This window comes from Puma concolor, chromosome E1, assembly GCF_028749965.1.
Source record: "Puma concolor isolate L17-30 chromosome E1, mPumCon1.1.hap2, whole genome shotgun sequence".
Taxonomy (NCBI): domain Eukaryota; kingdom Metazoa; phylum Chordata; class Mammalia; order Carnivora; family Felidae; genus Puma; species Puma concolor.
Window position 1 is genome coordinate 10,917,635 of NC_141680.1, and position 123,259 is coordinate 11,040,893.

Below are 123,259 nucleotides of genomic sequence, written 5' to 3' on the forward strand. Positions count from 1 at the left end.
ATTAAAAAATTTTTTTTAAATAAATAAGACACAGGGTCAGTGAGAGCCAAGCTTTATTGCTTCATGAGATTCTTGCTGGGCTGGGCTGGGCTGGCACCAGCCATTCTTCGTGTAGAAGCAACAGGCTAGAGCAACGGAACCTTGAACAAGGCAGAAGGGCCCGTAGGGACCCCCCGAGCTGAACGCAAACAGGCTCATTAAGTGACCCACTTCGAAATAGCCACAGGCCCTCACTGACCAATCACAACCGGGCAGTGGGTAAGATTAACCGGAAAGGGAAAACTCCATGTTTCCATGCTCCCTCACCCCACCCTGTAACTATAGCCCCTCACTACCGCGTCGTGGCAGGTGGTCTCTCCTTTGCTGTCCTGCCGCTGCTCTCTTGCAGTGTATTCAGTAAACTCCCATCTCTCTTGTTCGGCCTTGGGTGAATTCTTCCACTGCGGGCACCACAGGCCCCCACCCAATCGGGACGCCCCACGCTCCAAAGGGCAGTTTTCTTGGGTCTGGTGGTAAGCACTCCCAGGGTTTCAGTGGTGACCAGAAGACCCAGAAACACACGCATTTTCAAGTTTATCTATTTATTTACCGAGAGAGAAAAAAACACAAGTGGGGGAGGGGCAGAGAGAGAGAGAGAATCCCAAGCCCGACGCGGAGCTCAAACTCACAAACTGCGATACCGTGTCCCAAGGCAAGAGTCTGACGCTTAACCGGCCGAGCCACCCAGGTGGCCCGGAAACCGATGCATTTCAGACAAGAGAAGGAGGTTAAACTGCAGAACTGTTCCCACGTCAGACTTCAGAGATGGATTGTCAAATAAGGAAACACTACAGGTATTTAAAGAGGAAACAAATAAAGTCAAGATCTCCAAGGTTACCAAGTCTGTCCGTGACGCTAAGTCAATGAATAAATAAATTTCACATGAAAATCATATCCATAAAGTTGGTGACACGTCTTCAGACGTCGGCATTACAAAAGTCGAGGGGCAGGATTTTAGGTCAGGAAGTATACAACTTAGAGGACTCAGGTCTCCCTGATCTGGGGAATCCAAGTGTTTGGTTTCTGATTTGCTCCTGCCTACAAGATGTCCCGGATGCACTTGCCATGTTAGCAAAGTACCAGCCTTGCTTCCCTCAGGAACGTGAATCTGGGAGCCCTGATGGATATGCCTGAGCCCCCCCTCCCTCGGGCTCCTCCCTAGCCATCCCTGGTCCAGTTTGGATGACCCTGTCACACTGAGGAAAACAGTCTAACAGATCTGATACAGACAGCTTTCTTCTTCTTCTTCTTGCTTATATGGCTGATCTTGCCTTCGTCCTTGGAAGTCAGATGTTTCAGGAGAATCTGAGAGCAGATCTTCCTTCAAGTTCTCCTGACCCTGCTGGGCCCTTTATTCACATGCGTCCTCAGCTCAGCAAAACTGGCTTCACTTGATGAGGAAACCACCACCCACAGAGTCACTGGCCCCCAGTTCTCACAAACTCTGATGCCCCTGACTCCAAGGTTCCTTGTGTTTTTCACCATATCCCCTTAATGTCTTCTTGTGGGGTTTGTGAAGGTGAACAGGCTCTTTAGCTAACTGGGGTGCTGTTTTTGGAACGTAGGTAAACTGTGTTTTAAGCATCTATGATGCTTCGAGAGGCTTTGAATGTATTTTACGCCATGGTGGTGGTCCTGTGTCTCAGCACTTACAGAAGAAGGGAAAGTGGATTTTGATCTTAAATCAAGAGTCAGACTCTCGACCAGCTGAGCCATCCAGGCGCCCCCACCCTATCATCTTAAAAGTAAAATTTAAATGGTAGAACCTCATCTCACCTACAGTGGGAAAGCCAGCATCCTTCCCAATACTATCTTCAAAAAGGCCTTCACGGTAGGTTGGAGAACCAGGGTTGGTGATTGATTCAGGCTAACCGGGGGCCACCCCTTGAAACAGGATGGAGTACAGGCTGTGGCGGAGAAAGAGGTGTGGGCAACGATCCATTAAAAAGCACTGTGGTTGAGCCAGCTCTCCGAGGGCCACCAGCACCAAGATCTCCCCCGTGACGATGTCTTCCATTAAGATTAAGTGCGTTTTGGGGGCACCTGGGTGGCTCGGTCGATGGAGCCTGATCGATGGATCAGGTCACGATCTCACAGTTCGTGGGTTCGAGCCCCGCCTCAGGCTCTGTGCTGACCGCTTGCTGGGAGCCTGGAACCTGCTTCAGATTCTGTGTCTCCTTCTCTCTCTGCCCCTCCCCCTGCTCACGCTTCGTCTCACTCTGTTTCTCAAAAATAAATAAATGTAAAAAAAAATTAAAAAAAAAAAAAAGATTAAGTGTGTTTTGCCCATGTACGGCCGGTACGACCAATCTCCAGGGTGGGAGGAGGCGTCCAACGCTCTGGTCTTTGTAGAGATTTCTGCAAAAGAGTTTTGCTGGTGGGACTCGCTCAGCAAGCAAGCACAGCAAGTGATCGTGGATGCCCTGTCAGCTCTGTGGCCCTTCGCCAGTCGGGGGGCTATATGGCCACAGTCGGAACAAAGTTCTGTGCTTTGAACTGGGAAGATCAGTCAGCAGTTGTCCTGACCACAGTAAAGACAAGAAGAGCAAGGTGGATCCTGATGGGAGAGATTTAGCTGGCACCGTGGCTGAGGAAACAGCCCCAGAAGTTCTGGATGGCACCAGGGGCCCCTGTAGCTCCTCCTTCCTGACCGTGGGAAAGCCCTTGGGCCACGTGGACATCTCCAACGGATCGGGTGGATCCCTGGACCATAAAATCTTCTATCACATTGGCAGCCTGTCCTCCGTGGATGCCTTTGACTGTGACCTGCAGACAGGAAAGATCTCCAACCGCAGAAGCGTTTACAAGCTGGAAGAAGAAGAGCAAATTCCAGATGGGATGTGTATGGATGCTGAGAGGGAGCTCTGGGTGGCCTGTTAACATTGGAGGAAGAGTGATTCGCATAGATCCTGAGACAGGGGAAAGACTCCAAATCCTGAAGTTGGCCTGTTGATAAAACAACTTGCGGGGCGCCTGGGTGGCGCAGTCGGTTGGGCGTCCGACTTCAGCCAGGTCACGATCTCGCGGTCCGGGAGTTCGAGCCCCGCGTCGGGCTCTGGGCTGATGGCTCAGAGCCTGGAGCCTGTTTCCAATTCTGTGTCTCCCTCTCTCTCTGCCCCTCCCCCGTTCATGCTCTGTCTCTCTCTGTCCCAAAAATAAATAAAACGTTGAAAAAAAAAAATTAAAAAAAAAAACAAAAAAACAAAAAAAAAACAACTTGCTGCTCCGGAAGGAGGGACTAGTCTGAAATGTAGGCGACCTGTGCCGGGATGGAATGGACCCCAAGGGTCTATTGCAGCAGCCGGAAGCTGGTGGGATTTTCAAGATAACTGGCCTGGGGGGGTCAGAGGAACTCCTCCCTATCCCTAGGCAGGCTTTCTTTCTTACTGGAGGAAATTTTTCTCTCTCTTTTTTTTTAATGTTTCTTTTTGAGAGAGCAGGGGAGGGGCAGAGAGAAAAGGGGGACAGAAGATCTGAAGCAGGCTCTGTGCTAACAGCAGCGAGCTGGGTACGGGGCTCGAACCCACAAACCATGAGATCGTGACCTGAAACAAAGGCGGAGGCTTAACCAACTGAGCCACACAGGCACCCTGAACTAGAGGAACTTTTGAAGATATGTAGAAAAGTCTACAGCCGAGGGCGCCTGGGTGGCTCAGTCCGTTGAGGGTCTGACTTCGGCTCGGGTCTGACCTCACCATTTGTGAGTTCGCGCAACAAACCTTTGACACATGTGCTCAGCGGAAGCCCGTGTTCCTGTCCAAGAGAGCAGGGGACTACTTGTTGCCACCTTGGGCTGGGAGCACTGCCCCCTCAGGTGCAGCCACACATACCTCGACGGGTAATTCCTCCCTGCCCCGCTCACCGTGGCCTGACGCAGCACCCTGAGATTTTAGGCCCAGTTGGCCATCGCACAAACGTGTGGCCACAATCCCTTATGACCACGACCAGCAAACTCCAGGCAAGGCCAGAGGCTGACACCTGGGCTGGCTGCTGCCACGACATGAGCTCAGGGCGTTGGTCACTCATAGAGCCGCGCCTTGCTCAGCCACAAAGGAGCTCAAGCCCCCCAACCTGGCCAGGAGCTCCGACTCAGGGCTCCCCGGGGGTGCAGGGCACAGCTGGTCTGGGGCTGGATTTGGAGGCTAAAAGGAGACACCCTAGGTTCTGGTTTGAGACAGCCTAAGCCAAGCTAACTCAGTTCCCCGCGAAAGGAGACCTTTGGACTCTGAAAGAGGCAACATCGCCGAGGGGAAGGGGCCCCCAGTCTGTAAATCAGAAGACCTGGGTTCTAGCCTTGCCATTGCCATTTCCTGGCTGCGTGACCACAGACCAGCCACCTCACCTTGAATTTTAATGTCCTTGCACTAAACGATGAGAATTAATTCTGAGCGGGTCTATTTCCATAAACTTATTGAGAGGGTCAAAGGGAAAAATGTGTGTAAAAGCACGGCGTGAACTCTACTGAAGGAGGCCACTGTGAGCCATTCTCCTCCTTAGAGATTATCTAGAATGCTCTGCGCACCCTTTATGACTATCAAGGTAAACGGTCCTCTCTTTTCTTTCTTGAACATCTTCAGTGATGGGGACCTCATGATTTGTATCGGTTTCCCGGGCTGCTGTAACCAGTTGCCAAATCTTAGTGGTTTAAACAACACAAGTGTTCAGGTGCCTGGGTGGCTCAGTCGGTTAAGCATCAGACTTTGGCTCAGGTTATGATCTCCCAGTCCATGGGTTTGAGCCCTGCATCTGGCTCTTTTGCTGATAGCCCAGAGCCTGAGTCTGCTTTGGATTCTGTGTCTCCCTCTGTCTGATCCTCTTCTGCTCATGCTCACTCGCGCTCTCTCTCTCTCTCAAAAATAAATAAATGTTAAAAAATTATAAACAACACAAATGTACTGGGGCGCCTGGGTGGCTCAGTCAGTTGAGCATCTGGGCTCAGGTCATGATCTCGTGGTTCGTGGGTTCGAGCCCCACAGTTGGGCTCTGTGCTGACAGCTCAGAGCCTGCAGCCTGCTTCGGATTCTGTATCTCCCTCTCTCTCTGCCCCTGCACTGCTCACACACTGATTTTCTCTCTCTCAAAAATAAAAGTAGACATTAAAAAAAGAAGAAGAAGAAGAAGAGGGAGGTTCTTCACTATACTGAGACATGATATAAAATCACACACCACAGTCCTAATTCTGCTGACTTCTCTGTTTGCCACGTGATAGCTCTGGAATAATCTGAGGTAAGCATATCTTTTCTGTCCCCACCAAAATTCACAGGTTGAAGCTCTAGTGACTGTATTTGAAGGTACGGCCCTTAGGAAGTCGTTAAAGTGGGGTGCCCCAGTGGCTCAGTCGTTCAAGCGTCCAAGTCTGGATTTCGGCTCAAGTCAGGTTCGTGAGATCTAGCCCTGTGTTGGGTTCTGTGCTGACAGCATGGAGCCTGCTTGAGATTCTCTCTCTTCCTCTCTCTCTTCCCCTCCCCCACTCTCTCTCTCTCTCGCTCTCAAAATAAATAAATATTTTTTTCTTTAAAGAAAAGGAAGTAATTAAAGTTAAATGAGTTCATAAAGGTAGGGTCCTTTTTTTATTTTATTTTATTTTTTTTAATGTTTTTATTTATTTTTGAGACAGAGAGAGACAGAGCATGAGCGGGGAAGGGGCAGAGAGAGAGGGAGGCACAGAACCGGAAGCAGGCTCCAGGCTGTGAGCCGTCAGCACAGAACCCGACGCGGGGCTCGAACTCACAGACTGTGAGGTCGTGACCTGAGCTGAAGTCGGACGCTTAACCAACTGAGCCACCCAGGCGCCCCTAAAGGTGGGGTCCTAATCTGACTGGGGCCCTTATAAGAAGGTCACATGCATCAGAGGAAAGGCCGTGTGAGGACACAGCAAGATGGCCACCATCTAAAAGCCACGAAGAGGGTCCTCACCAGGAGGTGAGTCAGCCGACACCAGATCTGGGGCTTCCAGCATCCAGAACTGAGAGAAAATAAATTTCTGGTTTTAAGACTCCCAGTCTATGGTATTTTGTTATGGTAGCCCGAGCTGACTAATACAACCACCGTAAAAATGGCACATCATTACCCATAAGTTGATAGGATGGCATTTTCTGTTTTGTAATAGCATTAGCCACTGCCGTATTCCGGAGCGCGGCTAAGTGCTTTCATCCATAGCCTCGTCATCCTCACAGCAATCCTAGAGGGGTTATGAGTTTCCTTAGACGGGGTAATCTAGGTTCGATGGCTAAGTAACTTGTCCAAGGGTAAGCGGCCACTAAGGGGGCAGAAAGGGGACTGCAAATGATTTCTGCCTGACTCCAGGGACAGCGGGGAAAATAAAAGGTCATAATTTAATACCAGATCATTAAGAGACAGGAGTACCCAGCAAACGCATTGTTTGACCCCAGGAACAAAACACGATAAACGCACAAGTTCCGTACCTTTCAGATGTGGGGGCTCAGAAAGGGCGGCTATCATCTCTAAATTGTCAGGAGCAGCCTCGATCCAAGAGTTTGTGAAATTTCTACATTTATAGTGATTCCGGTACTTTTGTTTTCTAAGATGCCTCAAATCTATTTAATCTAGGATGCTAGGGCCGACGGGCCTGCCAGTCACCTGGAGATCTTCCCGAAATGCAGACCGGGGCCGGTCTGAGGCCGCATTTGGACTTGTCGAAAAGACTGGGCGGCAGAGGACCACGAGGGGGTAACAAGGTCGGAGAGACCTAAGTGCCGAGAGTGCTAATGCCGGGTGGGTTGTGATGAGTAGCCACTGAAATCCTTGCGTTCAACACCCCGGATAACTAGGTCTCAGAGGGTGACGAACTAGCCCAAGATCCTAGGGAATTTAGAGCGAGAGCTGGAAAGTCAGGATCCTTAGACTAATCAGAATATAAAAAGAGCATTGTCCAATATCACCCAAACCGGACCAAACCAAAAAAACAAAAACAAAACAACAAAAAAACACAAACAGAAACAAAAAAACCCACAAAGAACCCCCACCAAAAAACCCAACCACACAAAAACGCAATATAGACCTTATTATTCCTTATTATCATTCACAGGTAAGAAAACTGAGGCCAATGTAAAAGCAATTGGTCAAACTAGGATTTGAGTATAATACGTCTAACTTCAAAGCTTATTCTTTCCACCAAGACACACACATTTTGTCTATTTCAAAGCATCTGAGACCAGACATCATGCATGATCTTCCAAACGCAAAGGACTCAAGCCTCAATCAACCAAAAACTATCCCTGTTTTTCAAAATTAAAAAAACAATTAGGTCTGTTTCAAATATTTTCATTTTTCTCACCTTCAAATTCTATTTATAGGACTTGCTAAACATGGAATTTGAAGAGTTACAAAGTATCTCAGTGAGAAAAGTGAGACAATTAAATAGAATATGGAGGCATGTGATGCTTATAATATATAATATAAACAACTAAAAATAATACAAAGCATATAAAACAAAAATACTACCTGCTCTCTGTGCTGCTATCCTAGCTGTGTAGTAATGAAGTCATTTGGGAAAATTTCTTTTCATCCCTTTGCATAGATGCCATCTGTGAGTTGGTCTGGAGGCTTCCGTTGGGTTGGCTTGGATCAGTGATTTCTGGCCCAGCTCTCCCAGGGAGGGGAGAGAGAGAGAGGGAGACACAGAACCTGAAGCAGGCTCCAGGCTCTGAGCCATCAGCACAGAGCCCGATGTGGGACTTGAACCCACAAACCGTGAGATCATGACCTGAGCTGAAGTCAGCAGCTTAACCGACTGAGCCAACCAGTTGGGTGTAACAGCTTCTGAAGTGCCGAATAAACAAGCAATCTGACCATTGCAAGCTCTGTTAACAGAACTTGTAATGCAGGGGTGCCTGTGGACTCCTGATTTCAGCTCACAGTTTGTGGGATGGAGCCCCACATCTGGCTCTGTGCCGACAGTGTGGAACCTGCTTGGGATCCTCTCTCCCTCTCTCTTTCTTTAAAAAAAAAAAAAAAAAAAAAAAATTTTTAACATTTGTTTACTTCTTTGAGAGAGGTGAGACAGAGTGCAAGCGGAGGAGGGGCAGAGAGAGAGGGAAACACAGAATCCAAATCTGAAGCAGGCTCCAGGCTCTGAGCTGTCAGCACAGAGCCCGATGTGGGGCTCGAACTTGTGAACTGTGAGATCATGACCTGAGCCCAAGTACGCTGCTTAACGCACGGAGCCACGCGGGCGCCCTCTCCCACGCGGGCGCCCTCTCCTCTCCCCCCCACCCCCCCCCCCCCCACCTCGCATGTGCACAAGCACGCCTGGGTGTCCTCTATCTCAAAATAAACAAACATTAAAACACACACACAACTTGTAATACATCTGTGTTGTTTGCATCAGCGCTGAGCATTAATATGAATCATAGTGATAAATTAATCCCCAAGAAAAATTAACCAGACCCCTAAGGTCTCAGGAATTAAGCCGTTTTCATTTTCAACGTACATTTGCGTTTTCGTGGAGAGAAGTATGACAGGGTCGTAAATAAAAGCCTTTCAGCACGAGAGTATATCACATTATCCTACATCTGCAGGGAGAAGAATGGAAATGCAAAGAGAAAAGGGGAAACGTGCAAAATTTCTAACTGGTGAGCAAGAATCTGTTCTCGCATTTTTAAAATGCACCATAGTACCGAATCATGGCGGTGTTTACACTTCACGGGCTATATTTAAAAATGATGTACCTGCTTAATTTAACACGGCACTATTTATAACATGCCCGCTCTTGCAACGACTTTACATGATAATAAAAGCGTTAGATGCCCAGCTGAAAATGTGCAAGGGGTACCTCGCTTTCCAGAAAAAAAATGTAACGGTGCTCAAACAAAAAAAGCTTAGTACTCCCCACGTTAGAGGGAAAAAAGAAGTTCCAAGTTCACCGCCCAGTTTTTCCTTGGGCTTGCCACTTGCGCCCTCTGCTGGTGAGCTATGTCCTAAGAAGGCGGCCGGTCTCTGTGGTCTCTGCGTTCCCAACGATGGTGAAAATCTCCCGCCCTGGGGGCCCTGACAAGAGCCAGGCTGCCTGCGGTTGCCACCGCGGCCCAAGGGGTGAGGATTTGCACGATCTGGTCACAGCATACAGAACACGAAATCACAGGGTCCGATAGGCAGCAGAACGCTCTCGCGTCCAAGTGCTGAACTTATGGGACCTTTCCTTTTACTAATCGATCTAATGAGGAATTTCTGGCCTTGGGTATAGTAATAACGTTGTAATAATAATATTCATATAAATAAATACCCAACACCACTGTCTATAGTGTTTACTATGTGCCAGTCGCCGTTTGAAGCACTCTCCATAAATTCACTCACTGAACCTTCTCATTTCCCCTACGAGGTAGGAACCGTTATGGGTCCCATTTTCCAGATGAGGGTGTTGGGCAGTGAGCGGGGAAATAGACTGTTCAAGTCATACAACTGATCAGAGACCGAGCCAGGATTTAGACCCAAGCTTCCCCCCCCCCCCCCCCCGCCCCCCAGCCCCATTTGGTACACTTGCCACGGTGCATTGTGGGAAAATGAGAAACACAGGCACAAAGACAAAACAGAAACCTGTCATCTTGCCGCCCAGAGACGATCACTGCGAATGTTTCAGCGCGTTCCTTTCCAGTCCTGTGCGTGAGTGTGTGTGGGTCTGCCACTCTGTTTGGTACAGGTGAGACCTTCTAGTTCTGTGATGTGCTTAGGACACTCAAAAATATATCCGGGTTTGTCGCTGTCACTTTTGTCCCTATTCTTCGCCACTGTCAGTTCTGTGTATCCCCGTGGAGATGAAGTAAGCACACGTCGCTCTGTTGCTTTCCGACATTCAGCTTCTAGAGTTCTCCCCACTAAGGGCAGCTCAGGGGAATGAGGGTGTAGGGACCTCTTCACACCTTGCAGCGTGTCCCTGGGCTGAGGTCACCTCTTGAGGAAGCATCAAGTTCAGATGCTTGGGGAGGAAACAGAATGCAGGCTCCCTGCTGAATTCTCAAAGCTTTGGCCACTCGTGTTGTGTCTCCCGAAGGAGCAGACTCTGTTGCCCCAGGAATATTCCATCTCTCTGGAGCCAAGGACGATGGGATGCAGTCGTGAGTCCTCTGGAGAGTCCTGCCAGGGTGTCTGAGCCTGGGGCCTGCAGACCTGGGGGGGGGGGGGGCACAATGCTTACCAGCATTTGGGACAGAGAGGGTCACCTGGTGGGGGCTGTGAACTTCCACTGAGGCCACAGGTGGGAATGGCCCTGCAGGGAGGCAGCTGGGGGATAAACGGCCTTTGAGAGACTGAATATACAAATGGACCAAGGCCAGGCCATATATAAAAGTAGAACTCTAGGGGCACCTGGCTGGCTCAGTTGGTACAGCATGCAACTCTTGACCTCCTGAGTTCGAGCCCCATGTCGGGCACAGGGATTACTTAAGAAAGCGAAAACAAAAAACCCCAGTAGAACTGTAACTCCCAATCTGCAGCAGCCCGCCCAGGAAACCAACCCCTTGTGACGGTAACCAGCCCGGGAAGACAGCCTGCTGTAAGTGGGACTTGTAGAAAGTCAGGCTGCTATCTCCGGTAACGATCCAGTAAGTCAAACAATAACCTCTATGGCAAATAGCCCCAAATGCCCAGGACTTGATTAACAACAGACAGCCTCCCTGATTTGTGTCCCTGCCTCCAACTTAGGACCAGCCAGGGAAAAGCAAATGTTCACCCCTGACCAATCACACGGGATGCCCCAGTTCTAGGTAGCTTCCCCAGCCAAAGCTCTCCCGGCCACCACCCGCCCGCCTCTGGGTCTCTGCCAACGCACGGTGCTGGTGGCTGACTCCCTTCTATGGCAAGTTCAGAATAAATGGCCTTGGCTTTTCTCGTTTGGCTGGTCTTTGCTTATGTCCATTCTGCTTCCTGTCTTCCTCCAGTCGGTCCTCCACATCGGCCAAACTCAGCTGGAAGCCAGAGGGCGAGGGTCACATTGATGGGGTCCACAGAGGAGTCACCTGGAGGGTCCTATGCCGGGTCAGACTCACAGGTGGGCTATAAATGGGCACATAGTAAATGGGACACCCACGGGAGAAGTCATGTTAGGACAAGGTCTGGGACAGTGGGTCATACACACGACATACAGAAGTCACGCGTGGAATCACATGGGGGGCCTCCAGGGGACCCCTGTGTGCTCCAACCATCCCCATACAAGCCACCGCCAGGGGCATCCCATCCCAGAGCTCTTGCATATTGATGTCAGAGATTTTGTTCTAGAAACCTGCTCTTTGCTTGGCCCGGGTCCTTCAGTCTGTGAGGCTATTTATTGAGTCCTGCCTGCCCAACACCAGGCCCTTATCAACTTTCTGTCCACACGCTTTCTGTATCCTCAAGGAGTACACCATTCATCGATACTAAGAACTTTTTTTTGACTAGATAATATACTCATATTGTGGCAAAAAAAATCTAAACAACATAAAAGTGAATGTGAAATGTTTTGGTTCCTATGTCTACCCTTTCCACCTTATTCCTTCTAACTGGTCTTTGGTTGATTTTGTTGGTTTCCGTACATTAATTTTGCACCTCACTATCTTACTGACTTCTCTTTTTGTCTTTCATAATTTCCCAGCTGAGGCCTTTAGGTTTTCTGTCATGCAATCATATCATCTGCAAACAGTGGTCATTTTATCTCCTTCTTTGCAGTGTCCATAACTCCAATTTTTTTCCGATTGCCTAAGTGTCTGGTTTTTGTCTTTGCTCTATGACATAATTTACAAGTGGTTTTCTTTTAAGTTTATTTATGTTGAGAGAGAGACAGAGCTCAAGCAGGGAAGGGGAAGAGAGAGAGGGAGACACAGAATCCGAAGCAGGCTCCAGGCTCCAAGCTGTCAGCACAGAGCCCGCTGCGGGGCTCGAACTCACGGACCGCGAGATCGTGACCTGAGCCAAAATCAAGAGTCAGGTGTTAACTGACTGATCCACCCAGACACCCCACAAGTGTTTTTAAATATCCTCATTTTAGTGTGCTTTTCCTTGTTGATTTCTAAATTCATTGTAATTCGGTCAGAGAAAGTGACTTGAATGATACCTATGCTTTGGAGTTTGTTGAGATTGACTTCATGGTCGAGAAAGCGATCACGTTTATATGAAATGTTTCATGTGAACTCAAGAACATTGTTCTCCATTTGTTGTATGCAGAGTTCTCTCTCTATCCCTTTGACCAAACTTGCTTATTATTCAGATCTCGATATCTTTAGCTGATTTTTTTGGACTGCATAATCAATTACCTCTACTCTCTTAGTGATTACCCTACACTTTTTTTTTTTCAACGTTTATTTACTTTTGGGACAGAGAGAGACAGAGCATGAACGGGGGAGGGGCAGAGAGAGAGGGAGACACAGACTCGGAAGCAGGCTCCAGGCTCTGAGCCATCAGCCCAGCGCCCGACGCGGGGCTCGAACTCCCGGATCGCGAGATCGTGACCTGGCTGAAGTCGGACGCTTAACCGACTGCGCCACCCAGGCGCCCCGTACCCTACACTTTAATATAACGTGGTTTCCGGTTAATAAGTATCCTTCCTTTCAAAAAATAGAAACTTTAACGGCTTTACTCCCAGACTAAATTTACTCTGGCTTGCATGTTATTCTTGCCCAGTATCGTACTTCTATTTTGCAAGTCCACACATTTTTGATTTTTAAAAAAATATTTATTTTTAGGAGAGTGCAAGCAAAGGAGGGGCAGAGAGAGGGACAGAGGATCTGAAGCAGGCTGTGCACTGATAGGCTGACAGCAGTGAGCCCGAGGTGGGGCACGAACTCACAACCAGCGAGATCATGACCTGAACTGAAACCAGCTGCTTGACCAACTGAGCCACCCAGGCACTCTATTCCTTGTGCTATTTTTATTGTTTCCACACGGTCAAGGTTTGCTGGCTATACCCACGTGTTTACCATTTCCTTTGCTCACTGGGTCCTTGTTGCATCTCAGACCTTGTGTCTGGGATTGCTTTCCTTCTCCCTGAAGTACCCCCTTCAGAGAGTCCTTTGGGGAGGGATGCTGGTGCTTTCATTTGCTTGAAAATGTCTCTATATTCTTTTTTTTTTTTGTAAGATTTTATTTTTAATTTTTTTAAACGTTTATTTATTTTTGAGACAGAGAGAGACAGAGCATGAATGGGGGAGGGTCAGAGAGAGGGAGACACAGAATCTGAAACAGGCCAGGCTCTGAGCTGTCAGCGCAGAGCCCGATGCGGGGCTCGAACTCACGGACTGCGAGATCATGACCTGAGCTGATGATGCTTAACCGACTGAGCCACCCAGGCGCCCCTAAGTAATCTCTCTACCCCACGTGGGGCTTGAGGTTACAACCCCAAGATGAAGAGTTGGCTTCACCAACAGAGCCAGCCAGGTGCCCGAAAATGTCTCTATTCTTGAAAGATAACTTCCCAATCGTATAATTCTAGGCTGGCAATTGTTTTTATTTTAGTGCTTTGGAATTAATAGTGCACTTCTGCTTTCATGGTCACTGCTAAGAATTCAGCTTCAGTCCAGCTCTTACTTTTTTCTTGTAGGTAATTGGTTTTTAAAAAAAAAAAAATTTTTTTTTAACGTTTATTTATTTTTGAGACAGAGAGAGACAGAGCATGAATGGGGGAGGGTCAGAGAGAGAGAGGGAGACACAGAATCTGAAACAGGCTCCAGGCTCCGAGCTGTCAGCACAGAGCCCGACGCGGGGCTCGAACTCACGGACCGCGAGATCATGACCTGAGCCGAAGTCGGCCACTTAACCGACTGGGCCACCCAGGCGCCCCGGTAATTGTTTTTTTTTAATCCCCTGGTTGTTTTTAAAAAAATCTTTCCTCTCGATATTGGGCAGTTTCCTTATTTTGTATGCAGGCATGGATTTTTTTTCCTTATCATGCTTAGGAGGCATAGTGCTTCTTGAGAGTGAGGACTCATGTCTCGTATCAATTCTGAAAAGTTAGTAGCTACCATTCCTCCAAATACTACCGCTCCCCTACCGTCTCTTTATGTCCCTCAGGGAACTCCATTTAGGCTGAGATTAGACATTTTCATTCTATCCTCAATATCGCTTTATTCCCCCCCCCCCCCCATCTTTTGTATCTTTTTCTGTTTGCCTTCGGTGTAATTTCTTTAATTCTGCCTTTGTAGTCGTTATCCATTGCTATACGGGAAATTAACCCCAAGACTTGGCATCTTAACATTTATTATCTCACATAGTTTTTTTTTTTTAATTTTTTTAAATGTTTTAATTTATTTCTGAGACAGAGAGAGACAGAGCATGAGCAGGGGAGGGGCAGAGAGAGAGGGAGACACAGAATCCAAAGCAGGCTCCAGGCTCTGAGCCATCAGCACAGAGCCTGACGCGGGGCCCGAACCCATAAGCTGTGAGATCATGACCTGAGCTGAAGTCGGGCCCTCAATCGACTGAGCCACCCAGGCGCCCCTATCTCACATAGTTTCTGAGGGTCAGAAATTCGAGTGTGGCTTAGCTGCTTGGTTCTGATTCAGGGTCTCGCGTAAAAGTAGACCTGAAATGCTGGCTGGGGCGCACTCATCGAGAACTTGACTGGGGATTACTCATGAGGCTATTGGCTGGAGACTTCAACTCTTCATCAAGTGAACCTCTCTGTAGCACATCATGAGGGTTCTTGCAACCTGGCAACTGGCCAACTGGCTTTCCCAGAGCAAGGGATCCAGAGAGAGGCAAGAAACCACAGTTCTTTTATGACCAAGTGCCCAAACTCACACACCGTAACGTCTACTTTTTTCCTACTTGTTAGATGAAGGGCATTAAGTTCAGCCCATACTCAAGGAGAAGAGAATTAGGCATCACCTTTTGAAGGGAATGTCAAGATTTACAAACGTATTTTGAACCGCCAAAATATTTTATTTCATTCTTATTTTTTAGCTCTGTCTAATCTGCTAGATAACACACCCATGTATTTCTAAAATCGAATATTCACTCTTTCATTTCTGGAATTTTCTTTTTTGGTATTTGAAACATACCAAATCGTTTTTATTGTCTCTTGTTAATTTCTTAGGCCACTCTTTTGCTTTACTTATTTGTTTGTTTGTTTATATGTTAGAGAGAGAGCATGTTAGTGCAGGAGAGGGGCAGAGCGAGAGAGACTGAACCTCAAGCATGCTCCACACTCAACACGGGTCTCGATCCCTCAATCCTGGGATCATAACCTGAACTGAAATCAAGAGTTGGACACTCAACCAACCGAGCCACCCAGGCGCCCTAGTCCTTTCGTTTTCAAAAGATTAAACCCACCCATCGTGCATTCTGTATCTGAGAATCCCCATATCCGAAGTCTGTGGATCTGATTTTGCTGGTTCTTACGCAGAAGGACTTCTCTTTTGATTTATTTAAAATAAAATGCGAGTGTATTTGGACTGGCACTTTACGTGTGCGAAAAGTAGAAGGCCTGGTTTGAGAATGTATTTCTTTCAGAGAGAATATACCCCTGCCAGCTTGCTGTGGGTCCTAGTAACCCAGGAAATTATAAACTAATGTTTTGACTTGCACGTTTGGGTCTCTGCAGGCAGAGTGAATTCCGACCGAAACCCAGGTTTGCTATTAGACTCCATGTACTCTCCAACCAGATTTAATTAATGTTAACGTTTGGGTATGCTTGTTAAAAAAGAAAAAAGAAGAAAGAAAAGTAAGACTGTCCTCCATCCCTCCTACCTCCTCATTCCCCAGAAGTAACCACTCTCCTCCAGTCGGTGTGAATAATTCCCATCCACATTTTAACAAGGATACATAGCATCATTAACATATACAGTATGTGTTGAAATATTTAGGCAACTGCTTTTTTTTTTCCCTCTATGCATCCCTTTACTGGTGGACAGGTAACACTCTTTTGTTTTTGTTTTGTTTGTAACTATTAACAAACCGTATCGAGGTGAATACCCAGGCCTTACGGCTATAGCCAGATCCACCGAGCTTCTGAGCGTGGGGAACATTTGCGGCGGAAAGAGCCGGTCAGGACACGCAAGGAGACACCTGCAGAAGGCACCAGACCTTGGGACAAGGGCCCCCTTTCTGGACGAGAGGCCCCTGCAGGTGTGAATTCAATCTTCCGGCAGGTGGCGTTCCCAGGGGGCCCAAGCGCGTTGGGGAGGGGGAGGGGGAGGGGGAGGAGACGCGGCTTTGCAGAGGCGAGGGTGGGGTGGGTGGAGGATGGGGGTTGGTAACCCCGGGCGCCCGCGACCAACGGAGGCGGGGGTGGCAGGGCGGCCGCCAGGGCGCAGGGGAGGTCACTCGGAGCTTGTCGCCGCGCCTCCTGTCGGCCGCCGCAAGGAACCTCTGCCTCTCGCAGTCGCATTTATAAACCCCGTATTCGCGATGCGAGGAAAAAGAGCAGCGGGGTTTTCCGCCCGTTGGCAGTGTGACAGCGCTCGCCGGAGGCCGGATTTCTCCCTTCACGGCTTTTGCGGCGCTTCCTGCGGCCCTCCGTGGTTGGCGAGGGAAAAAAGGCGACCGTGACCCCGACGTGACTTGAACACGCAACCTTCTGATCTGGAGTCAGACGCGCTACCATTGCGCCACGAGGTCACAGCGAGCAGACGACTCTGCGTCGCTAAAGACCTCGCCGCGCCGGCACGGTCCCGCGGCTGGGAACACCTAGGCTCCGAGACGCGGTCCCCCCGGCGCGCGTCCGAGGGGAGGAGCTCGAGCGGCCCGCTCCTCGGCTTCCGGGAAGCCGGCGCTCGGCGGCTTCCGAGCCCGGGCCGGGCGCCGCGGCGGCGGGGACGCGGCCGTGGGGGCCGGGCGGGGGGCGGCGGGGCGGCGGGGGGTGTGGAGGGGGAGATCGGAGGCGGCCGGGGTGGGGGCGGGAGCGGCTCCCGAATTCCGCGGGGCGGACTCGCCAGGCCCTCCGGCCGCCGCGCGGAAAATGGCGGCGGCCGCCGCGGCGCGGGTTCGAGGACGCTGCTCCCGGTGGCCGCGACCCGGCGGGGCCGGGGCGGGGGAAGGAAGACGGGGCGCCCCCCCACCCCCAAGCCGGGACTGTCCTGTGAACTGTAAAAGGAAACATCTTCTTTGAGGAGGGTCAGCACAGTATCTGGAAGAGAGCATCAGAGCCGCTGAAAACGCCGCCATCCAGAGACCGCCACTGCTGACGCTCGTGTGCATTTCTTTTTGCAGAGTTTTACCGGCTGTGTGTGATCCCCAGTATGTTTTTGACCTTTGACTCGATGAATGGAACGCAGAGCGAAAAGTAGCCGCACGTTTGCACGCAGTGTAAATCCTTGCTTGTCTGGCGCCCGGATCGAGACAGGGAACATCAGCATCCCCCTTCCGGTCACTTCAGATTCATTTTTGAGATGGGATTTTATGGCACATAACAGTTTGTCAGTTTCCTCGCTTGTCGTCATCTTGTCCGCGTATTTTAGTTAATGTTTTCTCCTACCATGATTTTAAGGGGCTCATGGTCCACCTCTTGGGAGTCTTAAGTCCCTGCTTTTGGACAGTACTTTTTCCCCCCTTTATTAAGAAAAATAAGACTATTAAGTGAGTAAGCTCTTGAAATTAAAAAAAAAAAAAAGCCATTAGTAATATACACCACTATCCTTGTCTAGGAACATGAAACATCAATCAATTCTAAATATGACACCCACAGGGCCTGGTGTTTTTCAGAGAAGGAACGACCTGGAATGGGCCTCACTATAGGAGGGAAAGAGGAACGGTGTCTGGGGCTCTCAGTGAAGCCAGTGGGGGTGAAGGGCATCTCACCATCCTGGTTATTCAGCTAAGACCCCCCCCCCCCCCCCCAGAGGTTCTCCATGTCAAATGGGATAGGAGTCTTGGCATGTGCTTGTGGCCAGGTGTGAGCATAGTGGGCATTTTAACATTGAGTCCTGAGGCAGCCTGCCAAGGGTGTCAGAGAAGCAGAGACCAGAAGGTTCTATCGATGTCGCCAGGGCCAGGCACGAGTCAGCCCCAGGTTACTGATTACATCTACAGATATCCAGACGGGAGTCACTTCCTTATTGCTTTTGATGGCCCCGGGGTGAATTGTAACTGGGAAGGAATGTCAGCTAGGGAGTGGTGGAAACAGCTTGGCCTTGGCCACAAGGCAAAGTCACTGAGAGGAGAAGCCAGTGCCTTTTCCACCGAGGCCAAGAGTCCAGAATCTACTGGAAGAAATGCTTCACACCCAAGGCAAGACCAGAGACACTCTGGAATCACCCTGCTCAGATTTTTGGATACACCTGTCGTGTCCCCGCCCTCCTGGGGACCAGGATGTGGAACCAACGGCAAGTTTTTCTAAACTACAGTGTGGTAATGCAATCAGACGAAGGGACTAAAGAGATTTGGGCAGATATAATTAAAGGGTCCTTTTAAAAGTTAGACGCCTGCTTGCCAGGGCCAACTAAAGTGATGGGAGTGAGGCAGTTATGCTGATGTGCAGGGCTGAAGCCTCTTGTGTACAATTTTGATACTTTGTGTATCTTGCGTTTTTTGCATTAGATTTTATATATTGCATTATTCTTTTTTTTTTTATTTTTTTTTAACGTTTATTTATTTTTGGGACAGAGAGAGACAGAGCATGAACGGGGGAGGGTCAGAGAGAGGGAGACACAGAATCCGAAACAGGCTCCAGGCTCTGAGCTGTCAGCCCAGAGCCCGACGCAGGGCTCGAACTCACGGACCGCGAGATCGTGACCTGAGCCGAAGTCAGTCGCCCAACCGACTGAGCCACCCAGGCGCCCCTATATTGCATTATTCTTAAATTTATCTTGACTGCTGAGTTTTTTTGGAGCCACCCACACTTGTATTTTGCATGGGCGGGGGTGGGGGGGGTGGGGGATGCCTCACTTGCCTCACCATCATCCCAGCCTGCAGCTCACTGAAATTCTGTGACTGCCCAGAAATCACACAGAACTGTTTTTTCTTTTTTTACCTTAGAACCAAACCCTATTAAAACACACACACACACGCACACACACACACGCACACACACACACACAAAACTTCTGTTTAAAAATACAGAAAATTTCAAAATTACGCAACAGTCATTGTCCAGTTAAACACAAAAAGAAGGTAATCGCCAACATTAGCAAGATGTGGGGAAAACGGTGAATATTTAGAATTCACGAAATACTGGAACAGAATGTAAACTGATACTAGCTATTTGGGTTGTAATGTAGCAAATGCTTCTGTCCAGGCATTTCTTCTTCTAGAGAATATGCACTAAAAGAAACAGTAGTCAGTAAAGTGTCTGACTTTTGATTTTGGCTCAGGTCATGATCTCTTGGTTCCTGACATCGAGCCTCACATCCGGCTCTGTGCTGACAGTACAGAGCCTGCTTAGGATTCTCTGTCCCTCTCTCTCTGCCCCTCCCCTGCTCTCTCTCAAAAAATAAATGAACATTAAAAAAATAAAATGAAGTTAAGGGTGAATGCAATGATGGACCTTCAAGATTGTTCTCATCAGAACTGTGTTTGTAATAATGAAGCACCAGGAGCCATCTTGACTGCTCTCTTGTTCAAGTTCAGCCTGGATTTACAAAGGAGGCAGGGAAGCTGGCCCTGGAGTGAGTGAATACACAGGGACACTTGACTAAAAGGATGTGGCAGCGAGAACTCTAGAAATAACTGCTATGGAGAAGGAAGGCTGCAGAAATTATAGCAAGGGCTGCCTCACCCCTGAGAAAAACATGTTAACTTTGGCTTCTCCGTCTCTGCTTCATGTGGCATCATCTCAGACCCAGGCAATTGCTCTTAGAAAAACTTTTTACTTGGCTTCTATTTTCCAAAGGGCTGAAAACATTTCAACTCTCCAAAGCCCATCAAAGGCATCCTAGATCTTTCTGATCTACACATTCCTTTTCCAGCAAATGCCAACCGGGACCTGAACACTGAGAGAAGGGTAATACTCTGTGGAGTGGGTGTCCTCTCTGTAACGCAGCTCTGGGGAACAGCCTCATCGCAGGCTGGGTTCTTGGGGGTGACACCTGTGAAAGGAAACGGGAGGAAGCCGACCCGGAGGAGGGTGGGGGGAGCTGTCAGGTGGCGATATAGACCTGCCAACCTGTGGGGTGGCTCAGGACAAAAACTGCCTGGCGGAGGAACCCCGGGTCACGGGTCAGGGCCACTCCGGGAGGAGTGCAAACTGTAGCGGCCAAAAGCTAACAGCTGGAGGCTGTCTGCTTGCTTCTCCACTCTTCCGAAGGAAAAACACCCTGGAAACTGGTAGAACATTTAAATTTTCACTGGGAGCCAGGGTGGCGTAATCCAGGACCTTAGCCTCCTGATTAACTGACAGTAAGTAAAGGCCACTCCTAAATCAGTGATGGGAGATGGAACTTGAGTCCGGTGGCTGCTGAGAGGCAAAAACACTGCAGATTTGGGGCAGGGGGATGGAGGGGGGAACTTTAGGCTTTTTTTTTTTTTTTTTTTTTTTTTTTACTTTAGGCATTTTTTTAAGGCATTTCAATTTTCGTGGTAATTTTCTTTTATGCCAGATTTTCATTCTCTTTTTTTTTCTTTTATTTTGAGAGAGAGAAAACGAGCGGGGGAGGAGCAGAGAGGGAGACAGAATCCCAAGCAGGGTTCACAGTATGAGCCCAGAGCTGGACGCAGGGCTCAAACTCGTGAACCCGTGAGATCACGACCTGAGTCAAAATCGAGTCGGACGAGGAGGTGGTTCAGGTGACACCAGGGAAATTTGGCTCACTAGTCAGGTCTTGATTTTTTTTTTTTTTTTTAAGTAAGCTCTGTGCCCTTCATGGGACTTAAACTCACGACCCTGAGATCAAGCGTCGCATGCTGTACTGTCCGAGCCAGCCAGGCGCCCCTGGGCTTCAATATTTTTCAATGGTTTCATTAAAAGTTTGCCACATTTTTTCATGGCCAGAGGGGACTGGGGCAGCATGGATACCCTTTACATTGGAGAAATGGAATTCCGGAAGCTGGAAGGTTTATGTCTGTTGGCGTATCAGCTGTGGGTGCTGTCTAGCTAGTCCCTATGTGACAATAAACGTGACTTTCTCAGTTTGTCTTTGCCCCATGTGACCATGTGGGCTGCACTTGTCTCTGGAGATGTTTTCCAGCCTCATTTTACTAAACCCAAAGGCCCTGCTTACTGATGCTCACCAGGTGCACCTGAGTGGCTCAGTCGGTTGCGTGTCTGACTTTGGTTCAGGCCATGATCTCACAGTTTGTAAGTTCAAGCCCCACACCTGGCTTGCTATTGTCTATGCAGAGCCCACTCCAGATCCTCTGTCCCCCTCTCTCTGCCCCTCTCCCGCGTGTGCTCTCTCAAAAATAAGTAAAATGTTAAAAAAAAAAAAATGCTGACCAAATGCATCTGACGGAAACTGAGGCTTAGTGAGTAGGGGCTACGCGCAGAGATCGGCCTCACTGGCAGGCACGGCCCTGTCGTTCCGTCAACGGCAAGATGAAGACGCTGTCTTTTTCGGACTACAACAGAGCTCTTCTTTTTTTTTTTTTTTTTTTTTTTTTTTTTAATTTTTTTTTCAACGTTTATTTATTTTTGGGACAGAGAGAGACAGAGCATGAACGGGCGAGGGGCAGAGAGAGAGGGAGACACAGAATCGGAAACAGGCTCCAGGCTCTGAGCCATCAGCCCAGAGCCCGACGCGGGGCTCGAACTCACGGACCATGAGATCGCGACCTGGTTGAAGTCGGACGCTTAACCGACTGCGCCACCCAGGCGCCCCACAACAGAGCTCTTCTAATATGGGGTATAGTTTGTGACTGTAAAAAGGAGAGACTTGTTCCTATTATCAGAATTTAATGGTGGAGTTGAAATGTCTTCAGTGACACAGACAAAGACCAGGGTCACTGTGAGGAGATCCACTCGACCAAGGAGTGAGCAAGTATACGAAGGTGGCTGGGGGTCAGGACAGAGGTTCCAGTCCTGCTGTCCTTGCCACCTGCCAACTGTGTGACGTCGGACAGGTCACCCAACTTTGCTTTGCCATAGAGACCTCAGCTCTAAACTGGGAGCAGGAGAACTCATCTCAAAGGGGTTGTTGTTAAGGATTCAGCAAAGCAATGCTCTACCAAGAGATTCCAGACAGAAGTGTTTGGTTCCTAATATTAAGCGTGACTACTAGGCTTCCACAGACGTGTCAGAATGGAGAACTTGGGTGCGTACAGAGCTGACCAGCATGGAAGGAGATGTAATTTAACTTAGCTCTGGGTTCTCTGTAAGCATGAGCAGGAGCTGAGCTTGCTGTTAATACTTACTGTGGCATCATCTAAGCCAGAAGACAGCTATGGTCCTGGCCCCTTTTCCCACTTTACATTCTCAGATTGGTTTTCTCTAATACATATTGTTCTCGTTCTCTGAGTAGGCTCTAACGGACTCCGGTCAAGTCACTTCAGTTGCAGGCTCCGAATATCCACAGTGTAAACTTCCTGTGTTATTGGATGGATATGTCACCACATATTGGGGAATCGTCACCACAAAATGTTTCATAAACCTACTCTGAGTGGTCTGGAAACTCACCTCGTATGTTATCAGTTACTTTTCCTGAGGGCCTACTATGTCTCTGGTGCTATAGTAGCTATTTGATATTTTACTTGGCTTCACCTTTACAACGAATCTGCTCTTGAATTCTTCTGTTGTACAACTTTACCTTCTTTGGTGGTCTTTATCATTTTTTCTTGTTTTGTCGTATATGCGACAACTTCCTTTAAAGAGCCTTCTGCTGGTCCCCCTCTGTTCCCCCCTAAGAGGTTTTCTGCTTTGGGCTTCCATTCATATTTTGACAGTATTATAAAGCCTCTTGCGTTAAAAAATTTTTTTTAACGTTTATTTTTGAGACAGAGACAGAGCACGAACGGGGGAGGGTCAGAGAGAGGGAGACAGAATCTGAAACAGGCTCCAGGCTCTGCGCTGTCAGCACAGAGCCCGACGCAAGGCTCGGACACGCGGGGCTGGAACTCACTGACCGCGAGATCATGACCGGAGCCGAAATCGGCCGCTTAACCGACTGAGCCACCCAGGTGACCCAAGCCGCTTGCATTTTTATGGAGATGGTTTTGAACATTTAATCCGTTGTCCGGTCCATTGATATCTTCTCTTTCTGAAGGGACATTTTCCCGAGAATAATATAGTAATAGAGACTCCCAAAACATTTCAAGAAATTCTGGCCCAGGACTTAGGTTCCCCATCTCCCCCAGGATAACAATTAGCCAAGCAATCCACGGGTTCCTTAAGAGACGGACCTGTACTCTCCACACCTTTCTAAGCACTGCTTTGAGGTTCTGATGTTTCTTAGCCAGCACGGGCTCAAAAAGGCAACCTGTCTGCTCTATGAACACTTGTAGCCACTCTCAAGACCTAGTTCCTCGTTCCCTATTTTGATTTTCCTCTATAGGGCATGACCCTTATTTTCGTTCTTATACCCTCAACTCAGTTTCTTCGATAGATGTTTCCAAAGATTAAATGGGTTTCAGACCAAATTTGTTCTAGAGGCTCTAGAGTTGTCCAGCTGGCCAGTGGCCTGCACCGAGGACTTCTGTGCCTTCGCCCGAAGACATCGTGTGGCATGGGGGCACGGCCACGAGGGAGGGAAGCAACAGGTGCTGCACGAGCGAGGCTGGGGGCTTGGAGCGGAGGCAGTGGTGGGCCCGGGAGTCGAGTCCGGATGGGTGATGGCCGAGGATGGGGCAAGTAAATCCGAGGTCTGAGGTTGGGCCCGAGTCCCCGGAGGCGCGACAGACCAACGATGCCAGCTCAACAGAGCGGGTGCGGAGGGCCTAGAGAGCTGGGTCCTACCGTCGGGAGCCGAGACACCGACCGCCTCTCTGCCCGCCCCCTTAAGCCCAGGGTTGGACCTGCGCCTGGGCTTTTAGCCCCATCCCGCGCCCGCCGAGCCAATCGGCGGCTGAGGTTCCACGCGCGTCACAATGGGCGTCTGTGACGTCGAGGGGGGGGGGGGTCACCTCGCCACGTGACCCCACCCCCGGAAGTCCTTCACGAAATTCCTCCTCCTGAGTCCTGGTACTTTTCAGCGGCCTCCTTCCTCTCATCCCATCATCCCACACGTCCTCCATCCGTTCAGAATCCGATGTCGGTCCCCGGCCCGTCTTTACGCCACCGCGGGAAGAGGAAAACTCCTCGAACCCCCTGTACCAGCGCCAAGCTGCCTGTCCCGGGGCTGCTTCCCCGACGCCCAGGGCGCGGGTTGAGTCGGAACCCGGACGCCGGCTAGAATTCCCGAATCCGAGGGGACCTCCGCCTCTGCCTCGCTGGGCTCTGACCACGCCCCTTCCTAAGCCCCGCCCAGGGCTTGCGGGGAGGTTTCCGTGGCGACAGTAAACAACACTCAAGAGCTGCGGGAGCCACCGCAGCCCTGCTCCCCCAACCCACGCTCCTGCAAATAAGGTGATCGAGAATGATAGCGAAGTTGTTATGAACTGAAACCGGGACACATGGGGGCCCAGGTGGGGGCCAGGCCTGGGAGGGCCAGCCTGGGGGTCCAGGACACGTGGGCTGTGGTGCCAGGGTCTGCAACCCCCGGAAGAGGCAGCAGCAACTGGAGAACCAGGGATTGAGATCTAAGGGAGCAGACGTGCAGGTGGAGCCGGATGTTGCGTGGGCCCAGGCAGCAGAGGTGGGATAAGACACCGGGAGCAAGAGGGACTCGTTCAAGCAAGACCTTGTAGTGTTTTCCTAGGAAGGAGCAGGCAACCTGCCCGGGCGGGGGCTCTCCCAGGCTAGGAGTATGAGCGGCGGACAAGTAAGCATTGCGTGCTGGAGGGGGTAGGGGGTGGGGAAGGGGATAGATTTGTTTTTACATCCACAGAGTTTAAATTAAAGGCTAAATAGTTCTAGAATCCTGTATTAAAACAGCACCCCAGACCCCCCCAGTCCATTTCTTTCTCTCGCGGGAAGCCATTTTCAGAGTTTTGTGCTTCTTTCTTTGTTTCTGTGCACCCCATGTTTATTTCACCTTCTGTTGTCTTGCCTTCTGCCTGAGCTGTGGGATCTGTGCGTGTGCCTCCTATTTACAAAGGGGATGGCTCCGTTAAGTTAAATATTTTGATGACAAGTTTTGATCATAGTTTTCATTCCCTCTGACATCTTGTTTTCGTGAGCTAGACAAACTTTGTTTTTACTCATAGTTTCTTTGTGTAGATCTTGTGCTGGTTACTTTTTTTAACTTTTGTTTTTTTAAGTTTATTTTGAGAGAGAGAGTGTGTATGTGAGCGGGGGAGGGGCAGAGAGAGAGAGAGAGAGAGAGAGAGAGATAACCCCAGAAAGCAGTGCTGAGCTCCTTGGAAGCGAGGGGGCGGGGGTCGGTCCCATCAACCAGGAGATCATTACCTGAGCCGAAATTCAGAGTCCGTGGCTTGACCACTGAGTCACCAAGGCGCCCCTGGTTTCTTTTAAATATTTTTGTATTGGGTAAATTCTCCTGAAAGGGCTTCTTTGCCAGGGACTTTTTCCTTCTCATGAAAAAAAAAGAGACATGATATATTACAGCTATGTGTCTTATATGGTAGCCTCTGGCTACTATATTGTGGTATTTCAATATAAATGTATTCACACCTCGACGATATTGTTTTTCAATTCATGAACATGAGTTATCTTTCCATTCTTGTACGTCTGCTTTCATTTCTTTCAGCAATGTTCTGTAGTTTTCAGTGTACAAATCTTTTTGCCTTCTTGGTTAAGTTTATACCTAAATATTGTATTCTTTTTGATGCTGTTGTAAATGGAATTGTCTTCTTAATTTCCTTTTGGGATTGTGCATCGTTAGTATATAGAAATGCAATAGATTTTTGTGTGTTGATTTTGTATCTTATTACTTTGCTGAATTCATGTATTCTAAGTTTGTGTGTGTATTCTTAAGGATTTTCAACATATAAGATCATGTCATTTGTGGTTTTACTTCTTCCTTTCCCATTTGAATGCTCTTGTTTCTTTTTCGTGCCCAATTTCTCTGGCTAGTATTACATTGAATAGAAGTGGAGAGAGTGGGCATCCTTGCCTTGTTCCTGATGTTGGAGGAAAAGCTTTCAGTCTTTTGTCATTGAGCATGTTCACTGTGGGTTTTTATAATATATGACTCTTATTGTGTTGAAAGGGGATTGAATTGGTCAGATGTTTACTCTGTATCCATTGAGATGATCATGTGTTTTTAGTCCTTTATTCTGTTAATGTGCCATATTACACAGAGTGATTTTCGAATGTTGAACCATTCTTGCATTCCAGGAATAAACTCCATTTGGGCATTTTGTGTAATACTTTAAATATACTGCTGAATTCAGTTTGCTAGTATTTTGTTGAGGATTTTTACATCAATGTTTATTAGAGATATTTTGGTCTGTAGTTTGTTTGTTTTTTTTCTTACAGTATCTTTGTCTGGCTTTGGTATTAGGACAACGCTGGCCTCGTAGAATGAGTTAGGATGCGTTCCCTCCTCTTCAGCTCTTTAAGAGTTTGAGCAGGATGGTGCAAGTTTTTCTTTAAAGCTTTTTTAAAAAAATTATTATTTTCAGTAGGCTCCATGCCCAACAGGAGACTTGAACTCACAACCCTGAGATCAAGAGTTGCATGCTCTACAGACTGAGCCGGCCAGGTACCCCGGCATAAGTTGTCCTTTAAATGTTTGGTGGAATTCACCAGTGAGACCATCAGGTTCTTTGTTGGGAGGTTTTTTTGTTTTTTTGTTTTTTTGTTTTTTTTGATTGATTTAATCTCCTTACTAGTTATCATCTATGGATTTTCTAATTTTTTCTATTTTTAGTGTTATTAGCAATCGGTCCATCTCATCTAGCCTATCCAATTTGTGGGCATACAGATGTTCACAGTACTCTTATACGTTTTATTTCTGTAGAATTGGTAGTCACGTCCCCACTTTCATTCTGAATGTTATTTATTTTAAGTAATTCCAGCTAATGGTTTGTCAATTTTGTTGGTCTTTTCAAAGAACGGGCTTTTGATTTCATTGATTTCTCTATGGTCTATTCTGTCTGTTCAAATCTTCGCCATTTCCCTCCTGACCGGTTTATGTTTGCTTTACTCTTTTTCTGGTTTCTTAAGCTGTAAATTTAAGGTTGTCACTTCAAGATTTTTCTTTATTGAGGAAAAGACTTTTTTATTAAAAAAAAATTGTTAATGCTTGTTTTTGAGGGAGAGGCACAGCGTGAATGGGGGAGGGGCAGAGAGACCGGGAGTCGCAGAATCCGAAGCAGCTCCAGGCTCCCAGCTGTCAGCACAGGGCACGACGCGGGGCCCGAACTCACCAACTGCGAGATCATGACCTGAGCCGAAGCCGGACGCTTACCTGACTGAGCCACCCAGGTGCCCCTCTACACCACTCATCTTAAGACATGGAACAGAATCAGTATCTTTGATGCTTTCTATGTGCCCCCCTCATTGCATCTCCTTCCTTTACCTCCTCGCATAATCACTAACAGGCAATTGATAATTACAAAATTAAGGACACTCATCCTTCAGAGGTAGTGATTGAAGGAACTCCCCAAACTGCTGGGTCATAGGGCATGGCCACATACAGATACTAAGTCATGTCTAAATGCATTCCAACATGCAACAACACATGCCTTCACCTCTGTGTAAGAGAACCCCGCCTTAATTCCTTGCAGACTTCCTGTTTTAATGTTTCTTTTTAGGCTTTGCTTCTCACCCAGACAATAGTAAAGAACAATCACTCCTTTCTTCTGAATTATAGTTCCCTGCATATGTGTCTTCTATCTCCGGATTGACAGTGTGAGTCACATTTGTCCCTGCTTCCCTTTGTTCCCTGCTCAGGTGCAGAGTCCAGAGGGAGTCCTGCCGCAGCCTGTGCAACTTGTCGCCTTTCTTTTAAGGGAGGAGTTTGGGTCGTGCTTTCAGGATGCCACTCTCCTCTTGGAAATACGCACTCAGATGCTTCCCTTTGCATCTTCTCTCCCACTTTACCCACACGTATGTTCAGTCTTTAGTGTTCATTTTGTAGATCTGAATTTGTAGCTGTTTCCCCTGCATTTTTGGAGAAAAGAAGTGGAATAGGACCATCCTAAACCCAAAACACCCTGGGAAGCATTTAAAAGAAAAGAAAAAAAAAAAAAAAAGATAACTCAGTCCAATCCCAGGCCTAACAAGGCAGCATTTCCGAATGGAGCTCCCAAGCCTCTGTATATTTTTTTTAATGCTTATTTATTTTGAGAGAGAGAGTGCGTGTGTGTGAGCAGGGGAGGGGCAGAGAGAGGGGGAGAGAGAATCCCAAGCAGGCTCTGTGCTGCCAGCACCACGCCCGACTTGGGGCTCGAACTCACGAAACCACGAGATCACAACCTGAGCCTAAATCAATCGGATACGTAAGAAGCATCTGTATTTTTAAACAAGCATAAAGCCAAGTTTAACAACCACTCAACTAAAATGCCTGTGTTCGATTTGAGTCATTTTCTCTTTTATTCTTTCACGGGCAAACATTCCTTTCATCCTTCGAGAAAAGACTATTATTCCTAAATACTTCTGTGTACGTTAGTTTTCTTGTTGCTATTATCACATATTAACACAAATTTATCATCATCCTTCTCTGGAGGTCTGACGTCCAAAATCAAGGTGTTACCAGGGCTGCATTCCTCTTGGAGCTTCCAGGAGAGAATCGGTGTCCTTGTCTTTTCCAGATGCAAGAGGCCTCTGCATCGCATGGTTTGGGGCCCCTTCCTCACGTCACTCCATTCTCCTTGCTTGGGTGATGGTATCTCCTACCGGGATGTGTCTCCATCCAGATACTCCAGCATAATCTCCCCTTCTCAAGATTCTTAATCGTACCTACAAAGTCCCTTTTGCCATGTAGGGTGACGTATTCATGTGCTAATGTCCTGACGATTAGATGTGGATGTATTTGTGTTTTTTTTTTAATTTTAATAATATATTTTATTCAACCCAATATTCTAAAATACTACCATTTTGATATGTCATCAATAGAAAACATTATCAATGACATACTTTCTAGTATTTTTCCCCTACTAAGTCTTTGAAATATGATACATATTTTACACTTAGAGCACATCTCAATTTGGACTAGCCAAATTTCAAACTACATGTGGCTGGCGAATAGTATATTAGTGTGATTCAATACCATGCCAATCTTACTCAGTAACCAACACTTTGATCAAAGTAGATTCTTTTAAGTTTTTTTTGGTTTTCATTTTTGTTTTTTGTTTGTTTCTTTATTTATTTACATACAAGTTAGTTAGCAGATAGTGCAATAGTGATTTCAGGAGTAGATTCCTTAGTGCCCCTTATCCATTGAGCCCATCCCCCCTCCCACCACCGCTCCCCTAACCCTCAGTTTGTTCTCCATATTTATGAGTCTCTTCTGTTTTGTCCCCCTCCCTGTTTTTATATTATTTTTGTTTCCCTTCCCTTACGTTCATCTGTTGTCTCTTAAAGTCCTCATATGAGTGAAGTCATATGATTTTTGTCTTTTTCTAATTTCACTTAGCATAATACCCTCCAGTTCCACCCACGTCGTTGCAAATGGCAAGATTTCATTCTTTTTGATTGCCGAGTAATCCTCCATTGTATATATATATACACCACATCTTCTTTATCCATTCATCCGTCGATGGACATTTGGGCTCTTTCCATACTTTGGCTACTGTCAATAGTGCTGCTATAAGCTTTGGGGTGCATGTGCCCCTAAGAATCAGCACTCCTGTACCCTTTGGATAAACTCTTAGTAGTGCAATTGCTGGGTCATAAGGTAGTTCTATTTTTAATTTTTTGAGGAACCTCCATACTGTCTTCCAGAGTAGCTGCACCAGTTTGCATTCCCAAGATGTGGATATATTTGGATGGCCATTATTCACCTTACCACATGAGTTAGAAAATTTATTTATATTCTCAAGGTCTACTCCAAGCATTTTTTTTTTTTTTTTTTTTTTTGGTCTGTGAATCTTGCTACTCCTTTTTTCAGAGGTTGTATTTCTGTATTCAAACTCAGATAATTGTGCTCAGATTTTAAACTATCCTATTATAGACTCAGTATATTTTCTTGAGTAATATTACGATCAGTGATGATAGGAATTTGTCTCCACTTGTTTCTTTCTTCAGTGAGGGTAATGGGGAGTGGGGCGGGGTGGGGGGAGAAGCTAGGAAAACATTTCTCTTCCCTATTCTAGTGCATTTTTCACCATTTTTTAAAGATTTTTAAAAAATGTTCATTCATTTTTTTTTTTTTTCAACTTTTATTTATTTTTGGGACAGAGAGAGACAGAGCATGAACGGGGGAGGGGCAGAGAGAGAGGGAGACACAGAATCAGAAACAGGCTCCAGGCTCCGAGCCATCAGCCCAGAGCCTGACGCGGGGCTCAAACTCACGGACCGCAAGATCGTGACCTGGCTGAAGTCGGACGCTTAACCGACTGCGCCACCCAGGTGCCCCATGTTCATTCATTTTTGAGAGAGAGAGAGACAGAGCATGAGCAGGGCAGGGAGAGGCAGGGGGAGAGAGACAGAATCCCAAGCAGGCTCCAGGCTCTGAGCTGTCAGCACAGAGCCCGACGCGGGGCTCGAACCCACAAACCGTGCAATCATGACCTGAGCTGAAGTTGGAAGCTTAACAAACTGAGGCACCCAGGCACCCCCATTGGTCACCAATTTTGATACAATTCTGGTTTTCTAGCAATGAATTCTGTGGTAGAAGGATGCTGCTGACCTGGCGAAATGTGGGCATTTGCAAGTTGTGCATTTATATTTGTTGAGTGCTTACCACATGTTGGATACAGTGTTAGGTGCCTAACTGAAAGCATCTCATTTAATGTATTTAATTTATCCTTTACAAAAGCCCTATCAGATGATAGTTGAATATGTAGTGTATCAATTTTCTAGGGCTGCCATGACAAAGTGCCACAGACTAGGTGGCTTGAACAACAGAAATGCATTTCCTTGCCATTCCCGAAGGTAGAAGTCCAAGATCAAGGTGTCAGCATGGTTGGGCTCTTGTGGGGCCTCTCTCCTTGGCTTGTAGATGGCCACCTTCTCCTGTGTCTTTACATCCTCTGTATATGCTATTAAATATCCTCCTCTTATAAGAACACCAGTCATATCGGATTAGAACCCACCCATACGATTCATTTTAACTTAATTATTTCTTTAAAGGCCCCATCTCCAAATAGAGCTGGTTAGGACTCCAACATAGGAATTTTAAGAGGGTCACGATTCAGCCAATAACATAGAGTAAAATGTCTTTTAGCAACTGGATAGCAGGGGTGGGATTTAAACTCCAGTCCATCTGTCTGTAACTCAAGAGCTGTGCTTAAGTCTTTTACTTCATTCTGCTTTGGATTATTCATCCTTTTTCGTTAATTTCCTATTTCTTTTTTTTTTTTTTTTCAACGTTTATTTATTTTTGGGACAGAGAGAGACAGAGCATGAACGGGGGAGGGGCAGAGAGAGAGGGAGACACAGAATTGGAAACAGGCTCCAGGCTCCGAGCCATCAGCCCAGAGCCTGACGCGGGGCTCGAACTCACGGACCGCGAGATCGTGACCTGGCTGAAGTCGGACGCTTAACCGACTGCGCCACCCAGGCGCCCCAAAGTTCCTATTTCTTGTGCAAAGGGATCCCTATTATTTGGGCACTCTTCTGTAAGAGTTAAACAACGGGCACCATGCCTAAAATGGATTATTTCTTAAGTTTGATGCTAGTGTGTGCGTGTTGTTTTAATGTAAATTTTTTTTTAATTAAAAAAAAAGGAAGGAGTACCTGGGTGACTCAGCTGGTCAAGCGTCCGACTTCGGCTCGGGTCATGATCTCACGGTTCGTGGGTTCGAGCCTGGTGTCAGGCTCTGTGCTGACTGCTCGGAGCCTGGAACCTGCTTCGGATTCTGTGTCTCCCTCTCTCTCTGCTCCTCCCCCTGCCTCTGTCTCTCTCTGAAAAATAAACATTAAAAATGTTTGAATTAAAAATTGTTAATTTTAATGTCAATTTGAGATATTTTTAAAACTCTTTTTGGGGCGCCTGGGTGGCTCAGTCGGTTAAGCGTCCGACTTCAGCTCAGGTCACGATCTCGCGGTCTGTGAGTTCGAGCCCCGTGTCGGGCTCTGGGCTGACTGCTCAGAGCCTGGAGCCTGCTTCTGATTCTGTGTCTCCCTCTCTCTCTGTCCCTCCCCCATTCATGCTCTGTCTCTCTCTGTCTCAAAAATAAATAAACGTTAAAAAAAATTAAGAAAAAACTCTTTTTAAAAATATATGTATATATATTTTTTTATTTTAGGGGAGAGGAGCAGAGGGAGAGAGAGAATTCCACGCAGTCTCCACACTCAGCGTGGAGCCTGACACAGGGGTCAGTCCAATGACCCTGAGATCATGACCTGAGCCAAAATCAAGAGTTGGACACTCAACTGACTGAGCTACCCACCGCCCTTTAAATTTTAGTTAACGTATACTGCAATATTGGTTTCAGGAGTAGAATTCAGTGATTGATCACTTACATACAACACCCACTGCTCATCACAGCAAGTGCCCTCCTTAATACCCATCGACCATCTAGCCCCTCCCCCACCCCACTTCCCTCCATCAATCCTCAGTTTGTTCTGTCATCATGAGTCTCCTATGGTTTGTTTCCCTCTCTACTTTTCCCCCCTTCCCGTATGTTCATCTGTTTTGTTTCTTAAATTCCACAAATCAGTGAAATCATACGGTATTTGTCTTTCTCTGCTGACTTATTTTCCTTTGCAGAATACAGTCTAGCTCCTTCCAGGTCATTGCAAATGGCAAGATTTCTTTTCTTTCTTTCTTTTTTTTTTGTATTAGAGAGCGTTTTCTGAATTTATTAAGAACGGCTCCGTGCTTTCCTAAAAGGTTATCAGTTCACATCCAAATGATGAGCTCTCATGCAGTTATGAAGGCGCACTTGTACAGAATTTTACTGAGCTCAGACGGTATGAAAGGTTTTGCATCCTGACCTTTTCTTTCTGCGTTACATCACAAGCACTTTCCCACGCAATTAAAATTCTTCACACATAGTTGGCAAACACATGGCAAGCATGAATACGCATATACATAGTCTGTTTGTAAATGCTTTTCAATGTCTTTCGGTTATTTTTTTCAACAAGTGCTTTTTAAATGCTTTGCTGGCACTTACTAATTGAGGAGAAAAAGGGACATCAGGAAAAAGATAAATAACAATGATAGGCTGATGGGGATCCAAGAATAGGCCAGGTCACAGATATTTCAGCTGTTTAGAAGAGGCAGTAATGAAATGAAGAATAAGGATACTTGGCGGGAATTTCTGTAGGAGAGGAAATTGAAATTCATCACAAAGGGGTGGGACTCAGAGAAGATAATGAAAAGAAATTTGCATGCCGGGGAATGGAATAGGTTAAGATTTGAAGTTAGAGATCTGTCCATCCTGCTCAGGAAATGATAGGAGGAGTGTAAGGAGAAAAGTCTGGATTCCCAGGTAGCAGTGAGATGGTCCGTTTTGCTTTAATTTTCATTTTGTTTGCGTTTCATAAATCTGAAAGATTTCAAACTTATGAAAAAGTGTAGAACATTACATAGCAGACATCCAGTGTTTGATTGTTGGGCATTTTTTTTTAACTTGTTTTATTTTTTATTTTTTTAAATTTACATCCAAATTAGCATATAGTGGAACAATGATTTCAGGACTGGATTCCTTAGCGCCCCTTACCCATTGAGCCCATCCCCCCTCCCACCACCCCTCCCGTAACCCTCCGTTTGTTCTCCATATTTATGAGTCTCTTCTGTTTTGTCCCCCTTCCTGTTTTTGTATTATTTTTGCTTCCCTTCTCTTATGTTCATCTGTTTTGTCTCTTAAAGTCCTCATATGAGTGAAGTCATATGACTTTTGTCTTTCTCTGACTGACTAATTTCACTTAGCATAATACCCTCCAGTTCCACCCACGTCGTTGCAAATGGCAAGATTTCATTCTTTTTGATTGCCGAGTAATACTCCATTGTATATATATATATATATACCACATCTTCTTTATCCACTCATCCATCGACGGACATGTGGGCTCTTTCCATACTTTGCCTATTGTCGATAGTGCTGCTAGAAACACGGGGGTGCATGTGTCCCTTCGAAACAGCACACCTGTATCCCGTGGATAAATGCCTAGTAGCGCAGTTGCTGGGCCGTAGGGTAGTTCTAGTTTTAGCTTCTTGAGGAACCTCCGGACTGTCTTCCAGAGCGGCTGCACCAGCTTGCCTTCCCACCAACAAGATTTCATTCTTTTTGATGGCTGAGTAATTGGTTTCGGTATATATAGCAAATACTAAGAGTATCGTATTTTTCTTCCCTAATAGTTCAACTTTATTTCTGGTGATTTTCCCCGTTTTACATTGTTAATAGCCCCTCGTCTGCTTCAGCACACTCGTTTCATAGTCTCGATCCATCGTTTCTCAGACTTCTTTGCCCCATGCCGTACGCCGTCCAGTGATAGTTCCTCTTTTGTGGAAGTCGTGCTGCTCTTTGCCCTGAGTTCATCTTTCTGCCCTCGCTCTGAGGGGTGACTTCCTCTGGCAGAGTATTGAGAGGAGATGGTGGCCAGACCCCGCTCTACGTCCGGCAATGGAGAGTTTGAGGAATAGGAGCTCTGGCGCTGAGAGCACATAGCATACCCCGTGGCCACTGACATTGGGAGCCTTAGACGCCAAGAAACCCTTCAGGTCAGGGCTTCACCTTCAAGCATCCAAGAAGGGGCAGCATTGGGATTACACTGGAGTCCGCTGGGCCTGGAGGCCCGGAGAGAAAGAGGGGAGTCACGATTCCCTGGGAATGTTGGTTCCTATCCGCTGTCCCCATTTCCTCATCTCGTGTTACTTGGATGTCACCTCTGATAACACCCATCTCAGCAGACTTGACCTTTGCTGCTGATTCCTGCTGTGAGGGTGTGGGACAAACAGTGACTGTCAACAGGCAATGGTTGAGGAAAGCCCAGAACAGAGCTGAAATCATTACTGTTTTCCTCTCATAGCTGGAGTCTCCCTGGGCCCCAGGCTGCAGACACACCCCACTTAGCCCCCAACCCCCCCCCCCCCACACACACAGACATGCACACACCACAGGCCAACCTTCCCTCCTTTCAGAGGTTTCTCATAATGTGGGTCTGCTGGTTCCTGGCTCCGTGTTTTCCGCCACAGGTTTTGTCAGGGGCGGATTTTTATGGACAGAGCCAGCAGCCTCGGCTATTGCCTCATTGTGGCAGGAACCAAACCTCCTGTTTGCGTTTTCAGTTCTATTTAAAATGCACATGGGGGCGCCTGGGTGGCTCAGTCGGTTGAGCATCCGACTTCGGCTCAGGTCATGATCTCACGGTTTATGAGTTCGGGCCCCATGTCGGGCTCTCTGCTGTCGGCGCAGATCCCACTTCAGATCCTCTTTCTCTCTCTCTCTGCCCTTCCCCTGCTTGTGCTCTCTCTCTCTAACAAAAATAAATAAACATTAAAAAAGTAAAATGCACATATTTTCTACAACTCTGATGAGTGCTGGGAACTCTGTGGCCTTTTCTTTCTTAATGTTTTTATTTATTTTTGAAGGAGAGAGAGAGAGAGCATGAGCAGGGGAGGGGCAGAGAGAGAGGGAGACACAGAATGCGAAGCAGGCTCCAGGCTCTGAGCAGTCAGCACAGAGCCTGATGCGGGGCTCGAACCCACGAACAGGTCAGATCATGACCTGAGCCGAAGTCGGACGCTTAACTGACTCAGCCACCCAGGTGCCCCTCTGTGGCCTTTTCTTTACTCCAAACCTCAGCCTTCAGTCCTCCTGATGACCAGTGACCGGGACTGCCCCCAGAAGCCACATTCTCCACCCACCTCTGATGGCACTCCTCCCAGGTTCAAGCAGCTTCCAAGGCGCCATTGATTCCAGCCCAATGCTCAAAATCCTTTGAAAGCCTTGATTTCTCTGCTTGGTTTTCATGGTCACTGCCTGGTCTCTCCTTCCCAACCCAGCTTTACCTCCACTGATCCCCAATATTTGCGCGTGCCCTTGCCATGCTGGTCTCCATGCACCTCGTCTAAAACTCTCTGTCACCTGGCCCTCTAGCCTCAACTGAAGTCCTGCCGTCCTCCAGCTTTTGACTTTCAATCTGTCCTTCACCCAAACCCACATTAGGGGAGTTTTCCTTGACTAACTCCATACCATTAAAATAATTTTATGATTTTATGGGGATGGAGCCAGGCTTTTAGCAAATAATTTCTGAAATGATTCCAATATGCAGTCAGTGCTGTGAACTATAATAGTAGAAAGTCTCTAAAATCCTTCAAAATTTTACAGTCTTCATATCAATACCCTTGTTGGAGGAGGCCAGCTGATCAGAAGGCGTGTGTTTATTTTCAGACAGACTAAACTTTTGCCCATTGCTAACTCCTCGTAGCGAGCTGGGTTAGCCCCACACAGTATCAAAACTCCTGCAGCATTTCCAACAAAAGAAACAAATAATAGTGATTGCATTAATTTTTTTTTTTTTTTTTTTTTAAATTTTTTTTTTTCAACGTTTATTTATTTGTGGGACAGAGAGAAACAGAGCATGAACGGGGGAGGGGCAGAGAGAGAGGGAGACACAGAATCGGAAACAGGCTCCAGGCTCCGAGCCATCAGCCCAGAGCCCGACGCGGGGCTCGAACTCCCGGACCGCGAGATCGTGACCTGGCTGAAGTCGGACGCTTAACCGACTGCGCCACCCAGGCGCCCCTGCATTAATTTTTGAAGGCTACTATAACAAAGTACCATAGAGTGGGTGGCTTATTAACAGAAACTTATTTTCTCACAATTCTGGAGCCCACAAGTCCAAGATTAAGGGGTCATCAGATTCTGTTTCACCTGAGGCCTCTCTCCATGACTTGTAGATGGCTGCCTTCTCCCTATGCTTTCACATGGTCTTTCCTCTGTGTGTCCCTGTCCTAATTTCCTCTTCTTATGGAGACACCCGTCATATTAAATTAAGCCCCACCCCAGTGACCTCACTTTAACATCATTACCTCTTTAAAGACCCTATCTCCAAATGTGGTCACATTCTGAGTTACTGGGGATTAGGACTTCAACATCTGAAGCCGGGGCTGGGGGGTGGGGGGCAGGGAGAGTTACACTAACAGTATTCTTCTTTATATTCTTTGTTTCTTTTCTCTTTTTTTCCCCCTTCTTTGGTTCCAGGTGCTTAATTAAGTTACGGTTAAAAACGCTAGCTGACCACTAAGCTAACGGCCGCATGACGGTGAATGAGTTTTTTTAGGGCGTCTGGGTGGCTCAGTCGGTTGAGCGTCCGACTTTGGCTCAGGTCACGATCTCCCAATTCATGGATTCAGGCCCCGCGTTGGGCTCTGTGCTGACAGATCAGAGCCTGAAGCCTGCTTCAGATTCTGTGTCTTCCTCTGTCTCTGCCTCTCCCCTGCTTTTGCTCTCTCTCTCTCTCAAAAATAAATTAAAAAACATTTCTTTAAGATGCAAAATTAGCTTTTTTTAAAAAGTCACTAACAAGCAAATAACAACAGCTCACAACAAGCAGTAGCAACAGGCCCCAGGGAGGTGGGAGAATTGTTTTCAAGTGTTGCCACATTATAATATTCAAAAGGTCTAATTTTCAACAAAAAACTATGAGACATGTGAGGAAACAAGAAATGAAGGACAATTCACTGGAAATGGGGAATGAATAGAAACTGTCTCTGAGGAAACCCAGGTGTTCACTTATTAAACAAAGACTTTATATCAACTTCCAAAGAGTGAGAGGAAACCATGGACACAAGACAAAAGGATACCAGAGAAACAACGTCTCACCGAATAAAGAGTGTCAGTAAAAGGAAATTATAAAACAAACTCTGGAGATGAAAAGTACAACCACCGAAATTAAAACTTCACGAGAGTCCAACAGACCTGAGGAAGCAGAAGAATCAGTGAACTTGAAGATAAGCAAATTGATATTATTCCATCTGAGCAGTAGAAAGAGAATAGAGAAAAATTAACAGAACCTAAGATGTCATGCATACCACCAGAAACTTCAGAGGGAGAGGAGAAAAAGAAATGAGCACAAAGATAGATAGTACCCAAGAATTTCCCAAATTTGATGGAAGACATGAATCTACACTTTCAACAAGGTCAAATAGGCTCCAAACAGGATAAACTCAAATAGAGTCATACCAAGACATATTAAAGTCAAATCATCAAAAACAAAAGATAAAGAATCTGGAAAGTAGCAAGAGACAAGCAACCTCTCACATACAAGTGACCTTCAATAATATTAATAGCTAATTTCTCTTCAGAAACCACGGAAGCCAGAAAGCAGATGACATATTTCAATGCTGAGACTTTAAAACATCAACCAAGAATTCTATATCCACCAAAACTAGCCTTCAAAAGAGAAAGAAATTAGGACTTTGCAGGTAAAAGCTGAGATAATTGACCACTAGTAGACCTGCTCCACAAGAAAGGCTAAAGAGAGTCAGGAACAAGATGGGGATGTCCACTCTCACCACTTTTATTCAAAACAGTACTGGAAGTCTTAACCACAGCCATTAAACAATAAAAAGAAATAAAAGGCATCCAAATTGGTAGGGAAGAAGTAAAAATGTCACTATTTGCAGATAACATGATTCTGTATCTAGCAAACACTAAAGACTCCACCAAAAAACTATTACAACTAATAAATGAGTTCAGTAAAGTTGCAGGATACAAAATTAATATAAAAAAATCTGTTGCATTTCTATACAGTAGTAACAAAATAGCAGAAAAATGAATTACGAAAACAATCCCACTTACAGCTGTACCAAAAAGAATGAAATACCTAGGAATAAATTTAACCAAAGAGGTGAAGGACCTGTACTCTGAAAACTATAAGATATGGATGGGGAAAAAAAAAATGACACAAATGGAAAGATATACTATGCTCATGGATTGGAAGAATCAATATTATTAAATTTTTCATACTACCCAATGCAATCTACACATTCAATGCAATCCTTATTATAATCCCAATAGTATTTTTCACAGAACTAAAACAAATCATCCTAAAATATGTGTGGAACCACAAAAGACCCTGAATAGCAAAAGCAATCTTGAGAAAGAACAAAGCTGGAGGTATCACAGTCCCAGGTTTCGAGACACACTGCAATTCTATAATAATCAAAACAGTATGGCACTGATGCAAAGACAGACATATATATCAATGGAACAAAACAGAGAGCCCAGAAATAAACTCATAATTATATGGTCATTTAATCTATGGCAGAGGAGGCAAGAATATACAATGGGGAAAAGACAGTCCCTTCAATAAATGGTGTTGGATAAACAAGACAATTACATGCAAAAGAATGAAACTGGGCCACTTTTTCACACCATATAAACTAAAAAATGGACAAAAGACCTAAGTGTAAGACCTGAAATCATAAAACTCCTAAAAGAAAGCATAAGCAGTTATCTCTTGGACATTGGCCGTAGCAACTTTCTCTGGATTTGTCCTCCTTGGGCAAGGGAAAGAAAAGCGAAAATAAACCATTGGGACTACTACAAACTAAAAAAGCTTTGCACAGCGTACAAAACCATCAACAAAATCAAAAAGCAACCTACTGAATGGGAGGAGATATTTAGAAATGATGTGTCTGATAAGGGGTTAATGTCTAAACTATGTAAATAACTCATACAACTCAACACCAAAAAACCCAAATAATCTGATTGAACATGGGCAGAAGATCTGACCAGAAATTTTTCCAAAGGAGACACAGATGGTCAACAGACACATGAAAAGATGCTCAACATCACTGATCACCATGGAAATACAAATCAAAACCACAATGAGATATCTTTTCACACCAGTCAGAATGGCTAGTATCAAAAAGGCAAGAAATAACAAGTGTTGGCAAGGAGGGGGAGAAAAGGAAACCCTCGTGCACTGTTGGAGGGAGTGTAAATTGGTGCAGCCGCTGTGGAAAACAGTATGGAGATCCCTCAAAAAAATTAAAAATAGAAATTATCATACATACAACCCAGTAACGCCACTCCTGAGTATTCACCCAAAGAAAATGAAAACACTAATTTGAAAAGATACATGGGTCCATATATTTATCTCAGTGCTATTTACAGTAGCCAAAATACGGAAGCCACCTACGTGTCCATCAACAGATGACAGATAAGGAAATTGTAGGGTATAAATACACATAACATAATTCAGCCATAAAAGAGAACGAAACTTGCCACTCATGGCAACCTGGATGCACCTAGAGGATATACGCTAAGTGAAATAAGTCAGAAAAAGACAAATATCGTAGGATTTCACTTATATGTGGAATCTAAAAAGCAAAACAAAGGAACACACACACAAACCAGAAACAGTCTCCTAAATACAAAGAACAAACTGGTAGTTGCTCAAGGGGAGGGGAGGTGAGGGTGGGCAAAGTAAGCGAAAGGGGTTAAGAGGTACAATCTTCCAGCTATAAAATAAGTAAGTCACAGGGATTCAAAGTACAGCAGAGGGAATATGGCCAACAATATGATAATAACTCTGTATGGTGACAAGATGGTAACCACGCTTACGGTGGGGACCACAGTGCAATGTACGAGATTGCTGAATCACTATGTTGTACAGCTGAAAACAATAGAACATTGTATGTCAACTACACTTCAGTTTAAAAAAAAAAAGTGAAAAGGCAACCCATGTAAAGAGAGTATATATATTTGCAAATGGTGTATCTGACAAGGAACTTGTATCTAGAATATACAAGGAATTCTTTCAATTCAATAGTAAAAAGACAACCCAATGAAAAAATATGAATAGACATTTTCCCCTAAAAAAGATATACCAGTGGCCTAAGGCGTGTGAAAGGACACTCGACATTGTCATCAGGGAAAAGAAAATCCAAACCACACCGAGGTGCCACCTCACGCCCACTAGGATGAGTATAATTAAAAAGACAGATTAAAAAAAGTGTTGGCAAGAAATGGAGAAATATTGAAATATTTTTTTAGTTCTGTGTATTTAAGCATCTCTTATGATTTGTCCCCCTCCCTGTTTTTATATTATTTTTACTTCCCTTCCCTTATGTTCATCTGTTTTGTATTTTAAAGTCCTCATATGAGTGAAGTCATATGATATTTGTTGTTTTCCAACTGACTAATTTCGCTTTGCATAATACCCTCCAGTTCAATCCACGTAGTTGCAAATGGCAATATTTTATTCTTTTTGATCACCGAGTAATATTCCATTGTGTATATATATATATATATATATATATATATATATACCACATTATATACCACATCTTTATCCATTCATCCCTCGATGGACATTTGAGCTCTTTCCATACATTGGCTATTGCTGATAGTGCTGCTATAAACATTGGGGTGCTTGTGCCTCTTTGCATCAGCATTTTTGTGCCCTTTGGATAAATACGTAGCAGTGCAATTGCTGGGTCGTAGGGTAGTTCTATTTTTAATTTTCTGAGCAACCTCCATGCTGTTTTCCAGAGTGGCTGCACCAGTTTGCATTCCCACCAGCACTGCAAAAGGGTTCCTCTCTCTCCGTATTCTTGCCAACATCTGTTGTTGCCTGAGTTGTTAATTTTAGTAGAATAAGTTTCTATAAACAAAGTTTAATTTGGTCCTTAAGTCCTAGATGAATTTTCTTTCTCAGGTCACAGGCTGAGCTATATTCCCCCACCCCCCAGCCGGATCCCTTCCAGCTGATGTCCCAGTAAAGTCTCGGCTTCCTGAGTCAGACTTCAGGGCTGGTCGCTGCAGGGTTGTAACCACCAGTCAGTGCTCAATTCAGGGCTGGGATGTGAGGGGTGTCTTGGTGGGAAGAAGCTTCCAAGAGATGGATGTGCCAGGGAGGGAAGGAACCTTCTGGAGAGGCGGGCAGGACTAGCCACTGAGTCCTCCAGGAGGGACGAAATTCGAGGAATCCAAGGATTCAGGACGAAAACGTCCATCCTCGGGGAACATTTTACTGATCCATGTCTTCCCCACATGTACACTGACGGGGGAGGCGAAGTTGCCAAAGAGGAGCGTGCAAGACCCCCTTCCTGACAATGTCTTGTCTTGCATGAAGACATTAGAGGGAACTACGGTTGTTACCGAATTAGCCATCGGGGGGCACTCCAGGCACAGGAGAAAAATCCCATGCCTGATCCTGCAGGCCCTGAACTGGGGACCTATGTGGCAGCCCAAAGCCTCAGGCAGGGCAATGTGCAACTTGTGGCATTTCCCTTGGGTGAACACAGGCAAGGAAGCCACCAAGTAAAGTTTCCTGAGGGTAAGAAAGGTTATATGCTGCTGGACTTGTACAGGATTTATAACAGGTAGCAGGCATCCAACTTACGACTATGCTTTTGTTTCTGGGGTTTTTTGTTTGTGTTTTTTTTTTTGTTTCTTTTTGTTTTGTTTTTTTTTTAGAGAGAGACAGAGCACATGAGTGGGGTAGGGGCAGAGAGAAAGAGGGAGACACAGAATCCGAAGCAGGCTCCAGGCTCCCAGCCTTCAGCACGGAACCCATCGCAGGGCTCGAACCCACGAATTGCGAGATCGTGACCTGAGCTGAAGTCGGACGCTTAACCGACTGAGCCACCCAGGCGCCCCCCCCTGCTTTTGTTTCTGTTCTCACATCCTGAGTTTGTAGTTTGATTTGGACAACTGTTCCTTGGCCCACAGGCTCTCTATCTGCAGAGTGGAAATTTTGGATGGGTGGCATATGAGGTCACATCTGGCTCGGACTTTCTGGAGTTCACATATTTGCCGAGATGGGAGGAACGTCCATCATACCGGTCTGAAAATTTTCCTGGGTTGTGGAGATGATTGAAATCAGATAAAAGGAATGAGCCCTGTCTCCATGTATTGCCAGACTCAATAACCACAGCCATCCCACAGAGCCCTAGGCCAGCCCGGTGCTGGGTTAAGAAGTCTTCCCCACACTTGCCCTGGTGCCCACCCTGGCCAGTCCTGCTGGGGACATCACACATGGCTTCAAGTGCCTCAGCCTTAGGGCACGTCAGGGATCACCTCACCTCAGTATGGAGGTGTTGGGTTTTGGGGGGGGGGTTGGTTTTAATTAATTGAGGAACTAAGAAACTTCTGGAGAAAAACATATATGCCATTATCATTCCCCCCCCAGACGCCCCCACCCCTACCCTAACTCAGTCTCCAGTCGAATGACTGTTTTCTGGAAAGCTGCAGACGGTTCAAGACAGGCCTCTGCAGATTCCCTCTGAGATTCTTTGAACTATCTGATCATTGGAACTGAAGTCCCGGGGAGGCAGAGAGATGAGACGCATCTACCCGAGACCCTGCTAAGAAGGTGGTGGGCTTGTTGGCTCTGCTCCCCGGTCTCTCTGACCCATTCCTGTGGCCCTAGTGAACACAAGAAAGATTGTTTCCTTTGGGGTCCCTGCAGCATGATCTGCCAGAAGCGGCAACTCTGTGTCTCCCTCCCCCTAAGAGCATCTCGGCGGCTTCCCATGGGGGTGAGGAACAGTGCGGGGGCAGCCAGGATGGAAGGGGCTCCTGGCCCACGGGGCCCAATTAGAAATATTCAGGTGCTGTCTGACTGAACACACTGGATAACAATGACCATCACAAAGCTTAGACTATGTAGATACTTAATCGGTAACAGGAATTAGCTGAGAATGTGCACACAAAAAGCACACGCATACAGACACTTGTACACACACACGCACACAAACTGTTTTTTCTCCCTGAAGCCCAAAGGACCGCCCTAGCACCTCCTGGAGGGTGTTCCAGGAGCCATTTTTGTCCACCAGTTGGTGGGATGGAGCAGGACTCCAGAGGATTCTTCCTACAGCATCCTGCCCGTCCCTGACTATATTCATGTTTTAAATTCTCCATATTTTACGATTTAAAAAAAAAGTTCATTTATTTATTTTGAGACAGAGCGTGTGCGTGAGCTGGGGAGGGGTAGAGAGAGGTAGAGAGAGAAGCCCGAGTGGGCTCTGTGCTGTCAGTGCAGAGCCCTACGCGGGGCTCGATCCCACAAACTGTGAGATCATGACCTGAGCCGAAACCAAGGGCCAGACAGTCAAGCGACTGAGTCACCCAGGCGTCCCATTTATGATGCTTTGACATCCTGGTGGCCTTGTGGACCTGGGAGGGACCGTCCCTGCCAGAGTTGGCTAATTCTTGGAGATGGTAAAGGATTTGCCTATAAGCACACCTTTGATGGGCAAGGCCATCCCCAGCACCTCTGTTTTCGGACTCTGGCAGTCTGGGACACTATCCCCCTGTCATAAATCACCCCAGGACCATGTACCAGACAACTCGGGACAGCCCCTACACCCCAGAGCCCCTGAAATTATTCAAAGTGGCCAATCCCAAGCCTGTTTCCCCTGTTTCACCCAAATCTTCCAGCAAAAACTAAAGGCTTTGGTCTTTTGCCTCCCGACTGACCTGGGTGCCTCCCCCAACGTGGCCCTGCATGTTGTGACATGCCCCCTCCTCTTAGGAACTATAAGAGACTGTCTCTCAAGAGCAACCATTTTCTTTTTCTTTTTTTTTTTTTTTCAACGTTTATTTATTTTTGGGACAGAGAGAGACAGAGCATGAACGGGCGAGGGGCAGAGAGAGAGGGAGACACAGAATCGGAAACAGCCTCCAGGCTCCGAGCTGTCAGCACAGAGCCCGACGTGGGGCTTGAACTCACGGACTGCAAGATCGTGACCTGGCTGAAGTCGGACGCTTAACCGACTGCGCCACCCAGGCGCCCCAAGAGCAACCATTTTCTGATGGTGGCCTCACCATACCTTTTTTTTTTTTTTAATGTTTATTTATTTTTGAGAGCGCGACAGAGAGACACAGAGCATGAGCAGAGGAGGGACAGAGAGAGGGGGAGACACAGAATGTGAAGCAGGCTCCAGGCTCTGAGCTGTCAGCACAGAGTCCGACGTGGGGCTTGAACTCACAAGCCATCAGGTCATAACCTGAGAGCTGAAGTTGGACGCTTAACCGACTGAGCCACCCAGGCGCCCCGACCTCACCATACCTGAATAAAGCCAACATCTTGGGTACATTTTAAAAAGCACTGACTGTCACGGGCGTTGGGCACTGGGTGTATGAAAGATGACATGAAATGCGGTCATAATGTCAAGGGGCTGTAAAACGAAGCGGGAGGCCATTAAGGAGATGGGCTTTATGTATGTTCTCACCAGCGGAACCATGAACTTTTGAAGTGGGCCAAACCGAAAATATTCCGAGGACTCACCGTGAATACCAGCAACTTGCTACAGCAAGAGACTTCGCTTACGGATATTATAGCAACCCATTATATTCAGTAAGGATGACCTTTCTGCCACCAACACCGATCAAAGGTTGTTTGTAAACAGCATATGCACGCATTCCCTTTTTGCTTTAAAAACTTGACTTTTGGGGCGCCCAGGTGGTTCAGTCGGTTAAGCGTCCGACTTCGGCTCAGGTCATGATCTCACGGTTCGTGGATTTGAGCCCCGCGTCAGGCTCTGTGCTGACAGCTCGGAGCCTGGAGCCTGCCCCGGATTCTGTGTCTGCCTCTCCCTCTGTCCCTCCCCTGCTCATGCTCTCTGTCTCTCTCTCTCAAACATAAATAAACATTAAAAAAAGATTTTTTTTTAACTTGACTTTTGCGTTCTAGTGGGACACTATTTGGGTAACTACCCATGTCTGTACCCCAAATAGCAATTCTTTAATCCCAAATAAATGCTCTTGCCTAATTATTACCTCCTGACAATTTTAGGTTGACGAGGGAAGCGGTGTGCAGAGTCCCATGTGGAGCTTACACGGAGGGGTGACTCTGGGGCCGCAAGGGACTGGAGATGGCAGGTGGGGAAAGGACACCCCATCTCTAACCATCACTGAATAATTGTGGGTAGTTTTGGACTCACACACTGTCAGGCCCATAGTGAGCCCCAGAATGGAGCTAATCTTCTCTCTTGGCACATGGAGAAAATGAAGCTGGGAGGGGAAGGGACATTCACACAGTGAATCAGAAATTTGATCTCATTGCCTCGCCCTGACCTACTCAGAGCCTGAGCCCGGACTAAAGGCGAAAGGGGAAAACCAGTCCCTTTTTGCCACCCCTAGAAGCTTGGGAGCTAATCTCAAGGTTGTAAAATGGATATGGGGAGCCTGAGTTAACGGAGTCCTAAAGTTCAACCACCATGACTCCGTCCAAACAACGCAGAGGACCACTGATGTCAGAGACAGCTTTCCTGGATGTGCCCAGTTATACCCCCATAAATGATGAAATGTATTTGGTCTCCAGATGCTACGATAACCCCACCAAAAGATAGGTACCAGGATACCCAAGGCAGCTTTACTCATAATATCCTTTAACTGGAAATAGCCTGGGTTTCCAGCAACAGGAGAACGGAAAGTATGCGTGATCATCCGCACGATGGAGAACTGCCCAGCAATAAAAAGGACATGCTTCTGATACAAGCAACAGCGTTATGTCGAGAGAAGAAAACCCTACCCAACACAGCACACACTGTATGCTTCCACGAATATGAAATTCTAGAATAGGCAGAACGGACACTGGTGGTGGTCTTTGTGGGCTCAGAGGCCTTACCTGATCAGAACGGAGCCGCGGAACACAAGGAGGATGGATATGGCCGTCCGGAGGCCGTACTGCTCCCTAAGTACGCCTGGTTGGGTAATGATTCATCTCACAGGAGGGGAAAGGCTTCGTGCTGGCTGCTGTCTCATGAATAAGCCATGATTGTGGACTCAGGTTCATTCATCACTTGGGTGGAGAAAATACCATATGGGAAGTGAGAGCCCAGCACGACTTTTGCTCTCTTCCGCAGTACCTCTGATGAAGTGCTCATTAGGATTCTGAGTTTTCTTCCAAGGTTTTACATTTTAAAACCCTAGGATTTCCCATGACTTTGGTGAAGCTCACTGAGCTCGCGATATTGGTCATTCTGGCGATGGGCTTCCCTTTGTTACTGATCCACGAGATTCCAGATTTGGGGGCTCAGCTTGGTGTCTTTCTGCTTTTCTGTTTCTTTTTAGTTGCCTCAGGATAGAAAAGGTAGATGTGGGAAGTGGGAGACCTGAGTCTATACCGGAAGACTGGGAGACTGGGAAAGGGGCCCTGAGTGGGTGCTGAGACGGTGGGGAGGATGAGACCAGCAGAAAACGAGGTACGGGACACCCCTCCCCACGGACTCTCAGTGCGAGGTCTGCTCTGAGCCCGGCTTTTTATCCCACCCTGTGCCCACCCGGCCAATCCCAGCTAAGACTCCACGCGCGTCACAATGGGACGTCTGTGATGCCCTGCACCCCCCTCCCCACGTGACTCCATCCGTGGAAGTCTACTCAGCCTGTCCAGAGTTCTCCCTTAGAGCAGGTCAGGGGACATCCCTTAGTGTATTGTTACATCCACCGTCGAATTCATCATGGTCTGTTGCTCACGCGGGCACAGATGAGCTCGCAAGGAAAATCTAAGAACGCAGGAAATGAGAAGGTAGATTTCTAAGGTTGACTCTTAACTTGCTGAGGGGTGTGGAGTCTTGCGAGAGTTTGTTCTTGAACTACTGCATTGGCTGCTCTGGTGACAGTGAACACTGTCCCAACAGAGTAAATAATTAAAGAATTAATAAGAGTCACAACATATGTCCCCCAAGGGGTTTCCCTGAAGGAATCTCTGTGAAGTGGGTCAGACAGGAAAGTGGTAACAAACGTGTACAGCTTTCTCTAAAGTGTGGCTCACTGTAGCTGACCCGCAGCTCCTTCCCCCTACAATCAAAGTTTCCAGGAAGCACGATGAGATGGTGTACATAATGTCCACATCTCGAGAATAATAAAGATGCTTTGGAGCTGGGCTATCTGAATCTGAGTTCTGACCCGTCACTAGCCCTCATGTGGGTCTCGAGTGTGTCTTGTTTATTTTTTATTTTTAAAAAAATTTTTTTTCAACGTTTTTTTATTTATTTTTGGGACAGAGAGAGACAGAGCATGAACAGGGGAGGGGCAGAGAGAGAGGGAGACACAGAATCGGAAACAGGCTCCAGGCTCCGAGCCGTCAGCCCAGAGCCTGACGCGGGGCTCGAACTCACGGACCGCGAGATCGTGACCTGGCTGAAGTCGGACGCTTAACCGACTGCGCCACCCAGGCGCCCCGAGTGTGTCTTGTTTAAACTCCCTCACTCTCGGGGCGCCTGGGTGGCTCAGTCGGTTGAGCTTCCGGCTCCTGCTCAGGTCATGATCTCTCGGTTCGTGAGTTCGAGCCTCGCGTCGGGCTCTGTGCTGACAGCTCGGAGCCTGGAGCCCGCTTCGGATTCTGTGTCTCCCTCTCTCTCTGCCCCTCGCCTGCTCAACCTCTGTCTCTATCTCTCAAAAATAAATAAACATTAAAAAAAAAATTTTTTTTTAAACTCCCTCGCTCTCACCATCTGGAAAGAGGAGGACAGCAAGGGCCTGACCCGGGGCTGTGTATGGTTAATGTGGGTGCCATTTGTGGAGTTTGTTCATGTTTGTCCATCTTTGTGGTGACAAAGCAGATGGAATCACGTGACCAGAAGACGGCCATGGGTGTGTGGAATAAGACTGAAGATTTCCCATGGGAAGCAGGTGGAGGAGTGAGAACAGGGGTGAGAACTCGAAGACGAATGACAAAAACTTTCACCTAGAGCAGAGTGCTGCAGGAAGAGTGTGCTGGGCCCACAGCCCAGGGTGGATGAGTCAAAAACCATCCCCTGCCAGGCCTCCCTCAGTCCTTGCGGCTCCTCACCTGTATTTGGACTACAAACCCTAAGACACCACCGTTATCTGTTTATCATCCCCCTTTGGGCCACTGTGGAGGAAGACATAATGTAAAGGGTTTCCATCCATATTTGTGATTTTCAAACAGTTTCCATTGAAAGACATTTCATGGGTCGGGAAAAACTAGGGACTGGGTTTACCTTATGCTGGCACTATTTTCTCAGGTACTTTGTAGTTTTTAAATCTGCAGGCTAGGGGTGGAGTAGTCGAACAAAGCCCTTTAGACGACAGAAACTTGAGGCAGTATCACAAGCTCTAACTTTACAGGAAGAAGCTTCCAGCTTCAGGATTTCTGCATTTTTTTAATTAATTTTTTTTTTTTTAATTTGAGAGAGAGGGCACAAGTGGGGGAGGGGGGGAGAGGGGGAGAGGGAGGGAGAATCTTAAGCAGGTTCCACACTGATGGAGCCCAACGCAGGGCTCAATTCCATGACCCTGGGATCATGATCTTAGCTGAAATCAAGAGTTGGATGCTCAACTGATTGACCTAGGCACCCCTGGAATTTCTGCATTTGTTTTTTTTTTTTTTTTTTAACGTTTATTTATTTATTTTTTGGGACAGAAAGAGACAGAGCATGAATGGGGGAGGGGCAGAGAGAGAGGGAGACACAGAATCGGAAACAGGCTCCAGGCTCTGAGCCATCAGCCCAGAGCCCGACGTGGGGCTCGAACTCACGGACCGCGAGATCGTGACCTGGCTGAAGGACGCTTAACCGACTGCGCCACCCAGGCGCCCCTGGAATTTCTGCATTTGAATGAAGGGATTGGCTCACGCGATTACGGAGACTGAGAAGTACCAAGGCCTGTAGTCGGAGGCTTGGGAACCAGGAGAGCCGATGGTGTCACTCCAGTCCAAGTCTGAATACAGGAGAAAACCAAAGTTTCAGCTCAGAGACAGGCAACTAGACAGAGCACATTTTCCTTTATTCCATCATTTTGTTCTATTCAGGCCTTCAACAGGTTGGATGAGGCCCACCCACATTGGGGAGGACAATCTGCTTAATCTACCAATTCAAATTTCATCTCATCCAGAAACACCTGCACAGAGAGGTCCAGAATAATGTTTAACCAAATATCTGGGCACATTGTGGCCCAGCCAACTGACACATAAAATTGCCTGGGTGGCTCCGTTGTTTAAGTGTCTGACTCTTGGTTTTGGCTCAGGTCATGATCTCACAGTTTGTGGGTTCAAGCCCCACATCAGGCTCTGCGCTGACAGTGTGGAGCTTGCTCAGGATTCTCTCTCTTTCCCTGCCCCTGCCCTGCTTGAGCTCTCACTGTCTCTCTCAAAATAAATAAATAAACTTTAAAAAATTTAAAAAAAATTAAACATGTACTAACAAAGACATTTTTCAGGAAAATCTATGTGAACTGAAAAAAAAAATGTGTTGCTAGAACAAATAACTTTATCATATATTTAGATTACCTCTTTTTGAAAAAAAAAATACAGATCCACAAAGAGGTATGTAAAGATTATTCATGCTTATTGATTTATAGCTGCAAACGCAGAAGAAATGCTCTCTATACCCACCAACTTAAAATATTTAAATGAATTACTGCATTCATTGTATTATGTGGCTTTATATTATGTGGAAATTAAAAATAATGGCATAGGTATATATTCTGTTACCTGGAAATATCTCTAAAGCTTAATATGCTTTAAAAAAATAAGCTGAAAGGGTGCCTGGGTGGCTCAGTCAGTTAAGCGTCAGACTCCTGATTTCATCTCAGGTCATGATCTCGCTGTCATGAGATTAAGCCCCAAATCGGGCTCCAAGCTTGGCATGGATCCTGCTTGGGATTTTCTCTCTCCCTCTGCCTCTCCCCTGCTCACACTTATGTGCTCGTGCTCTCTCAATAAACAAACAAGTTGAAGAATTGTGAATATAATATAATCGCCTAAATGATATATTTGTGCATGTTTTTTTTAAGTATGTGTTTTCACTCATATGTGGAATTTGAGAAACTTAACAGAAGACCAAGGGGAAAGGAAGAGAAAAAAAAAATAGTTACAAACAGAGAGGGAGACAAACCACAGGAGACTCTTAAATACAGAGAACAAACTGAGGGTTGGTGGGGGCAGGGTGGGGCGGGGAAAAGGGGTGATGGGCAATAAGAGGGCACTTGTTGGGGTGAGCACTGGGTATTGTATGTAAGTGATGAATCACAGGAATCTACTCCTGAAGCCAAGAACACACCGCATATACTATTTGTTAGCTAACTTGACAATAAATTCTATATATATATTTTTTTAATTTTTTTTTTCAACGTTTATTTATTTTTGGGACAGAGAGAGACAGAGCATGAACGGGGGAGGGGCAGAGAGAGAGGGAGACACAGAATCGGAAACAGGCTCCAGGCTCTGAGCCATCAGCCCAGAGCCTGATGCGGGGCTCGAACTCACGGACCGCGAGATCGTGACCTGGTTGAAGTCGGACACTTAACCGACTGCGCCACCCAGGCGCCCCTAAATTCTATATTTTTTAAAAGTATATCAAATGAATGGGACAATATCAAAATCATATAAACAAAAATTCTAACAAGTACCTCTAGAGAAGAGTATATAACTCTGGGAAGGAAATGTTCACTCTTTCTATTCATTTCTATTTACTTATCTATGTCTTTACAAGTTTGCTACCCAATCATCATGGTATGAGAGTGCCTGGGACCCTTACTCCTTTCTCATGGCCTTTGGTGGGATTAAATACAGAGACCAAACTTTTAAACCATGAATGGATGTTATACTTACACAAGTGCCTTTTCTGCATCTGTTGAAATGATCATATTGGTCTCTTGCTGATGTGATATATCATGTTGATTCACTTACGAATACTGAACAACCTTGCATCCCAGGAATAAATTCCACCTAATTGTTGTGAATAATTTTTTAAATGTATTGTTACATTTGATTTGCTTGTATTTTGTTGAGGATTTTTGCATCCATGTTCACCAGAGCTATTGGCTTCTCTCTCTCTCTCTCTCTCTTTGATAGTGTCTTTACTTGGTTTTGGTATCAGAGTAATTCCAGTTTCATAGAATGAAATCGGAAGCTTTCCTCCCTCTTTTTTGGAATAGTTTGAGAAGAATAGGCATTCACTCTTCTTTAAATGTTTTGTAGAATTCACCTGTGAAGCCATTTGGTCCTGGACTTTTCTTTGTTGGGAATTTTTTGATTACTGATTCAATTTTGCTGCAACATAGCTGGAATTCTTAGCTAGAGAAATTAGGCAATAAAAAGAAATAAAAGACATACAAACTGGAAAAGGAGAAGTAAAACATCATCTGTTTGCAGATGACATAATCATATGTACAGAAGATCCTAAAGACTGAGGCAAAAAACTTTAGACCTAAACCTAATAAGCAAATTCAGCAAAGTTGTAGGATGCAAAATCAATACTCAAAAATCAACTACATTTCTATACACTAATAATGAACAGATCAAAAAGGAAATTAAGAAAACTATTCTCTCTATTGACAATAGCATCAAAAAGAACAAAATACCATGGAGGCAAAAAAAAAAAAAAAAAAAAAAAAAACCAAAAAAACCCTTATACACAGAAGGCTATAAAACATTTGCCAAAGAAATGAACACACGCACACAAATGGCAAAACATTTCCTGTTCATGATTGAAGGAGTTAATATTGGGAGCACCTGGGTGGCTTATTTGGTTAATTGTCTGACTCTTGATATCGGTTCAGGTCATGATCTCACAGCACCCCCCGCCATGTCAGGCTCTGCACAGAGCCTGCTTGGGATTCTCTCTCCCTCTCTGCCTGCCCCCAAAATACATAAATAAACATTTACAATAACAATAAAAAGAAAGAATTATTGTTGTTTAAATAATGTCAATACTTACCCAAAGCAATCTATAGATTCAATTCAATTCAATCCTTATTAGAATCCCAATGGCATTCCTTCCCCCCTCCCCCCGGAAATAGACAAAAACATCCTAAAATTAACATAGAATTTCAAAGGACCCTGAATAGCCAAAACAATGTTGAGAAAGACCAAAGCTAGAGACCTCACACTTCATAATTACAAAATACATTACAAAGTTACAGTAATCAAAACAGTATCATACTGACATAAAGACAGACATATAGGTCAATAGAATAGACGAAGAGTCCAGAAATAAACTTTCATGTATATGGTCAAATGTCTTCAAAAAGGGTATTAAGAATACACAAAGGGGAAAGGATAGTCTCTTCAACAGATGGTTCTGGGAAAACTGATTATCCCCATGCTGGAGAATGAAATTGGTCTCTTATCTCGCACCATATACAAACATTGGCCAAAGTGGATTAAAGACCTAAAATCAGACCTGAAACCATAAAACTACTAAAATAAAACATAGGGGAAAAGCTTCTTGACATGGGTCTTTGCAGTGATGTTTTTGGATATGATGCTAAAAATACAGGCAACAACAGCAAAACTAGACAAGTGGAATTGCATCAAACTAAACAAACAAACAAACAAACAAACAAACAAAAACCAAACTTCTGCACCACAAAGGAAACCACAGAGTGAAACAGCAGGGAATGGAGAAAATATTTGCAAACCCGACGTTGATAAGGGGTTCATATCCAAAACATATAAGGGATTCACACAACCCCGCAGCAAAAACAGAACACAAAAACAAATAATCCAATTAAATGAGCAAAGGACTGGAATAGATATTTCTGAAAATGAGACATACAAAAAGACAGCAGGTCCACGGGGAGGTGTGCTCAGCATCACTCGTCATCGGGAAAACGCAAATCAAAACCTCAGTGAGATCACCTCACACCTGTCAGAAGAGTATTATCAAAATGACAGCGGACAATCACAAGTGTTGGTGAGGATGCGGAATAAAGGGAACCTTTCGACAATGCTGACGGGAATGTGAGTTGGCACAACGGCACAACCATTGCGGGAAGTAGTGTGGAGGTTCCTAAAAAAAAAAAAAAAAAAAAAAAAAAAAAAAAAGCACTACCCTGTGATCCAGCAATTCCATTTCTGGGTAGATAGTCAAAGGAATTGAAGTCATCATCTCAAACACCTATCTGCACCCATATTTCCAGTTGGGGCAGGCCTTCTTTCTTCTGTAAGTAAAACTTGAATCTGAAGACAATCGTGTGATCTGACTACCGAAATTGCTTTAATGTCTCTTTGTTTTTGAGAGAGAGCGCAGGAGAGGGGCAGAGAGAAAGGGAGAGAAGATCCAAAGCGGGCCCTGCACGGACAGCAGAGAGCCCTGTGTGGGGCTCAAACTCACCCACTGTGAGATCATGACCTGAGCTGAGATCAGACTCTCAACCGACTGAGCCATCCAGATGCCCTTGACTATAGGATTTTTTTTTTTTTTTTTTTTTTTTTTAACAAACAGGCATTTAAGGCTAAGATAGCAAGGAATTTCTCTGAATTTCCAACTCGGAAGTAATGATCACAGGGAAATCTGCTTTATTTTAGTATTCTAGGGTCAGTTTTTCCGCAACTGGTCCAGTTGGAGGAAGACAGAGGTAAAGAGATAAAGAAATAGTTGTAGAATGACAAAATAGATGAACGTCCTGAAGACAGAGTTTTATTCAAGAGGACGGGCAGGGAGAATGGAAAGGAATGGGACTCAATGTTGAGTTCAGAGAAGGGATTTCCAAGGAATTAACATTGAAACTAAGGCTGAAATAAAATGGGAATGGGATGAGAATATGTCTGTGGGACTTGAGTGGAAATGAAGGATGTCAACAGGGCTCAGTGTAGAGACAACACCAACGCTCAATTGTATTTGCATAGTTCTGAGAAGGGTTGCAAAGACTGATCCCTGGGTGCCTATCTAGGGACATTATTAACTACGATCAATAACTAAAGGAAGAAGATGTTTTACTTGTTTGGGGAGAAGGTAATGGCTTCACCATATGACAGATTTCATTTTAGGTTTCTATAGCACAAACACGTAGGGACTGAAACTCAGAAATGAAATCCATACAAAAGTTATGGACGTTGTTATAGAGAGACAGTGATGGAATAAGTAGAAGAATATTCTGGATACTAAGCCCTTATTAAATAAATGATTTGAAAATATTTTCTCACCTTCTTTGGGTTGTCTTTTCACTCTCTTGATAATGTCCTTTGATGCACAAAACCCTTTAATTTTGGTGAAGTCCTATTTATCTCATTTATCTTTTGTGGCTTGTGCTTTTAGTGTCGTATCTAAGATTCCATTGCCAAATTGAAGGCCATGAAGGTTTACCTCTATTTTTTTTCCAAGACCTTTACACTTTTTAGCCCTTATATTTAGAGATTGATTCCATTTTTAGTTGATTGGTATGAGGTAAGGGCTGAACTGCATTCTTTGTATATGAATAGGAGGTTGTCCCATCCTCTTTTGATGAAAAGTCTGTTCTTTCTGCACTGAAGAGACTTGACATCTTGTCAAAAATCACTGACTAAAGATAAATGAGTTTATTTCTGCCCTGTAAATTCTATTCCATTGATTGATATATCTATCCTTATGCCAATACCACACTGTTTTGATTACTATAGCTTGGTAGTAAGTTTTGAAATTAAGTGTAAATCCTCTACCTTTGCTGTTCTTTTCCAAGATTTTTTGGCTATTTGGGGGCCCTTGAAATTCCATATGAAAAGTGTTTTAAAGCTTTATTGAGGTATAATTCACATACTATACAAGTTACCAATTTAAAGTGTATAATTCAGTAGATATTAGTATATTCACAAATATGTGCAGCCATCACAATTTTAGAGCATTTTATCACCTGAAAAAAAACCCCTATACTCTTTAGATATTACTCTTATATAATTGTGCACACCTGCACACACACACACACACACACACACACACACACACACACACACATCTGGCCCAGGAAACAATTATGTATTATGTTTCAACCTATTTGTATCTTCAAATCTAAAGTCTATCTCCTAGGGGTGCCTGGGTGGCTCAGTCCGTTAAGTGTCTGACTCTTGATTTCAGCTCAGGTCATGATCCCCAGGTTGTGGGATCAAGCCCTGTGTAAGGCTGACCATGGAGCTTGCTTAAGATTCTCTCCCTCTGCCCCTCTCCCCTGTTCATGCGCTCTCTCTAAAATACAATGAAATAAATACGATGTGGAGCACCCGGGTGGCTCAGTCAGTTAAGTGTCCGACTTTGGCCACTTTGGCCACTTTGTCCACATTTTCTTTATCCATTCATCAGTTGATGGACACTGTTTCCATATTTTGTCTATTGTTGATAATGCTGCTATAGCCATTAGTATGTATGTGTCCCTTCGAATTAGTATTTTTGTATCCTTTGGGTAAATACCTAGTAGTGCAATTGCTAGATCATGTAGTTCAATTTTTAACTTTTGTTATTGAGTTGTAATAACCCTACATATTCAAGATACAAGTCCCTTGTCAGATATATGATTTGCAACTAATGTCTCCCAATCTGTGGGAGATATTCAAGGCTAATGCCCTTTGAAGCACACAAATTTCTAATTTTTTTTGAAGTCTAGTTTATCTAGTTTTCTTTTGGTGCTTGTGCTTTTGCTGTCATCTATAAGAATTCATTGAAAAATTCAACTTCATGAAAATTTACCACTTTTTTCTTCTATTTTCCAATTTTTTCTTTCTTTCTTCTACCAATTCTTTCTCCATTTATAGTCTTGGCTCTTACATTTAGGTCTTTGATCCATTTTGACTTAATTTTGTATATGGTGTGAGGTAGGGATCCAAATACATTCTTTGGCATGTCAATATCCAGTACCATATGTCAAATAAATATATATATATATATATATATATATATATATATATATACACATACATACACATATATATATAATGGAATATTACTCAGCCCTAAAAAAGGATGAAATCTTGCCATTTGCAATGACGTGGATGGAGCTAGAGAGTATTATGCTAAGTGAAATAAGTCGGTCAGAGAAAGACAAATACCAAATACTATTTCACTCATATGTGGAATTTAAGAAAAAAAAAGATCATAGAGGAAAAATGATCATAGAGGATCCTCTCTCCGAGATCAGAGAGGAAAACCAGGAAACAGACTCCTAACTACAGAGAACAAATTGATGCTCACCAGAGGGGAGGTGGGGAGATGGGTAAATGGGCAATGGGGATTAAGGAGGGCACTTGTCATGAGCACCCAGTGTTGTATGTGAGTGTTGAATCACTAAATTGTACACCTGAAACTAATATTACACTGTATGTTAACTAACTGCAATTTAAACAAAAACTTGAAAAAAAGAGAAAGAAGGGGACCTGGGTGGCTCTGTTGTTTGAGCATCTAACTTTTGATTTTTGGCTCAGGTCATGATCCCAGTCATGGGATTGAGCCCCGTGTTGGGCTCTACGTTGGGCATGAAGCCTGCTTAAGATCCTCTCTCTCCCTCTCCCCCTCTCCCCTGTATTTGCAGTCTCTCTCTCTCTCTCTCAAATTTAAAAAAGAGAGAAAGAAAGAAAAGGCATCCAAATCAGTAAGGAAGAAGTAAAGACTTTCACTGTTTGCATACGACATGATATTACATAGAGCAAAACCAAAAGACTCCACCAAAAAATTGCTAGAAATAATAAATGAACTCAGTAAAATTACAGGATACAGAAATCAATGTCCAGAAACCCTCTGCAGTTCTATATGCCAGTAATGAAACAGCAGAAAGGCAATTTAAGAAAACAATCCCATTTACAACTGCATCAAAAGTAATAAGATACCAAAGAGGGGAAAAATCCATACTCTGCAACTATAAAACACTGATGAGAAAAATTGAAGATGATACAAAGAAATGGAAAGACATTCCATGCTTATGGACTGGAAGAACAAATATTGTTAAAATGTCTTTACTACCCAAAGTAATCTATACATTTAATGCAATCCCTATCAAAATATCAACAGCGTTTTTCACAGAACTAGAACAAACCTAAAATTTGTATGGAACCACAAAAGACCCGGAATAGCCAAAGCATTCCTGAAAAAGAAAAACAAAGCTGGAGGCGTCACAATTCCGGACCTCAAGTGATAGCTGTAGAAATCAAAACAGTATGGTACTGGCACAAATACAGACACATAGATCAATAGAACAGAATAGAAAACCTAGAAATAAATCCACAGCTATATGGTCAATTAATCTTCAACAAAGCAGGAAAGAATATTCAGCGGGGAAAGGACAGTCTCTTCAAAATGGTGTCAGGACAACTGAACAGCGACGTGGAGAAGAATGAAAATGGACCACTTCCTTACAGCATACACACAAAAAAATCGAAAACAGAGGAAAGATCTAACTGTGAGACCTGAAGCCATAAAAATCCTAGAAGAGAACACAGGCGGTAACCTCTTTGACATCAGCCGTCGCAACTTTTTTCTAGATATGTCTCCCAAGGCGAGGGAAACAAAAGCAAAAATAAACTCCTGGGACTACATCAAAATAAAAAGCTTCTGCACAGTGAAGGAACAATCAGCAAAACAAAAAGACAACTATGGAATAGGAGAAGACAGTTGCAAATGACATATCTGATATAAAGGGTTAATACCCAAAATTTATAAAGAACTTATAAAGCTCAACACCCCCCAAAAACAAATAATCTGATGAAACTCAGTGTCTTTTAAAGAAGCTTAGAGAAGAAAGGAGAACAAGTATATATTTATCACTTTAGTCATAATAACCTTCTATTTATCTTTTCTGCTTATCTTTATTTGTTCTTGTAAATTCAAGTTACCATCTGGACTCATTTCCTTTTGCCATTCACCTCTGTTAAAATAAAAAACAAATGGACACCAGCCTTGAAAATTCCCTGAGCAGACAAAACCCGTTTAGTCATACAAACAAAGCTTAATTTAGCTTATTATGCAATGCTAACTTGACCAGGGTCACTTTTGCTTATGCCTCTGGAAATCATAAGCAAAACTTCAACTGTTTCCCAAGACTGATATAAGGTAACCACTGACCAATTCCCCATCATTTAAGGAAATTCTAATATTATAACCAATCACTGTGAAAAATAGTCACTGCTTTCTCTCCATATATAGGCTGCTTTATCACAATACGCCTCTGAGCCTCATTTACATGTTTTCGTTTGTGTGCTCCTGGCTTGCAAACTGTCTTTTTGGTGTGTGCACAATAAACTTTTACTGATTACTGCTTCAGCGATTCATGGTTTTGCTTCTGTTATTTCTGAACTTTTGGCACCTTTAGCCAATAACCTATCACATTTTTTTTTGTTGTTGTTACAGGCCCAAGAGTACATTATGTATGTATTGCTTTATACAATGTCTCTCTAAATAGGAGATTAAAGGAGAAAAATGTGCATCTATATTATTCTAATTACACAGTTGCCTTTACTTTTGCTCTTTGCTTTTTCATGTGGATCTGAATTACCATCTGGGATCACTTGCTTTCAATTTATTAAAGTTTTTTTTTTTTTTTTTTAATTTTTTTTTTCAACGTTTTTTATTTATTTTTGGGACAGAGAGAAACAGAGCATGAACGGGGGAGGGGCAGAGAGAGAGGGAGACACAGCATCGGAAACAGGCTCCAGGCTCCGAGCCATCAGCCCAGAGCCTGACGCGGGGCTCGAACTCACGGACCGCGAGATCGTGACCTGGCTGAAGTCGGACGCTTAACCGACTGCGCCACCCAGGCGCCCCTTATTAAAGTTTTTTTTAAGCGTTTATTCATTTTTGAGAGACAAAGCGCGAGTGGGGGAAGGGCAGAGACAGAGGGAGACGCAGAATGGGAAGCAGGCTCCAGGCTCCGAGCTGTTGGCACACATGGGGAGGGCTTGAACCCATGAACTGTGAGATCACGACCTGAGCTGAAGTCAGATGCTTAACCAACTGAGCCACCCAGGTGCCCCATCCCTTGCTTTCAATTTAAAGAATTTCCTTTAGAATTTCATGTAAGTGTACTCTGCTAGTAACAAATTCTCAGTTTTTGTTTAGGTGGAAATGTCTTATTTCACTTTCATTTTTGAAAAAAAAGCTTTTACGGGGTTCATGGTTGACTGTAGTTTTCTTTAAGCACTCGGAATGTTATCCCACTTCTTTTTAGTATCGTTTCCTGGGAAGAAGTTAACTGCTAATCTTACCGGGGCTCTCTTGTAAGGGATGTGTCTTTTCTTCTCTTGCTGCTTTTTCAAGATTCTCTCTGTGGTTTGCTTTCAGCATTTCTGCGATGATGTGTCTGTTTACGGATCTCTTTCCATTTATCCTACTTTGAGTTTGTTGAGTCCACGGAACATTCTTCCCCCCACCCCAAGGAATTTGGGAAGTTTTAGCTATCATTTCTCAGATGATTTTTTTTTTTTTTTTTTTTTTGCCTTTCTCTTTCTGCTCTCTCCTGGTATTCCCATTATGTGTATGTTGATGTACTTAATAGTGTCCCACAGGTTTTGGAAGGTCTGTTTTTCTTCATTTTTTTTTTTTTCCTCTCTGTTCTTTGGACTGCACCATCTCTATGGACCTACCTTCAAGTTCACAAATCTTTTCTTCTGCCAGTTCAAACCTACTGTTGTGCAGCCCTAGTGATTTTTAAATTTCAGGTAGTGTCCTTTAAATGCCAGGATATCCAGGGGCGTCTGGGTGGCTCAGTCGGTTGAGCGTCCGACTTGGGCTCAGGTCACTATCTCACAGGTTGTGGGTTCGAGCCCCGCGTCGGGCTCTGTGCTGACAGCTCAGAGCCTGGAGCCTGTTTCAGATTCTGTGTCTCCCTCTCTCTCTGCCCCTCCCCCGTTCATGCTCTGTCTCTCTCTGTCTCAAAAATAAATAAAACGTTAAAAAAAATAAAAATAAATAAAAAATAAATAAATGCCAGGATATCCATTTGATCCCTTTTTCAAACAATTTCCATCTCTTTGTTTATATTCTCTATTTGACACAGTGCCTTTATCACACCTTCCTTTAGTCCTTGAACCTACTTATAATGGCTACTTGAAGGCTTTATCTTTTAAAACCAACATCTGTTCTTATTCACCGGCGGTTTCTGTCCTTGCTTTTTTTATTTTCCTGGTATATGGATCAAACTTTCCAGTTTTTTGGCATGTCTCTCTCTCTCTCTTTTTTTTTTTTTTTTGGACCCTGAACATTTTGGACAATACATTGCACTCACTCTGGGTACTGGTCCTCCTCCCGGGCATGTTATTGTTATTTGCTTATTGTTTCATTTAGTGACTGGCTGGGTTATTTTTGTGGCGTCTATTTCCATCCCTGCCGTGGTAAGCCTGGGATGTTGCTTCTCAGTGGGCACAGCCTTGGCCGTATCTACACACGGTTGCCTTGGAATGACACTGGTCTGGGCAGGGCTCTCTCTTCTCTTTTCCTAACTACATCCAGCTGTTAATTTGTGCCTATCCCTCTATTATTTCGACAATAACCTGAGGGCAGAAATTCCTCCACAGACCAAGCCCATCACATTCCCACTCCTTTAATGCATATTTGTAGAGGTCAGTATTAGGGATCTGTTCTGACCCCCAAGTGGACTCCTTCCAGCTCTTGGTTCTCTTGGGCAAACCGGCCAGCCTACAGTTTAGCTTATATTACCAGTTGCCTCCCAGTTGCCTTTCACCACATCCTCTGCTGCTGAGAGCCCCCTCGGGCTTACACTTCTCCACACCCTACTGCAGTGAAGTCAATTCCTCTGGGAAAAGATTAGGATTTATCTGCTTCGTGACCTGTTTCCCTACCCACCTCCCCACCCCCCCCCCGCACCCCCGTTGGGGGGAAAAAAGGAAGCCCCCACCTCTTGGCCACAGTTGCACAGGATATAGTTCCACAGCAAGTAGCTGGGAACAAAATCAGCAGGGCTGAGTCCTGCCTTCTGGGAAATCAGCCCTCTGGTTGGGAGTTGGGGTGAGAGGGAGCTCTGTGTTTTTGGCTGCCCCAGTCTAGAATGGGTTTTCCATCTCGCCGAGCTGGGAGGGAGTAGGAAGTGAGTGAGCCCTGATTCAAACACCACCACTGTTTGGCATTCTTACTCAACTGTAGTAGATCTTCTTGAGTGAATGTGTCCCCCGACCATTTCTAGAGACTTTAAATGGCTGTACTTTTCTAATTTTCACTAGTTTCGCTGGAAAGTGGGTCCATGGAGTTCCTCACACTGTCATGTCTATTACGTCTTTCTTCATATACATTTTCCCCTTTTTAAGTTTTTAAGCTGCTTTCATTAGGGAGCAAACCACCACACCCCCCTTGCTCTCATAACCCTTCATAAGTATGGCTCACCAGTTATCTGTGACTGTCACCCATACACTGGCCAATGAGTCCTGGCCCTGTGTAGGGACAGCCTGTGCCCCGTGATCCTGAAAAATACACAGGCATCCCTATGAATTTTACAGTCTGCCTTTCCATTTTTGCAGAAAAGGACCAAGGCACCGAGTCAATGTCTCACTGGGGGTAGCGACATCTTAACGTTAAGGGTTCCCCTCCATGAACAGAGGGTGTCCTTCCACTTATTTACGTCTTCTTTCATTTTTTTCAGCGCCGTTCTGTACTTTTTGGTTGTACGAGTCTTACACCTCCTTGGTTAAATTTATTCCTATGTATTTCATTCTTTTAAATATTATTGCAAATGCAATTGTTTTCTTCCTTTCTTTTGAGGATTACTCATTGTAATTGTATAGAAACACAACTGATTTTTCTCTATTGATCTTGTAGTTGTACATCTTTGTTACATTGATTAGATTTAGTAGTCTTTCTGTGGATTCACTAAGATTTTCTATATATAAGTTCATGTGATCTGCAAGCGGCAATAAGTTTACCTCTTACTTTCCAATATGGATGGTTTTAATTTACTGATCTTGCCGAACTGCTCTGACTGGAGCTGCCCAGGAGAACATTGAGAGGAGTGGCAAAAAATGGGCATCCTTGTCTTGTTCCTGATCTCAGAGGAAAAACTTTCTTTCTTTCGGCTTGATTATGTTAGCTTGGGGTTTTTCATATATGTCTGTATCAGGTTGAGGATATTCCTTTCTATTTAGAGTTTATAGCATGATTTTATCATGAAAGAGTTTTGGAGTTTGTCAATGTCTTTTTGCATCAATTGAGATGATCATATATTTAAAACCTTCATTCTATTGATATGGTGTATTACACTGATGAATTTTCATATGCGAACCATCCTTGCATTTCTGGGATAAATATCACTGGTCATGGCATACAGTCCTATTAATGTGATGCTGGATTTGGTTGACTAGTATTTTGGTGCATATTTTTTGCATCTATATTCATAGGGGACATTTGCCTGCGGTTTATTTTCTTGTGATGTCTTCGTCTGGCTTTTGTATCAGGTAATCATAGTATGAGGATGTGTTTCCTAATCTTCAGTGTTATTCAGAGAGTTTGAGAAAGAATGGTGTCAGTTCCCCTTTTCTCTTCAATCATCCAGGGAAAAAAAGAGGAGTTACAAACCAAAATACAATCATAGTTTTTAATATTACCTTTTCTCCCCCCTCCTTCACCAGTGTTACTGTTTTCTTCGTATTGTAAGGGTTAAATTGTAGTGTGGGGCTAACCTGTAGCCTTGGGAAATAACAGCTTTGTTTTGACACTGTAGGTTAAGAGGTAACAGCCTTGTCCTATCAATCAAGGGGACAAAAGTTCAAGGGAAATCAACTGGGTTAGTGTTTGATTGGATTGGGGTAAGGGCATGTTGAGAACTTTGAAAAAGTGGCGCTGGAGGCAGGGTCAAGGAGGTCAACTGGTTGCGGCTTAACCGCAGAAGGTCTGAACTGTTTCCACCCCCATCTGGGAACTATTTCTTTGTTCTGTTCCCAGGTGATGATAAGACGATGTGGTCGGCTATAAAAACTCTGTACCCCGGCTGTTCGAGGCCGCACTCTGATCAAGCGTGTTGGTCCCGGTCGGTCAGCCTTGCCTCTCCTTGCAATAAACTTTGCTGTGACTGTCACTGGTGCCCTTAGCATCCTGTTTCAGGAGTCGTGTGAATGCAACAATATGGCTTTGAATTGCTGTCTAATTTCCTTTCTTTTCAGCCTGAAGGACCCTCATAGGTTTTCTTGTAGGGTATGTTTGCTAGTGACCAACTCCTTCACTTTCTGTTCTTCCAGGAATGTCTTAATTTCTCCTTTTTAAAGTTTATTTTTATTTATTTTGTGAGAGAGAGAGCAAGTGGGGGAAGGTCAGAGAAAGAGGGAGACAGAATTCCAAGCAGGCTCCACACTGTCAGCACCGAGCCCAATGTGGGGCTTAAACTCATGAACCGTGAGATCATGCCCTGAGCCAAAGTCGGACTTGTAACTGACCAAGTCACCCAGGCACCCCTTAATTTCTCCTTTTTAAAGGATGGTTTTACATGTGTGGAATTCTTGGTTGGTATGTTTAACGTTCAGCACTTTGACTGTCTTTCCACTGCCTTGTGATCTCTGTGGACTCTGATGAGAAATTAAATGTTAATATTATCAAGGATCTTGGGGCGCCTGGGTGGCTCAGTCGGTTAAGTGTCCTACTTCAGCTCAGGTCATGAACCCGCGGTTCATGAGTTCAAGCCCCGTGTCGGGCTCTGTGCTGACAGCTCAGAGCCTGGAGCATGCTTCCGATCCTGTGTCTCCTTCTCTCTCTCTGCCCCTAACCCAGTCACGCTCTGTCTCTCTCTCAAAAATAAATAAACATGAAAAAAAATTAAAAAATATGTTATCGAGGATCTCTCGTATATGATGAGTCGTCACTTTCTCTTGCTGATGCCAAGATTTGCTTTTTGTCTTTGGCATTTGACAGTTTGATTATAATGTATCTCCGTGTGGATCTCTTTGAGTTTATCCTTCTTGGAAGTTTGTTGAGCTTCTAGAATGTGTAGATTCACGTGTGTTATCAAATTTGCGAAGTTAGGCCACTCTCCACGTAGTTTCTCTGTTCCTTTCTGCCCATCTTCCTCTGGGAATCCCATTGTTTGTATGTTGGAGCTCACAGATCTCTTAGGCTCTGCTCATTTTTCTTCATTCTTTTTCTTTCTGCACCTCAACCTGGATAATTTCAATTGAGCTATCAAGTTTTGTGATTCTTTCTTCTGCCTGCTTAAACCTGGTGTTGAAATACCATACTGAATTTTTAAATTTCAGTTATTGTACTTCCAGATCCAAAATCCCTATTCCTTTTAAAAATTTTCCACCCATTTAATGATACTCTCTATTGTCTCCTTTGCTTTTTTGTCCTCGATTCCATGTAGCCCTTTGAACATATTTAGGACAAATAATCTAAAATCTTTGTCTAGTAAGTCCAATGTCTGCGTTTCCTCAGGGACAGTTTCTATTAATTTTTTTTTTAACCTGTGCATGGACGTAAGAATGGTCCATAATTTCTGCTTTCTTTATGGGCTTTGTCATTTTTTTAATTAAAATTTTTTTTTTTTTTTTTTTTTTTTTTGCCGAAAATGGAACTTTTTGGATATTATGATGTGGTAACTCCAGAAATCAGATCCCCATATCTCCCTATTGCTTGGAGTTGTTTGGTTTTTTTTTTAAGTAATCTTTCTAAACCATTTTTGTAAAGGATGTAGTTTCTTGTTATATATAGTCTCTGAAAGGACTGTGCCTTTAGTGACTCCAGTTAGTTGGTTGACAGAGATTTCCTTCAGCATCGGGAGAGAAAAGAGGAAAAAGAAAACACTGTCTCTGTATTTAGCAGGTTGGCTCTGTGTTGGGGGCACTCCTTCAGAGCTTAGCCTGGCTGCCTACAGCTCTGCCTCAGTCTTTACTTCTTGCTAATGGGAAGCCTACAGATCAGCCAGAAGTGAAAATGGTGGTCTTCTCAGATCTTTCCCCACTCAGAGCCATTATTACCGGAAGTCCCCGACTGCCCATTTTTCCTCCCAGGTGTTTGGCCTTGAGTGTTATCTTGTGCCACAGGCAGCTGCCACTTGCTCCCTTGTCTTTCAATGTTTTTGAGGAATGCCTTTCTATGTAATCATTTCCACACCCTAAGAGAGTTCTTAGGGAAGTAAAAGCAAGGCTCTTCGAGCAGCAGGTCAGGGGAATTCCAGACATGTGAACACAGACAAGCACAAATCATTTAGAAGATTGTTGTGGGCTGACTTCTATGCCCCTAAAAACCATACATTAAATTCCTAGCCTCTGGTACCTGAGAATACGACGGTATTTGGAGATAAGCTCTTTAAAGAATAATTAAGATGAAATGAGGTGGGGGGGAGGCAACTAACCCAACATCACTGGTTATAGAGCAAGAAGAGATTAGAAATGCCCCCAAACTCTCTTCGTGTGCTTCAGTCAACCTGTCCTCCGTAAGCCATCACAACCAAGGTTGTGCTAGGCCTTTGGCCATTTTCCAGAGTCTGACAAAGTTGATTCTGACTGCTCTTGCCCACTTTTGGTTTGTTGGTGGGTTGGTGTGGTGTGTCTTTGGAAGGATCGGTCCCTGGGGCCTCTTAACACTGTCATCTACTCCCCTAGTTCTGTTCATTTTTCCTCATTATTTTTCCTTTCTGCTCTTCAGAGTGGATCATTTCAGGGGGCCTGTCTTCAAGTCTGCTGGTTCTTTTATACTCAAGCTGGAGTTGAAGCACTCGGGAATTTTTTGTTTCAGTTATCACACTATTCAGCTCCAAAATTTCTATGCGAATCTTTTTTTTTTTTTTTTAAGTTTTAAAATTCCAGTTAGTTAACATACAGTGTAATACAGTTTCAGGTGTCTAATCTAGCGATTCGGTGATTCTGTACAACATCCAGGGCTCATCACATGTGCACCCTTAATCCCCATCACCTGTTTCACCCATCTCCACCCCCCAACCTTCCCTCTGGTAACCATGAGTTTGTTATCTATAGTTAAGAGTCTGTTTCTTGGTTTCTCTCTGTCTCTCCCTTTGCTCATTTGTTTTGTTTCTTAAATTCCACATATAAATGAGATCATAAGGTATTTTTCTTTTGCTGACTGACTTATTTTGCTTAGCACAATACTCTCTAGCACCATGCATGTTGCAAATGGCAAGACTTTCTTTTTTAAGGCTGAGTAACATGCCAGTGTGTGTGTGTGTGTGTGTGTGTGTGTGTGTGTGTGTGTGTACCTCATCATCTTTACCCATTCATCAGTTGACGGACACTTGGGCTGTTTCCATAATTTGGCTGTTGTTGATGCTGCTGCTATAAACATCGGGTTGCATGTATCCCTTTGAATGAATACTTTTTTATTCTTTGGGTAAATACCTAGTAGTGCAGTTGCTGGGTTGTAGGGTGGTCAATGAATCTTTGACAAAGCAGGAAAGAATATCCAATGGTAAAGCAAAAGTCTCTTCAAATGGTGTTGGGAATACCGGACAGCTACAAGCAAAAGAAAAACTGGACTACTTTCTTACGCCATATACAAAAATAAATACAAAATGGATTAAAGACCTATATATGTGACTCAAAACCATAATAATCCTACAGAAAAACACAGGCAGTAACTTTTTTGACATTGGCCATTGAAACCTCTTTCTATATATATCTCCAGAAGCGAGGGAAACAAAAGCAAAAATAAACTATCAGGACATCAAAATACAAAGCTTCTGCACAGTGACAGAAACAATCAACAAAACCTACAACCTACAGAATGTGAGAAGATATTTGCAAATGATATATCTAATGAGGTTAATACGCAAAATATATAAAGAACTTCCAAAACTCAACACCCCAAAAATGAATAATCCGATTTAAAAATGGGCGGAAGACATGAACAGACGTTTCCCCAAAGAAGACATCCAGATGGCCAACAGACACATGAATAGATGCTCAACATCACTCATCATCAGGGAAATGCAAATCAAAACCACAATGAGATATCACCTCACACCTGTCAGAATGGCTAAAATCAACAAAACGAGGAAGAACCGGTGTTAGGGAGACTCCAGAGAAAGGGGAATCCTTTTGCACTGTTGGGAATGCAAAGTGGTGCAACCACTCTGGAAAACAGTACGGAGGTTCTTCAAAAAATTAACAATAGAACTACCCTACAATCCAGCAATTGCATTACTAAGTATCTACCCCCAAGATGCAAATATACTAATTCCATGTGGATCCTTTTAATAATTTCTACCTCTTTATGATATTTTCTGCTTGTTGAGACATTATTCTCCTGGTTTCCTTTAGTGCTTTTCTAGTGGTTTCTTTTAGCCCTTTGAGCATATTTAAGACAGTTTATTTAAAGGCTTTGTAGGGGCGCCTGGGTGGCTTAGTCAGTTAAGCATCCCACTTCAGCTCAGGTCATGATCTCACAGTTCATGAGTTCGAGCCCTGCGTCGGGCTCTGTGCTGACAGCTCAGAGCCTGGAGCCTGGTTCGGATTCTGTATCTCCCTCTCTCTCTGCCCCCTTCTCCATTTGTGCTCTGTCTCTCTCTCTCTCTCTCTCTCTCTCTCTCTCTCTCTCTCTCAAAAATAAATAAACAGTGGGGTGCCTGGGTGCCGCAGTCGGTTAAGCGTCCGACTTCAGCCAGGTCACGATCTCGCGGTCCGTGAGTTCGAGCCCCGCGTCAGGCTCTGGGCTGATGGCTCAGAGCCTGGAGCCTGTTTCTGATTCTGTGTCTCCCTCTCTCTCTGCCCCTCTCCCGTTCATGCTCTGTCTCTCTCTGTCCCAAAAATAAATAAAAAACGTTGAAAAAAAATTAAAAAAAATAAATAAACATTAAAAAAATGTTAAAGGCTTTGTATAATAAGCCCAATGTCTGTGTTTCTTCAACAACAGTTTATTTTTTTTTCCTATATATAAGTCTCACTTTGTTTCTTTGTCATTTTTGCTGATAACTAGACATTTGACTCTTACAGTAGGTAACTCTGGAAATCAGATTCCCCACCCTCAGGGTCTGTTTTTGCTGCTTGCTACAGGTTATAGTTGATTGATTGTTTAATGACTTTTCTAAGTTATTTTTGCAAAGACTGCATTTTTTGGTCACATGTGGTCAAAGAAGTCTCTTTCCACTAGCTCAGTTGTCAGCTAGTGATTTGACAGATGTGTCCTTGAACGCCTGTATCCAACAAAAATCCTAACCCTAATAGTGTGTTTGTTGTCACTGTGTGATGTATGCACTCCTTTCCTTGTGACACGTGTTGGGACCCTATAAACAAGCGAGGTGAAGGGAAGTCACCTATGGGAAGTCACTGTGAAACACTGCTCAGCACCGTGTGGTGTAGGACGCCATTGTTGGTGACATATGTTGAAATCACAGAATTAGGGGCGTGACTGATTCAGTAGTGATGTCTCTGAAAACTTTTCTTTGGCGGGGTATGGTGTCTGAACTTCCTTTTTAGTGATGTCGAAACTGTGCATTAAATAGGAAGCAAGTGATTTTGTTTTCAGTGAAGTGACATATCTTTGAATCACTTTGTTTAGAACTGTGTCATGCATGTATTCTACATTTAGTGACATATTTTGAAACTTTGGGTTTTCTAAGACTAATTTCCTGATTCATCCAGTAATGTAATGTCTCTGAAAAAAAAAAAAAAAACATGCTTGGCAATGTGTGACACAGGCACATCCATTCCTTTCTTTTGAGACGTATTTTTGAATTCTGGTTTTATTTATTTTTATTTTATTTTATTTTATTTTATTTTATTTTAGAGAGAGAGAGAGAGAGCGCATGTGAGTGGGGGAGAGGGGCAGAGGGAGAGAGAGAGAGAATCTTAAGCAGGATCCTTGCTCAGCACAAAGCCCAACACGGGGCTCGATCTCACGGCTCTGGGATCATGACCTGAGCTGAAATCAAGAGTCAAATGCTCAACCAACTGAGCCACCCAGGCACCCCTGAACTCTGTTTTAAAAGGTCTGTGTGCATGATCGATGATGTCTCTGTGACGCACCATGGTTAGCAATCAATGGTGTGCGTATCTTTCCCTTTAGTGACATATGTTGAAACTTGGGGTTTATCAGATGTAGGTGCACGAGAGATTCTGTTAAGTGATGCCTTTCTTTCACACAGAATTTCAACATATGTTACTAGAGAAAAGAGTGCTTGCACATTTCAGTACTATACACGCTCTTTCAAAGAGACATCATTCTACTGAATCAACCATGCTCCTGGCGGAGCTAAGTGTGTAGTTTAAACATATGTCACTAAAACCAGAGCATGTGGACCACAGAGGGCTAAACAGTATTACAAACACACATTTCTATACTGACTCAATCAACCACCAACTTCTTTTAAATGCACCTTCAACATATGTCATTAAAAAGTAGCACATATAGGGGCACCCGTGTGACTCAGTTGGTTGAGCAACCGACTTCAGCTCATGTCATGATCTCGCAGTCCGTGAGTTCGAACCTCGCACCGGGTTCTGTGGTGACAGCTCGGAGCCTGGAGCCTGCTTTGGATTCTGTGTCTCCCTCTCTCTCTCTGACCCTCCTCTACTCGCACTCTGTCTCTCTGTCTCTCTCTCAAAAATAAAATAAACATAATTTTTTTTTTTTTTTTACAAAGGTAGCACATGCATCACATAGGCCCAGACACAGATCCCTCATGGAGATCTGTTGAACATGAGTTTCAATGTATGCGACTATAGAAAGGACTATAGAAAGGACTCTTTGCAACCACTCAGTACTAACCACTGTGTGTCCCAGAGCACCATACTGAATCGATCGTGCATCAAGACAGATGAAGCGCAGTGTTTTAACTTATGTCACTCGAGATGAAATTATATGCACCACATAGCGTCAGCACCATATGGACTCAATATGCTGGTTCCATATTGATTCTATATCCGTACCCGTGCACACATACGCACTGAGCTCTTTTAATAGAGTTTCATTATGTCACCCTAAAGAAAGAAGCCCACACACCACAAAAGCCTAAACTCAGAGACATCACTATGCTAAGTAAATAACAACACAGAGCTATGTTACTACAATATACAACAGCTATTCCTCAAGAAAGGACTCCAGGCACCACACAATCTTAAGCATAAAGCTTTTCACAGAGACACCACTCTACTGAGGACGACACGCACGTGACTAGCGTAAAAAACAGTTTCATCAGATGTTATCAAAGAAAGGGCCACATGCACTGTATAATGCTAAACACAGGGTTTCACGGGGACATCACCATGCTGAATCAGTCACATACCTAGCTCTGGTAACACAGAGCTTCAACGTTTTTCAACAAAGAATGAGCATATTTCCGCACAGCAAAGGAAATCATCAAGAAATGAAAAAGCAACTTCCCAAATGGGGAGAAAATAGTTGCAAACCATCTATCTGATAAGGGGTTAATATACAAAATATATAAAGAATTCATACAACTCAATAGCAAAAAGAAGAAGAAGAAGAAGAAGAAGAAGAAGAAGAAGAAGAAGAAGAAAGAAAGAAAAAGAAAAAAGAAAAAAATCAAACCAATTTTTAAAAAATGGCCAGAGGATCAGAATAGACATTTTTCCAAAGAAGACCTGCCAATGGCCAATAGGTACATGAAAAGCTGTTCAACATCACTGATCGTCAATGAAATGCAAATAAACCCCCCAGTGAAATAGACCACCATACCTGTTAGAATGGCTAGAGTCAAAAAGACAAGAGATAAGTGTTGGTGAACATGTAGAGAAAAGAGAATCCTTGCACACTGTTGGTGGGAATGCTGATTGGTGCCACTACTATTGAAGGCAATATGGAGGCTCCTCAAAAAATTAAAAATAGAAAATACCATGTGATCCAGCAATTCCACTTCTGGGTGTTTGAGGGAAACAAAACACTAACTCAAAAAGATATCTGGGGGGCACCTCGGTGGCCCAGTTGGTTGAACATCTGACTTTGGCTCAGTTCATGATCTTGCGGTTCATGGGTTTAAGCCCCACATCAGGTTCTGTGCTGATAGCTCAGAGCCTGTAGCCTGCTTCCGATTCTGTGTCTCCATCTCTCTCTGACCCTCCCCATTTGTGCTTTGTCTCTCTCTCTCTCTCTCTCTCGAAAATAAATAAACATTTAAAAAAACTTAAAAGAAAAAGATATCTGTACATCCATATTCATTGCAGCATTATTTACAATAGCCAAGATATGGAAACAACCTAAGTGTCCATCAATGGATAAATGAATAAAGAAAATGTGATATACACACACATGTGCATACAATGAAATATTATTCAGCCATCAAAAAAGGAAATCCTGCCACTTGCAACAACATGGATGGACCTTGAGGGCATTATGCTAAGTGATATAAGTCAGACAGAGAAAGCCACATACTGTATGATCTCACCTATATGTGGAATCCTGAAACACACACACACACACAAGGGGAGACGCCAAGATGGAAGAACAGCATCGGAGTTTTTTTTTTTGTTTTTTTTTTTTTTTTGCATCTCGCGTCCATGAGACATAGCCAGATCAACACTAAGCCATCCTGCACACCTAGAAAACTGATCTGAGGATTAACACAACAATCTGCACAACCTGAACCACAGAATTCAGCAGGTATGTGGCATGGGGAGGTGAACTGGGAGAGAGAGAAGCCACAGAGGGCAGGGAGCTGTTTTTGCTTGTGGAGAGAGGATGGAGACGGGGGAAGAGTACAAGAAAAGCACCCCCCACCAAAAGCAGCTGGAGAGAAAGTGGGAAAGTGGAAACAGCCACAGAGACTGAACTAAAACAGGAGAAATGAAGGAGAGGGTTTAAATTCCATGAAGACTCTATAAACAGGGGGGCGCAGAGTCTGAAACTCCGCAGCTCGATACCTGGTGGTGCTCTGGTGGGAAGGGCGAATCCCCAAGAGTGGAGAGTGAGGTCTAGGGGTCCTCGGGCCAGCAGACCCCGGAGAACAACCACATTCACTGGTGCCGGACAAGGTCATTAAGGGTGAAGCCTGGCGCCAGATGTGTGTTGTGATTCTCCATAATCCTGGAACCGCTGCTGCTACACGATCGCGTGAACTTTTTCTGGGGTGGGCTGGCACCTGGCTGCAGTCTCTGGGCCTCGGCAGCAGCACGGTCCCTCAAAAGGTCCTGGATGCAGCAGGCACCTGACCATTGCTCAGTGAGACCCTCCCACAGAGGGTCTGAGCGGGTTAAAACCACAGTCCCTCAGAAGTGAGGGGTCGGGAAACACAGCCGCATCTGAGATAAAACTCAGGAGGGCGGGGCCACCTGGCAACCTGACGGCTTGGTCAAGGACTGTGTAAAAGTGGGGAGTGGATGGAAGCCAAAGACAAAAGACGGGTGCCCGATTGCTGGTCGGGGAGAGCACAGAGTTCTGATACTAGAGACTGGGTAGCTGGGTGATGCCATTTTCACCGCTCCAGCGCATGCACATAAGCACCTATGATGCACCACAACAATCCACCCCAGTAAGCTGAGCACCGCCATCTAGTGGAGAACGGAGCCATTACACTAAGCCCCAGCCAACTGGGCTAACCGCATTCTTCAGGAACACAAGTCTCTCCACCTGCTTAGTTTACGGACTATAAAGTGCTTCATAGTTTGCCTTCTAAGGGAAAACGAAGTAATTTCAATCGTATTTCAGTCTGTTTGCTGATCCATCTATGCAATTTTCTTTTTTCTCTTTTTCATTTCTTTTCTTTTTCTTGAATACAGAAAGAGAAAAAAATTATTTTTATTTTCAATTTTTATTAAAAATATTTTTATTTTTTCTATTATATTTTTTACTTTTTTGTAAATTTTTCAAATTCTATTTTACTTCCAACATTTCATTTTATTCTATTTTATTGTATTCATTTTTTCAAGTTTTCAAATGTTTTATTCCCCCCTCCCACCTTTTTTCTCTAATCTATTAAGCTTCTTTTGACACCCGAACCAAAACACACCTAGCACCTAGCATCATTTATTTGATTTTGTGGGTGTGTTGTTTTTAATTTTTTAATTTTTTTTACCTTATTCCTTTTCTTCCTTCAAAATGATGAAAACAAAGGAATTCACTCCAAAAGAAAGAGCAGGAAGAAAAGATAGCCAGGGACTTAATCAACACAGATACAAGCAAGATGTTTGAACCAGAATTTAGAATCACGATAATAAGAATACTGGCTGGGGTAAAAAATAGATTACAATCCCTTTCTGCAGGGATAAAGCAAGTAAAAGTTATGCAGGATGGAATAAAAAATGCTATAACTGAGCTGCAATCTCGAATGGATGCCACAGTGGCAAAGATGGATGGGGCAGAGCAGTGAATCAATGATATAGAGGACAAACTTATGGAGAATAATGAAGCAGAAAAAAAAAAGAGGGAAACTAAAGCAAAATAGCATGATTTAAGAATTAGAGAAGTCTGGCACAAAAACAGACACATAGACCAATGGAATAGAATAGAAACCCCAGAACTACGGGGCGCCTGGGTGGCACAGTCGGTTAAGCGTCCGACTTCAACCAGGTCACGATCTCACGGTCCGTGAGTTCGAGCCCCGCGTCGGGCTCTGGGCTGATGGCTCAGAGCCTGGAGCCTGTTTCCGATTCTGTGTCTCCCTCTCTCTCTGCCCCTCGCCCGTTCATGCTCTGTCTCTCTCTGTCCCAAAAATAAATAAATGTTGAGGGGCGCCTGGGTGGCGCAGTCGGTTAAGCGTCCGACTTCAACCAGGTCACGATCTCGCGGTCCGTGAGTTCGAGCCCCGCGTCAGGCTCTGGGCTGATGGCTCGGAGCCTGGAGCCTGTTTCCGATTCTGTGTCTCCCTCTCTCTCTGCCCCTCCCCCGTTCATGCTCTGTCTCTCTCTGTCCCAAAAAATAAATAAACGTTGAAAAAAAAAAAATTAAAAAAAAAAATAAATGTTGAAAAAAAAATTAAAAAAAAAAAAAACAAACAGACACATAGACCAATGGAATAGAATAGAAACCCCAGAACTAGACCCACAAACGTATGGCCAACTAATCTTTGACAAAGCGGGAAAGAACATCCAATGGAAAAAAGACAGTCTCTTTAACAAATGGTGCTGGGAGAACTGCACAGCAACATGCAGAAGGTTGAAACTAGACCACTTTCTCACACCATTCACAAAAATAAACTCAAAATGGATAAAGGACCTGAATGTGAGACAGGAAACCATCAAAACCCTAGAGGAGAAAGCAGGAAAAGACCTCTCTGACCTCAGCCATAGCAATCTCTTACTCGACACATCCCCAAAGGCAAGGGAATTAAAAGCAAAAATGAACTACTGGGACCTTATGAAGATAAAAAGCTTCTGCACAGCAAAGGAAACAACCAACAAAACTAAAAGGCAACCAACGGAATGGGAAAAGATATTTGCAAATGACATATCGGACAAAGGGCTGGTATCCAAAATCTATAAAGAACTCACCAAACTCCACACCCGAAAAACAAATAACCCAGTGAAGAAATGGGCAGAAAACATGAATAGACACTTCTCTAAAGAAGACATCCAGATGGCCAACAGGCACATGAAAAGATGCTCAACGTTGCTCCTTATCAGGGAAATACAAATCAAAACCACACTCAGATATCACCTCACGCCAGTCAGAGTGGCTAAAATGAACAAATCAGGAGACTATAGATGCTGGAGAGGATGTGGAGAAACGGGAACCCTCTTGCACTGTTGGTGAGAATGCAAATTGGTGCAGCCACTCTGGAAAGCAGTGTGGAGGTTCCTCAGAAAATTAAAAATAGACCTACCCTATGACCCAGCAATAGCACTGCTAGGAATTTACCCAAGGGATCCAGGAGTACTGATGCATAGGGGCACTTGTACCCCAATGTTTATAGCAGCACTCTCAACAATAGCCAAATTATGGAAAGAGCCTAAATGTTCATCAACTGATGAATGGATAAAGAAATTGTGGTTTACATACACAATGGAGTACTACATGGCAATGAGAAACAACGAAATATGGCCCTTTGTAGCAACGTGGATGGAACTGGAGAGTGTGATGCTAAGTGAAATAAGCCATACAGAGAAAGACAGATACCATATGTTTTCACTCTTATGTGGATCCTGAGAAACTTAACAGAAACCCATGGAGGAGGGGAAGGAAAAAAAAAAAAAAAGAGGTTAGAGTGGGAGAGAGCCAAAGCATAAGAGACTCTTAAAAACTGAGAACAAACTGAGGGTTGATGGGGGGTGGGAGGGAGGGGAGGGTGGGTGATGGGTATTGAGGAGGGCACCTTTTGGGATGAGCACTGGGTGTTGTATGGAAACCAATTTGACAATAAATTTCATATATTGAAAAAAAAAAAAAGAATTAGAGAAGTCAGTGACCCATTAAAAAAGAACAACATCAGAATCAGAGGGGTCCCAGAAGATGAAGACAGAAAAAGAGGTAGAAGGGTTATGTGAGGAAATCATAGTGGAAAACTTTCCTAACCTGGGGAAAGACACAGACATCAAAATCCAGGAAGCACAGAGGACTCCCATTAGATTCAACAAAAACCTACCATCAACAAGGCATATCATAATCAAATTCACAAAATACTCAGGCAAGGAAAGAATTATGAAAGCAGCAAGGGAAAAAAAGTCCTTAACCTATAAGGGAAGACAGATCAGGTTTGCAGCAAACCTACCCACAGAAACTTGGCAGGCCAGAAAAGAGTGGCAGGATATATTCAATGTGCTGAATCAGAAAAATTTGCAGCCAAGAATTCTTTATCCAACAAGGCTGTCATTCAAAATAGAAGGAGAGATTAAAAGTTTCCCAGACAAACAAAAATTAAAAGAGTTCGTGACCACTAAACCAGCCCTGCAAGAAATGTTAAGGGGGATTCTCTGAGGGAAGAAAAGATGAAAAAAGAAAAAAGAAAAGAAAAGAAAAGACCAGAAAGGACCAGAGAACACCACCAGAAACTCCAACTCTACAAGAAACATAATGGCAATAAATTAATATCTTTCAGTACTCACTCTAAACGTCAATGGACTAAATGCTCCAATCAAAAGACATAGGGTAATAGAATGGATAAGAAAACAAGATCCATCTGTATGCTCTTTACAAGACACCTTGAGATTGAAAGTAAGGGGGTAGAGAACCATCTATCATGCTAATGATTGACAAACGAAAGCTGGAGTAACCATACTTATATCAGACAGTCTAGACTTTAAAATAAAGACTGTAACAAGAGATGAAGAAGGGCATTATATCATAATTAAGGGGTCTATCCACCAAGAAGATCTAACAGTTGTAAACATTTCTGCTCCAAATGTGGAGGCACCCAAATATATAAATCAATTAATCATAAACATAAGGAAACTCATTGATAATAATACCATAATAGTAGGGGACTTCACCACCCCACTTACAACAATTGACAGATCATCTAAACAGAAAATCAACAAGCAAACAATGGCTTTGAATGACACACTGGACCAGATGGACTTAACAGATATATTCAGAACATTTTATCCTAGAGCAACGGAATATACATTCTTCTCCAGTGCACATGGAACATTCTCCAGAATAGATCACATACTGGGGCACAAATCAGCCTCAACAAGTATGAAAAGATAAAAATCATACCATGCATATTTTCAGAACACAATGCGGTGAAACTTGAAATCAACCACAAGAAAAAATTTGGAAAGGTAACAAATACTTGGAGACTAAAGAACATCCTACTAAAGAATGAATGGGTTAACCAAGAAGTTAAAGAGGAAATTAAAAAGTACATGGAAGCCAATGAAAATGATAACACCACAATCCAAAACCTCTGGGACGCAGCAAAGGCGGTCATAAGAGGAAAGTATATAGCAATCCAGGCCTTCCTAAAGAAGAAAGAAAGGTCTAGGTACACAACCTAGCCTTACACCTTAAAGAGCTGGAAAAAGAACAGCAAATAAAACCCAAAACCAGAAGAATACAGGAAATAATAAATATATTAGAGCAGAAATCAATACTATCGAAACCAAAAAAATAGTAGAACAGATCAATGAAACCAGAAGCTGGTTCTTTGAAAGAATTAACAAAATTGATAAACCACTAGCTAGTTGGATCAACAAGAAAAAGGAAAGGACCCAAATAAATAAAATCAAGAATGAAAGAGAAGAGATCACAACCAACACAGCAGAAATAAAAACAATAATAAGAGAATATTATGAGCAATTATATGCCAATAAAATGGGCAATCTGGAAGAAGTGGACAAATTACCAGAAACATATAAACTACCAAAACTGAAACAGGAAGAAACGGAGAATTTGAACAGACCCATAACCTGTAAAGAAATCGAATTAGTAATCAAAAATCTCCCCCAAAATAAGAGTCCAGGGCCAGATGGCTTTCCAGGGGAATTCTACCAAACATTTAAGGAAGAGTTAACACCTATTCTCTTGAAGCTGTTCCAAAAAATAGAAATGTAAGGGAAACTTCCAAATTCTTTCTATGAGGCCAGCATTACCTTGATTCCAAAATCAGACAAAGACCCCACTAAAAAGGAGAACTATAGACCATTTTCCGTGATGACCACGGATGCAAAAATCCTCAAGAAGATACTAGCCAACTGGATCCAACAATACATTAAAAGAATTATTCACCACGACCAAGTGGGATTTATACCTGGGATGCAGGGCTGGTTCAATATCTGCAAAACAATCAATGTGATTCATCACATCAATAAAAGAAAGGACAAGAACCACAAGATCCTCTCAATAGATGCAGAGCAAGCATTTGACAAAATACAACATCCTTTCTTGATAAAAACCCTCAAGAAAGTAGGGATAGAAGGATCATACCTTGAGATCATAAGATCATAAGATCATAAAAGCCATATAATGCTAATATCCTCAATGGAGAAAAACTGAGAGTTTTCCCCCTAAGGTCAGGAACAAGACAGGTCAGACAACACAAAGAAATAAATGGCATCCAAATTGGCCAGGAGGAGGTCAAACTTTCACTCTTTGCAGATGACACGACACTGTATGTGGAAAACCCAAAAGATTCCACCAAAAAACTGCTATAACTGATCCATGAATTCAGCCAAGTTACAGGATATAAAATCAATGCACAGAAATCGGTTGCATTCCTATACACCAACAATGAAGCAACAGAAAAAAAAAAATCAAGGAATTGATCCCATTTACAATTGCACCAAAACCCATAAAATACCTAGGAATAAATCTAACCAAAGAGGTGAAAAATCTCTACACTGAAAACTATAGAAAGCTTATGAAAGAAATCGAAGAAGACACAAAAAAATGGAAAACGATTCCATGCTCCTGGATAGGAAGAACAAATATTGTTAAAGAACAAATATTGTTAAAATGTCAATACTACCCAAAGCAATCTACATATTCAATGCAATACCTATCAAAATAACACTAGCATTCTTCATAGAACTAGAACAAACAATCGTAAATTTGTATGGAACCATAAAAGACCCTGAATAGCCAACGCAATCTTGAAAAAGAAAACCAAAGCAGGAAGCATCACAATCCCGGACTTAGAGCTGTATTACAAAGCTGTAATCATCAAGACAGTATGGTACTGGCACAAGAACAGACGCTCAGATCAATGGAACAGAATACAGAACCCAGAAATGGACCCACAAACGTATGGCCAACAGATCGTTGACAAAGCAGGAAAGAATATCCAATGGAACAAAGACAGTCTCTTCAGCAAGTGGTGCTGGGAAAACTGGACAGCGACATGCAGGAGAATGAACCTGGACCACTTTCTTACATCATACACAAAAATAAACTCAAAATGCATGAAAGACCTCAATGTAAGACAGGAAGCCATCAAAATGCTCGAGGAGAAAGCAGGCAACAACCTCTTTGACCTTGGCCGCAGCAACTTCTTACTAACACATCTCCGGAGGCAAGGGAAACAAAAGCAAAAATGAACTATTGGGACCTCATCAAAATAAAAAGCTTCTGCACAGAGAAGGAAACAATCAGCAAAACTAAAAGGCAACTGATGGAATGGGAGAAGATATTCGCAAATGACATATCAGATAAAGGGTTGGTATCCAAAATCTATAAAGAACTTCTCAAACTCAACACCCAAAAAACAAATAATCCAGTGGAGAAATGGGCAAAAGACATGAATAGACACTTCTCCAAAGAAGACATCCAGATGGCCGACTGACACATGAAGAAATGGTCAACATCACTCCTCATTAGGGAAATGTAAGTCAAAACAGCAAAGACATACTTCGCACCTGGGAGAATGGCTAACATCAACAACTTAGGCAACAAAAGATGTTGGTGAGGATGTGGAGAAAAAGGAACCCTCTTGCTCTGCTGGTGGGAATGCAAACTGGTGCAGCCACTCTGGAAAACAGTATGGAGGTTCCTCAAAAAATTAAAAATAGAACGACCCTACGACCCAGCAATTGCACTACTGGGTATTTATCCAAGGGATACAGGTATGCTGTTTTGAAGGGACACATGCACCCCAATGTTTATAGCAGCACATACTTTGGTTATAGCCAAAGTATGGAAAGAGCTCAAATGCCCACCAATGGATGAATGGATAAAGAAGATATGGTATATATATATAATGGAGTATTACTCGAGAATCAAAAAGAATGAAATCTTGCCGTTTGCAACTATGTGGATGAAACTAGAGGGTATTATGCTAAGCAAAATTAGTCAATCAGAGAAAGATAAATATCATTTGACTCCATTGGTATGAAGAATTTAAGATACAAAACAGATGAACATAAGGGAAGGGAAGCAAAAATAATATGAAAACAGAGAGGGGGACAAAACATAAGAAACTTAAATATGGATGGGGCGCCTGTGTGGCTCAGTCAGTTGAGCGTCCGACTTTGGCTCAGGTCATGATCTCGTGGTTGACGAGTTCGAGCCCCTCGTCGGGCTCTGTGCTGATGGCTCGGAGCCTGGAGCCTGCTTCAGATTCTGTGTCTCCCTCTCTCTCTGCCCCTCCCCCACTCATGCTCTGTCTCTCTCTGTCTCAAAAATAAATAAACATTAAAAAAATTATTAAAAAAAGAAAATTAAATATGGAGAGCAAACAAAGGGTTACTGGAAGGTTTTGGGAGGGGGTGTGGGCTAAATGGGTAAGGGCATTAAGGAATCTACTCCTGAAATCATTGTTGCACTATATGCTAACTAAACTTGGATGTAAATTTTAAAAAATAAATTAAAAAAAGAACATGATAAAAATAAAAAATAAAAAATAATAAAATAAAAACACACACACAACAAAAAAACAAAAACTGAGTCCATAGATTCAGAGAACAGATTGGTGATTGCCAGAGGTGAGTGGTAGGAAATGTTCAAAATGGGGGAAGATGGTCAAAAGATTGCACAACTCCCGGTTAAAAATAAATAAGCCTTAGAGATGTAATATGCAGCATAATGACTATAGTTAACATACTGTATTATATATGTGAAAGCTGCTAAGAGGGTATATCTTTTTTTAATGTTGATTTTGAGAGAGAGAGAGCGTGAGCAGGTGAAGCAGAGAGACAGGGGAACAGAGGATCCAAAACAGGCTCTGCACCAACAGCAGAGAGCCCAATGGGGGGGCTCAAACTCACAAACTGTGAGATCATGATCTGAGCTGAAGTCGGACGCTTAACCGCCTGAGCCACTCAGGCACCCCTATATCGCAATTTTTATTTTATTTTATTTTTTTTATTAAAATTTTTTTTTTAATGTTTATTTATTATTGAGAGACAGAGACACAGAGTGTGAGCAGGGGAGGGGTAGAGAGAGGGGGAGACACAGAATCTGAAGCAGGTTCCAGGCTCTGAGCTGTCAGCCCAGAGCCCGATGCGGGGCTTGAACTCACAGAGTGTGAGATCATGACCCGAGCCGAAGTCGGTCGCCTAACCAACTGAGCCACCCAGGCACCCCTATATCTAAATTTTTAAGTAGAACCAGGGAACAAGAGAAGAAGCCCAGGCAGCTCAGGCTGCTAAACACAGCGCTTCCCTGACATGGTACTGATTCAATCACGTGCGGGCTCAGATGCAGAGTTTTGTTACTTAGATAGTAACACACTACATACTAAGTAAGGAATATTTTAGTTACATGTTACTTAAAACAGAGCAACCCCCACCCTCTCCAAAACACAGTGTTTCACAGATCTATCACCCCTGCATCAATCTGCAAAGAGCTCAGTTAGACACTGTTTCAACATAGGCAACTAGAGAAAGTTGGACACCTAGGACACCGCGGCTAAACGGTACAACAAGCTTTAGAAGAGAGGTCGTTAGGCTGACTTTATTCCAGAGGGGGCTTGTGAGACACAGGTTTCAATCCATGGCACTAAGCCAAAGAGCCCATATGCTAAACATTTCTCCACGACATCGCTGTTCTGAGTCAACTATGCACCCAGCTCCAGTGGGTTGGTTTCCACGCATACCAATAAGAGAGGAAAGAGCACCTGCTAACCAGAAATTCACAGAGATGTCACTGCACTGACTCAACCTCTCCCAGAGCTCTTTCAAACGTGGAGTCTCAGGGCGCCTGGGTGGCTCAGTTGGTTAAGCATCCAACTTTGGCTTAGGTCATGATCTCACAGCTCATGGGTTCAAGCCCCGCGTCCGGTTCTGTGCTGACCGCTCGGAGCCCGAAGCCTGCTTCGGATTCCGTGTCTCCCTCTCTCTCTGCCCCTCCCCCACTGCACTCCGTCTCTCTCTCTCTCTCAAAAATAAATAAAAAACATTTAAAATTTTTTAGAAAAACACTGAGTTTCGACACATGTCGCAAACGACAAAATACACGAGTCACACAACGTTAAACACGGTGGATATCACTATATTTAATGATTCATGCACCTAGTCCTTCAAACACAGAGTGCCAACACTGATCACTAAAAACAGAGTGCACACACAACCATGTGCTAACGTCACTAAAGAGGAGTAAATGATGCATAAATTCTTTTTTTATATGTTGAAAAATTTATATTTAGATTTAGCCAGCTGGGCTTAGCTCAGATGATCCCAATTTTGCTGGCAACGTCCAAAGCATCATAGTCAGGAGTCAGCCGAACATATGCCTTCTTCTCTCCATTGGGCCTGATCAGCGTGTTGACCTTGGCCACGTCAGCGTCCTAGAACTTCTTCGTAGCCTGTTTGATCTGGTGCTTGTCGCCCTGGACGTCCACAATGAACACAAGTGTGCTGTGTTTTTGTGTTTTCTTCATGGCTGACGCGGAAGTCAGGGGGAACTTGGTGATGGCATAGCGGTCAAGCTTCTTTCTCCTGGGGTGCTCTTTGGAGGCTATCTGGGCTGCCTTCGGAATGTGGATGCGGATCTTCTTTCTCGTACGGGACTTTGGACACCTTTCAGCACAGCTTTCTCGGCTTTCAAAGCCTTTGCGGGCTTTGGCTTTGGGAAGGGCAAGGGCTTCCTCCTTCTCTTTCAGTTCCATCCTCATGAAAGGGCCATGATGCACCAATTCTTAATCATAATGGTTCCCAGAGACTTCACCACGACAAAGAAAACGTGCACCTAGTTCTGACAGGACAGAGTTTCAACAGATGTCAGCAAGGGACATGCGTGACAGAGAACTGAACACAGCGATTCAGTCATCGCTGTACTGAATCGGTCACGCACAGAGCTCTGACGAACAGAGTCTCAATATGTGGCGATAAAGAAATGAGTACACACGCACACCGTGTCACACGCATCCTTTCACACGGACGTCTATGTACCAGGTCAGTCACCACCTGTCGTACTTGTGTGAAGAGTTTCAACGTATGGCACGAGGTCCGGAGCAAATGTACCACACAGGGCTCCACAGAATGCATCAGGCAGACGTCGTATACTAAATATTCAGGCCCCCAGCTCTGTTCTGCAAAGTTTCCACTTCTGGAAAGGAGCATGTGCATAAACACGCTCTTTTACAGGGATGTCCCGCCAAGGAATAAATCACACACGCTGGCCTATTATTCCAATGTCAACATGCGTCAGTTGGTGACATGCACCATGCATTTCTAAGCAGTTTTTCACAGAGACTTCACTTTCTGGAATCAATCATGTACCCAAGCTTTATATATATATATATATATATATATATATATATATATATATATATACACATATATATACACACACACACATATATATACATATATGTATATATATGTGTATATATATATATGTATATATATATACATATATATATATATATAATATCATGAACCCAATATATATATTGGGTATATATACCCATATATAATAATCATGTACCCCAGCTCTTTATATATATATATATGCATATATATATATATATATACACACATTTATTTATTTATTTATTTATTTATTTATTTATTTATTTATTTAAATAATGGTTTCTAGATCATAGGATAGTTTTTCCTTTTAATTTTTTCAATGTTTATTTATTTTAGAGACAGAGTGTGACCGGGGGAGGGGCAGAGGGAGAGGGAGACACAGAATCCGAAGCAGGCTCCAGGCTCCGAGCCGTCAGCACAGAGCCTGATGCGGGGCTTGAACACACGAACCGCGAGATCGTGACCTGACCTGAAGTCAGACGCTTAACCGACTGAGCCACCCAGGCGCCCCGACAATGGAATATTATTAGGCCATAAACAGGAATTTGATTTTGACACGTGGTAGGACAGGGATGACCCTTGAGAACATTATGCTAAGTGAAATAAGCCAGACACAAAAGAATGAATACTGTCTGATTCCACTTATATGAGTACCTAGAATAATCAGATTCATAGAGACAGAAGGGAGGGTGGTGGTCACCAGGGGCTGGGGGAGAGGGAGGGATGGGAAGATATGATTTAATGGGTCTGAAGTTTCTGTGCGAGATCATGAGAAAAGTCCTGGAGATGGATGGCGGTGATGTCTGCACGAGAACGTGAATGTACTCAATGCCACAGAATTGTACACTGAGAGTTAAAATGGTCAAGCTTATGTTATGTGGATCTTACCACCACAAAAATAAATAGATTTTTTAACTGAAAAAGAAATGTTAAAGGGCGCTGCGTGAATTGCAACTCGCAATCCATTGCTGCGTCGTGGGGAAAGGATACAGGGCTGGGCTGGGAGGAGATGTCTGCTGCAATCCCCTCTCTTCTGCTGAGGGAGGGTGGGTTACAGACAGGGCTCAGCCCTCAGTAGAAGGTGAGGTCTGACCACCTCTTTCTTTAAAAAAGCCGCACCCTTGGGCGCCTGGGTGGCTCAGTCGGTTGGGCGTCCGACTTGGGCTCAGGTCACGATCTCACGGTTCATGAGTTCCAGCCCCGCGTCAGGCCCTGTGCTGACGGCTCAGGGCCTGGAGCCTGCTTCGGATTCTGTGTCTCCCTCTCTCTCTGCCCCTCCCCTGCTCGTGCTCTGTCTCTCTCTCAAAAATAAATAAAGATTAAAAATAAATAAATAATAAAAAAAAGCCACACCCTTGTGGAATTAGAGGATAATCTCTAGATTCCGGAAGGAGTTGGCTATATAGACATTAAAGCTAACGGCAATGCTTCCGTCCATGGTAGGTGTGAGGGGAGCGGGGGAGGCTGGCTGAGTTCTACAGGAGATGGAGGGGAAATAGGTCTGTGAGCCTTTCTGCTTCACCTGGAGAATGAGCCTGCCCTGAGCCAGCCTGGCCCACTTGGATGGCTTAAGGAGCCGCAGTACTGGCTGTGACACTTGGGGCCCTGCCTGGTGAGGTGCTGTGCCTAAACCCTTGAAGACTGTGGCCAGCACAGCCTGCCCTACCCCCACCGCCTGGACCCAGCTCCCATCTGACCCACTCCGCCCAGCTCATGCCAGGGAAGAAGTGGTAAGGACCAGAGGGGCAGTGGGCAGGGCTGAGTGCAGACAGGCATGCTCCTGGCCGGCTGCAGTCCTCTTACAAGGCCCAAATTAGTTTGGCCTCCTGGGAAGATCTGCATCTCTGGAGCCCAGATCTTGAGCTGTGGTTGGGATGATTTACGATAGTAACAATTAAGAATGGTAAACAGTCCCTGTTTGTGGCCAGCTCCCTTTGAAAGAGAATGCTCCTAGGTTTTTTTTTTTTTTTTGCATCTGGGGAAACTGAGACAGGGAGAGCAACAGTGTATGGGACACGGGCACACAGCGGTTAAGTGGCCCAGCTACAACCCTGGCCACGCCCGCTCCACAGCCCCTGTGCTAGGCAAAAAAAACCAACCTGTTACAGGATTTGGGCGTTGGGTGGGTCATTTGGTGAAGGGTTCAAGGAAGCCATGGATTTGGTCCAGATGGAGTGCTATTAGAAAGCCGGTGACAGCTTTATCATTGGGCACTTCGTGGGATGGTCGGTGGCCTTATTTGCATCTGTTCTTAGATGAAATTATGAAGCGGCTTTGTTTTGTTTCATTTTTACCCCTGGTCTCAGAGTAACCTCTGAGGCTGGTAAGTCTATGAAGGTCCTTACATCCAACAGAACAAAATGGCCTGGCTGTGAGCCTCAGACGGGCTCATGATCATGCTGAGATCTCGCTACAACTGTTAGATCAGTTCCAGATGTCAGGGGCTGCTTTTCCCCTCTCAGTTTCTCTTTTGGCCAAGGACAGATGACGTCAGGCTCCAGGACATGAATTCATGATGTCTAGATTTTCACTCTTGTCAAGATGTTGTTGATTAAGATCAAAAGCCCGTGCATCGAACATACTCCATAGTTGACCCAAGGTCAATCTCTGTTTTTCTCTCTGTGGTAGGACCTGATGTGACAGTGACCGCGCAGTAGCATTTAAAACTCTGGACAGGACAGGGGCGCCTGGGTGGCTCAGTCGCTTAAGCGTCCGACTTCAGCTCAGGTCATGATCTCACAGCTCATGGGTTCGAGCCCCGTGTCGGGCTCTGTGCTGACAGCTCAGAGCCTGGAGCCTGCTTCCGCTTCTGCGTCTCCCTCTCTCTCTGCCCCTCCCCGACTCACGCTCTGTCTCTCTCTCTCTCTCTCAAAAATAAATAAACATTAAAAAACTTTTTTTTAATAAAAAAAAATCACAACTCTGGACAGGACATATAAATCGACAGTAAAATAGGCAATTAACACAAACAAAATGACTATTAACGCCTGTAATAGGTCTCAAAGCCAATAGGTCCCACAATCTAGTGGGTCTGTTTTAGAGAGTCAGGTCTTTTCCTTTAGCCAGTCACGGACCTTTCTACTTGCCCCATAGCACTTACATAGGTGTAACAAGATGTGCTTTAGCGTTAGCTCCCCTTGACTAGCTAAGAGCAAATCGAAGCTTATAGGATTGCCATGGCTACTTTAGCTAATGCAGTTAGACTGGTTTGTTGGGCCTTCAGAACAGAAGTGTCATCTTTTATGACTTTTGTGAAGGTTAGAGAAAAGTGTGAACACCTTTTCTAGTTGTTCCGCTCCCTTTGTGGGCGTTGTATTTTGGGGAGTGTGCAGGAAATGAGAACCGATGATCCCTTCTGGAAGTTTTTAAGAATAATTTGTGTTTCTTTCGTTTTAGGAATTTCTGGATGTCCCTTTTAGGACGCATGATTGACTAGAGGGGTGGTGGTTTTAAATATCTGGATACCTCTAACAATTACTCAGGTTACACAGAATAAATTAGAATGTGGTAGACAAGTATAAGCCTGATGTCCATATGAGAAGTAATATCCTAGTGAAGTTTATATTATATTAGGAGGATAAATATCATTTCTTATAATAGGAATGAGCCAATTAGGACTGCGTTTCTAGATTTATGGCGTCTTGAGTCTTCATGGATACCAATACAATATTTAAAATTGGCCTTTGAGTGGCACCTGAGTGGTTCAGTAGGTTAAGTGTCCGACTTTGGGGTCACGTCATGATCTCATGGGTCATGAGTTGGAGCCCCGCTTCAGGCTCTGTGCTGACAGCTCAGGGCCTGGAGCCAGCTTCAGATTCTGTCTCCCTCTCTCTTTGCCCCTCCCCCACTTGCGCTCTGTCTCAAATATAAATAAACATTAAAAAAATTTTTTTAATTGGCCTTTTGCTTAGTGCCCCTAAGGAAGCTTTTTTCTTTTTTTTTTTTTTCCCCAGAAATCTGATTTGGAACTTGTAGACTGAATAGTCATTGGCACTCACGCAGGGCTGGGATAAAATCCAGCATGGAAAGAGGCCTTGTAGTACATGAGACTAGATATTGTCTTTCTCGAAAGACTGCTGTACTTTGTTCTGGAAAACAGCTAAGCTACTAGAGATCCATTTGATCCTTTCAAGCTGTTTGTTAGAAGAAAATCCCACACTCTTTAAAGGAAATTCAACAACATTTGGGACCTAACAATGGGACCTCACAAGGTCTAGCATTCGATTAAAAATCAGTAGGCCTTGGGGTGCCTGGGTGGTTCAGTTGGTTCAGCACCAACTTCGGCTCAGGTCATGATCTCACAGCTCATGGGTTCAAGCCCCGTGTCAGGCTCTGTGCTGACAGCTCAGAGCCTGGAGCCTGCTTCAGATTCTGTATCTCTCTCTCTCTGTCCCTCCTCTGCTTACACTCTCTGAAAAATAAATAAACGTTAAAAATTTTTTTTTAAAAAATCAGCAGGCGTGGGGCGCCTCAGTGGCTCAGTCAGTTAAGTGGCGAGCTCTTGATTTCAGCTTAAGTCATGATCTCGGGGTCGTGGGATCAAGCCCTGTGTAGGGCTCTGCACTGAGTGTGGACTCTGCTTGAGATTCTTTCTCTACTCCCCCCACCCCCTGCTTCACTTGTGTTTTCTCTCTCTCTCTCTCTCTCTCAAATATAAATAAATAAATATCAGTAGGCCTGACTCAGAAAGGGGAAAAATCCTGTCACAGGCTACAATGTGGATGAACCTTAAAGACGTTATGCTAAATGAAATAAGCAAATCACAAGAGGACAAATATTGCATGATTCCAATCATATGAGGTCCCCAAAGTACTCAGACTCATAGAGACAGAAAGTAGAGTGGTGGCCGTCAGGGCTGGGGGGGGGGGAGGGGGGAAGGACATTATTTTTTCAGGGAGACAGGGTTTCAGCTTTGCAAGTTTGGAGTCTGGCAGTGATGGTCACACAGTAATGTGAATGTAGTTAACACATTGACTAGCACACTGAACGGCACACTTAGAAGACAGTTACGATGGTAAATTTTGTGTTATATATATTTTACCAGTATTTAATTTTTCTTTTTCAGAAAAAAATCAATAGGCATGGAAAGAAGCAGGAAGATATTACCCATAATCAAGGGGAAAATCTATCAGGAGAAGCAGATCGCTAAGTGGCAGAGATGAGGCAATTAATAGACAAAGACACAGAAACAGTTATAAATATCCTCTGTGTACTCAAGAATGCAGAGGATCAGGAGTGAAAAAGAAGATACTTTAAAAAGAAAGACTAGATGGGATTTACAGCAGAGTGGATATTAGAGAGTAAAGATCAGAGAAGGCAAATACAGAGACGGGAGAAAAGAACATCAAGGACTTGTCGGACAATAGCAAATGGTCCAGCGTTCATGTCACTGAAGTCCCAGAATGAGAAGAGGCAGGAAAAACTTCAAAGAATAATGTCCTGAAATATTCTGAATTTGACAGAAACCAACAGATCGAGGTTCAGTGAACCTGAAGCACAAGGAAACATAAAGAAAACCACATCAAGGCATGTCCGATTAATAATTACTTTAAATGTAAATGGCCTAAAGACTGCAAACAAAAGGCAGGTATTATCAGACTGGGTAAAAAAGCAAGACCCAAAATATGCCCTCTATAAGAACCACGCTTTAAATATAAAAACACGGCTGGTTAAAAGTGCGAGAATGAAAGAGATATACCAGCCAAGCACTCCATAATACACACGTGAAGTAGCTGTATCAGTATCAGACAGAGAAGACCGCAAAAGGACTATTAGCAGGGTGATAGGGAAACATTTCATAATATGCTGCATTCAGGGGAGGACAGGACATTCCTGAATATGCACGCACTTAAATAACAGGACTTCGAAATGCATGAGGCAGAAACTGATAGAATTGCCAGGGGAAGTAGACCACCATTTATGCGCATCCTATTTAGAATATATTTACAAATAATCCACCATTATAGTTAGAAAAGTTCACATCCCTCTCTCAGTAGTTGACAACTGTAGATAAAATCGGTAGGGACACAGAAGGTTTAGCAATGCTGTAAACAATGTTGACCTAATTACTATTTTTTAAAAGACTCCACCCAAAAGCAAGAGTTCTCAACGGTTCCTCTTTCTCTGTGGTTCCCTCCCTGGCTGAGGAACAGCATTCTTACTCTCTCCTGATTCCCGAGTAAATCCGCAGGGGACATGCTTGCTGTGCACGTGAGAACCTACCGTATTCTGTGCTCCAATGGAGTGTTTGTGGACCTCCCTGGACAAAAGGCTGACCCGGCGACCCTGTGCCTCCTGAAAGAAAGGGGGAATCGCAGAGTGGCAGTCGCAGACCATGCTGGAAAAGCACCCAGCTGAGACAGATCCATGCACCACTCTGGGGCTTTGGGATTTAGTATCCTGGTTTAACTGGGGATATAGAACTGATAAAAATACCTTACCGAAAAGGTAAGCCAGGGCCATGTGGAAAACCAGATCCTTCGTCAAGGGCTCAGCTGGAGAAAATCAAACACGTTATTGAAAAAAATCAGAAAACAAGCCATCATTTTTTCAAAGGGACACTCACTCTGTCATATTCCCATACCTCCAGCAAGGAGGGAAGGTGACCTTGAGATAGAGGGTTGGCCCCTGTAGGGCTTTGTACCAGATCTGAGAGAGGTGAATGAGTTTGTCGTTTCATTAAGCTCCATGGTCCCCCTGCAACTTTTCTGACTTTGATTCTGTCGCCTACAGTTTTTCTCTACATTCTGCTGTGTTTTTTTTTTTCTTCTTCTGTTCCTCTAGCTAATGAGTTCCAATTCCCATTTGCTTTTACCTTTGAAGGAGTCCAGTGTTCAGAGCAAAATGTTCCTCAGGATTTGGGGGACTCCTACTGTTTTGTCTAGCCCGTTTAGGGAAATCTGTCTCGCCGAGCGATCTATAATTATTCGGTATGGGGATGATTTGCTGGTAGCTTCAGAAACTGAAGTGTAACACAGAAGTGATACTTTGGCTTCTCGCCATTCCTCACCTGGCGGGGACATACGGCCTCACTAGACAAACTGCAATATTGCCAAACTGGGGTCACATATTTAGGGAATTTGTCGTGGAAGTCCACAAAGTGTTAGAATGCCGGAGTTAGCCAATTTCTCAGATGAAATAGTCAACAACAACAACAACAAAGCAACAATTTGGGGGACAAGTGACATATTCCCCACGGTGGATTCCAGCTTTTTCAAGAGCGGGCAAATCCTCTGATAGACCAACCGACTGATAATACTCTAGACCCTTGTGTCGGATCCCTAGAATCCGCAGGAAGTTTTTGAACCATTGAAATTGGTCACGGTCTCTCCCCACGCTGTGAGGATTCCAAATTTTGAAAAAGCTTTCCACGTGATTTACCATGGAAACAAAGACACTGACTGCTGGCAGAATTGAGCTCTGAATCTGGCATTTGACTCTAGACCGATAGCATTATTTCTCAGTTCTTCTGGATGCCTCCACGCCTTGGTGGTAGCAGCCACACTTATGCAAAGAGCTCAAGCCTTTCTTTGGATCATTTGACTTCTGTGTATGTCCTGGACCGTCTTTTAAGTGCAGAAGCACTGCAGGTGCACGATCAGACCAGTAATGTGTCATCAACGAAATCATCTGAGTCAAACATCTGAGAGGAATTTTAAAGGCACTAGACTCTTACCAATGACGACCAAACAGGTGACCTTATCCAAAATGTATCAGAGACGTGCTGTGTGTCAGCAGAATTCTTTTCGGGCCACTGCCAAGGTGAGCACAGGAGACACTTGGTGGCAGTTCAATTCCATAGAATTGACACCTGTGGAAAGTAAGAGATCTTTGTCTTGTTATGTCTGCAGGATTTGCAGGTGACCTGATGTCCGCTGTCATTCAGGAGGCGTGCAAATCATGCTGGGATCTGCCCTGTCCCCTCAGCCCTGAAGACAAGTGGAGTGGATGAATCCAACACTGAAAACTTCATTTAGAAGTCTATAGGTGAGGGGATGCCTGGGTGGCTCCGTCGGTCGAGCGTTTGACTCTTGCTTTTGGCTCAGGTCATGATCTCACGGTTCGTGGGATTGAGCCCCGCAGCAGGCTCTGCTCTCTTTCTGCCCCTCCCCTGTTCGTGCTCTCCCACTCTCTCTCTCTCTCTAAAAATAAATATTAAAAAAAAAAAAAGATGTCTATAGGTGAAAATGGCCTATAGCACCCCCTCAGAAAGTATGGTGTCTCTCCCTTTGAACTTATGAACTTCAGTTTGATAGGCTGATGAATTTGGGTCTGTGCCCAATTTGGTGAATCCTCTCATAATCATGTTCAATACTTAAAAGGGCTGTGAGACCTAAAATCATAAGGACCTGGAAGGGCCCATTGGAGGACATCGGAGGAGGCCTGCCATCCTCTGCTGGGGGGATTTCATGTACATAAAGGTGTTCCAGAGGAGGGGTGCCTAGGTGCCTTGGTCAGTTGAGTGGCCAACTCTTGATTTTGGCTCAGGACATGATCCCAGGGGTGTGGGATCGAGCCCCACATCGGGCTCTGCGTGGAGCATGGGGCCTGCTTAAGATTCTCTCTCCCCTCTGCCCCTCTCCCCACTCACATGCACACTCTCTCTATAATATAAATAAATAAGCACATAAATAAGTAAATAAATAAATAAATAAATGGTATTCTAGAGGAAAGATGCCTGTCACCACACTGGGAGGGACCCTTTTACATGTTTTGATATGGTTATCAAACTGAAAGAAAAATCCAGTTGGATTCAGTCTTCTGATGTGAAGTCAGCATCTCAGGAGGAAAGGACTGGGGTTCCCACAAGGACTTGAAACAAGTTTTCTGGAATCACTGACGTTGATATTGAGCTCAATAGAAAAGAGCTTGCTTTTCTTTTTTTTTAAGAAAAGAGCTTTTCTAGTGAAATTCTTATTATTATCATAATATTTGTTTAATGATTCAATCGGGTAGCATCTAATCTAGCAGATAGGAAGGAGCTCCACAGAGCTGTATGAAACAGAAGACTTTTATAAGCAGAAGGGAGCAGGAACAAGAAAGTTCTACCAGGCAGAAAAGCAAGTTGCTTATTACAAGGTCACTTTCCTTTAGGAGATTGCCAAGGGTCTATCAGTAAGGTCTGATTTCTAGAAGAGCCGAAACTCTAAGTTAAGTCTCTGTTGACATGGGCTTAGTATAAGCAATTCCATTTAGGGCCTGTTGTTTTTAACAAGTAAAACAAAAAGATATTTTTTCCTCCCTTACATAATCAAATATTTGCTTTAAGTAAATTAAGCATATCGTTGGTACACACATTTAAAGACTCTTCTTCCCCAAGTCCATATTGTACTGAATTTTCTAATTTATCCCAACGTGATTCTGATAATTACTTTGCTTCACATTTCCCCACACAATCGCTGAATATTTCAGTGGCTGCAAAATGCCAAGAGAAACAGAAATGGAGATCATTAGAAATTATGCTATTACAATAAAATAGTAACAAAAGGGTAAATAAAAATAAGGTTGAATTTCCTTTCCAAAAGGAATGAGATCTTTTCTCCTCCTTTTTCTTAGAACATTTCAGAGAGAAAACTTGTATTTGTAAAGAATTCCTGTGGTGCCTGGCTGACTCCGTTGGAAGAGTGTGTGATTCTTGACCTCAGGGTTGTGGGTTTGAGCCCCGTGTTGGGTGTAGAGATCACTTAAATAAATAAGACTTTTTAAAAAATAATAAAATAAAGATAGAAAGAATTCCTCTGTCCTTTTGATACGCATGCAAATCTTATTGGAGGTTAAATAAGCCTCTTATCAGAATTAAAACCCAGGAATATTTTTCAGCAGGGCCTGGGAACCATCTCTTTTCAATGTCAACATCAAGGAAGACAATGCCCCATCGCCCTGTCACTGTGGGAATCTAGCTGAGACATCTCAACTACCTGCTCGTCGTAGAGGTACAAGAATTTTCTTTTCTTTCTTTCTTTTTTTTTCCCAGATAGAGGCCATTAACTCGCACAGATGGCCACCCCAATGACCAGGGGAATGCAGAGTGAACTCTGAAAGCACGTAGAGTGAGCAGGACTGTTGAGTCTCCTCACCCAACAAGTGCTCATACCTGGGAACATGCAAACAGGGGTTGTGTCTGCTTGGCTTATAGGGAAGCAGGATGGGGAGGGTGCCTGGCTGGCTCAGTCAGTAGAGCATGTGACCCTCGATTTGTAAGTTCAGGCCCCACATCGTGGTTGTTTGTTTGTTTTTTAATTAAAAATAAAATCTTTTTTTTTTTTTTAAATGGTGGGATTTCTTTTCTGTCTTAATAATTTTATTTTTTAAATAGCAGGTCACCTGGGACACAGGCCAGTCTGAGCTCATGCTTACTCAAAACCAGAACTATTCCTTTTTGACATTTGTAGGGAGGGTTTTCTGGGTTGGCAGGTTTTATTTTTAGAAATGAAAATACAGCAGTATAAGGGTCTGTCTTCAGTGTCACTGTAGAGGATAGTTTTACCCAATATTTCATCAGGCCATAAAACGGATCCAGCACTGTGTTTCCTTACTGCCCACCACCCAGCCAGGACTATTTCAGGTCTTCACCCCATTTCCAGGAGCAAATTTCCATGTTAGTGAGGGTAGGACAGGCTGTGGTGCAGTAATAAGTAAACCCAGACATCTCATTCACTTTATGCAAGTAGTGTTTCTTCCTTGCTCAGAGCTTGGTTTATCGCAGATCCGGGCAGTTAGAGGGATTCCCTGGGCCACGTGATCGAGGGGCTGCTCTAACAACCGCAGAATGGGAAGCATACAAACAACAAATATCTCTTTCCCACAGTCCCGGAGGTAGGGAAAGTCAACATCAGGATGCCAGCAGATCTGGTGTGGTGGCTGGTGAGAGCCCACTTCCTGGTTCCTAGACGGCTGTGTCCTCACATGGCGGGTAGAGACTAGAGATCTCTCTGGGACTCTTTTATAAGGGCACTAAGCCCATTGGTGAGGGCTCCACCCTCATGATCCAATCACCTCCCAAATGTCCCACCTCCTAATACCAACGTATGGTGGATTAGGATGGGTGGGGGGTGGGGTTCAGTCCACAGTAAGAATTAAGAATGCAGGTTCCTTCAGGTTGTGGTTCCACCATCTCCAACATGAGGAGTGGCCTCAGAAACTGGAGCCACAAGCCAAATCACCAGATCTCCAACCCTGAGAATCACCTGAGAATCTTAGAGTCAGTGACCTTCAACAGGTCACAGAGGAGAAACCAGCCAGACGTCAGCACCCTGCTGGGACCTTGACCACAGAGTCGTGTGGGCTCTTGTGAATTCCAGAACTGACCTTGAAAGTCCAGGAAGCCCCCTAATTGGGTTTGGGACCCAACAGCCTGGCCGAGGAGCCTGGAGAGATTTGTGCGGTGAGGGCTCACCTAAGCAAGGAACCTGGCATCAGAAAACATTGGGTTCAAGTCTTGGCTTACGTCTGACTAGTCATGTGTCCGGGCTTCTGTAGAAATGGATACTCCACATGCTGCATGAGATGGTGTGGAGACTTAAGGAAGCTGATGTTTGGGAGGATGCTTTGAACTACAGGGCACAAGACAAATGCTGTACAACTTAATATGACTCATCTTGCTTATGCAGAGCATTTCCACTTGCTTCCATTCAAAGTAGATCACGGCAACTCCTTGTAGCGCTATTGGGTGGGATTCTCGCTAGACGAAACCTTCCCTCAGGGTCTCCTCAGAGGCTTCCCCCATCCAAGTTCTAAGCCTGCCAGCCCCAAAGTCTGGGAGGTTGTGTAGCTCACAGGTTCACCACATGATGATGGCAGGGCCCTACAGATGCTTCTAGGAAGCTTTTCTGGGCACACACCAGACAAAGTCTGGACCCTATCCCCACCTCTGCCCCAGTCTCCAAAAGTTAGGATCACCCTCGGCCCTCCGTCTTCGCCCCTCCTATCCCCAGCTCTGGCTTTGGGATTTCTTGGCATCATTATTTTGCCCCCAGCTTGCTAACTGAAGCTTCTACTGTGAAGCCACTTGTCCCACACCAAGTCCCTCTGTCTCAGTCCCTGCAACACTGCTTCCCAGAGCTGAACCAGAGTGGGAGGAAATCACCTAAGAAGAGCACCTGGATTTCAGGACAGCTGACCTTAAAAACTCTGCGGCGCCTGGGTGGCTCAGTCGGTTAAGCGTTCGACTTCAGCTCAGGTTAATTTCTCGCGGTTCGCGAGTTGGAGCCCCACATCAGGCTCTCTGTGCTGACAGCTCGGAGCCTGGAGCCTGCTTTGGATTCTGTGTCTCCCTCTCTCTCTGCCCCTCCCATGCTCATGCTCTGTCTCTCAATAATAAATGAACATTAAAACAACAACAACAACAACAAAAACTCTTCTGATGGATGTGGGGGAACACCAGCTGGGGAATCAGGAGTTTGGAGCTGCCCTACTCTGCCACCAGCCAGCTGGGGGGCATTAACTGAGACGTCCCTTCTCTGGGTTTGCATCTGTAAAAGGCAGGGTTTGGACACGGTAACCTCTGCTGAAATTCTGAGGTGGGGAGCTGAGGCAGGGAGGAGACACAGCATGGGAATGCCTGGCTGGCTGACCACCCCCCCCCCCGCCCCTGACCAGAGGTAGGCCTGGGGTCCTCCTCCCTCTAGTTTTTATGAAGCAAAGACTCCTCACCTACACCTCCAACTCTCTCCTTCTGCCAGGACAGATGCCCGGTGACAATCTATTCCCAGGGCCATCTGAGGCAGGAGAGACCAGAAGAGCAGGACCCCAAGTCTTAGTGGAAGGTGGCTGTGCCCTTGGCCTTTGGCCTGAGCCCTCCTGCAACCCCCAAGTGGGGTGTTGGACACTCAGGTCCCAGATCTCCTGAATTTCAGTCTTGCTCTCCCTATCCACAGGTCCCCACCATGGAATGCCTTGGTTTCCCTCCCCCGCCCCTGTGCCCCAAAGCCCTCTGGGGGCTGAATTCGAGTATTGTTTCAATAATTTACTGGGAAATTGACACTCAAGCACACACAGTTTATTTTTCATATAAGGCGCCCATGAATACTTTACAGCTTAATAGCCTAGAAGTCTTCCAGCAGGACTTTTCTGTCCCATGGAAGGACGCTGGGCCCTCTGGGTTCCTGTGGGGGGTTGCACCCAGGTCTCCTGCAGACATGGGCTCCAGAAAAAGGGCGTGTTCGTGTTCGGGATGGAATGTGTTCTTCCCTTTGCTGTCCCTTGCAGGACTTTCATAGACTCACGAGGGCTGTCTGATTTAGCTCAGAATGCAATTACGGGCATTTTTCTTTGGCATCTAACCCATTGCTGGGACAGCATTCCAGAAAGAACTTGGGCACTCTGCTGTCTGAGCTTGCTCAACAAAGGACACACCCATGAGGGGAGATCTACAGGGACCCCCATTCAAAGTGCATATGTGGACTCCCTGGGGCTGCGGAGGGTCAGGGAGGCCACCATTATCCTCCTGGGGGCAGCTCTGGGAAAAGTCATCAGAGCAAAGTGTCTCCACTCTGGGGATTAGGTCGCTGTCCACCACACTGGACTCTTTGGTTCTGCCCCATGGCCGCTCCTTCTCTCTCTCCCCCAGCCCCTCATCAGTGCTCCCTGGTCCTGAGCACCAACGTCACCTGACCCCGCGGCTTCTCCCATCTGTGAAGGGACAGATCCTCTCCACCCAAGGGAGACTTCCAGAATGGTGCCTGCTCAGCCTTCCTACAATTCAGGGTCATCAGGGGAATAAGCCAGGAGAGGGAGGCCAGTGGAGCCTCACTCTGGGTGGGAAACCCTGGGGTCAAGTTGGTCTGGGAACCACAGGCAGGTTAGCAGTGGTCTGCAACCAGGAATGGGCCCTGTCCTCTATCCACTGCCCCCAGACACTGCTTCCTGGCCCCAGGCGGCCTCCCCAGGATCCTGGAGCCACCTGGATTGTCCAGCTCGGCCAGCCACCCGGACACTGGGCATTGGAGCAGGGCGGTGCGGCACGCCGTGCTCTCCACACCGCCCCCAAGCCCTCCCCTCCGGCACCTCCTGCCCTCCCACCCGGCACCTCTTCCTCCCTTGGGTCTCCTGGGCCCCGTTATTCTTCCTGCAGTAGGGGCTCTCGGTCCCCTTCCTGCACCCTCTCGTCCTCCTCCTTCTCCATGCAGCCCACGGTGGCAGCCAGCCCGGCGCCCACGCCACCCCCGACCACCGCAGCCCCTGTGGCCCCCACCGCCGCGCCGGCCGCCACCATCCCGGCCTCCGCCGCCAGCGCGGCCGCGGCCATGCCGGCGCCCACCACGCCGCCCGCCAGGCCCATGAGCCCGGCGCCCACGGCGCCCCCGACAGCGGCCAGGTGGCCACAGAAGCGCATGGTGTAAGAGTCCATGAAGACCTTGGCCTCGGCCTGCAGCTCGGCCTCCAAGGCCTCCAGGGTCTGCTCTCTGCCCTTGCACAGCAGGGCCGCCCCGTGGCGGGCCAGGATGACATCTTTCTGGGTGGCGAGGAGGGTCCGCATGGTGTCGGGCAGTACCCGGAGCGCAGAGAATATGCGCTTGGTGGCCACGTCCTGTGGCGGGGAGGAAGGAAGGCGCGCTGACCTTCCGCCCCGGAGCTCTGTCCCGGGGAGGGGGGGTGAGGGGTGGCCCCCGCCGCCTGAGGCGCCGCCCCCCGCTCGAGGCTGGCTCACCTGCTGCCGCACGTACTCCTCAAACTCCTTCTTGGCAGCTTCCACCGTCCTCAGGTCGTGCAGCTGGGCGGCCATCTGTCCATGGCAAAGCCAGGCTGCCTCCCTCCTCGGCCGCCCGCGCCCTCCGCTCCGTCCCGGGGCCCACAGCCCCGCCCCCGCCCGGCCCCCCAGACCCTTCCCCGGGGTTGGGGGCGGGGAGGGGCCCCTACCTCGTCCGGGGAGGTGAACCCGGGCCCCGTCCTCCCCATCCAGCCTGAGAGGTTCTGCAGAGACATCACGGGAGGGGTCAGGAAGGGCAAGGGGCGCGGGGGCGGGGGGCGGTTTCTCCGGGGCCTGGGGCTGGGGGCTGGCCCACCTTGATTTCCTGAGCTAACTGCTGCCCGGTGAGCAGGCGTCTGTCTCCCCTGGCCGCGGGGCGGCCCTCGCTCCAGTACCCCTGGCAGCGGCTCTTGGCGTGCTGGGGGACCGCACTCAGCACATCGGCGACGTAGGCACAGAGGTGGCGGACATCGTCATCTGCGTCTGAAGGAGAGATTCCTCATGCTGAGGACCGGGGGCTGAGCAGGACCGGGCTTTGGGAGGAGAAAGGGTGTCAGAGGCAGGGAGAGGCTCGCTTGGGCAAGGGGGGGTCACCCGGAGGAGGGCAGGCGGGGGAGGCCTTGCTCCCGGGGACACTCACCGCCTGGGCTTCCGTGGTCTTTGCTGGCCCACCGCCTCTCGGGAGCGGGCAGGAGGTAGCAGCGGGCTCGCCTCCCTCGGAGCAGCTCCTGAACCTTGGGGTATTTGCTGGAGGCTTTCTGAGAGCGCAGAGGGGAGACCTGTGAGCTAGGGGCCACGCTCCTGTCCTTAGCTCCCTGCAGGTCCCCTCCCCAGCTCCCCTCACCTCCTGCCCAGCTCCCCCACCGCCACCTTCATCCCCGCCCTCTGCACCCCTCACCTGGATGACGTCACCCACGCGCCCCAGCCCTGCCTTGTTGGGGTGGGATGAGTCCCGGACTAAGAGATCCAGGTGCTGGAAGAGAAGGGGTCCTGACACCAGCAGCTGTGGGGTGTTAGAGTCTGGGGTGACGTGTCCGGACATGGGTGTCTCACCTGGATCGGCACCATCCCATAATGCCTGCCCATCACCTCGGCCACGTGCACAAACATCTGGGGGTGAGGCACCGAGGGTCATGGCTGGGCCACTGCAAAGACTGTGGCCCCCTCCCCTCTGGGCACACTGGGGAACCCGCGCCCCCCAGCTCCCGGCTCTGGGACTCCCCTGCCTCTCCCAACCAGGCATCCCACACGTCACCCTCTGCCCTTGATCGCCCCCCGCCCCCCCCAGCCCAGCTCCGGGTCTTGCATGAACTCCTCGGCCAGAAATGGAAGGCACCTCTGATTGTGGCTGATCCAGTGCCCTGGCCTTACGGTCAGGACAGGGACAGGGTGGCACCCCTAGACCAAATGTCTCCTCACCTCCAGATATTCCAGGTCTGTATCCTTCAGCTCCGGGGAGGTGTTGAGGATCTGGAACCAAGGAGAACAAGATGGAAGAGGGTCTGCAAAGGCAAAGAGATACTGGGAAGACCCCGGGGAGGAAGCAGCTCGCAGGCCGACTGTGAGGCCGGGACCTGGGAGACACCTGCCTGGGAGCCTGCACAGCCTGCAGGGCCTGGACTGGCCTCGAGGGGGTGGAAGGTCCTGCTGACCTTCAGCTGCTCCCAGCGGCTGTTGACTTCCCTTTAGAACAAGCCATGTTCCCACCTTCACTGACCGGGGGCGACCCTCCCTTGCAGGGGCAACCCCAGAGTCTGTGGGGACCCTGGACACGGAAGTCTATGAGATCAGGGTAACCATCCCTAGCACTCCCAGGGCTGGACGGGGCTGAGATGTCCAGTCTGGAGAGATTCCTGAGCTGGAGCCGGGCAGATGGGGCCGATGACCAGGTCACAGCGCCCTCACCTGGTAGGAGCTCAGCATCGTGGTGAGGGCACAGAGCTTGGTCCTGGTTTCCCTGCTCAGCTCCGGGCTCATGGCGTCCCCTGTGTCCACCAGGAACACAGCCACCTGTATGGGGGGGTGGGGGTGGGGGTTGAACCACGGGGTCAAGCCCGCCTCGCTCTTCCATGTGCTCCCCCCAACCCTGCCTCTCCCTACCCCGTCTTCCCGTCCCTGTCCCCAAAGCTTTCTTTCTCCATTTCCCCTCCCCTTTGTCCCTGCTCTCCCCGACCAACCCCCCACCCTCCACGTTCCCCCTGATACCCACCCCCCCCATCCAATCTTCACCTCCTCTGCCCTTGGGCCCCTCACCTTCCTCCCCTCCTTCCCCAGCAGGAAGGGGTGACTCCACATCCATATGCCCCTGGTGAGGCTATTGGCACCCCACCTGAACCCCTGCAGGGACCCTCCTCCTCTCGGCCAGCCGCCCTCCCCTGACTCCTGTGGGGCAGAGAAGAGAGCATCAGGTGGACCCTCCAGCCCCCATGCCCCTCCCAAAGCCGGGCGGGGACCCCTAACCTGCCCTCACCAGGCCCGGCAGGCCCCGGAGCAGGTGGTTGAGGAGGAAGGTCTTCCCTGAGTGCTGCTCCCCCAGGACAGCGAGGAGGCAGACAGGGGTGTCCCTGGCCAGGGGGTGCTTCAGGCAGCGGTTGATGGCACCCATCCTCAGGATGAGGCCTCCGGAGGCATTGATGCGCACCAGCAGCAGCGGCTCGGCCCTCACGGAGCAGGTCTCCTGGGCCGAGGTGGGGGGGGGGGGGGGGGAAGAGGGTTCCCTGAGCACCCAGGCAGTGGGAGCCGGGCCCCAAGCGGGGAGCGTGTCCAACCCCAAACTCCGCTCCCCGCCCTGACATGCTAGAATGGAGACAGAGCCACCGTCAGACCCGGGGGCCTCCACGCCCCCTCCCCACGCCGAGGCCGGGACCCTGGACCTGCAGCACAGCGGGCAGCGGCCTCTGCGGCAGGAGCTTCATCTTCTCCCCCAGACTCCGGAGGCCCCTCTTCTGCTTGCAGATCTTCCGGCACTCTGGACAGCAAGGCGGCTCGCAGCCCGGGACGCGGTGTGTGCTGAAGCACCGTGCGCAGAAGTCATGGCCACAGTCCAGCGAGACGGGCTCCCGCAGCCTCTCCAGGCAGATGGAGCAGGCGGGGAGCTCCCGCGGCACTGCGGGCCGGGACCCCAGGCCCAGCTCCAACTTGGGGAACGGCGCGTGAGACCTGGGGGTGCAGAGCAGGCTGTTGGGAGAAGTGTGTGGGGCGCGGGGAGGGCGGGTCAGGAGTTTGGGGGGCGGGGGGCTCCCAGCAAGGCCACGCCCTGCTCGTTCCTCACTGACTTGCATCCCAGAGCCTGGGACCCCAGGGGGGGAGGCAGCAGAACAGCAGTGACAGTGCTCCCGGCAGGGAGAAGCCTGGATGGAGTCACCGTGTGTCCATGGGCAAGCTCCCACACTGATCTGGGCCCCGGTTTCCTGACTGTCCGAGATGGGAGGTTAGCGGTCCCTGCCTCACGGGGCCACTGGGGCGATCGCACGAGCTGGTGCATGTGCAGAGCCCTGCCCGGTGCCCCGCACGAATACTCACTGAAAACCGTCTCCCACAGCCTTCTGCTGCAAGGGCTTCCTCAAGGAGTTACTGGCTTCGGCCAGACCCCCCAGGGGTGATACCTGCATATGCTACACTATGGGACCATAAGGAGTGGATGGGAGCCTCCCAGCGGTGGGGCAGATGGCTCCGATTCTTAGAAGATGCCTTCCGCTCTCCCATTCTGAGCTGGATTTGGTCTCCATGCAGCACCCGCTGGATTTTCTCCGTCCCTCCCTCCATACCCTGGCAGATCCCGCTTCAGGCCCTCCCCTGGCACAGCCCTCTGGAGGGAGGCCGGGTGGCCCCAGGCCTCCGGTTCCCGGACCAGCCTAGCGAGCAGGATCTGGGGCAGTCCGGCCGGGTGGCCCTGCCACTCACCAACTGTTGCGGCTGTTTCCCATGAAGCTCCGTTTTCTCTCCTTGGAGACATAATTGGGGGTGGGGGTGGGGGTGGGATAAAACGTTATCTAGAAGAGAATCCAGATTTCTGTCTTCCTCCTAGGTCTCAGTGGACCCCATCCCCCCTCCAAAGACCCATCCCTCCCTGTCCCCAGGTGGCCCTTTCCACCCCCACCTCCCCACCCGGCACCCCAGATCTCAGGACCCAATGCTTGCCTGTTTGCCAAGCCGATGACAGAAGGAAATGATTGACAAGGCGGACCTCGGCATGGGGGGCTGGGAGCGGGGAGAGGTCTGGAAGCTGAGAGCCGAGGCCCCGAGACACTGTCAGCTGCAGTGAGGATGGCTCTCCTCCTAAGGGCTGGCCGAACAGTGGCAGGTGGACGGTGGGTGGGGGATGGTCTCCCCAGAGGAGCCGGCAGCGACTCGTCAGAGCTGGAAAATAGATGTGACAGTCGGGAAAGAGGAGGCTGCCTCTGGACTCACCCCAGGGGGAGGAGACAGGACTGCGGGAACCAGGGCTCCGGAGGAGGGAGGGACAGAGCCGGGCTCAGAATCCCTGGCAGAGGCTGGGATGCAGGCAAGCCGAGGTGGTGAGTCGCCATGGTGACGGAAGGGAAAGATAAGGACAGGGAGGGGGAGGAGGGATGGAGAGAGAGAAGCCATATGGGCTTGTGGCAGAGATGGAACTGTGGGCAGGCACTGCCCCTACTGGCCCAGCCAGGGTTCTTCCCAGGCCACTGAACAGGGTGTGCCAAAGGGGAGGTGTGGGAGATGAGATATCGCACCCCCGGAGAGTGACGCGGAGCCTCCCTTCGGTCCCTGGAGGGACAGTTTCCTGAGCAGCCAGTTCTGTGTGGGGCCCCAGGATGCCAGCATATTGCATGTGGTCCGGCGCATTCCCTCCTGCCCCGGGCATCTCACTGGTGCCAACGATAAAAAGCTGCAGCTTTCCTGGCCCCCTGACTTCTCTGACACTGGCTGTGTGTTCCCTGGCATCTCCCCTTCCATGAAGCTTTCACGTGTGACTTCTGCTTCAAACGTGTGACTCTCACCTCTAGCCCCTCGCATCTACTCCCCGGTGCACGGCCAGCAGAATCTGCCTGAACACAGCTGGGTCCCATGCTGCTCCAGCACCGGCCATGGCTCTCTACAACATCAGATCAAAATCCAAACCACCTGGCCTGCGTCTGCGGGCCTGAAACTTCCTCTCCAGCCTCCGCCCTCTGTCACCCTTCTCTGCCTCTGCACCTCTGCACCTTGCCTGCGGCGGGGCTTCCCCTCATCCCTCCTGAGAGACCCTCGCAGGTCCAGCTCAGATGCGATCCCCTCCTGGAGCTTCCCCGCCTCCCCCTTCCCGACTGGGCGTGAACTTGCCATCAGGTAGCTCATGGTCAGGCTCCTGATTGTGACAGTTTCCGAGGGGCCCAAGTCCCGGAATCAGACTTCCCATCTGACCCGTATGAGCCAGGGGCCCTGGGCACTTTCCTTCACTCCTCTAAGCTCTGAGGTCACAAGTATGTACAGAAAGCCACTTGCCCAGAGGAAGTTATTCTTAAGCCCTGGGAGCTTGGTGCAGAGGGGAGGGGGCGAGGGTGGGGAGGGGTGATGGATTCACCAGAAGTCCATTGGGGACCATTCCCAGCAGGTGGGGCTAGATATGGCTCACTCCTGTCTTTCCCACCAGGATAGAGAAGCTCAGCTGGTGGACCCGAACCCACTGTGGGCCGGCAGCAAAGCCTCACTCTAGGGAGTAGCGGAGCAGAGCCCTAGACCGGCACTCACCATTGTGGCAGAGAGTAGGTTTCCCCTATCCATGGACTTGGATGGCTGGCAGAGAGTTGCAGGGAAGAGAGCCAGGGGGCTGGACGCACATGGAAGGTCTACACCTGCCCTGTCCTGGCAACACCTGGGTAAGCTGCTATCCTCTCTGAGCCTGAGGCACTCCAGTAGATTTCACTTTTAAAAACACAAACTCCAGGGGTGCCTGGGTGGCCCAGTGGGTTAAGCAACTGACTCTTGGTTTCAGCTCAGGTCATGATCTCGAGGTTTGTGAGTTTGAGCCCCACGTCAGCCCGCTTGGGATCCTCTCTCTCCCTGTCTCTCTCTGCCCCTCCCCTGCTCTCTCGCCCTCTTTCTTTCTCAAAATAAATAAATAAGCTTTGGAAAAAAAAAAACAAAACACCACATAACCTCAAAAAACCAAAACACAAACTCCAAGCTACACTAAGGAAGAGTTTCCAGATGGGGATGCCCAGCGTGGATGCCTAGACACAGGTCCCTTCTGAGGGCTGGCCCAGAGTGACTGCACCGGTCACACAAAAGAAGTCGACCCTGGTCACTCTGGCTTGCTGGGTAGACACCGTTTTACAAAGGGCTGGAGGTGGGCGGGGAGGCCGGCTAAAAGGGTAGGGCCCCCACCCAGGCCAGGCACCTGAGAGACGCTCGCTGTGAGCCATCGTGGGAACCGGCCTGGCAGAGGGGCAGGCAGGAGAAGTACACTGCACCCTCAGGCTGAGAGCCTCGTGCTCCTGGAGAAAGGCCTGGACCCCGTTCCTCTGCTCCTAGAGGCCCCTGCTGCTATCTGGGGCTCTGAGGGGAACCCGCTGCCCAGGGAGCCTGGCTGTAGAGGCTAGGTGTGGATGGTCCCATTCTTTCCACTAGGCTCTGTAGGCCTGTGAATGTCTCTACAGTCTCTGGGAAGGATTGAAACCTGATGGGAATGGGATAATCTCCAAACTCCAAGAAGAAAATGTCAAATCAAACGTCATACCTGCTGAGTTGGGTGTCTGCTACCCTCCACGTGATGTCAGCTGGTAAACTCAGCTCGTGTCATCTGTGACGTAAGATGCAAATCTTCAGTGCCACGGAGTCAACGAATGTTTACCGAGCACCTGCTGAGTGCTGAGCACTGAGCTAGATCCTGGGACATCAGGCGTGACCAAAATGGAGAACGTAATAGCCGTTTCGTGTTCATACACAGTAACAAGTAATCTGTTCTTAACAAATTCAACATTGTAAAGATCATAAATCCTCTTTAAAAGAATTCATGGCAAAATATTTCAATTCCGTGTGGGCTATGGGCAATCCTTGTTTTGGCATGTCTGCGCTGATGTGAAGGGAGATTTCCCCAAGGTCAAAGTTCCTGAGCCTGGCAGGTGAGCCCCACCCAAGAGGGGGCCCTAGCAGGGTAGCCCCATGCACCTGCACAGGGCCCACAGTGGCTGGAAAGGAAAGGAAGAACGCTGGCTCTGTAGGGCGAGGATACCATGTAGGGCCTCCCACAGTGCCCCCAGCCTACCCCAGGGACTCACAGGGTCAGGAAAGGCCACACTGAGCTAGGCCTGCCCTACAAGGTAGACAGGCCTCTGGGGAGCTCGGAGAGCTCAGTGGTGCGTTCAGAGAGAGCAGAGCCCACATGAAGGGGGTTTGGCAAGAGAGTGGGCCTGGGTTTCAGGAGCTTGAGCTGTGGGGAGGGAGTTGAATTTCAGGCCTTGGAGACAGACTCGTTCATTATTCCATCCATTTGTCCATTCGTTCACCCAACAAACATCGTGGTTCCTCCCTCCCTGTGGGTCTAGCTCCTACTGGCCCAGCTCAGGCCGTTGGCCTCCTGATCTCTGGCTCCAGCTTCCGGCCTGAGAGGAGGTAAGGGGGCGGAGACACTTTTGGAGAAACTAGGAGCCAAAAATACTCCTACTCATAGTCATAGTTCCAAGCACCCTACGGGCGTGAACTTACCCTCAATAACACAACCTATGACGGAGGCACTGTATTACTCCCGTTTTACAGATGAAGAAACAGGCCAGTGAGGTTAAGTCACTTGTCCAAGGTCTCCCAGACTGGGATCCTATGTGGGAAAGTTTCTGGGTCCCTTGATGCAGGGAGGAGCTATTACACACACACACACACACACTCTCTCTCTCTCTCTCACTCACTCATTCACCTAATCACCCCTTCTCATGCCCTTGCATGTAAATTCACACACATACACAGTCAACATACTACCACTTACCCATACTGTATACATTCTCCCTTGTCTGTATAGACCCCCCCAAACACTCATGCACCTGTGTATATGGTCATATACACCTGCACTTAGAGTCACACGCACACACACCCATATGCTCGTTCATTAACACACAACACAAACACACTTGCATGTGTAACGAGGCCCTCATACTTGTGCACTTATACATGAGCTCCCACTTATTCCCATATGCATGCACGCACGCACGCACACACACACACATCATACACTCCTAACCACAGGCGTTGTTCCAAGCACCTGTGTGTATGAACTTACCCTCAATAACACAACCTATGATGGAAGTACTGTATTACTCCCATTTTACAGATGAAGAAACAGGCCAGAGAGGTTAAGTCACTTGTCCAAGGTCACACAGCCATTAGTGGCAGAACTAAAATCCAAACCCAGGCAGACAGTCGGGCTCCTGCACCCAAGCTCTTAACCACTACATTCTATGGTTTTCCTGGGTGGCAGAAATCATCTCAATTACAATAAGCCTGGAAAGCAGTATGCGGTCTTGCTGTATCTCAGGATGTAGCCATTTACTTCAGAGAAGGAAAGAAAAATTGGCCCAGGCCTGGTCTAGGTAGAAATTGGAATTAGGAATCAGGCAACTGAGTGTTGGATGGTTCTGACCCCAGCTCGCTGTGTGACCTTGGGCAAGTCACTGACCTTCTCTGGGCCTCAGTTTCCTGATATGTAAATGGAAAGGGGCTCAATGAGACCAGAAGTCCCTTCTGTTGGAGTGTCTTGCTCCTCTCCTGCCTCCCCGGCCTGGAGCTTCCAGAAGGCACGGGGCAGGCCGGCACTCATCAGGAAGCCTGGCACAGTAGGTGCTGGTGAGCACTGGATCCCTTCCCTCCCAGCCCTGGACAGCTCTCCTTCCTCCGTGCTCCTGGGAACCACCTGGATTCCCCGAGCACTGCCAGCGGTGCAGGCCATGTGAGGGATCGGCACACCCCCCTCTACTGTTGCTGTGGTGCCTTTCTGTCTCTGGGGCGTGCGTCCTCTGGGAAGATCTAGCCACCGGCATCCCCTGGCTTCCGCCCAGCTGCCCCAGGGCACTTCCCACGGGTGACTGGCTGGGAGAAAGAAAGGCAGACACACCCACAGGCTGGGGCTGAGGTGACATCCCTCCACCTGTCTCCAGCCTGAACCCAGCTACACTGTTCTCTATTTCTCCCTGAGCTGCTCCCGGCCCCCTGCTCCCTCCCCCGCCCCAGCCTGAGCCTCAGCTTCCCTCACCAGCCCCGTATCCCTGTCCGGGGTCCCCCTCCCTAGATGCAAACAGCTCTCTCTGGCTGTGGCCCAGGCAAGAGTCTGTCACTCCTTGCCTTCTCCCACAGCTTCTTCCTCCTGCACCATCTCTCCAGTAGACTTCTGGGTTGCTCCTGCCCTGGGAAGCCTGTGAAGGTCTCTGCTGCAGCTGTTCCTGGGAGAGCCCAGAGACCCTGATCACTGAGCAGGATGTGCTGTGTACTGACTCCCCCCAATGTGTCCCTGAGGCCTGGCGGGTGAGTGAGGAGTCCACTCACCCACCCGTCCACCACCCAACAATTCACTGTCCATTCCCCCAGCCATCCATTATACATGCACTGATTATCTACCCATTTATTATCCACTTACTTATCCACCCACCCAGTCAGGCATCCACTCCTTCATTATCCTTTATTAATTCCCCCATGTATACACAACTCATATTCTTTCGTCCATCCATTCCCTGGATACTCACCCATGCGCCTTCGTGAGCATGCGCACATGTATGATTTCCTCCATCCACTTACCCACTCACCCATCCACTCATGCACCTACCTGCCCTCCATCCAGCCACCCCCACCCACCTGCCCCATCCATTCACTCCCCCACTCCCCTTCTCCCACCCACCCACCCATCCACTCGTGCAACCACCTGCCCCCCCTCCTCCCCAGCCATCCATCCATCCTTTCAGCCATCACTCCACTTTATGTCTGTCCATCCAATCATCCATTCTCACACTTATCCGTCCACATTGCAAACATGGATTAAGCACTATATACCAGGCATCATGCTGGCCCCAGGCGTAGACTAGCGAACCTGCATGGTGCTTCCAGTCTAGCAGTGGGGAGGCAGAAAAATCATTAGACAAGTCCTGGGTGATCTGACGAGGGTGAGGCAGGGGTGAGGCAGGAGGACCAAACAAAGGCGCCTCACGCAGATCTGGACATCTGGAAGGCATCCTCCACAAGGCAATGCCCAAGCTAAGCCTGAATGACAAACACAAGCTGGCCGGCAAAGCCGTGGGAGCGGGAAGACAACATTTCTGGCAGGGACACCAGTACTCACAAAGACCCCGAGGTGTGAGATAAAGAGCCTAGTTTGTGTAGCTTATGAAGCGACAAGAGGCAAGGGGAACAGGGGCCAAGGCCCACAGGGGCACATAAGCCCCCAACCCTTTGCCATCATCCCTCGTGTCCCGCCCCACAGTGCTCTCTTGCGGGGCTCAGGAGCCCACTACCTCGTCAAGCCAACAGCCCCCGGGCTGTCAGGTGTGGTGAGCTGGCTGCGGCGGGTGCTACAGAAGCCCCAGCTGCCCTGGTGCCCATGCCAGCACAGCTGCCTTCATGCCCTGGCCTTCACCCTGGCCCCTGAGGTGCTCCCCACGCCCTGTGGGCCCAGTGGTCGCCCTCGCTCTCACCGTGGCCTTTACCGAGGTGCTTCCGTGCCGGGCCCCCTTGTGCAAGCCTCAGAGCCCCGGCCCACACAGCTGGGCCCAGGGGTCAGGCCTCCTTCAGCTGAAGGAGGGCAGTGGAACGAGAACCAGACCGGAGACAACGGAGCTGGAAGAAGGCGCCAGCTCCCACAGCACCTGCCATATTGGCCGGCATCTTTGAGTTTTGAGTAAAGAGCAAGATAAGGCCGAGCATGTGTGGGATTCCTGCTTTTGTGGACACAAAACAAAGTAGCCACTAAGTGGACGCTCCCCACCCCCCCGCCCCCCGACAGTGTCCGTCAGTCCTCTTTCATCACAGGTGCCCCAGGCTTGCCCTGAGACACCCCCTTGGATTGAAAAGCCAATTCCAGGCTGCAGCCCAGATGCCTGAAACCCTGATGACACGGGGGAGGCTGTGGCCAGCTCAGTCGGGAGGCCACATGTTCCCACTCCACAGATGGCCGTGCTTATAAGTGGTGCCTAGTTTCAACATCTGTGTTCAGAGCTGGGGTCCCAGGGGGACAGTTAGCAAAGAGCGATATCAAGGCCAGTCCCAGAACTCTACGGATGGGCAGGAGACAGTTCAGATGCTAGAGGGGCCAGGCCCATGTGTGGCTGCTCGTGACCCTGACCCGTAAACCTGGCTGCACCTCCCTGCTGTGTGCCAGCGTATGGGACTTCCCGTCAGAAGCTGGAGGAAAGTCTGAGCTCCCCCCGCCTCCTTTTCGAAGCCCCCATCATCAGTTTGATCCCAGGCTTCCTGAAATAATTTTCATGATAAAAAAAAAAATCCAACATTTACTTAGCAGTAGAGGATTCGTATGTTGCCACATGAACCACCTCAGTGGATTCCCACAACACGGTTATTATTAGCCCCATTTTTTGGATGGGGAAACTGACGTTCAGAAAGCTGAAGAGACTTCCCGTGCCAGGCCTGGCAGGGGGAACCAGGCTCCCTGACTCCCAGGCCTGTGTCGCCCCTTCGACCGCCCACCCGGTCCTGTGGGCTTTACCGTGTCCAGAGGGTCTCTCAACATCTCACCTCCACGTTTTTGCCCCTGCCACTCCCCTGCCTGGGACACTCTCACCATTCTCAGCCAGGTCCAGGTTGGCTCCCACTTCCTGCAGGGAACTTTCCCCAGCCTTCTCTCTCCTGCCCTTTGCTTCTCAGTCAGAAGATGCCTCCTCTGTACCAAGCAAGCACGGAGCCCGATGCTGGAGCTACAAGTAACAAAGAGGGTCCCTGCCCCGAGGTGCTCGAAGACTAGGCTCAAACAAGGAGACAGGCAGCTTGACCCTCAGCGCGGTCAGTGCTGGTACAGAAGCCCAGGGACCTGTGGGCCCCCGGGGGAAGCCCCTGTCCCAGACTTGGGGGCCGCTGAGGCTCAGCGCTGTAGGATGAGTGGGAGTTAACCCCACGAAAGATACCAGGAGGAGGGGATTCCAGGCCACGTGAAAAAAAGGCCAGTGCGGGTGTGGCACCGCAGGGGGGCTAGTCAGAGCAGAGGCAGGGTGGGGGGACCCAGAGCGCAGTCCACAGGGCACAGGTTGTAGGGGGCCATGTAGAGTCTCTCGCCGCATGACAGTGGGAACCGTAAATGATATTAAGCGGGTGGCATGTGATCAGATCCATGTCCCTGAACCATTACTTCGCCGGAATGGACCGGAGGAGACCACTTGTGGTTCTGGACAGCTACCTCTCTTTAGGCACCTTTGAGTATATTTAACTAGTCTCCCACAAGTCCTCTAGTGACAGATATCAAGGGCATCACTAACGTTTTGCTGTAACACGTGGTGCTGTAGCGAACGTTCCTGCTCTGACACACTTCCCACCTGGATGATGTGATCTAAGGACGTCCTGACCGACACAGCGCTTCATCACGCGCTTTGATCTTTGCCAACTGCAGCCACGCAGGTTAAAAGACGCTTCTTGCGGTCTACTGGGCATTCCTAGTTTGCTCCAGAGTTTTGAGGTCATCTATCTGTCTTGTTGCCAAAAACAGGGTTGTTGTTGTTGTTTTTGTCCTTTTAAAGGGGAAGCTTTAAAGCATCCTAAATACCCAGCTATAAATAAGTAGTTGATGAAGTAACGAGACATAACTCAGAGACTTAGGCAAAGCTGTTGTTGATTGCTGAGTCCATTTCCGTTTAGAACCCAAGCTGTTGGGGCATCTGGGGGGCTCGATCTGTTAGGTGTTGGACTCTTGATTTCCCCTCAGGTCATGATCCCAAGCGGGCTCTGTGCCGATACGGGGCTCGACAGCCGAAATCAAGAGTTGGGACGCTTAACCGACTGAGCCACCAGGCGCCCCTTTTTGTTTATTTGTTGTTTGGGGATTTTGGGGCAGGGCTGGTTTCTTCTGAGGCCTCTCGGCTTGACCTATAGATGGCTGCCTTCTCCCTGGGTTCTCGCGTGGCTTTCCCTGTGAGTGTCTGTGTCCCAGTCTCCTCTTATATGGGCACAAATTATTGGATTAGGGCTCACCCCAATGAATTTTACCTTAATTACCTATTTAAAGGCTCACCCCAGGGGCGCCTGGGTGGCTCAGTCGGTTGAGTGACCAACTTCGGCTCAGGGAATGATCTCATGGTTTGTGAGTTCGAGCCCCGCGTCAGGCTCTGTGCTGACAGCTCAGAGCCTGGAACCTACTTCTGATTCTGTGTGTGTCTCTCTCTCTCTCTCTCTGCCCCTCCCCCACTCATGCTCTGTCTCTCTCTGTCTCAGAAATAAATAAACATTTAAAAAAAATTTTTAAAGGCTCACCCCAATTAATTTTACCTCAATTACCTATTTAAAGACTCTGTGTCCAAATAGAATCACATTCGGAGACACTGGGGGTTACGACTTCAACATGTGAATTTTGAGGGAACACCATTCAGCTCATAACAGGCCCCAAGTGGATAACTGTGAGAAGTAAGGGCGATGATTCATTTTCAGAAATGCCGAATAAAAGCTGTGCTGTCTAGTTAACGATAAGTTTACAACCTATTGGAAATATGTACAACCCACCCCCCACCACCACCACCAACGGGGTCCCAAACCCTTAGACACTTCACTTCCTGGTTCTTCTTCCCTCTCCATTTCGCAGGCTTTGCAATGAGCATGTGCCAAAGAACTGAAGTCTCTGCGTCACCCCAGGAATGAACATTTGTTGCAATCAGACTACTTTTTGTCTTACATGGGCATAGGTGACTTCCGGGTAAGGCTGTAAGCTCTGTAGCGCTCAGCCAATGAGGAGTCAGGGGAGGGCCTTGCACGCTAGGAGATAAATTGCCTGCGGTAACTGCCCCAAGTGTGCCTGTCCATGAGACACCTGCTCTTGCAAGAACGCTGAGTAAAGCCTTGCTTCACTGCGCTCCGAGTGTCAGTGTCCCTCCTCTGATTGGGTCGGTGGCCTTATTTCTCACAATAACTAGCATGTGAATGTGGACAGAGTGAGGAAAGAAGCTTGGAGGGGCTGGCAGGAGCCAGAAAGGTCCTGGCTATCAGGCTAAGAAAACTAGACTCTGTTCAGCCAGGTCACGATCTCGCGATCCGTGAGTTCGAGCCCCGCATCAGGCTCTGGGCTGATGGCTCAGAGCCTGGAGCCTGTTTCCGATTCTGTGTCTCCCTCTCTCTCTGCTCCTCCCCCCTTCATGCTCTGTCTCTCTCTGTCCCAAAAATAAATAAACGTTGAGAAAACTAGACTCTGTCCCCTAAAAATAAAACCGGGAACCAAAAGGGCAGAGTTTTCAGCAGAGCATCTGGGCCCTCGCCCTGGCAGCTGGTGTGGAAGATCAGAAGAGGAGAGAAGCTGGGGGCCAGTCTGGGGGGTCAGGAGGAGGGGCAAGAGGCACCTGGAGACGGGAGCCACCTCTTGTTAACCCTCACGACCCCTGACGTGAGAATGAACCCTTCCCCCATTTTACAGAAGAGGAAACTGAGGCTTGGAGCGGTTAAGTGACTTCCTCAACACTCACATCAGTTTCTTCACTGATGCTTCAGCAACTGAAACAGTCAGGCCTAAGGTGGCCTAACAGACATTTGCTGAGTGTAATGAAAAAGTGGAGAAGCCAAAATTCAAATATCAAGAGCTAGGAAGGTCTGTGGCAAAGGCAGGTCAAGCAGGATGTACAGGTTGGGGAGCATTAACTGACTTGGGGGACAGCAGGAGAGGAAGAAGGAGGTGATAGTGGTGACATCAGAAGATGCCACAAGCACCCTTCTGGAGGTTCACACTGGCTGGCAGGGGGCCTTGGCTGCGGGCAGCCAACCCACCCTCATGCATCATCTTCCCCCCCCCCGGATCAGATTGTAGACTTGGCTCCAGACCCCTTCGCTCCCCTGCTCCACCCCCTTTCCGACTCCCATGCCGCCTACCCAGGTCTGGAGCATCCAGGCGGTCAGCCAAGAAGCTGGGAGTCGCAGCCAGCTGGCCCCTGAGGAGCAAACTTCCCATCACAGATTCTGCCCAGTTGGACCCAGGTTCCCCCGTGCCTCGCAGCTGGACATAAGCAGACAGTCAGACTGAACAGAGCCGGGGGCCGGCTGCGGTCCAGACCTCTGCGTATAGACCTCCCCGGCCAACTGGCCTACACCTTCCTTCAGCGGGACCAGACCAGCAAGGTTGTGGGGGGCACTGGATAGCACCCAGGCTTTGGCATCAAACAGGCCTCAGTTCAAATACTGGTTCCACCCAGCTCCCCAGGCCAAGTAACTCCTCTCACTCGAGCTCAGTTTCCCGGCAGTAAAACTGAAGGTAATAATTGCTCCTGTGCAGGGTTCTTGCAGACAGCCTAACGTGCAGTTGGCACCCGATAAATGCTAGCTCTTAAAGAGCCTTGGAGGCAAGCCTGGTGGCTCACCCCACTGTGCCCACGTGTCCCCAGCTCCATCCACCCCCCGCCTTCTGACAGTGAGTCTGGCGGCAAAAGGGCAGGAAACCCCCACCCTGATCAGATGACCCAGTGTGCAGCATCCTAACGATGTCCCAGTGCCAGAGCAGAGGGACCCGGTCAGCTGAGAGGCCTGAGCAGCCTTGGGAGCCAGACGCAGGGCTGAGGCCACAGGCCACTCCCGCCCCACCCACGGTGGCCCCTGGGAATGGATGACCGGCCTGAGAAGTCCACTCCTTCCCCTGCCCTTCACCAACCTACCCTCCACCCAGCCAGCCGGGGTTTTTTAAAGACTGTGAATCAACATGAGTCCTTCCCAGGACCAGGGAAGGGAGCCTGCCGGGTATGTTTCAACTGGGTGGTGGTGAGCGGGTGTACCTGTCTGTGAAGACGGGTCTGCCGCACTGCATGGACGTTACACCTCGTTATAATTCGGTTTAAGGGACTTGCGCTTTGCAGAAGATGGAGAAGATACGCTTCTTCCTCTTCCTGTGCAAGATATGAGGCACTGTGGACATTAGAGACGGTTAAAGAGCAAAAATTCAACTAAGTAGTCTTAAATGTCTAATTGGCTCTATTCACCATCCCCCCCCTAACAAACAGAAGGGTACTCCAAGAAGTTGCACAAAATGGAAGGCTTTTATGGGCCAGTAATGGGTGGGACAGGATGTTATTAGCAAAAGAAAAGACTGTTTCAGGCAAGGTCACCTTCCCTTAGGGGAAGGCAGGGGGATGGTATCATGCAGATTACCTCACTAGTGCTGACCAGAAAAATTCCAGATTGATTGGTTTAAAATTCTACTCATGGGAGAGGCTGAAACTGCAATTACGTTCGGTGTTAAGTCTTGATGGAGCTTAATATAGTGACTCCACTTTGGCTCTGTGGTGTTTTTTTCTTTGTTTTTTTTAGAAAGAGAGACTCAGCATGAAAGTGGGGGAGAGGGGCAGAGGGAGAGAGAGACAATCTCAAGCAGGCTCCACACTCAGCGCAGAGCCTGATGTGAGGCTCAGTCCCATGACTGCGAGAAGTGAGAGGATTCATCTTCTGAAATACCAAATAAAAGCTGCACTGTCTAGTTAACAATAAGTTTACAACCTGTTGGAAATATGTACAACCGCATCCCCCCCCCCCCCCACACTTGGAGTCCCAAACCCTTAGACACTTCACTTCCTGGTTCTTCTTCCCCTCTCCATTTCACAGGCTTATTTTTGCGGGCTTTGCAACGAGCATGCACCAAAGAACTGAAGGCTGTATGCTCTGTAGTGCTCAGCCAATGAGGAACCAGGGGAGGGACTCACCTCTGTAGTGCTCAGCCAATGAGGAGTCAGGGGAGGGCCTTGCAGGCTAGGAGATAAATTGCCTGCAGTAACTGCCCCAAGTGTGCCTGTCCATGAGACACCTGCTCTTGCAAGAACCTGATTAAAGCCTTGCTTCACTGTGCTCGAGTGTCTGCGTCCCTCCTCTGATTGGGTCAGTGGCCTTTTTTCTCACAATGACCTGAGCTAAAATCAAGAGTCGGATGCTCAAATGACTGAGCCATCCAGGTGCCCCTGGTTCCTTTTTGACAATATAAGAAAGAGACACGGAAAGAGAAAAGAAAGCAAACGGGTTGGGAACCTCAGAACCCAAGGAATGACACAGAGGTGCATGCCCTGGGTTTTCCTTTTGTCTCACTGTCACAGACTGGGGGCTGGCAGAGCAAGCATTCTGGAAATACCAGTGGGCACAGACAAAAACAAGAACAACAATGACAACAACAAAAGCCTGTTTCTCTAGCCAAAACCCCAGGAAAGGGACAGCCTGGCAAGTCAGGAAGGTTTCTTTTTTCTTTCCTTTCCTTTTTCCTTTCCTTTTTCCTTTCCTTTCCTTTCTTCCTTTCTTCCTTTCCTTTTTTACAATTTAATTTTATTATTTTATTTTATTTTGAAGTCAGGAAACTTTTAGATAATAATACTTCAGCCAGACAACACAGAAAAGATGCAGCCCCACCCCCACTCACACCAGTGGAGACTGGGTGGAAAGACCAGACATCCTGGCTGTTGTCAAGAGAAGGCCAAGTGGAGAGGTTTGACTTTCCTCCCAGCCGGAAACAAGTGCTCTCCCTGACCATGAAGTGTTAACAGAGGCCACATGGGGAGCCAAACCTCTGATCCGCCCAGCGGTCACAGGGAGCCCCTGCTGGTATTGTCAATGAGGCAGAACGAGAAACCTGGACTTCTCCCTCACCGGGCATAGCGAGGCAGTGCCCCTTTCTCCCTGCCAGAGGGGAGCCAGAGAAAGCCAGCTCAGATAGGTTTAAATAGGACGCAGTGTCTCACAACATAATTAGACATTTTCCAGGTTTCGTTTGAAAATCACTGATCACACTGACGCGTGGTCTGCAGACCCAGAGGGGGTCCCACCGGACCGGCCAAGAGGGTCATTGGCTTCGCACGGCACAGAAATCAACCACGGGCCAAGAGGAAATGAGAACACAGCCTGTTAAAGTTGTAGAGGGAGTGCATATACAGACAGGGTGTCTGGGAGACTCAGAAAGAAGAGGGAGTCTTTTTACTGAAGACGGAGGTGCACGTGTCCTCTCAGCAATCCAGGAACAAAGGTCACTTGGTCACTCCTTCGATGTTATCTATTGTGCCGAGAGACTCCAGAGAAACCATGAACTCCCTGACCCTCACAAGGAGAACATACATTATCTGCTCTACAAGGCATATGTAAGGTGGGGGTGCAGGTCATAGTGAGAACAGGGGCAGGAAAAAGGGGAAAGAAAAAATTAGCTTTTCTTCTTGGGGTCCCTCCAGTTTCTCTGTCTCAATACCAAGAATCAGGAAGATCTCACAATGAATGAAAAGACCAATCAATAGAGGCTGACAGAGATGTTAGAACTACCTGAAAAGATTAAAAAAAAAAAATTTTTAATGTTTATTTGTGAGAGAGAGAGACAGAGTGTGAGGGGGGGGAGGAGCAGAGAGAGGGAGACACAGAATCCGAAGCAGGCTCCAGGCTCTGAGCTGTCAGCACAGAGCCCGACGCGGGGCTCAAACTCGCAAAACACGAGATCATGACCTGAGCTGAGGTCGGACGCTTAACTGACTGAGCCACCCAGGCACCCCTAAAAAATTTTTAATGTTTATTTTTGAGAGACAGAGAGAGCATGAGCAGGGGAGGGGCAGAGAGAGACAGAGACCCAGAATCAGAAGCAGGCTCCAGGCTCTGAGCTGTGAGCACAGAGCCCGACTCAGTGCTTGAACTCACAAGCCTTGAAATCACTATCTGAGCCAAAAGTCGGACGCCTAACCAACTGAGCCACCCAGGCACCCTACTACCTGAAATGATTTTAAAGCAACTATGATAAAATGCTTCAACAAGCAATTACAAACACACTTGAAACAAATGAAAACCTCACTTTTCTCACTTTGGTGAGAAAGCCTCACCAAAAAAAGATAAAAGCTGTAAAGAAGAATCAGATGGAAATCTTAGACCTGAAAAATACAATAACAGAAATATAAAGCTCAGTGGGCGGGCTCAGCAGCAGAATGGATGGGACAAAGGCAGACCAGTGACAACTCACAGAAAAAAAAGATGGGAAAAAAAAATTTAAGAGTCAGGGACCCATGTAACTGTAACAAAAGATCTAACATTTATGTCATAGGAGTCCTAGGAGAGGAGGAGGGAGGGGCAGAAAAGGTAGTCAAAGAAATAATGGCTGAAAACCTCCCAAATTTGACAAGAGGCATAAACCTACAGATTAAAGAAGATGAGCAAATCCCAAACAAGACAAACCCCCCCAAATTCAAGGCAAGACAGTTCATAATTAAATTTCTGAAAACTGAAGAGAAGAAAAAAATATTTAAAGCAGCCAGAGAAAAACAACACATATCTACAGGAGAAAACAATTCAAATGACAGCAAATTCCTCTTCAAAAGCCATGGAGGCAGAAGAAAGTGACACAGTATGTTTTCAGGAAGGAAAAGATCTCCAGGAGCAAGGGGTTTCACTGGAGAATTCTACCAAACTTTTAAAGAATAAGTAAACATGAATTTTATACAATATCTCCCAGGAAAATGGAAGGAGGAGGAAGCATTTCCCAATTCATTTATACATTTTTTTAATGTTTATTTATTTTTGAGAGAGAGAGATATGACGTGATCAGGGAAAGGGCAGAGAGAGAGGGAGACACAGGATCCGAGGCAGGCTCCAGGCTCCGAGCCTGTCAGCACAGAGCCCGACGCGGGGCTTGAACTCAAGAACCATGAGAGCATGACCTGAGCCGAAGTCAGACACTTGACCAACTGAGCCACCCAGGCGCCTGATTCTATTGTTTTCACCAAAAGATCTTCAGGAAGAAGCCTCTTGAATATGGAGGGCACTTCACAGTTTACAAAGCGACGTCACTTTTGCTCCAGGTTTACAGCCCTCCTGTGCTATGAGCTGACCCCCAACACCAGCTCTCCCTCTCTCAACCTTCCCTCCGCCAGGCCCCTGGGCTCCCCATCCCCTCCCGGAAACCCCTCCATGGCTCTGCTCCTTCCTTCTTGGGACCCCAGAACCCGGACTTCTTTCCTTTAGCAGGTGTTAGCATCTGGAGGGAAAGCTGCCCCCACCCCGCCCATCAGCACCTCAAGGTGGCTCTCCGGTGTTTGCCAGGTGCCAGGGGACAGGCTCAGGGCCAGCTCCCGTCCTCAGGGAGCTGACGGGCAGGCAGGTACGGGAAACAAAGTGACAGAAGCCAGGACCTGGCTGACCAGGCACTGTGGGGCAGGCACCACGGAGAGTGCTGTGTGTACCCACAAGGGCCTGTGTCATGCCAGCCGCCTGGGGCCCTAAGAAGCCTTCCTCACCCTCCATGGGCTGGGAGTCTCCGTCTTCCTCCATACTTGGATCTCCCTCTAACCACGGCCTCACTGAATGTGGCCTGGCCTGCTCCCACACGTGTCCCGCGTACCTAATGTCCTCCTGTCCCATGGGATCACAAGTCTCTTGGGGCTCCCAGAAACATGGGAAAAGAACGGGCTTCAGGTTCGAGCCCCGGTGCCACCACCTCTTTGAGCATCAGCTTCTTCATTGATAGAAGGCAGAACGTTGTGCCAACAGCAAGAAATGCTTTAAAATAAAATGAGATACGCAAATAGTCGGGGGGGTTAAATCTGGTGGATTTATCTCTCACATTCGTTTCCTCTTCCTTCCAAAATCCACCGAAAATATAGGAAGGAAGTGAAAGAAGTTACAGCTTCTCAAGTAGCCCTGCTCTGTCCATTTCTGTAGTTTGTTTCTTTCTTGTGGAAAAACAGAAACAAAATACCTCCAGCTGGTTGTGCCACTATAGTGAGGTTTCCTGTTCTATGGAGGATACACCTTCTGACCCGTCAGCCACAGCGAGGCCCAGCCCCACCTGGGTCCACAGAGCTTCCTAACAGGTTCCAGAGCCTTCTCCCAAACTTGAACAAATCAGCAGCAGGTATTTGAAGAAAGCCTCAAACACACGAGACGGCGACCAAGTCAAATAAGCAAAATGGAGGAAGGGCACCTGGGTGACTCAGTCAGTGGAACGTCTGACTCTTGATTTTGGTGTGGGTCATGATCTCGCGGCCATGGGATTGAGCCCCACATCAGACTCTGCACTGAGCATGGAACCTACTTAAGATTCTCTCTCCCTCTCTCTCTGCCCCTCTCTCCAGCTCACACACACACTCTCTTTCAAAATAAGTGAACGTTTAAAAAAATGGAGGAAGTAGAGATAACGCAGGAAACGGAAGAAAACCTCACAGCTGTGATTGGTATCTCCAAAGAAGAGAAGATGCACATTCATAAAACACAACAAAACAAAGCAAAACCAAAAATACTACATGCATTAAAAAGGAGCAATTGACTCAACAGCACGAAAACAAACTGATTTAAAAATGGGCAAAAGGTCTGAAGAGATGCCTCACCAAAGAACACATGCAGATGGGGTGACTCAGCTGGTTAAGCATCTGACCGGCTCAGGCCACGACCTCACGGTTCATGAGTTCAAGTTGCAGATCTGGTGAGTCTGGGCCCCGCTTTGGGTGAGCATGCTTCTCTGTCCCTCGTGAGATTCTCTCCCTCTCTCTCCTCCCTCAGTCACTTGCACCCTGTCGCTCTCGAAAAATAAAATACAATAAAAGTTTTTTAAAAGACATGCACATGGCAAGTAAGCATGTGGACAGGGGCCCCACATCACATGTCGTTAGGGAATTGCAAATTAAGACAACAAAACCACAAAAGCCAAAATACCGACAACGCCAAATGCTGGCAAGGATGTGGCATGACAGGAACTCTCAATCGTTGCTGGTGGGAGTGCAAAGGGGTGCAGCCACTGGGGAAGACAGTTCAGCCGTTTCTTACGTTGCTAAACGTACTCTTTATCATATGACCCAGCGACCACACTCCTTGCTATTCACCCAAACATAGCAGCTTCGTTCACCACTGCCGACACCTGGAAGCAGCCAAGGTGTCCTTCCGTAGGTGAGTGGATACACTGTGGTCCATCAGACAACGGAATATTATTCAGCACTACAAAGAAACGAGCTACCAAGCCACGAGAGGCAGCGAAGAACCTTAGATGTACATCACTGAGTCAGAGAGGTTCCTCTGAGAAGGCTACGTGCTGTATGATCCCAATTACGTGATACTATGAAAAAGCCAAAGCTATTGGAGACAGTAGAAATATCCACGGTTGCCGGGGGGTACGGGGACGAATCTGTGGATCACGGAGGGTCCTTAGGGCAGTAAACTATTCTATATGATGCTTAGTGGTGGGATGTGGTTATACGTCCATCCAAACCCATAGAATGTACGACACCGAGAGGGAGCCCTGTGTGAACTATGGACTTGCGGTGATGATGATGTGTCAGTGAAGGTTCACCCACTGTCACAAATGTCCCACTCTGCTAGGGGACGTTGATCGTGCATGTGTGGGGGCAGGGGCTACATAGGAAACCTCTGTACGTTCCTCTCAGTTTTGCCGTGAACGTAAAAGTCTTCAAAAAAATAAAGACTACTGGGGCACCTCGGTGGCTCAGTCATTAAGCATCTGACTTTGGCTCAGGTCATGATCTCAAGGTTCACAAGTTCGAGTCCAACATTGGGTAAGCACGAGCCCCACTCTGGGTAAAACACAAGCCCTGCTTTGGGTGAGCCCCACTCCCTCTCTCCCTCTCTCTCTCTCTCTGTCTGCCCCTCACGGGATTCTGTCTCCCTCTCTGTCTCTCTCTCTATGCCCCCTTGCTCACTTGCACCCCCCCTCCCTTAAAAAAAATAACTAAAATAAAATAAAGACTATATTTTTTAAAGGAGCGGGTAGATTTTATGATATGTAAATTATACCCCAAATAAAGCCTTAAAACAAGAGGGACCTGGAAAATAAAAATAACATGAAAAGCTAATATTGTAGTCAATAGGAATGTTGGACATTAAGGGTGGGCTCCAGAAATTAGAATTAAAAACACAGAGATGAAAAATGTCAGACAAAAGATAAGAACAAATACAGGATTGATTTGGGAGGTCCAGCATCTAACTAATAAAATTACAAGAAAGAGAACAGAGGGGTGCCTGGCTGACTCAGTCGGTGAAGCGTGAGACTCTTGATCCTGGGGTCATGAGTTTGAGCCCTACACTGGGTGCAGAGATTACTTAAGAATAACATTTTTAAAGCTAAAAAGAGAGAGAACAGAGAAAATGGAGAACAGGCAACAGAGCCGAACATTCTCAGAATGAGGACACAGCCTCCAGTGTGGAAGGGCCCCCAAGTGGCCACACAATGAAACGGAAAAGACCCACCAGAAGGACTCAAACACCAGGGTGGGAATACTGTTTTTCAAGGAAGGGCCTTTCAGCACACCTTTTTCCCACCTATGCCTATGCCTTCCTTTATTTTATTATTTTATTTTATTTTATTTTATTTTATTTTATTTTATTTTATTATTTTATTTTTTAAAAAAATTTTAATGTTTATTTATTACTGAGAGGCAGAGAGAGCGAGCAAGCAGGGGAGGGGCAGAGAGAGGAGGAGATACAGAATCTGAAGCAGGCTCCAGACTCTGAGCTGTCCGCACAGAGCCTGACGTGGGGCTTGAACTCACAAACCATGAGATCGCGACCTGAGTCAAAGTCGGACACTTCACCGACTGAGCCACCCAGGCGCCCCTCCTTTATTTTAAGAAAGGAAGACCAACCTATCACCTGTATGTTTTCCCTGGTAGGCAGCATGCACACCTCTCTCCCACCAAAATAAAATCAAGCCCCCAGGTTACAGAAATCCCAGGGGGCAAACAGGAGACGCAAGATCATGCCTCAACACACCCCAGTTCCAAAGGCCTCAGGGTCCGCTTCGAGTGACTTAGCCTGGCATTCGATTCCCTCCGCATCTCCAACCCGCTTTACTCTTGGCCACCCTCTGAGCTCCATCAACTGAACTTGCCCCAAACTACCAAGAAAAGCGGGGAGAGACATCAAACGTTTCCTCACTGCCCCCTTGACAAAGAGGGAAAATATGGGGAGGGAAGCGTCCCCCACCACAAAAGCGACGGTGGACCTGGGACCCCGAGTCAGCCGTCACCCCTTCTCACCATGGCCTTCCTTCCCATCCCTCCTCTGCTTTCTTTTTCACTATGCTCATCATTTCACGTTGTCATTTTTCCCCCTCTAGCTCCAGCAGGGCTGAAAGTCATGTCTGTCCGCTGCTGCCTACATAGGGATTAAAGGGTGCCTGATGTGTCCTAGAGGTGCTCAAGGGACACTACATCCTTGTCCCGCCAGTGACCCTGAGGGCCCCAGCCCTCTTCCCAACAGCCCCTCCCCCTGCTGCAGTAGCGGCCCTTTGCAGCCGCTCAGCCAGGGTCTCTCCTACAGACAGCCTCACCCTTCTTGGAGCCCCCTCGCATGGCCCGAGTTGGGGGACACATCCTCTCCCCTCCTTGAGTGCCCTCTGCTCCTAGGAGTTCCCTTCAAAAACTCCCCTCCTCAGCCCTCTCCCGGTTCGGGCTGAAGGCCGGGTGATGAGGCAGTTAGGAAAGTCCTATGGAGACACGATGCCCGGCACCCACAGACAGTGCGGGGGTCTTGTCTTTGGCTGTTGTCTAAGACAGTCCACGGGAGCTGGGCTTTTAGAACAAAACCTAAGAAAGCCCTGGTGTCCGTCAGGGTCCTGGCAAGAAACAAAGGCAGCCTCAGCTTTTGTTTGTAAGGGAATTTAATGGACTACTTACTTGGGCGTGGGCATTAAGGAAGCCACCCTGGGACTAGCAGTGGTGGGGGCCTTAGCATCCCAGGCGGCAGGGGTAAGGGGAGGATATGGAGTTATCAGGGCCAGTGAAGGGGGTTACGGCAAGAGCTATAATTGGAGGTGGGGAGGCGGGCACAGCCATTGCTGAAACCACAGTCCTAGGCAGGGTGGGAGCCAGGGACAAACACCCCAACCTCCCTCTTCTTCCACCTCCTGTCGGTGCCTCCCACTGGCCGAAACCAGCCAG

The 123,259-nt window shown here is 46.7% G+C and overlaps 1 protein-coding gene, 1 long non-coding RNA gene, 1 other non-coding gene and 1 pseudogene across 9 annotated transcripts; 2 read left to right on the top strand and 2 right to left on the bottom strand.

Annotated features, from left to right (window-relative positions):
- Positions 1-1,795: 1,795 nt before the first annotated feature.
- Positions 1,796-3,408, top strand: LOC112857061 (regucalcin pseudogene; annotated as a pseudogene).
- A 13,101-nt stretch (positions 3,409-16,509) lies between these two features.
- TRNAW-CCA (transfer RNA tryptophan (anticodon CCA)) lies at positions 16,510-16,581 on the bottom strand. Its single transcript has one exon. It is a non-coding gene; the product is annotated as a tRNA-Trp (tRNA).
- A 7,372-nt stretch (positions 16,582-23,953) lies between these two features.
- Positions 23,954-93,830, top strand: LOC147574068 (uncharacterized). Of its 4 annotated transcripts, none has more exons than XR_015243894.1 (4): positions 23,954-24,746; positions 88,632-91,327; positions 91,426-93,498; positions 93,540-93,830. It is a non-coding gene; the product is annotated as an uncharacterized LOC147574068 (long non-coding RNA). The 4 variants fall into 4 exon arrangements; XR_015243896.1 differs by having other exon boundaries at positions 23,957-24,746; positions 88,632-91,552; positions 93,386-93,498; XR_015243895.1 differs by having other exon boundaries at positions 23,957-24,746; positions 88,632-91,552; positions 93,389-93,498.
- A 2,711-nt stretch (positions 93,831-96,541) lies between these two features.
- RNF112 (ring finger protein 112) lies at positions 96,542-106,007 on the bottom strand. 4 transcript variants are annotated; one of them, XM_086686154.1, is made up of 15 exons: positions 104,950-106,007; positions 102,393-102,611; positions 102,156-102,196; positions 101,126-101,411; positions 100,723-100,929; positions 100,506-100,634; positions 100,158-100,262; positions 99,672-99,722; positions 99,306-99,362; positions 99,151-99,225; positions 98,893-99,010; positions 98,569-98,735; positions 98,423-98,476; positions 98,214-98,288; positions 96,542-98,093 (listed from the first exon to the last, which is right to left on the bottom strand). In XM_086686154.1, the coding sequence occupies exons 2-15, from the start codon at positions 102,444-102,446 to the stop codon at positions 97,623-97,625; spliced, it is 1,890 nt and encodes a 629-aa protein (XP_086542280.1). In that variant the 5' UTR covers positions 102,447-102,611; positions 104,950-106,007; the 3' UTR covers positions 96,542-97,622. The 4 variants fall into 4 exon arrangements, with proteins under 4 accessions (XP_086542280.1, XP_086542281.1, XP_086542279.1 ...); XM_086686155.1 differs by lacking the exon at positions 104,950-106,007 and having other exon boundaries at positions 100,723-100,926; positions 102,393-102,663; XM_086686153.1 differs by lacking the exon at positions 104,950-106,007 and having other exon boundaries at positions 102,393-102,663.
- Positions 106,008-123,259: the final 17,252 nt, after the last annotated feature.

Coding starts and splice junctions, on each gene's coding strand:
- RNF112 (XM_086686154.1), bottom strand. CDS start 102,446: ATGCCGAGGTCCGCCTTGTCAATCATTTCCTTCTGTCATCGGCTTGGC. Junction 99,363..99,671: donor CAGACCTGGAATATCTGGAG/GTGAGGAGACAT, acceptor CCTCACCCCCAG/ATGTTTGTGCACGTGGCCGA. Junction 98,477..98,568: donor AGTTAGCTCAGGAAATCAAG/GTGGGCCAGCCC, acceptor ATGTCTCTGCAG/AACCTCTCAGGCTGGATGGG.